General features: G+C 43.6%; 2 protein-coding genes across 4 annotated transcripts; both read left to right on the top strand.

Moving 5' to 3' along the window:
* The first annotated feature begins 52,357 nt into the window (after nt 1–52,357).
* RASGEF1C (RasGEF domain family member 1C) lies at nt 52,358–125,415 on the top strand. Its single transcript, XM_085073636.1, has 14 exons — nt 52,358–52,619; nt 93,471–93,653; nt 95,248–95,370; nt 97,613–97,750; nt 102,543–102,755; nt 104,819–104,893; nt 108,275–108,370; nt 109,479–109,581; nt 109,681–109,760; nt 110,417–110,512; nt 114,970–115,065; nt 115,210–115,333; nt 117,293–117,365; nt 117,744–125,415. The coding sequence occupies exons 2-14, from the start codon at nt 93,477–93,479 to the stop codon at nt 117,766–117,768; spliced, it is 1,419 nt and encodes a 472-aa protein (XP_084929762.1). The 5' UTR covers nt 52,358–52,619; nt 93,471–93,476; the 3' UTR covers nt 117,769–125,415.
* A 4,646-nt stretch (nt 125,416–130,061) lies between these two features.
* CLK4 (CDC like kinase 4) lies at nt 130,062–141,001 on the top strand. 3 transcript variants are annotated; one of them, XM_085073635.1, is made up of 14 exons: nt 130,062–130,210; nt 132,429–132,488; nt 133,104–133,261; nt 134,295–134,520; nt 135,690–135,780; nt 136,169–136,235; nt 137,525–137,641; nt 137,738–137,904; nt 138,013–138,107; nt 138,469–138,598; nt 138,923–139,005; nt 139,496–139,575; nt 140,475–140,562; nt 140,646–141,001. In XM_085073635.1, exons 2-14 carry the CDS (start codon nt 132,435–132,437, stop codon nt 140,781–140,783), a joined length of 1,494 nt encoding a protein of 497 aa, XP_084929761.1. In that variant the 5' UTR covers nt 130,062–130,210; nt 132,429–132,434; the 3' UTR covers nt 140,784–141,001. The 3 variants fall into 3 exon arrangements, with proteins under 3 accessions (XP_084929761.1, XP_084929759.1, XP_084929758.1); XM_085073633.1 differs by lacking the exon at nt 130,062–130,210 and adding an exon at nt 130,389–130,541; XM_085073632.1 differs by lacking the exon at nt 130,062–130,210 and adding an exon at nt 130,408–130,548.
* The last annotated feature ends 2,263 nt before the right edge of the window (nt 141,002–143,264 follow it).

Here is a 143,264-nt window from a genome sequence, read left to right as displayed (position 1 = left end):
AAGGGATGCTAAAAATGACTTGTGGAGGGCTCGGTAAATCCTGTGATACCCCAGGAAGGTGCTTAAGTGCAAAAAAAGTGCAAAAAAAGCACCTCTGTGAGCAAATGCTCGTAGGGTGGGTGTTTGCTTTGGAGAGAGTGCTTTAGGTTAAACTCGCCAACGAGCGGAACAAAAGCTGAAATGTGTCACAATGGGTGTTGGCATCCAGAGCACACTAACGAGCTGTTCCACCTAATGAATGAGCCCGTGCTGGATGGTTTGGGGACAATGCCAGCGAGCTGCAGCTCTGTGACACACGCTGACCTCTGCAAAGGGGTTTGTGCTGCTGCCAAGCTCGGGGCCAGGCTTGCCAAGCAGCTGCCAGCACCGGGAATGAGATCCTCACCCATCACTGCCACACTGCCTGGGCGGTTGGGTGCTATTTAGGTGTGCGTGAAAGTTTAGCTTTTCGTAAACCTGAGAGTTTAGGAAGAGAAACAGCCTTGCCAGTGCTCATCCCCTCAGCAGAGAAGGGCTGGTTTAATTAGGTTTGCATCACCAGCAGCATCTGCAAAGTGAAGTGTGTTTCAGCCATTCCTGTTCTTTTTCCCTGGGGTGAAGATGCTGGAAGAGAGGTAACTTAAGTGGAGACAATAAATCCTCTTTATTCCCGTATTTTTGCAGAATCTTAAAAATAGCAGTACCCGTTTGTTTTTCCTGCAGTCCTGTCAGAGTTAAGGACTTGGGTGTGTATTTGTACAAGATGCACATCTATAAAAATCTTCACCTCCTCTTCTTCTCCCCCACACATACAGACTCACTGCGGCACTGGAAATTCTTCAGTTGCTCGGTTAAAAAAATGCTCTGAAGAGTGATCAAAGGTTAATGAAAAGTTCAGCCAAGGAGCAGACCCCAGCAGAGACAGCAGTTCTTTAAAGCTTTCAAACAGCTGACAAGAAACCATCAATAAGTATTTGTGGTCAGGGATAAAGAGAAACATCTTTTTGAACATATCCAAGCATGAAACCTCCATGGTAGTTACCTTATAATATTATCCCTGCATGTCAAACCATGTCATTTTTATGAAGGAGACTGATTTATATATGACAGCAGCAACTTTTTACAGCCCTCAGGGGCTGTGACTTCAATAGCTAAGATCCAAGTAGTAGTAGAACTGTAGTCTACTACTCCCTTACCAAATGGCAGTGGGAGGAAGATGATTGTTGTGTTTTCAATCCTGTTACCAGACTTTAATAAGCATTGCCTGCAAGTGCAGTCAATTTGCTTTCAGAGCTCAATGAGAATGGACTTTGTGAAGCAGTGCTTTTTTATTATTATTTTCACTTTTTTTTTCCCCTGTGTTTCTCATGTTTTAAAATAGAACTGTCTTGAAAGTAAGTTTTTGCTTAGATGCCTGGGAAACTTTTAAGGACATTTATTTATGTTTTGCAAATGTTCATGTTATAAAATGAGTGTACTTGTGTTGTTCACGTTCCTTGAGCACTGGGAGCTCCACTCACGTGCACTGGGGTGCCTCAGTGGCCTCAACAGCAAGTGATGAGAAAGAATCATCACCTCCTGTGGGCTCTGGTTTGTGTTGTAACACCATGGTCAGAGGGTGGGGGCTCATGATGGGGGATGACCTTGGAGAACTTGTGCTGGAGGAAAACATTGATTCATGTTCTCTGGGGTTAATTATATGGTGGATGTTGATGGACTGGACAGAGACCTTAATATCTGTAAGGTATTTATAATGGGAGTTTATCATTATACCTATCCTGTTATTGATTGAAATGGTAGTGACAAGACACCCAGATCCTACTGATTAATTTAGATATGTTAATTGAGTGTGTGTTCTAAACAGGGCTTGATGCACTACTGCCTTTTTCCTTGACTTTATTTTCCTGTCGCCATGGTGCTGTATATGTAAACACGCCTTCTTTAAAAATACCAAATATGAAAGCAGATTTAAAGCATTTTAGAACGTCAGTGCTGGGATCAGAAAAACATGTGTGGTGTTTTGACATGAGCTGAAAATATATCCAAAGGCTCCTTTCCAGCATGCTGACAAAATATATAAATTAGCCTGGCAAAGGTCTGTCTCCCACCAGAGCTCCCAGCTCCATGCAGAGCCCTGATCCAGCAGAGCAGCCAAAGCCACTGGTAGGTGGTGAATAATCATTTTTCTAGCAAGGATTGTACCTGTGGTTGTCACAATAAGGAGCACAGGGAAGGCAGCAGCTCACTGCCCCTAAATTCAGTGATAAATTAGCATTGCTCTGTGCCTGGCTGATGCAGTGGTGGCTGAGAAACCCCCATGGTGGGCTTGGCTATTCCACAGTGTGAAGAGCAGGAGCAGTCACCCCTCAGAGAAGGGCAGGCAAAGACAGCACTTCCTAAGGAGGAGCCCTGAGCATCACATCTCACATGCACCAGCCCTTCCCTCTTAAAAGTCATTCAGTGATTCTGATTTTAGCCCCAGCTTTACCAGCGCTGATAGCCTGGCCCTGACAGCACCAAAGTCACAGAAACACCATAAGAAGGAAATTCATTCAAAAACTTCAGGAGTGGGATTCCTTTTAGAGCATTACAGAGTCTCTGATTAACACTACTAATTCCTACAGATGGTCTGGAAAAGGCCACTTAGAGTGTTTCTTAAGCATGCTGGGACTGCTGGTGGGAAGTTCAAATTCAAAGCATTAATTGTGTCTAAAAACTATTGTAGCTAAAGCACGAAGGGGCTGTGTGGTCTTTAAAAGTCATTTGAAAAAAGAAATCTTCCCCTAGAGAGATCAGCTTGTTTCTCCCAGGAATTCTCTGCTCCCAGGCAGATCTGTAGTATTGATGGGACACTCATTCATGTTCACATCTTGTCTGTTCTTAGAGAGGCTGAAGGAAAATCTCCCAAAGGGATGTGTGTGGCTGCTCTAGCGCTTGTTTTTCATCACTGCACCTCGCTGGTGCTGTCCTGCAGCTCAGGCTGGTGCACTGCTGGCAGTAAAATACCACAGATCAAGGTGGAAATCAGGTCAGCTACCATGCCTCAGTTTCAGCTGTTCTGATTGCTCCACAGGACAGCCAGGCACAGACACCCCACAAGGTTCACCTTTGCCTTTGGAGTAAACCCCCCTCTCCACGTTGCTGGATCTAAAGAGGGGTTGCACTTTGCTTCTGAGAGTTATTAATTGGATAAATTATCCCAGGTGTAAATAATCCCTTGCCTGGGTTTCTCCATCTCCCTCCCAGCAGCTAGGGAGGAGGGAGAACATCTTTTAGCTGTGAGGAGCCCTGAATCACTGCCAGCTGTGCCCTGTCCCCATTCTGCTCCACACTTGTCCCTATAAAACAGATGTTTTATAGCTGTGCTTTTGTGACCTCACAGTTAAGGGGCTGTAGCTGCTCCCATGTGTGTCTGAGGGGATTTCTCCCCTGATCACTGCACTGTGCTCTGTCTGAAGCTCTCTTACAGCACATGTGGCTCTTCAGTCATGGATAAGCAGCAGTCCTTGGGTTAGCTTGGTGCTGAGTGCTTTCAGTGACAGTGTTGCACTCCTATGGGTTTTGAAGTGGATGAGATCAAGTGGGTTGTTTTTCCACAGTTTGCTCCTAGGCTCTCATCCCTGGGACCATCTGCCAGGGGAGCAGGTCTGTGTCTCAGGAAGGTAAAAGTGGGTTGAAGTTCTCCCATTCTTCACAGAGGGCTAAAAAACATGAGACTTGTGTTTTGTGTTTACTTTTTGTTATGATTGGATATCATCCTCTGTAATACTAACCAGTTACTGTTTGTGGGTTACTTGGGCATGCAAAAAAGGTTTAGTGACATATGGTCAAATTAATTCATGTATTACTTGATTTTTTTCTGTCATGCTCCCACTGGCTCCTTGCCCACAATCATTATATTTGAACTTTGATACAGTGCCTATAAAATAACGATCACTTGGGAAGTGGGTGAACTTGTAAAAGTCCTTAGCAGCTCTTGGGGGGCAGGTAGGTAGTGATTTTCCAGAAGTGCTGAACATGTACCGTACTGACAGCTCTGAAAATACAAAAAGTTGAGCAGATGAAGAAAGATGTTTGATCCTGAGGTAGGGAAAGTACTTGACCTTTTGTGTCTGCTGCACCCTCCTGTCACTGTGAGCTGTCTCTCACTGCTGTGGGATTCATGACACATTTTTGAAGGACATGTTTTACCCCTGAAATAAGAAAGGGATTTTTTGTGGCTTCTTTCATAATACTCTGAACTTCTAAGCTATTCAGGTCTTCCTTTTATTTATGACAGTTTTCTCTTGGTGGAGTTCATAGCAGTTTGTGGTGGTTTGTGCTGATGTAAGAGCAGACAACTTCTATAGGAGCAGGACTTTGGGGAAAAAACAGTGATTTGGAGAAGAAGTAAATCTTCCCCTGGTTTGTTGTGACTCTATAAGATTCTTGGGGGATCATGGTGGGGTATGGACTTGGCAGTGAAATATTTCTTGGTCTGTAACTAGTGACTGCTGGGTGACCCAAATATTTGCTGTAACTTTCCTTGCCTTGTTTAGGACCTATGGCTCACAGTAAAACATCTCCAAGCCCCAGAACAAAGGACTCAGTGTCTCAATGCATAGAAATTACTTTCTCCCCAGTGTGTCTCATCTGTTCCAGGTGTAGGGCAGCAGGCAGGGGCAGCCTGGGCTCTGTGCCCTGTAAACCTGGGATTCTTGCAAACCTGGAGGGCTGTGACTTAAAACAAACTTTAATGAAATGACATCAGAAAGTAAAAATGGAGGTCTTTGCCTAGAACCATAAAATATTTGTTTTGATGCTAGAAATGGACCTCACATGAGATGTTCTGTCCATTCCTCTGCTTAGGACAGGAGAAATCTGTATTTGAACAACAAAGCAATGTGTGATAAGCACCAATAGCATTGGCTGGAAAAACACAAGTAATCCATCAGAATGAGGTACTTTGTGAGAACTCTGGACCTCAGTCAGACATGTGCATGTCAAAATTCCAGCTGGCTGGCAAGACTGTGGGAGCATCCAAAAACTTTACCTCTTGAAGCACTTGCTTTGTATCAGCCTAATCTCTCTGGACAGTAAGTATCTGGTGTATTCTCTGCTCTCATAATCAGGCTGCTTTACCTTGGTGAAACTGAGAAGACAATCCAACCTTTGTTTCTAATGGTTACTTTTCATAAAAGATCATCTATCATCTCTCTCCAGCAAAACCAATTATGTTCTTCCATATTACATTTCCAGTCATTTCACAGTTGTCTTTTGTACCATGTAAATGGAGCATAAAGCCTGTAGTGAGTGCCAATCCTGGTAAAGTGAGTCCTGTTTCAGTATATTATGGTTGAGTTGCAGTGTTTCTTGCTGTTACTATACATTTCTGTCAAGGAGGATGAGGTGGATGCTCTGTTACCAACTACTGAGCTATTACAGGTTTAGCATTGTACTTTCCACTGACAGCAAATGTTGTAGCTGGGGATACAAAATGGCTTCCATTATAAAATTCTGACTCAGTGTTCTCATTGTTAGGCTTCAGATGAAAATCATCTCCAAACAGAATGAAAGCAATAAGAAAATTAATAATTTGCCCTACCACAGTACTTTTATTGTAGAATTTGCCTCAAGTCCTCTAGCCAGTTATTGAAACCTTGACTTCTCATAAATATGGGGAACTGAAACAAGATACTCTGCAAGTAGCAGAACTAATACACAACAGCTTCTCCGTAGTGAACAGGAGTTATTGAGCTGCTCTCAGAGCCAGGATGGTCCTGTGAAGCCATGGGTGTTGTCCAGCTCTGCTAATGAGCCCCAGCAGATCCAGGCTGGCTCCACATCTGGGCTCTGGTTGTCCTGCAAGGGCCATAAGGCACCCCAGGACTGCAGTGTTGGTAGCATTGCATGGCATTTCCAGCAGCACTTACAGGGTTAGGAACATGGAAGAGATGGGATTGAGTAGGATGTGCATGAAAAAGTGATCTCTTGCACTGATGAACTTCCTTGGGTCCTGGGCTTCTGGGTAAGATCAGAGTTTACGATGGATGGAACATTCCCATTCACTGTTGCATTCATAAAGAAGAAGGGAATCAGTTTTGTTGCCCAGGGCTGCCCAGTCCTGCTGCTGAGCTGGTTGTGGGTAGTGGAAGAAGTGGTTGGATGCTTCCACACTGCTTGGTTGATGTGCCAGCTTTCCCTCTGTTTCTAGGGCAGCTTCCTTGGCACAGGATCTTGCTTTCACTGCAGCAACCCAGAAATCAATGTTGTCTTCCCAAAGCCAAGGGCAGGGCAAAGGTAACTGGAGCAACAAGGAGATAATTCTTTAGCAGGGGTTAGAGGGCAATGGGAGGATGGGTGTGTGGTCTGCTGCAATAGCAGGGTGCAGGACTATTCCTGTTCCCACTGACCTGCTCTGGCTCTGAGAAACTCGGGCTGCTTCAGTCCCCATTTGTAGGGAAAAGGAAACACTTTCTCATCTTCACCAGTGCAGCAAATATAATAGCCCTTATCTAAGGGATTTTCTTCAATACCATGGTGCTGCTTATCCTTTTTCCCCTCAGTTCTGGCTGCACAGGCAGGCTTTAAGGACAGAGGGGATCATCCTTTCTGCCCTCTTCCCTCTTAGTGTCCTTACCAAAGAGAAGAAGCACTTCCATGAAGGCAAGGAACTTCTGTACTGCTCTGAACGTGCTTGATCCAGAAGAGGCTTTGTTAGCTGACTCAGCTTCAGCAGCACTGAAATGAAATTAGCAGGTGTTAAGCCTGTTTTGAAATGCTGCATCACTATGACCCGATTAATAACAGCCTAACTCCTTTAAGCTGCCTCTTTGGCCTTCTGTGATTAAAATTTTGCCAATACATCATGTTGTTCCCTCGGTTTTTCTTATGCCAAAATGAAATTCACTTTATTGCATTAGCCTTGGTGGCTGGAGGATGGTTGTTATTGAAGGCAGTCAGAAATCTATCATCCTGTTCCTGCAGAGCATGGTGTGCAGTTCCTTACAGAGCTCCAGCCAGGGATGGCTCACACCCAGGGATGTGTAGAGCTCTGCCTCACCAAGGGCACTAACTGGCCAGTGCTAGAAAGTTATTTTATCTGGCTTGTTTTATTTGAGGCTTCAGACCCAAAGCTTGTAGCACTTTCCTGGCCTGTTAAAAATGGTCCCCTGTTTGGAAATCATGTGCTTTGCTTGATTCTTGTGCTTTCTGACTGTGGAGGTACAGAGAGACCCATATTTTCTGCTGAGTACTATTGTGGCAAATAACAAACGACACTTTATTTTGCTTTTAATATGTAGGCTGGCAAGCTTTTTTCATGCTTTCCTAATGTAGTCTGTGTGATGGAGACTTCTGCCCATTTCTTTGCTGCAGATAGTGTTGGTAAAGCAGCTTGTAAGGAAACTACTGGGTGCAATGAAGTGGGACAGTTCTCGGAATTGTCAAGAATGCTATCACTCCTCTTGTAACCTTCACCTTCCTGGGCTCCTATTTGCCTCCCTCAATTTGTTTATTTAGCCTATATGTTTCCAGGGCAGGGCATGGCTTGTTTCTTCCAAGCTGCATTCAGCAGAGCCCTGATCCTTTGATAATGCAGCAATAAATCTCTTGGAGAATTTCCTGACTTGACAACAAGTCCCATCTTCAGACATTCAGGAACCCAGCAGGCTCAAATGTCTTGGAGATAACCAGCAAGACAAGAATGAAAACCAGGTCAGCTTTTTGGGAACAGGTGTTTTGATACTCTGTCACTCAGCAATTACAGGCAACTAGATAACAAAATTTTCAGTATCTAATGCACTGATATCTGCTGATAATCTGCTTGTTGGTTCTGATGACTAAGTGAGGGCTGACTCTCCAGGATGAGAGAGAATCCTGCTTGGATTCTGAGGTGACTCCAGCATCTGGTGTCAACAGAGATGAAGTTCATCCATCTGCAGAAGGCCTGTATGTCACCACAACTGAGTTCTAATATGGTGACTGAACTTTATCCTGTTGATTATTGCCATCTAAGCAATGTGCTGCTTATCCCCACATGCCTCTGAAAAATGCTAGGGATGCCCTGGATGGCAGAGTTGTTGAAGGGCCATATTCTTTCTCTGCTTCCCAATACAGCTGGTCAGTGCAGTGTTTACACCAACAAACATGAGGAAGTGGCAGCTCTTAGCTCTTCTATATCCACTATGAGGGCATGCTCTGTTAGACTTAAACTCCTCTAATCCCATTAAAATCCCCAAGCTGTGCAAATTCAAACTGCCGAGCTCTTTGCTCTGAGTTCCTGAGTATATCTCTGAATACAGGACAAAAAAAGGCTCGATATCCATTACTGACATAAAGCACAGACTGTGGTGAAACTAAAATTGCACTGCTACTAGAAATATTTGTGAAGAAATCTTTTTTTTTAGTAAAGAGTTTCTTCGGCTTGCTGTGATTTCCCCAGTTCGTGCTATTTTCATGCAGATATAACAATTTGTTGTGCAACCAGCCTTTGCACATGTCCTGTATTTTGATACAAATTGTCTAGCACCAGAGCTATCCTAAATGGTCATCACAGTAAACAAAGCCCAGTCAGTGTGCTTTGGGTGGAAGGAGCAGATTTGCAGTGAAACAGCTGACAAGGGAAGAGACAGTGTGAGACTGCAGCCCTGAATTGTGTCACTGACTTCAGGCAATGCAGATCAGCAGGAGACAGGACTGCAGCAGATGGTCTGAGTTTGATTAATCAAATGTCCTGAATTAGAGCCTGATTGTTTTTCTTTTTAAAAAAGTAGGTTAAAAAATGAAAGCAAGCTGACAATGTAAATGCATGCACTGTCTATCGCTGTTATTAACTCCAAATAACTGAAGGCTGATCGTTGTTTTCCTGACAGATCCCAGCACTTGGAACATCAGAGTGTTTAAAGAGATTTAAAACAGTGTGGGATCAAGCAGAGGTACAGCAAGCTCTGCATCCTCTGGAAAGGTGGAGCATGATGGGCTGGGGAGCTGGTGGAGGACAGGCAGGACAGTGCTGAAATACACAGGGCTCCACCAGTGTTGGGAACAGCTCTGGGCCACAAAACCCTGTTCAACCCCAGATATTCACCACCCTGTGTTTGAATTCAGTGTAGTTGAAGGGTTGAGCCTCCCAGTGTGACTTCCACAGAAGCAAACCAGACCTCTCTTCTCCATGGCTGAGGCTGCATGTTTATTTTTTGCTTCTAAATAATGCACATTTCATTACAATTAATCATCATAACCCAAGAAATGGGGAGAAATTACAGAAGTGGTGAAAATCATATTCAGCTCTGATTTTCTGTCTCTAAAAGAGCAAAAACCACCCAACATTTTAGGAGTGCAGAATTGAATTAAAACTATAGATTGATCATAAGTCCTCTTGGCTCTAAGCCAAGAGTGGAGCTATTAATTTGACGCAAATTAATCTATGCAAATTTGCACACTGATTTAATGAAGAGACAGACATGCAATCATTTCATTACTTCTCAGATTTTCAATTAGATTGAATTCAGTAGCTGGCCACCATCATAGTCGCAGAGTTTTGCTAAAAGGTTATTTGATGAATATTTATGAATTTGTGACTCTGCTTCAGCTGGGCTTAATAGCAAGTATCATACTTTCTGAGTACATGCAAACGATTCTTCAAACATCCTAATGCAGTGATTGATTTACCTTTTTTTTGTCTTGACTGCTCTATCTTTAATCCCAGTTATTACTCTGGTGCTCTGGTCTGAGACAAATGACTTGCTTAGGGGTAAGTGACTGTTTTAAATTATTACAAACACTGTCTTGTTTCATGGCTATTTCAGTGTGAGACGTGATGTTCTGAACAGCTGGAAATGTGACAAATCTCGCTCAGAGTGCAAACAGATAAAAATTGAGACAACCCATAATATTGCCCTGGGCAAAAAAGGTGTCACTTCTACAGATGTCTGAGATTAGAGGGATGGATTCCCTTCTCATGGAGTTCTATAATGATCTTCACCTTGCAATCTCACCTGAGGATGTGTTCAGCTGGAAGTCTAAGGCTTCCCACCTCCAGTAAAGCTGGCACCTGCTTAAGCATTGTCCCAGTTTGAACTGGTGGTTCTGAACCTTATCCAGCTTTTGCTGAAATTAAAGGAGCTAGAAAACAATTCTCTAAATGGGAATAGGAGCAAGTCCAACACGTTCTATTCCTGCCTTTCATTGTTTCAAATTCTGAGTGGTTGTAAGGATCCAGATTAAAAACTGAATGCACAATGCATTCACGTACTGCATTCACTCACCATTTTTGAGTTAATGGGTGTTTGGGGAAGGTGAGGCAGCTAAAGCTTTAATGTGAGCACACATTCCTCCAGTGAGAGTCTCAGAAATGTTCTCCTCTGGAGTCATTTAAGGCCACAGATATCTCCAGCTTCAATTCTGAAGGTTCAGCCACTTAGGTCCTCCAGGCAGCTACTTTTATTTTTGATAGGCTTTGTTTTTTTTCTTTCCATCTTTCTACCTGCCTGTTCAGAAGACATTAGCTTGGAGTTGGACCAAATCTCTTCTGGAGACAGCCAGAATCAGCAAGAGCTATGCAAAATACTGGCTGCCCTGAGATGGCTTTTACACCCCAATCTATAGACAGAATGTCAGAAACTTAGAGTAGAAAACATTCCATCAAACAGCGACATGAGGAAAAAGTGATCACATCATTATGAGCACTCTGAATCTCCATTTTTCTATGTTTAGTCACATAAGCTCTTAAAAAACCTCCAAAATTCAAGCATCTTCCTGTAATACAGATGTGCTGTTCAGCATTTAGCATGAGGGACTCATTGTGTCTCTGCACCTCTTCTCAGCTGTGCTACAAATGGCATTTCCTTTGGCTTATTCCCAAAGTCAGCCTGGAGAATTCATAGCTGGTAGTTTGGATAGGAGATGGGGGGGTTGTGATACTCTTTAGCTCCCAAAGAAAGCAATTCTGATGTCTGAGGTCAGCATCTTCCTGTTTATCACAGACTTCAAATTTTGCCTTGGACTTGAGCCCTTTAGTGGTGCAATGCAAGTGAAAGCACAGCTAAATGTGAAGGGAAAATGGCTGTAATTTGTGAGCTCTACAAAATGAGATCTTGAACTGCACAAGGCAACATGGAAATAAGCCCCATATTTTATCCATTCAGAATTGGAAAGAGCTGGCTAGCAAGGGTGAAAACATCCAGATGTCTTAGTAAACTGTGTGGGAGGTGACAATGGTAACTTCAGAACTAAGCCAAAACTGGTGTCACTTGCACCTTCTGCCAGGCTCCTCGGTGTGCCAGTTAAACCAGTTGTGTTGCCCCTTGGTTGACACCCACATACAATAATTACTCCCACATAACTACAAAACTGGCTCGTTTTACCTGAGCAAGAGTGTTTTCTGTGTGAAGAGCCAGAAGAGCAGGATATATCTAGGAAGACAAGAAGTGGTGATAAGGAAGTGTTGACTGAAGGAGGCTGCACCTCCTTTCAGATTTCACTCTCCACTGGAGCCAGGGTGTTAAGTTCATTCCTACTGTAACATACACCATGTTATATCTTCCCACTGACCTCTGTGTGCTATCCAGGCTACGAATTAAATCTTGTTTGTGGTGGAGGAATTTAGCTGGGAAAATGGGAGAGCAGCAGCCTTCAGAGGGTTAGGAGGTTAACAGGGCAAGGAAGGCATGTTCCCATTCTGCTGAGAGGGAGTGCTGTTCTCTTTTAGTGGCAAGGAGATTGGTCACTATTCAGTAATAGCTCCTGAAATAAAGAATATTTATAAATTTTTGCAAATCCTTTACTCCACAAGGTCAAAAGGGTGCTGCTTTCATTGCAGCCTGCTTCTTGCACTAGATAAACACCTGCAGGTTATGTCAGGCAGGACTGAGCTGCTCTGTGAGGAAATGCTGCAGGATTTCGACACAGGCCTGGACTGCCTGGGAAGAAATGCTAAATCAATATAGGCTTTGGGAAAGTTTGTAGCAAATGCCATTGGCGGGGGTTGCCTATCAGTTATGTAAATTGGAGTTCATGTAAAGGAGGATTATCAAACTGGCAAAGCAATACTATCACCAGCAAGTGGCCTAAGGCTGAGCCATTGCAGGGGGGCTGGGCTGAGGTGGGGCTGCAAAATTTGACTCTATTAAGGGGTTTCCAATTTCCACACCAATTTATTTGCATGATGCATGTGAGTGTCTAATCCTCTCCTGCTTCTTTACATTTTTTCCTGCTCTGGAGAATATCCTCCCTGAGCTTTTTCCTTGACATAACAAAAGGACATTTCATCACTAGCCAGAGATGTGACCATACAGCTTGGAGAGGTGTTGCTGCTTTTACAGCTCTATTATTTGACAGTGTGTGATGTTTCCACACATAACTGGAGAGCTTGTCGAATGCCTCATTGCCCTCCTGAAAATCGCCTTTCTTCTGAGCAGTGGTGACAAATGACCATCACAGGCCCCATGGAGCAGGAGGGAAACTGTAAAACTCAGTAGAAATTAATTTCCTGAAGCAACAGACTAAACCCCACGTTTGCACAGCCCAATACATTTCAGCCCCTGGCAGCCTCCCTGTGGGAGCAGTTGAAGTGTGTCCCCTGTGCTGATCCTGGAGCTGTTCTCTTGGCTTTTGTGGCTCACTGAAAGGACATGGCATGTCCATCATGGCACAGTGAGGTGTCCCCTGCAAGCCCTTCCTCCAGGACTGAGCAAACAACAAACACCACAACCCCATTTTGCATTTAAAAAGCAGGGATGTACCAAAACAGGACCACCCCATCTAAGGGACTGGGAGAGTTTTGTCCCCAGTCCTGTCACTGGCCCATGCTGTTGTTTCTGGTGTGTCCTTGCCCTCCAGGTGGGCATCCTTTCCTTGTGCAGGCTGAGCCATGGAGCTTGGAATGGCCCCTGAATTGTCAGGAGACATCCTGGGAGCTAAGGAGACTGATGTGAGGGAGGAACAGGGGAGATCTGTGTGTGCTCATGGATAAGGCACCTCTGGCTTTACCCAAGGTAACTCCCCAGTGCCATTTGTGGTCAGTCTCCTTATTACTGCCACAGCTGCCTTCAGGAGGAGGGCACTGGTGCATTCCTAAAGGAGAATGGAGGTGAGGAACAGAAAAAAGGTGCTTTTCCTGCACAGGGTGCAGTGCTGAGAGGCTGAGTCTGGAGGACTGTCTCCTGGAGGGATCCTCCCCAGGAGGAGACCCTTCACCATGACAGACCCCTCGGGCAGGGGTAGGGGCTCTGACCTTGTCCCCCACTGTGCTTTCTTCACTGGGGCTCTGGAGGCTGAGCAGGGCTGGCTGGGCTGTGCCAGCAGCAGCTGCTGGAGCAGTTGTGGAGAAGCACTTCCCATGATGCAACCTTAACAAGGGAAGTATTTTATTTAAACAATAAAAAAAAGTTACCTGGTGTGGCTAGCACAGGCTTTTCCCATGAGAATTCTTCTTGTGTTTTATAAATAAAGATAAAGTTTGGATGTTATTGGAACAGTGTCCCAGAACTTGGACAGTGCAGGCCTGGCCAATCAGGCCTGGGGGAAGGCTTCTGACCGACCAATCTGGGTGACTTTTGAAAACTATATATATATGATGAAATCAAAACAATAAAGGTCATTCCTTCTTGCCACTGAGAACTGGTGCCTTCATTACTCTGCTAGCTGCTCAACAGCGACAACCTGGTCTCCTCTGGTGTGTAGCCCATTGCTGCGTGGAGGTGTTCCTACTGCAGGGTCTAACCCTCTGCTGCTCCTGGCATTATCTGGATTTTGGGGGTGTTTTTCTCATGCTTTGGCTGCAGATAACACCATGCCTGCTTTGTTGTGCTTCCCTTGCACCCCTGTAACCCTCTCCAAACTGCCCCTGAGTGGCGAGATGGCTCAATCTATTGTCTCATAATATTAGGTCTCTCGGCCATACTGCAAATAAACCTCAGAGGGGAATCAATACATCCCACCCTTAGCACATTGATTTACACCACCTTTCCGATGATGGCTCTTGTAGATAAATGCAAAAGAGCTTTTAAAGGCTTATCTGAATGCAAATGTCTTCCATGTGCAAAACACAGCAGTGTGGGGTGGTGAGGACTGTGTGGTCCTGAAACAACCCAGGGTTGGCTTCTGTGCATGTAAGTGCTTGTTTAAGAGATGCAGCCCACAGTCTGGGAACAAGCAGTAAAACAGTGGGATGCTGCCTCAGCATGTGGGCTAGTATGGAGCTAGGATGGCGACAACACATGATGACAATAAAAAATAAATATATAAATAAAGCCAGCAAAAAGGTTTGAACCTTGAAGCACTTTGTGTCAAGAGAAGAGCAGAGCTGAACACAAAGAAGCAGCACCTGCCGTGCGATGCTTTCAAGCTTGCCTGGATTTTGGTGCCAGACAGCTCTCAAGTTTTTGTGTGTGAGAGCCTCAGTCAGATGGTTTCAATGCCAAAATATTGGCCTTTTAGCTAACAGGGCTGCTGTGAAACTCCCTGCTCTGGGTCGGACAGGGCAAGGGGAGAGACTTCAGAAGCAGCTGGGATGGGATCTGGGGCTGCAGCAGAGGTGGGTCCTGTCAGAATCAGAGCAACGTTTTTAATACTTGCTCACTCCCCAAAGCACTCCAGTGACTTGAAAGCCACTCTGGACTGTGACTTTGCCTCTTCTTTCAATCTGCTATCTAGAAAGCATAATTTGTATTGTTCCATGTTGCATGAAATCCAGCCATTGCTTTGTCACAGCACACCTTTGTGTTGAGCTGCATTTTGGAGAAGTAAAACAGCATCACTACCTGATGTCCCTTTTCATGTGGCTAAGAATCGACCACATTCAGCAGCAGAAGTCACCAGTCAGAGGAGTTGTTGGGGCTTCACAAGGTGCTGCTCTGTGCCCTGGCAGAGCAGCAGCAGATCGTCTGTGTAAGCAGCCAGAGGCAAGCACTGCCAGCACAGTCTTGAGAAAATGCTGAATGCAGCTTTTTGCTGGCTAAAAAAAGGACTTGGAGCTCTCTCCTGCTGCTTCATTCCTGGTGTGTGAAGCGAAACAAGGCTTTGTACATAATTTGAAAGCAAACGGGATTGTGTCAAAATATCAGGCTTCACCATTAATTATTTCTCCAGACTGGAATGACCCATAGGAGTCAATTTTTTTAGCCAGCTCCTCTGGGCAGGCAGATAATATCATGAAATGTTCTTATCTGATGGAAGTGGGTATCACCCCCTGGATGGCACCCCAATACACCCTAGAAAAGAAGCTGACAAAAATAAAAAGAAACAAATTCTATTAGAGTTGGAGCTGAGCAGCACATGAATTTAAATAGCTACTTTCAGTTGGCTACTTGGTATATTAAGTACATCATTTTCCTGCTCCATTACTCCACTGTAAAACAATCACTAATGAAGATGGAATTAAAAGTTTGAAAAAAAAATGCTTTTGATTATTTTGCAGTTTGACTCAAAGGGGTTCCCTGTCTAAAAGGGTAGATCTGATAGTTCACAGATCTGCAGGGATTGCTGATATGCACTATATAGCTGCTTTAAAGGTGTCAGCATTTCAGAGCTGTTGGGCTGTACATCTGCATTGCTGCAGTCTATGAGATCCCATTAGGGCAGTTTCCAGTATTTTCCAAGCTTCATCTCCAGTAAAATTGCAGGTCCTTGAGGAAGAAGGCACAGAGGAGAGTAATTTCTTTTGTGTTTGTACAGAATCTATCACTGTAGGACTGCAATCCTAACTGAAGTCTTTGAGTAGTGCCACAATATAAATCTTCCAAATGACAAATACGTCTTCCAAATGCTGTTTAAGAGCCTTCAGGAGGTTGTGTAGCATGTCTGAGTCCTACAGTACTAATTCACCAGGACCAGGGATTTACTGCTGATAATTCATAGGATGGGTGCTTGGCTCATACTAAGAGCTGGACTTTGGCAGTGTTGTCTTTCTCTTGAAGTCCTCAGACTTGACCAGACTTGCAAAACCTAAACACAAGCCTGGGCATTCCCCAGCTCTAAGGCTGTATTGGTCTGTGGGACTTTGTTGGGCCCTCAAGTGTCCTTTGAAATATGACCTGCTGGAGTCTGAGCATCTTCCTGTGTCCAGCAGGAACAGAGGGTTAGGCTAGCTCAGGATCTTGTTCATAGGCAGACTCACCAATGCATTTTAATGCTGTTGGTTCAATATGTAGAATGTTTGTTTCTTGAAGGAAAAAAAAATATTATGTTTTAGGAACAGGATTTGTAATAATTCTTTGTAATTTGGATAAAATTGGCACCTTTCACTTGAATGACCCTCTGTGCAAAGATTCTTTCACTCACTGAAGATCATGATTTCCCATCAATTCCCAGAAAAAGCACTGCTCAGTCAAGGCACCTCTACCTGCATGGAAGAACAGTGATGTTTCCCATGGTCAGTAAGCTGTGTTTATGTTGCACATTTGATGTTCCAGCCATAGTCCCATATCATACATAAAGCAACATGGATTTTCCCAGCAAGAAGCTCTGCTGTACCACAGATCTGCCTCTGTCCCCCAGCCCAGCTCTCAGTCCCAGCAATGCCTCAGAAAGTGCAATACTTAAAATAGAATGGTTGCATGTGCATCACCCCAGAGGGATTATATTCATAAGCTGCCACTGCTCTGGGCATGTACAAGGACAGGCATGGCACCAAAAAATGGAACAAAAAGCCACAGAGGCTTTTATGCTTCCAAACACTTCGGCTGTAACTTGGATATTGGAAAATGCATTACATAGGACAATACAAGATCTCTGCACTGAGACCCATTTGCATGATTTGTCTCTTCTGTATTCATGAAGAGCTCTCTCATTATGGCTATTTCTCACATTTATTTTATTTCTAATTACAGTGATTTATGATTGGGTTTTAATTAAGTTCTCTTGTCTGGATCCTACCTATATACTTAATTGAGCCTTGCAATCTAGGCTTCATGCTGGTGAAAGTTGTACATGGAAATACCCTTGTAGCCACTAGCTTTAAATTAATCTAAGATTAGATTCTGGAACAGAGCAGCTACTGAAGATGATCTCAGCTTCTGAGCTACAGAGGAGTGAATGAGTTTGTTCAAGGTCTCCTCTGAGCCCTGATCTCCCAGTCCCAAGTCACTGCTCAGTGGTACTCAGGCTCCCATTCTGTGAGGTGAGTGCTCTGTGCCTGTGGATACATCCTGCCGTCCAGGAAGGCTGGCTGTGTGGATGCTGTTCTTCACCTTCATGGCACTCAGCAGCTCTAGTGAGACCTCAGATGTGACTTTGGAGGGTGCTGGGGCCCCAGAGCAGAGAGAGGAGAGCAGCAAGCTGCCCACAGTGTTGGGATGTGGATTCCCTGTGAGGCTGCAGTGCATTCCAGTCCAGGGAGCCTCCTGGGAGTGCAGCCCTGGCTGCAGGGATGTGACAGTGCCGTGAGCTAACTCTGATGTGACATCACACTTTCAGTTTAGTATGACAGTCCCTCAATTTTCTAATAAATTTGGGTCAATGCTGGTCTTTTGTGGGATAATTAAGGTTGATCCATTCTGCAGGGCAAGCGGGAAGAAAATTCATTACTGTGCAAGGAAGTCAAAGAGGGCCAAGGTGGAGAATATCTGTGTTCCAAGCACTGCTGTTTAGTGCTGCATCCTAATTGATCAATGAACTATGTAAATGCTGAACAGGTCAGGCTGTGCATTTTATAAAGTGTCAGAACTGATGAGGCTTGCTTTGAAAAGTTACCTTGCTGTGCTGCATGCTGCTGAGAGAATGGGAAAATGGGATCTTTAACAATTGTTCATTTTTAATTCATGGCAAGTTCTTCTTATGATCTTTACACTGTGCTTGGCCTGCTGAGCATAGTGATTGCCTCTGTAAACAAAACACCTGCCACACAAGTACAACAACAAACATTCTCCAACCCTTCTCACCTCTTCACACCATCACACTGTGCAAAGCAATGGCAGAGCAGTGATGCTTTCCTACAACTGCAAACCACCAAGGTGCTTTGTAATAAGGTTTATTACCTTTGTCTTGGGGGCAGGCAAATTCTGGAGCTAAAAATCAAAGCCCATTGAGACCACAGTTTCACACTCCCTTAGGTGTGGACTCCCTTTCCTGTTTTTTTAAAGAAAAACCTGATCCCAAGCACAGTCCCCATCTTCCTTCTACCTGGGCTCCAGGATTCTGGATAGAATGATGCCTTGAACACCACTGCCCTGCACAGTCAGAAACAAGAGCATCTCACAGCAGAACTGGGTCCTTGAATGGCACTTCTACTCTGGAATTCCAGCACTGGGAGGAGGAGATCTGCTATAAATACAGGGCTTTGTTTGCAGAGCTTTGACTTGCAGGATTGTGCTCAAGTCCCATAGCCTGAGCACTCTGCTAGAACAAATTGCTCTGAGAGATCTCAATGTTTTTCATTTTACTATGATTGGAGGAATGCCAAGTTTTTCTCATTCACTTATAGCAAAGAAACTTACCTGCCCTCAGGGCTTTACAAAGTGCAGTGAGTTAGAATCATCCAGGAATGAGAACTTCCTATGAAGCAAGCTGCATATTCATTTTTACAAGTGGTGCAGGAGCAGAATTCCTACTTGTTTCATTAATCACTTTTGTGACAGGCCCTTCACCACTCCTTCCTATCAATGCTAAAGCTGGGAAACATTGTTTTTCACAATGAGAGAGGCAAGAAGTGGATCTCTAATTATGAATACTATTACAGAGCAGAAGCAAATCACTCAAGGCTGTTTTAAGTATCATGCAATGGAAATCATCACTCAGGCTCAGACAACACGCATCTGTTACTGATATTAGAATTGTTAATGTAAGCATGTCATGGTTTTCCTTTGTGATAAGACTGTGCAAATAAAACAAAAAGAAATAAATTCAGAGGATGCTTGAAATTCTGGTTCCTCCAGGCAGAATTCCTCTGGTGGGCCCTGGGCTGTTCACCATTTGAAAGAGTAGAGTGGAGGACTTGCATCCCAGTCTGGGACAGGTATGCTGTGACTGATGGTCTTGTTATGAGAAACAAGGAATTTCTAATCCTAAGAGAGGAGGCTGAGGCTCTCACAGCTTGGCTTTTGCTGCTCCATGAAGTAAGAACTGAAGACAGAATGTGATTGTTGACTACAAATTCAAGAGGAATAGATAGCAGGAAGGAGAAGAGCTCTGTTGTTGGCCCATGTATCTGTAAGCTTGCCCAGTGCTTTCTCATTGCATGAATGGATTACTGAAAGATGTTACTTCTAGAAAACTCTGGTTTTCTTCTAGTCTTGGACCATAGCAGCATGCTTGGCACTGGAATGGAACACTTACAGTCAAGTTGAGATAAATTTAGTTTCAGTGTGAGGAGCCTTCCAAATATGAGAGCTGCAGGGATGAGGGAAAGGCTGACAGTATTCAGGAAAAGCACCTGAAATAGCCATAAATTGGCTTTTGATCAGTGTCTGAAGGACTGCATGACATGGAAGCATGTGATAGCTGAATTGTGATGGCTCAAAATCCTCTGCAGTCCTAAGGGAATGCGAGCTGAAATAAGGAGACTATGTAACATCAGTGAAGTGGGGGAAAATCTACGAGGAACATCAGCAGATTTACTAGCCAATGGTTTCTATTTAATTATTGATAGTAATCCAAGTACTTCTTACTCTGTCTTGTGGTATTTTGCAGTGTTTTCCTCTGTGTATTGAATGTCTGATTTACTAAAGAACTATATGCCTTGGAGTTGTGTAAGAGCAATGAATGTATTCATCAGCTTTCATAAAAAGCAGCTGTAAGATCTCACTGAGGATGGCTCCTGCAAAGAGTTCAGCTGGGGGATGAAGGGGAATGCAATAGAATTATACATAAGATTGGCACATCCATCTAACGTGCTACATGGGCTGTGTCATAAGGTTGGTTGTTTTGTTCTCCCTCCGTGCTTAGAACTTACAAAAGCATTTCAGAAATTCAGCATCAATATCTAGGGTAAGATTTCAGCTCCCATTTAGGCCCTGTACAAAGGAGCCAGGGTCTCAAATAAAGGGCTGTGCTCAGCACTTTCTCCTTGCCATGGACAAAACTGCTCATCTCACTCAGCCAAGAGGAGCAGGGCACAGATCAGTGTCCCTGGCCTTCCAAGCTCCCAGTGCCTGCAGTGGCAGGGGGACTGGCTACAGGCATTTTGGGGAGTTACAGTACAAAGGGAGTGCAGAGTTTTGAATTCTGCAGCAGTTTCTCCAGTAGGACTGGTGTGGGATGGCACAGACCAGGGCAATTTTGTGTGAAAAAATCTGAGTGAATTGCCAAACTTTTGTCCAGGGTAAACAACCAGGGAACATCAGACTGTTTCTTAAGCTAACTTCTGCCAGTGGACTCACTGAAAGTACCAGGAAAAACTCTCATCTTCCCTCTGCACTGCTTTGTATCTTTGCTTTGTATCTTTGCTTTGTATTGGTAAGATGAAGGATCCTCATCTAGAGCCTGAATGGTTCATTGTGCTACAAAATACCTCATGCACAGATCTACCTGGAAGGAGGTTGCAGTGAGGTTGGTCTCCTCCCAGGTGATGAGTGATAGGTCAGTTGGAAAAAGCTTCAAGTTGTGCCAGAGGAGGTTTAGATATTAAGGAAAATTTCTTCACTGAAAGTGTGGTCAGGCATTGGAACAGGATGTCCAGGGAAGTGGTGGAATCCATGTCTCTGGAAGTGTTCAAAGAATGTGTAGATGTGGAGAAATGGCTTAGTTTTGTCCTTGGCAGTGCTGGACTCAGCACTGGATGGACTCAATGGTCTTAGAGATCTTTTCCAACATTAATGATTCTATGATATTAAAAATTGCAGGTCTAAATTCTTCCTTGATATTCCACTGGATGGGATAGCCCACGATGGAAGGCTGATAAAATAGGATGGAGGACCTCTCTGGGCCTCCCTGGAGGAATGTGTGTGTTCAGAAGAACAAGCAAAAAACCCCTTCCCATGTCCTGTCTGGGCCTGTTCTCTGAACTTAGGCTGCTCTTATTGATAGCTTGAACTTTGGATAAACTTTGGATAAACCCTTGCAAATGGGAATGTATTCCCAGAAATGACACAGCAACACTCTAGTGAGATGCTACTCACCAGGAGGAGTTAGGAACCATTGCAAACAACTGGATGCACACAGGATGATGTTCTACACTGTCCTCAGTTATCATCCCTCTCGTCTTGTAAATGCATCTGAAGGGTGTGATTTCCATTTAGAGTATATTATAGAACCAGGTCAAACATGAGGAATTCATTTTTTACCTGCCTGGTAACCTGACAAACCATGTAGCTTGATCTTTGTGATATTATCTAACTAGACAAGGCACTCTTCAAAAGTAGAGGATTAGGAACTATTTAGACAAAGGAGAAGACAGGTGTATTAAAACACAGTGATAAGAAAAGTTGCTTACCCTAGATTTACAGGGGAAATTAAATTAAAGAGGAAACTGTTACTTATTTGACACTGAATGTGGGAATTATTGGGGAAAGTGTTACTTATTTGACTGTGAATGTGGAAATTATTACTAATTGCAAGAGTAATTTCTTGAAAATGATGCTGTAATGATTCTTTCTATTACAAGTGGTAATGCTGTCATTACTACATTACTCAAACTCAAATCCATGGGGAAGCTCTGTAGGGTGAGCAGTGATTGAAAGTTCCACATTAAAATAATTACACTCAGTATTAAATTTAGAATATGTGATATATATCTAATGTTCTCCAGATTTCTTAAGGCTTCTTTTCCACAAAGATGCTTCTCTTATCTGCACTGTGCTCTGGTTATTTTGTTCTTTTTATACTAATTAGTTGTTCAGGACATGTTTAATGATGATATTCAGAAATGAGAGAGTTTTAGCATTCATACAGTGGTGACAATCGAGAAATGAACAGCTTATTTCTTATCTATAATGCTGTGGAGAAAAATTTGTCAGTCCTATCCAGAGCTTTCCTGGGTTTGCTGCCTCTTTCAGGTAGGATTTAAGCATCTTGGTGTAAACATCCCATGGCAGTGTGAGAAATATGACAGAGGTAGGTGCAAAAAATGCTACTCCAGGTCTCATTTTGATTCTGTAAGCCCTGGTGAAGCAGGCAGGGAGTGCGAAGGATCAGGAAGAGTCCTTCTGATTAGAGTAACAGAGAGTTATGAAGCTGGATTTGCACACAGACTCTCTCTGCTGAGTGTGTCTCACTGACCCAAGGGCTCCTCCAGAATGTCCTAAGGAAGGCAGGGCAAGCCTTTTCCCTGGTAAATACTGTTAATTCAATGCCCTCAGAGGTGAGGAGGCTGCTTGATCTGGAATTTTAACTGCTATGTTCTCTATTGCTTAAGAGTCAATTCTTTGACAGCCAGCTGGAGGCACATGGCTGTTGTGTACAGATATCCCTTGGAGTGGCAGAGACCAGGAACAGCACTGAAATGCAGTGAGGAAATAAGGTGCTTTCCTCTCCTCACTTTTTTACCAGGGTGTTCCTGGTAGCAGCTGGGAGCTGAGACACTGCTGTGCCCTGCTTGGCTTTTAGTGGAAGGTTGTGCTGACCTGAGTGTTGTAGGAACAGTTCTGAAGGAGAGTTTTATTCTGGCTTCTCTGCACCAAATGAAGGGGAAGAAAGCACCCAGACCAAATTTTGGTTAAGCTAACTGGATGTACATTAGACAGTCATAGAAAAACACAACCCACTTCAGCCAGAAGATGAAGGATCCATGGGAGAGGGACTCTCTGCTGCTTTGGAAACTCTTGCAGAGATTCTGCTCTCTGTTTCTCCGTGAGGTCCTGAGCAGAGGCTGGACCTGAGGGTGGTGGGTGACCCAGGGCTCTTCACTGCAGTGATGATCTTACTTCCTCACTGAGCTTGTCCCAGTTAACTGAAGTTGGGCACTTGTCAGGATTCTCCTCTGGCAGAGAAATTTTAGTCTTTGCTCTTCAAACATATTCTGCTTTGTAAAAGCGTTCAGAATGTGTTTTCTTTTTAAGGGTAATTTTGAACACATTAATGATATTGGCAATTACTCAAAGAAAAACATGTAATCAATGAATGCTTGCTAGTCTGTAGGGTGATAAATTTTAGAAATACAGTCTGTGCTTGCCTGGAATTTATTGCTTCAGGCAAGGTGATGGCTGCAGCAGTGCCATTTCCAAAGACTGTGCTGTGCATTTATTTTCTCATTAGCATCTAGTTTCTATTGTATATTTTGAACAAAGGTAACCTTGGAGTAGGAACACATTCCTTTCTGTCAGGAAGAACTTGTGATGCTGTTTCAAAGGTGCATGCATGATTGAGCAGCAATACATCACAAGAAGCTCTGCAAAGAAGATAATTCTCCATGGGCTGTAGTTGAAGAAAAGAAAAATCCATTTTTTTAGATTACTGTACTTTGTGTGTGGGGGAGGGTTAATTTATGTGTGTTGTGACAAGCTCTCTCAGATGGTGAGTAGACTGTTTGTCAACTCATAACTATCATTCTCCAAAATAGCAAAGATTCATTGATTTGCATTTTAGTAGGTTTTGATAAAAATCTATATTCCTTTTTAAAGGAAGGAAGCTGTTGTCAGTGAAAATTCTTTAAAAAGCAAAAATTCAGAGCGATTTTAGTAGTTCAGGAGAGGAATTTGAAGCAGTGACTCTAAACTTTAACTGCAGCATCCACTGTACAGCATAAAACCCTTGGTATATTGCAGCCATTTAATGTCCATGATGCAGACAGACTGCACAGAGCTGAAGTTCTACATTTGTGAGGATGGAGAGGACGTGATGGGGAAGGGAGGAAGGGCAGTCCTGTGGCAAAGCACTGAGCTGTGCCCTGGAGGAAGAGGAGGTCCATGGTGGAGGGAGAAGTACCTGTGACCAAGAATGTAAAATGTCAGTGGGAGGATTGGAAATGGTCTCTCGGGTGCTCTTTCTTTGGAAGCATCTCAGAAACATTAGACTCAGCCCAAGAAGGTAACTAGAGTGGTCCTTTCTGTAGGTTGGACCAGAGCTGGGGTAATAATCACTGCCCAGCACAGGAAAGACCAATTCACATCCCCCAGAAACCACAGGGCATAGTTAGAGCAGGAAAAACACTGGCAGCAGAGCCAGGTATCGACCAGGATGCTAATCCCTGTACTCTCATTTTACAAACCAAAGCTGAGACCTTTAACAGCTGAGCTTAACCTCAGTCTTGTGTGCCCCAGCAGAGCTGTGCCCCCACATCTGAGCTGAGCACTGATGCAAGGGAGTGGCTTCTGCTAAAAACCCACATGGGCTATAAAACCTCTGGTGTTTGGGAAGTCCGTCAGTGCAGGGGCAGCTGCCTCTATTGCTGCCAGCATTTTGACTTCCTGTGCCCCTGGTGCAGCTCCCAGTGCCACCTGCACTCTGGGTACACCCTCAGAGATGAGCTGAGCTGTCCCAGGAACACAGAAGCTCAGCTAATGAGCTGTGGAAGGAAAGTGGTGTTTGTTCAGGCTGCTGTGGATGGGTTGGAAGCACGGCTGAGCTGGCTCTGTGTGCTGGGGACAAAAAAGCTGCCCAGGCTCATCCCACTCCTAAGAGAGAGCAGTGCCTGGGGAATTCCAGAGATACTAAAGGGCTGCACCAGCCAAAGCAGCTGGGTTGTGGCTTTCAGCTCTCAGTTTGTGGGAGCTGTGCTGTTGGCCCTTGCTCTTGTGTTTTTATAATGATGGAGATGGAACTGACACCCTGGAGCTTCTTGTTTTCAGGATTTTTCTGTGCTGGCAAGTTTGAATCCTCAGCCCTGAGGATTGCTCCAGGGGAAAATGGGGCTGGTCAGTCCTGTGCCAGATTGATCCTAAAGGTTAAACCTCCATCAGAGGAGTGAGGGGTTTAAGGATAAACCTCTGGTGAGAGGCACCGTGTAATCACAACATGCAAAGATGGCTCTTGGCCTGACGAGCATTAGCTCTGCAGTCAGCTGCAGCTGTGCTGGCTCAAAAGATCACATTAAATCTATCCCTGTTTCTATTCATAAACTCATGGGTTTTGAACATAACAAACTTTAATGTGTTTGAAAGTGCCTTAAGTTGGTAATGATGATGAAACGCAAAGAATCATCCAAATTTTTTCTGTTTACTTCTATAGTGTAAACAACTTTATTCAGTAGTTTCTGCATGGTGTATTCAAGATTTTTAACTGACAACAGAAATCCACATATGGCTCAGAAAAGTGTTGGCATCCTCTTGTGTGAAGTTTGTTAAAATTGTATGATAGACATCTTGTTATTTTAAAAATTCTTTTCCTTTCAAACAAATTTATTCTGTGGTTTAAAAACCGTGTTTTAAAAGCTAATTGGACAAGGCCAAGGTTATAATTAGATTTATACTCACGCAGATTAGTCTCCTAGGACTATTTTGTAACTCTGTGTCTGAAATTGTAGTTTGTCAGGATGTCAAAATTTATTAAAAAAAAAGAATTGTCATCTGTTATAAGTGACAATTGCAGTTGTACCAGGAATTTTTCAGTATCAAAGGCAGAGATGATCTCAGATTGGGGGGAATCTGCCATTATTTACCATCTACCTTGTCAAGCTAGTTTTCTCCCTTCTCTCCTGGAGGTGATGCTGATGGCCAAAAGTGTCCTGCTGGTGGTGTCTGCAGGATTAAGAAGGTTAAACCAACATTAAGTTACTCACCAAAGGCTGATTCATAGCTGTCAACAAGTGTATTCAGTAGTCATTCTCCTTCTACCAAAGCAATCACATCTTTAAGAGGAGCAGAAAATAATTTATTTAGGACATAAGAATCTTCACAAGTAGCCTAAACATTTACTTAATTTTTTTTTAATGTGAATTTAAATTCTCTCTTTCTCTTACACAGAAAAGCATGTCTTTGTTTGCATCATTTCACGGCTGAGAGGTGTCTGGGCTCTCTTAGAAAAGCACTAATGTTCCATTCAGCTTACCCTGGACCTGTAACTGCTGCCAGAAAGCTCCTCCTGATTCCATAATGCAAATCCTGCATATTAAGGCAGTTGTCCCTCGTTAGACACACACTGCCATTTAGCACAGGGAGGTACCAACAAAAGGCAGGTGTCCCTGTTGCTAACAGCTACACGTTTGGATAATTAGAGTTCTTTTCTGTCCTGAAGAATTTGCAGCTGGAGCTTGTGCACAACACTTAGAGGGAATTTCTTGAACAGGGAGTTTTCCAGTTGTCAAACCTGAGTGGTTTTGTGGAAATGACTTGTCTTCCCAGAGCTCTGACAGAGCATGTCCATGTCTGAATGGCCACTGTTTCCTGCTGTCCTAGAAGCCCCAGCCCTTCCAAAATCCCATGCAAATGGAATAAATAATAAAGGTTTTCAATTTCATCAAAAGGCTGGGGGTCTTGGACAAAAATTATCCTGGAAATTTTTGTTGGTTTTTTGCTTTTTTTTTTTTTTGTTTGTTTATTAAAGTCTTGTTTTCTGGTAAGCTCTATTTCTCATCTAACAGAAAAGGTGGAAGAAATGTGCCTTTGAGAGCACACCGATTAAATGACTTCCCCAGGGTCTCACATGTACTCCAGAAGCAGAATTGAACTTACAGCTCCTGAGTATTAGTGGGGCCTTAACTGCAGAATGATCTTCGTCTTGTTATGTGAACATAATCTCAGCTATATGCTGGCTGACTTAAACCTCTAAAAATAAAAGCAAAGCTCTAGCTCAAAAATGAAATAAAGTGCTGGAATCCCTTCAGTACTAGTGAATTATTAATATTAACCATTTAAAGAGAAATGTTGCTGTTGTAGAGGAATAGCCTTTTTTTAAAGTGTTTTCAAAGGACAAATGTTTATATTCAATAACCAGACTGCAGGGAATCATCTCTGAGAAAGCTGCTTTGAGTCTTTACCAATAATTTGCTAATGAATTTCAGCTTAAGTGCAGTTAAAATGTAAGAGTTTGACTAGGGAATGGATTGAAAATAATAATTTTTCTTCTTCCTGTTTTCTCTCTAGGCAGTTGTTAAGAAATGTTTGAACGCAATGAAGTGTTAAGAGACTGAGAGCTTGTTAAAATAGCAGAGGGGCAGCTGTTGGAGGGGAAGCAAAGAAGAAAGTAAGGAATGCATCTGAAGAATCTTTCCTTCCAAGGAAGATTAAAAGCACTTCAATTTGAGGAAAAATAAATGTCTTTTCAGATCTTCCTGTTGCACACTTTAAAATCAAATGAGCCAGAAAATTTGTTTGGCTGCTTCTATGAGCATCAGTCTTTTATGTCTGCGTTGGGACACCAGACCTGGTGTGCACATGCCCAGGCTAATTGCACTGGTAATGGTCCCATGCAGCAACTGGATCCAAAATTGGACTGATATTTAGGAATAATGGATGTACTCATAGTAATTGGGATTGGCTAAAACCAGGATAAAGTACTCAAATATGTAGGTTTCAGTGGGTGATACGTTCAATTTTGATTAGGATGTTTTGCATTAAAAAGGCTTCTCTTACCTCAATAATTAATCAACATCTATATTTATTGCTCAATAGCCATCACTCAGCTCTGGTTAGCTCTGGTTCAGGGATGCTCCCAGTGCCTCTGCATTCCCTACAGTCTTCCCAAATGCAGGAACCAATGGAGTCAGGTCAGCTTTGGCTCCGAAGGACAAAGCCAGCAGCTCTAAAGCAGGGCAGTGACTCTGTCCTGGTGTTGGCTGGCCTGGGCAGGGCTGAGCTCAGGCCATGTCTGTGTCCAGCAGCCCCAGCCAGGCTCCAAGGGCACAGTCTGGCGATGAGGCAGGGCAGTGGCTAGAGCTTGGTGCTCACCACACCAAGGTGTGATCCCCATTCCCTGAGGATTGGACTCACTGATCCTTGTGGTCCCTTCCAGCTCAGAATTTTGTGTGATAAAGATCTGTGATAAGAAGCCTGCAGCTGGTGTAGCACAGTGACTGCAGGGCTGAGAAGGTCAGGCTGCAAGTTTTCACTGTTGGTCATCTCCAAGAAGAACCAGTTTGTGTTTGTCTACCCAGACTGGCAGTGGAGCAAGTGCCTGTGATGTCTGTGTTTGTCACATACAAAAGGAAGGGACAACAGGTTCTCCATGGCTCCAACCCCCTGGTGCCAAAAGGAAAGGACTGCTTGGCCTCTGCCCCGTTCCCTTCTGCTCTCTCTACCTGCATTGCTTTGGATGTGATGTTTTTTGGACACTGCATAAAACTGAATCTATTTGTTAATCCAACTGAAAATTAACCTCCCCCTGCCAAAAGAGGTGGTCTTTGCTTTGGTTTTGGTTTTTAGTTGGTTTGGTTTGTCTTTGGTAGAATTGCCCCAGAGTTGGCTCAGAGCTGAAGGAAGGCAGAGAGCAGAATCATCATCCTCTGCCTCCAGAGCTGCTGTCTCAGCTATTGCTTCCTGCACTGGGAAGCAGAGTTAACAAGGAAGATTTGTTTACTGTGAAGTGTCTTCGTTTCTGTGAGATTATTACAAATGAAAAGGATAATCTGTGGAGCAGATATCCTGCACTGAGAGCAGAGCTGAGCTTGACTTTCTGGAAGGGTGGCAAAATACCTTTGTTTCTGAAAAACTGTGCTAATGTGTGTGCAATGTTAGCTTGTTTCATGGTTTACAGGCATGGATATTGAAAGAATTCAATTAGATTACATGTGATTAAAGACACTTTTGCTGTTAATCAGTGTGGATTAGGAAGATAGGTTTAAGAGTTTGAAAGGGGGAGCTAAAAATATTGAAGGGGACTTATTAATATTTGAAGTGCAGACAGCAATTCACTCAGTTGTAAGGCTTTGGGATCCTGAGAAGCCCCTGTTTCATCTCCCAGCAGCATACAGAGGGGAAAGGCTGTTTACAGATGCATCATGTTCTGTGGGAGACTTAGGGAATGTTTGCCCTGGACTTTCAGTATTATTCATATACAGTTCTTGTTTAGATTGGATTTTAAGCAAGAAATCTGCCTCCATTCCAGTCTAGTTTGCATTTCAGTGTTTGCTTGTCCATGCTGAGTACAGGTTGAGTACAGGTGGAGCCTCTGCAGTCCTGGGTAGGATGTGGGGATGCAGCAGGCACAGGAGCAGAGCTGGGAACACACATGTGCAGATCTCCAGACTGTGCTGGGACAGCCCATGGCTCTGACCCTCAAATTAAGGTACCCTGGACTCTGAAACTCTGCAAAACCCCCAAAGATTGCTTGGCTGACATGCACTTGATAGGGAGAAATACAGATATCCAGGAAACTAAACAATATCCTGGTATGTATTAGTGTTGCTGGCTTTGAAAATAATAGTGGTATATTTTAAGGACTGATTTAAGCCATTTAAATTACACATCTTGACTTCTGTAACATCGGAGTTTTTCCTTACATTCTAATTGAGATTAAAATATATCTTTTTGATATAAGGACCAATCTGTCAAATCCCACAAGAGGACTGTTCACCTACAAATGGTCCTTAGTTTTAGAAGTGCATTTTGTTGTGCTGATGCCTCTCAGTCGAGTTGGCAAGTCCATAAAACTGGCTTTGATGTTCAGCCTAATGAGCTAAATTGAGCCTGGACACTGCAAACATTGCACGAGAAGGGCACAGAGGTGACCTGGCTTAAAACCTGGCTTGTCTTCACCTTAAAAAAAAAAAAAAAAAAAAGAAAATAAAGAAAAGAAAAACAAACAAAAAAAAGCAAAACAAAAAACCCCACAAACCACCAAAAAACCAAACCACCACCAAAAAACTCCCAAAAAAACCAAACAAAATAACCAAAAATCACAAAAAAGCCCCAAAACAAACAAAAAACAAACAAAAAAACCCCTAAAAACCCAAACCAAAGAAAAAACAGGTCCCAAGTCAAGAAAAAACACACACCGAAATTATTTCTATCCAGTTTACACATGATCCCTGTATGGCTGCTATAGTGTTGTTAACACAAGGGGATCAAGAGTACTGCTACTACTTTTCTGGTTGAGCAATAAAATAATCCACATTGAGGTCTGAGTAGTAATTTTCTGCCACTACTTTTCCGGTTGAGTAACCAAATAATCCACGCTGGTGTACGAGCAAGTGTACTTTTTAGCACACAACTGAAAATGGCTTTATCAAAATCCTCAATTAAAACAAACCCTCCCCTAGCCTCGAATATGAAATCCTATTCATTGGCAAAACTCGTTAGCTCGTCAGTTTGTTAAATATTCCCAGGACTAAACTCAGGCTGCCAAAAAGGATCTCGCAAAATGCAGAGTTTTAACAAAGCCATTAGAGGGATGGGAGTCCTTCTTTCTCTTGCTAATGTATTTCCAGCACTGTTTTGCATCCTTATGACTCAGGGGAGTCTGCAGAGTCTGAGATTAAGCATTATCACTGTGATTTCAGAGCTGTCCTGGTGCACTGAGTGATAACTCATTTTCCACCGTGGTGCACACCAATATTGCTGTCAGAGCTGTGAGCCTGACCCTGGCACCTGCACCGCAGGGGAAGGGAATCCAGAAACCAGCAATAATCATTGGGAGCACTTTTACACTTGGTAAAGCCAAACAGGCCCCTGGGCTGGAATTGCAGGCCTGCCATAGGCTTGGCAGGCTGGGCAGAATTAGGCTGTTCTGTTACTCCAAGGCATTTTGGTTTATGGTTATAGTTTTCTGTGGGTTCACAAGACAGACTTATGTTTTCCTGGAGGCACCCTTTTAATTTTGAGGGCAAATCATGACCAGTGTTGGATTTGTCTGTTTAATGAGATCGCTCCAGGTAGAAGTTGCTCTCTGTTAATTAAAACATTCACTCAAACTCAAACCTGAAGTTCTGTTTGGAAGCAGGAGAGCAGCAGCTGCTGGGTGTGGAGGTGAGAGGGAGGCTGAGATTGGTGGGAAGGTGCAGCTTTGGGGCAGAAAGAAGTACAAGAACCTTTACCCTTTAAATCCCTGCTCTTTCAGTCTCCCTGTTGGGCCACCTCACATGCAGGGGAATGATGGCTGAGATGTCAATTCACAGACAATTACAAGGGGCTCTTGCTGCTTATAGTCCCTAGACACAAAACTGGAGACCTAGTCCCCACTTCCCAAAGAGGGAGGAATGTTTTCATTACTATGTTAATTCAATCTCTCCTAGAATAGTGATACTTTAATTGCTCCTCTGTTTTCCTCAGACATAATCCAATTCCCTTTGGCCTCCTAGTTTATCCACACATTAATTGGGTTATTGCCTTGTAAAACAGAAGGGCAAATATATGGCTTAAATTTTATAACAGACAGTTAATAAGCACGACTGAGATTTTTAAAATGCCCTAATGCAATTAGGTGCCAGGCTCCAAGGAGTTTCAGTGGGATCTGGGTGCCTTCCTGCATCACACTTCTTGGAAATTCCCATCCCAGACGCATAAGGAAAACTATATTTCTTTACTGTACATTGAGTACTTCAGAGTTTCTCCTTTTCAACCTGAATTCTTGATTTTACAGTCTTTAATCCTGTAAATCTGCTTTTGATTTAATCTAGTAAAATTCCTTTTGATTTTCTTGATTAAGGATTGTGGGGTCAAAGCCTTTGAAGTACATCTGAAGGCTTTGAAGTACAAAACAGGCAGACCCAGGCTTGGGGGGACTGCTAAAGGGACACAGAGGTTCTCACATCCAGGACTGCAGTCCCTGTCAAAGGTGACTCTGTGCTTCCTGAAGCTTGTGGCTGCAGGACTGATGTCCATCCCGTGAAACCTGAGGGAGCTGCTGAGTAACAGCCTTGTTCAGCAAAGAGAAAGCTCTGAAGCTTTCCCATCTCCCCACACCACCTTGTTGTGGAAAGGAGATTATTCTCTCACAGCCAGGTCTGTTCTAGTTTATCCAACAAGCAGCTGTCTCTGAACTCCTCCTGTTCCATGGGCACTTCTGTCCTGTGAACTTCTATTAACTGTGTCAAGAAGCACTGGACCAGGATAGCAGCAATGAAAATTATTAGAAAAAACTAGAGAACCATCAAGAATGGCCTTAATTAATTTTGACTTGGGCAGTGCAATGGAACACCAGGACTGAGCACACTGTGAAGATCTTCCCCCCAACTTGGCTGTTTCAAGCACCACTCTCAGCAGCCGGATCAGAAATAATTCACTCATAATCAAACCCTGTAATCCAACTCCTTCAGCTGGCTGTTCTGGGAGGCAGCAGGTTTCAGCAGAAGGGGAGATGGCTGCTGCACCCTCCTACAAATTCCTGGTGCCACCAGGCTGGGGAAATCATGGGCAAAGAGCCACCACTGTGACAAAACCTTCAGCAAGGAAAGGCCTTCACTGTCACTGACCTGGCATGTGAATCAAACAGCATCAAAGGCAAGAGGGAATGATCAAAGGGTGAATACTGATTATAGGAACATTGCATTAAGTCATGGAATATCTACCCTGCCCTACCTACAGCCCACCTGTGGAGTGGCAGTGATCAATTTTCTTCATGCTAGCAAGGGAGAAATAAGAATCACAAAAGCAATGGTGATTTGCCATTGGCCTCTCTATTCCTGTGGAGTGAATAAAACAGACAGGGATCGTTTTGCTTTGATTGGTTTTCAGATAAAAATGCTTTCCATCCAACCTTACAGGGTGTAGATGTTGTACTGGCCAGGGAAAAAACAGGCAGTTCATAGAGCATTACAGGAGTTGCTAAGAATTGGAACTAGAAATAAATTAATAGGTTGCAAGTGGTAGGAGAGAGCTGGGAACAGGTGCTCCTTGTGTTCAAGCAGGGACTGAAGACCCAGGACTGAGCTGTGCTGGAACCTGTGAGCACTGGTGAATGCAAAGCAAGATGTGCTTTGGTAAAAAATTCTTTTCTTTATTGGAATCTTTCTTATTTAAAGTGATTTACGGATTTAGAATCAGTCTCAAGTGACTTTCACTGATGTGTGAATTTGGGTTTTCCAGGAAGTGCCCTGTTCCCAGCCTCAGTGGACAGAGGGATAATGAACATCCTGGTTCATTTAGGTGTGTCATGGAGCACAGTGTTTGCTTTTGCTTCTGACTTCCATGAGGAAACCAGCCCTGTTGCTGGCTGAGCTTCCTTGTGTCTCTTGAGAAAAAATTACTTTTATCTGTAAGGTGTCCCATGTAAGAATATAGAGATATGCTGTCCTAGGTGGGCTGATCAAAGCCTCTGGAGGGGCTGCATTCTCCATCAATTACAGACAAATTCACAACATTTCAAAGGTACAGTTGTCCAAACAAGCTGAGAGCTTCATGTGCAGTGTTTCTGATCTGTTACACTATGCTAGCTATGACTGTCATAAATATCACCTTAAAATCTACAAACAAATCTTGTGTTGTGTCTTTCACTTCCAGGAACCACCTTTAATTTAAATAGAAAAGGTCTGGGTAATTAAAGCACACAAAATGCTGTAGCAAGGGCTGTGCCATCCAGCTGTGACTGTGCTAAGCACCAATGTTTCCTTTCTCCCTTCCCAAGAAATTAAAGGAGTTACAGTCTCGTTTCAGTTCCAGTTCCCAAAGCGTTGCCCATTTTGCTGTGGCTGGAGGCGTTCAGCTGTGTGTTTATAGAGAGGGAAGGAAGGGTTCAGCTGCCTGGCTGGATCCACAGACAGCAGCTTGGGAGCACCTGAAGCACCTGGACACAGCAGAGCCCTGAGTGGAGCTGTGCCAACGAGGCTGGGAGCACCTCTGAACCTTCCCTGGGCACTGCTGCTCCTGCTGGAACATTGGCCAGGGCTTTGCCCTCCTCAGCTGAACCAGCCAGCTCGCAGGACTGAGTGGTGAGTTCTCCCCTGGGGAAGCTTCCCTGCCGTTTCGTTTGGAAAATAATAAAAATGACACATGGAGGTTTTCTCTGCAGCGCGGTGGATTTGGAAAAGACAGAAATGACTGCAGCAGTGCTCTGCTAAATGCTCACTGCCACAGGGGAAGAGATGCTGTGGCTGCTAAATTTGGGGTGGATTAAAACTCCCTTGTAGTGTAGGGCAGAGTATTTTCATTTGGAGCTTGGAGTCCATCCAAAACAGAAATGCAGAAATACAGAACAAGCTGTGATTCTGACAACTGCTCAACCCTGTCCCCTCATCCCTTCTCCCTGTACAAAAAAAACAACACAAGTTTTGGTCTCAAGCCCTTGGTCTTGCTTTTCTTTTTAGCTGGGCACTCATTTCAGGTAAATTCTGCCACCAAGTTCTGTTTTTTTGAAAACCCAGAAGCCCACCGATTCACTTTAGGAGATTTTTTTCATTTTGCAGGCTTTAGAGTTTTCATGAGGAGCCAGGACATACTTGTTGGGATTTTTAGTTACAAAAATAGCTTAAATAATGTCTTTTATAGCCCCATAATCTTTATTTGCTATTGGTCTTTTCTAATACCTTTCAGGATTTATTAGCTGTGTATATAGAAAGCACCCTAAAATCTGATCATCTGTAATACTTTTACTCAGGCTGCTGAGTTGATTGCACCTTATGAGACTTGGTGACACCTTAAGTGCTTCACTGAAGCTAAAGCTATAAGATGATTATTGGTAGGTTATTGGCATTAAATATAACAGTAGCCACAAGGACCTAAAACTGTTGCATGCATTAGAAAGGGCATAAAATATATTGATTATGCTGAAATTTATTCACAGTTCTTGAAGACTGCACTGTGCCCAGATGAACTGGGAAAACACTGATTTTGCTGATAAAAATCTGAGCTGCTATCAGTTCTGCACTAACAGAATCAGGCTCACAGAAATACCCTGAGATGGGGAAATCAAAATACAACTTAAGCTACTGCTGATATCTCTCTTACCTAAGGGGGAGGTGGCTCCAGACTCAAAGGAGTAGAGGGAAGTATAGCACTGATTTCCTCAAACTGATTCCCAAAAGACCAAGAAGTCATGGGAGACTGGGCATTTTACCCCAGTGGATTTCATATTTTGCTCTTTGAGACATATTATCTTGGCCCCATTCCCTGTAGAAGAGCTACATGGATTGAATGGTCTAAAACCTTTAGGATCAGCAAGAAATTGCCCAGCATAGATGGGAATTTGAGTCCTGTCACTAACTTTGGATAGGCAGTGTAAGATCTCAGCAATAAATGAGAAGGCTTAAGGGAAATGTGGTGCTTAAAGAACTTTATTGCCTACATTTTGTAGCACTGATTTTGATTAATAGCTCTCTAATGCTGGAAGCACCACATCCAGATCAGAGGGAGCTGCACACACGAGCTACGCAGAGACCCAGAGTTCACAGTGAGGGGCACAATCATAAAATAATTTGTGTGGTTGTAAAAAATAGAACAGTAGAAATGGGAAAGAGGGCAAAGGTGTTAAAAATGCAGGTATGGGTTATCTTTTAGCTCCATTTCAGTGAGGCTCAGGCATGGTGCCTGCTGTGTGTTCAGAGGTGTTGGTCTGGGTTGTTAACCTGGGACTTTGAATGGAGTTGTGTCTGGGGTGCTGAAAATCGTGATGTGACACAGATTGAACACTCCTTTGTGTGCCATGACACAATTCCCCTGGCCCAGAAGGACCATCCAAGGCTGAGAGGTCATTTCACTCCCAGGGATGTACAGACTGTGACTTTGCCATCTACAAGTGCTCTGTCACTGAAAAATCAGCCATGTGGCTGGCATGAGATGTGAATTCCCCCTTGGTACCAGCTGGTGCAATGCAAGGCTCAGGACTGTTCTAACTGGAGAGATCTGTGAAGGTGGCAATAGCAGTTGAAGCTTTATCAGTTTTTTTGGAGGTGAAGGTAAATGAATTGTAGACTCTTTGACCTTGGACTGAACACGACCACTCTCTTACAGCCTCAGCATAAGCCTTATCAGGACCACGTGAAAAAAGCATTATCACCTTTTGGAACAGTGGCTGAGGGTTGTGAACCTGAGGTGTCACACAGGGCAAATCCAGCTCTGCTTTCCCTGGCCACAGACAGCACAACTCCTGCGAGGTTAATGAGCCAAATTCTGATCTCAGTTATATTTGTGGACTTGTCCCATATCCATCCTATATAAATCAGTCTCACCCTGTTCAGGAAAGCCAGCTGGGTTTTGGTCCCAATTAAGTCAATGGGAATGCTGCCACTGACTGCAGTGGGTTTGGGTTTCATTTGGGGTTGAGAGCTTTCAGTCTTATTTAACTGTTTCCTCCTGGAAAAAGCAGTACTGCCCCAAAGCTGAAATAAATATTTGGCATCTTCTAAGCCAGGCAGCTCTCATGTAAAGGTGAATTACATTTCCCATAAAAACTGCTGCAATATTTGGTTGGCCAGGATGCTTTCCTTTCGTGCTGAATCAAGGGCTCTAATAAGCACGATGACAAAATATGAGGAATTCTATGTAATTATGGCAACGGCACCACCTGCCTCCAATTAAGCTGCCAAAACATTTGGTCTAAAATGATGCAATGAATACAGAAAAAAAATTATGTCCAATATTTTGGCAATGCAGCAAGAAGCTGGCCTTCCTCACATAATTAGCTTTAACAAAGTGTTGTTAATCTGATTTTTGATTAATAGACTATTTAATCTTATAGTAGGCTGACAAGACTCTGATCTGCCTCTGGTTTAAGTTTTTTCCACCAAAAAGGCTAAGATTTGTAAGAGTTTTAAGAAACATTAGATTTTCTTATTATTTTCATTGTTCTTCATGAGAGCCCCAAAGGTTACATTCTCTGAATTCACTGAACTTTTAAGCCTTTCATTAAATTGGAAGCCAGAGGAAAAGCTTTTTTTTTTTCCCCCTCTTCCTAATTCCTTGTACAGAGAAGTCACTGGTATGACTAATTGGGAGGAGGAGGGGTGCCCAGAAACCTGACAAGGTCTGCACATTTTAGAGCTGCTGGTCGGCTGGCAGAAAGTATCAGCTTTGTGGACTGCTGTGATGCCCTGGGGTGTTTGCTGGCTAATGGTCTCTCCCTAGAAGTGCTTCTCTGGCTGGATTTAGTGACAATGAGGAGGGGAATATAATGTGTAACAACAGCAAAGCAGCCCAACCGCTTTTTCCAGGACTTGTGTGGCCATTTGGGTTTCAGAGCTGTTAATGTAACCTGGCATGTTAAATCAGACATGATCAACACTGTAAAAGAGCCAAGCATACCAACAGTACAGATGGGTGGCAGATAATGAAGGCAGCCATGGCTGAGCAGTGCAAAACTGCTGATCAAACCACGTTAATGTGTGGGTCTTATAATTCTGATAATCAGCATTTGAATATACCAGGATGCAAACAGGTAACTGAGCATTCACTGTAGGTACCATCTTTTAAAAATGTGTTTTTTTAGGAACTTGCTTGTGTCTTGCCCTGAGTGCTTTAAATGAATGATTTTTCCACTGCCTTTTGCCCCCTGAACAATTGGTGGCTCCATGAAATGGGTGTACACAGTTTCTGCCAGCCACAATTTGAAGTCTGTTCTCTCACCCTGTTGAGTTTCTTTCCCAGGGCAGTGTCTGGGCTGGATTATCTTCTCCCACTCCAGCTGTAAAGTCTTGATGAGCTTTAAAATTCAGAGGAGTTTCAAGGAAGTCCAAGAACTTGGCAGCTCTAGGCTATTTGTAAAGATGACTGCTAATTCGAAAGATTTGTTTCAATTTTCTCATCCTGAAGTAATGATAATGGCAATGTTCTTGCATCTGGTGTGTTGCTGGGCCAGTGCTGAGATTTCAGCATTTGAGAAGAGGTTTTCTGGTGCAGTTCCCTGCTCTGACAGTAAAGATTTGATGACATGAGTGATACTCCCTTTAGAGGTCAGACAGCCTTTCTGTCTGTCTGTGTGCTCACACACCCTGCAGAGCTGGGTGCAGAGGTCCATTTGTTATCTCCAGGCTGCCTTTGTGCAAGCAGTAGGTTTTGTGGCAAACCTTAACAGATTTCCTAAATAAAAGCTGAGTTGATGGGTGGTATCCTGACCTGCAGTGTGAAACCACCTCGGGATTGCACCTCCTGCCAGCCCTGGAGATGTGGAGCATCCTTGGTGAACACTTCCTGGACAGCTGCTGATAAGGAGAGACAGTGAGGGCCAAAGGTCTCCCTGAATGCTGATAGAGAGTTGAACCAAAATCCCGATGGGTGAGTGTCCCACACGATCTGCTGAAGCAGCAGGAATTTCGGGTTACTCACCGTTCACTGGCACACCAGACAGTAATAAAATCCACTGATTCCCAAATCATGCCAATAAACTGCCCTGCTCCTCCAAAACAACAGCAACAGCCCTCAGGTGAAAACCTCACCGCTATTACACATTGCAATGGCAGATTAAATACTTATTACTTCTTTTTATTTTCTCTCTCTACTCTCTATCTTATTTCTCAAATAAATTTTCAGATGCAGATTTGGGAATACCCTGTGTTTACTTTTAAATGCACTTGGCAACATTTGTTTTCTTAAAAGCTTATCCAAGAACTGAACAAATGGGCTCCTGAGCCAGTCTATAGAAGGAGGTGGCTAGGGTCAGTTTAATATTTGCCATGATTAAAGTACACACTGCTGAGTAAATCCAGAGAGGAATTATATGTTATTTGACTAGCTGCTAATTACGGTGAGCTCTTCCTGACTGCGCTTCCTTTTTAAAAGATGAAAGTCAGATCCCTCAAAATTCTCATATTTAGTTCCTTTGGAAAAAATGGTCTGGTAAATAAAACAAGTATTACTGCTCTAGTTTGTATCATGCTTCTTTTGCATGCTAATCCAAAGCTCCCCTGAGATAATTTGACAAGAAGGCCATTAATGCAAATTTAAGCGTGACCTAGAAAGGACTTATTTTTCATGTACCACATTGATTCTCTGCTATTGTTATTTGTTCTCCTTTGTTTTAAACTGCCTGGTGTTTTGGAGTTGCCTTTCCTTCTTATTATTTCCCTTTTTTTCTCATGATTATAGTAGCATAATTCACCTCAGAAGACATAGGTTGCTTTCCAATCAAATGCTCAAGTAAGATATGAAAACGTTGTATGTAAAGGACAGAATTTATCGGCAAACACTAAATATAGTTTGGTAAACTGTTTTTGTAGGCAATTGGCAAAAGTTGACTTTAATTTCTTTTATTTTCCTGGAGAACTTGTGTGCAAATTTGCATTATAAATACCTCAGCTTTCCTAGCAGGTGTGGTCTCAAAGCCCTCCATTGCCCAACCATGCCAACTCGGCAGCAGAATGAAGTAAATGCTAACAAACCCAGAACTACTGCGGCTATAAGGATGAAACAGTCTCTTTTTTTCAATTGCTTAACTTTGTTTCAGCAATTTCTAAGCATAACATCACTTTTGGGGACTCTCATGTAAGTTATCTTGTACAAGAAAGCAAGGAACAGAGTGAAATACTTGAGAATCTCAGCACTTCTGTATTTGGTTATACCTTGTGAGGAATAAAAATGTCTCAGTTACCTGCTTCCCTTCAGCCTTTTACAGGTCACTTCAGGGCTCTTACTATTTTTAAAATCTAATATAAACGGAAATAAAGTATGTAACTTTTCCCAAAGGGATCTGAAAGCTCTGTGCCATCTTCTTCCATTAATTCCTTGAAAAAACCACCATTGCTCACAGTCAGGAAAAGCAGATCTAGCTGGTTTCCAGATCAAATGTGGCTTGTTGGTCTGCTGTAGTAGAAACCTCTCCGTCTGAGTCAGTGGGGTTTCACTGCTCTGGGCTGGGGATGGCAAAGGAAAACCTTTCCTTTCCCCGCAGCTCCCGACTGCGCATTGCTGGCGGCAGCCCCGGGAACGCGCACAGCTCGCTCCCGGGTTAGGTAACATTTCTGCTTTTCAGGTCGATACGTCTGCTTGAGATTCGGCTGGAGAGAATGCAAAACACTTCCTCGTGTGGCGCAATGGGGACAGCGCTCAGTCCCCAGGCGGAGGGAAGCGCAGCGCCTCGGGGCTGCGGGGGAATTGCAGCGCAGGCTGGCGGAGGTGCGAGTCCCGCTGGAGCCGCGGCTGTGCCACCCTGCCCTGCCCTGCCCTGCCCTGCCCTGCCCTGCCCTGCCCCGCTCTGTCCCGGGAGCAGTGCCAGCCAGCGACACAGCTGTCACCGTGCCAGCCCCTGCTGCCGGAGAACGCACCCAGTGTCCAGCCCGCTTGACCCCCTGTCTGAGCGACTTGTTTTGCCATTTGTCACTGCCAAATGGTTCTTTCTTCTGCCTCAGTCACTCGGTTTGCCACTCATTTGACTCCCTGCATAATTAACTTTGCCAGCCAATTGACTCGCTGTGTAATTATCTCTGCCAGCCGCTCTGGTCTGTGCATATTAATCACGGTGTGCAATGCCCCGGGGCAGGCTGCGGCTCGCTGGGCTGGCAGCAGGTGCTGGGCAGCCCTGGACCCGGCGGCACTGCCTGCAGAGCCCAGGGGCAGCGGGGCTGGGCGGGCAGCAGGGCTGGGCGGGCAGCAGGGCTGGGACAGCTGCACAGACACGCTGCCACTTGCTGCTTCTCTTGCCTGACCCGAATTTAACACAGCTTCCCAGCAGTGCCCCTCTCCAGCCCGGCCCCTCCTCATTTAATTGCTCCCATTTCGTACCTCATCCTCCTGCCTTTGTCGGCGTCCCTGACACACTTCCCCATATGCTTTATCACGCTGCTTGTGCAGCCTTAGCCCTTTGCTCCCCCAACAACCTGCAAGGCGTCCACAAATTCTTTGTTCGGCTTCAACTGGGGGGCTGTTTCTGCGGGGTGCCTTGGAAAAATCATCTGACTTAGAGTGACAAGTGTGAAGAGCAGTTGCAGACAGTTTATACATCCTCCTCGGGGAAAATAAACCTGTTAGTGTGCGCCATATGCTACAAAGAAGTGGCTCTCGGCCACGCAGCTGAAACACTAGAGCCCTTCCTTGACTCTTTGTCTGCTTGTCTATTTTGTCTTCAAAGCAGGAGCCCCTCACAGCTGACACTTCTAAAGTCCTGTTTACTAAATAGCTGTGGACTTGGTAAATGACGCAGATAAAAGTTTTGGATGTTTGGGATAAATAACATAATGTCTAGATTAATCACAGAATAATGTACTTTGGAAAATGATCTTGCCTGGTTACCATTCAGAGAGGGCTGTTTTTCTCCTTTGGTGCACTTTGCCTATAAAATCTCTCTGCTCTGTGCTTTGTTCTGCCCCTTCTGTCCAACTTCAGTCTAGCCCCTGTATTGCTTGATTAAATTTCGTACAACTTCATTCCCTATTGGATACACTTCAGCTCTAAAAACACAGCTCAGCACCAAAACCAAAGACTTCCAATCTAATTTTCTCTGATGGTGTTTTCTAGTTTGCCTGGACTGATAAAAATCCATTGCTAGGATTTTGGCCTCTCTGTATCCTTTCTATTGAGTGGTTATTTCATAGTCCAGTTATCCTCCTTGCTTAGAGGACCTATAAAAATTATTGTAAAGAGCTTTTTAAAATCCTCTCCTATTGCTCAAAGTTTTGCATCTGTATGTAACCAACAATGCTGTGCAGAGCTTATTTTTCTGAATTATCAAGGAAGATAAATCCCCAAATGCATTTCTGAGGTGCAAAGGCACAGGTCAGTACAGCGCAATCCAGAGTGGTGTTTTTATCTCACCTATTTTCAGTTGAGGTGGCTCCACTGACAGGAGCTTTCCAGCTGCTGGGCTAGTGTGGCTCTAACCTGAGGTGCTTTAGCCCTGCTGTCCAGCCCTGTACAGCTTTGGTCAGAGATTTCTCATGGACCTGGACATGGTGCCCTGTGGGATCAGTGATGTGAATGTTTTGCTCGTGTCAAAGGGAGGAAAGAATTCCCCCTCCTCCCAGCTTGTCTTTCAGTCTCCAGCCTTTACATTCCCTGACATGTTCCTTGGAGAGCCTGAATTATTGTTGGTAGTGGTTTTGTTTTGCAAGAGTACGAGTTCCTTGGCTGACTAATGCGCAGACAAATCATCTGTCCTGGCTTGGTCTTCCCTTAGCTTCCGCATAACAAAAGGAAAAGGAGTGATCCCATCTCGGCTGTCCTGTGCTCTCACGCCTGCCTTTCAGTCTGGGGCAAGATAAAGGAGCTCTGCTGGGAAGAGATCTGAAGTTCACAATCTGGAGTCTTTCTTCTGAGGCTTAGAAAGCTTTTTTTTCTTTTTCAGAAAAAAAAAGAGTTCATGTGTGAAGTATGACTGCTGTTTATTACTATTTTTTTTTCCTGAAGTGTCTCTGCTCTGCCTCTCCTGACAGCTTTGAGCTGCAAGAAACCCACTCAGAACTGCACCAAGAGCCAGTTCTGACTGGTGCAGACAGCGAGGCTGCTGAAATCCGATTTCAGCACAGGAAGTGACATGACTGGAGCAAATTCCTCAGCTTGATATTTAAAAGCAAATATAACATCACTGGTGGTTTGGCTGGGGCTGCTGTTGTTTTGGATGAGGCTTGGATCAGTGGGAACCACGGTGACACAGGGGATGTGCTAATGCAGCCCCATGTCACCTGCTCAGGGACAATCTGGGGGACAAGGCCACAGCTCTGCATTTTCCCCAGCTCAGTCCCTCTTTATGGATGTACAAACTCAAGGCTCCATGCACAAGGAACTCCAGCAGAAAGGAGGAAAGAAACACAGTCCTGGCAAGGAGCTCTAGCTAAAGATTAACCTTGCTGAGTAATTGAATGCTGGGTATGAAGAATGTTAAAACAAATAGACTAAAAAAACTAGGGCTGTATTTTTCCTCTCCACTGGCTGATGGAGGGCAGTGTTGCCACCTGTTTGGGCCAACATTTTTGGCTAGTAAATAAACCAGGTCTCCTTCTGTGATACAATACTGAGACATTAATTCAGCTCTATTAGAAAAGTCTACAGCACAAAGTGAGCCAATAACAGCTTTGAGCATGTGTCCTTAAAGCTATGCTTCACACCCACCCAGAACACAGAGATAACAGTGTTTACTATCACACTGTAACTCTGGATGACTAAATCAAAAAGTAATGAAACACAGCTGCCTGCTGAGTTCCTGTTTTCTCTTTTATTTATTAATCTTTCTGTACAAGAGCCCAAGGTCTGTGATCCCCTCCTCTGGGAAAAGTAGGAGTAGGTTCCCCTCTTGGGAAAGCCTGGCTGCAGCTGGGGAGATGTGGAGGCACAGAGTGCTGCTCCTGGGGGTTTCAGCTTTGGGGACAGAGTGGGCTTGGCTCAGGACTCCGAGTTTAGCCTCCTCTGAACCATTCTGCCACCCTCGAAACTCAGTGCAAGATCCCCTTCTTTACCTGCAGTGAAGACAGATTGTCAGAGCGAGGGAAGAAATAGAGACAACAGAAGAGGAAGGAAACAGGAATGCTGCTGGAAATCATTGCCCTTTAAAGACCTTTTTTAAGTCTATCTATTATTGCAAAGATGAGCTTTCTATAAACTCCTGAATGGACAGACAGAGCTTGATGCGCAAGAGAATGGGCTTGAGACAGTTTTCTATTATCTGGGAGATTTCTGTCTTAATAGAAGCTTTCAGAGCCAGCGTGAAAGTTGAGCTCTAAAATTATGCCCCCACAGGAACATAGTGTGTTCTGATGGAAAAAGCAAATAAATTGTGTTTTATGATATTGGACACACAGAGTATTATTCTTCTGGTTCTCAAGTCACGCAGACTCCATCACAGACATTGAGCCTAAATGTCTTCTGTGGCAAAAATCAAAATCACTTTCTGTTCTCACTGAGAAAATACTAATATGGGGCAATACCTGGTGAAGGTGGCTGCTGTGTTCATCTCACAGAGCTCTTCAGAGAGTTTTCTTCTCTCTGCTGCTCAGCCCTTTCTACCCTTACACACACATTTTTCTGCTAATTTTTCTTTTGACAGTATCTACTTACTCAGCCTGGAAGTGTGAAAATCAATGTTTACATAATTTGAACCAGTTAAACTAATTAAAGCAAACCATCACCTTCCAGGCTGGGCTGAAATGGAGAGCTGTCTGTGTCCCAATGCACACACACCTTCAGTCCCCTGCCTGTCACACAGCAGGATAAAATGGTAACAAATCACAATGTCAACTTAGATGAAGTTCTGCTACCACACTGCTACTCTGTCCTGCAATTTAAGCCATCAGAACAGAACTCCCTCCACATTCAAACCTGTGGTTTATGAAATAGATTTTGTACTTCCAGTCTTGCCACTACTTTATTTACTTTACTACTTTCTTTACTTGACACTTGTGGGTGGTGTCTCCTTTGGGAATGCTGGCTGTAGCTTCCATTACTGGCTGCACTATTTATCATAATTCAACATTATTTTATTTTTTGCCAATTGCAATCATATTATAGCAGTGGATTATTTACCTCCTTTCAGCTTAAATATGATCTATATATTTCAGCCCAGCTTAACAGCTCTTATATTTACAGTGCATTTTTGGGAGATTTTTAACATATATGCTCCAATAATTCCTACAACAATATTTATTTTTCTGCCAAATCCCAGGATTCAGTAAAGAGGCTGCCTTCATGTTTTATGGGTTTTTTTAAATGAAAGAATCTTATGAACAATTTTTGGTGCTATTTTGGTGTTACTTTTTTTTTTAAATCTGCAATTAAGGGAATATAATTACTTTTCACCTTGTGTTCTGTTTGCTTTTTACATTCCACTTCTGTGCTTGGGTATGAATCATGTTTTATTTCACAGTTGGAGAGCAGGCATGGGTGTGCTGCTGAGTCCATGTCTGGGCTGTATTTTTGGTAGAGACACTCAGCTGCTACAAATCAACAAAGGAGTCACTGAAGCCAAGTTGGTTTAGATGAGCAAAGGATGTAACCTTTGATCTTCTGCAAGAAAAAGCCCTTGACCCTACTCCTTTGAAAAATCTAATTTCAAACAAAAAGTACATGACTGTCAATCAAACACATACAATTCTCTGGGTGAGGGTTTGCCCTTGCAGGCTTTTTTCCTCCTCCTAGGAATGCAGTCAATAGAATTCAGATAAAAACCTGATAGCTGAGAAAGACCCTTCAGCAAAATGTTTGTCCAGCAGTGTTAGAACTTGCCCTGGATGATGAGTTAGATCCACCTTTGCCATTCCCTCATAACTCTCACGCAATTAGGCAGCTGATTCCAGCACTCACTGAGTTTCCAGGCTGGATCTGCTCCTGCTGACAGTCAGTTTTTCACTGCTGTGGCCCATCTGTCCCAGCTTACCTGCCCATGTTCTGTCCTCCTTCCCAAACCTCAGGCACTGATGCAACAACTCTGGACTCAGCCGAGCTTTCCCTTGAACCTGCTCTGTAATTAACTCTGCTTGAGGTTCTTATCAGTAGATTAACTTACTGCAGAAACATTCTTCATTTCCATAGCTTCCAAGCCACATAGGACCTTGGCCACAGCCTTGGCATTACTCAGTATGTCAGGTGAAGTCTTAGAAGTTTTCCAGACCTTTTAATCTTTACTCCTCATGTAATATTGTTCCCTTCAAATAGATGTCATTCCACCCACAGACACTTTGCCTTGTGGGGATCTAAAGCAAACTGGGTTGAGAAAAGACCCATTTCACACATGGAGGAAAAGACAAGAAAGATAAAGCCTCTAAATATAAACCTCCATTTAGGAGGACAATAAGGCCCATACTTAAATCCATTCCTGTTGTAATTATTGGTGTTATGAGAGCTATAGAAACTCCAGCCCTATTTGTACTTGATGTTGTACAATGAGGTTGTACAATATAATGAGGAGGAAGTGGTGTGTCCTGAAAGACTGCCTGGCAATGTAAGGATAAAGGCAACAGGGAGATGCAAGCAACAGACAGGAGCACAGGAAAGTTGACAAAACCTTTACCTACAGAGGAATTCACTGGCCAAAACAAATTACCTGTTGAACAGGACTGTGATCTCTGTGGCTATTGTGGCGTCTCCTCAGCCCTAAGCATGTATTTAAGTCTAATTGAAGAAATTAAAGTTCAGCATGTGCTCCAGTGCTTTGCTGAATCAGGGCCATAATGCTGCCACCAGCCATCCTAGTGCTGGGCAGAGATGAGCTAAAGACTGTGTGATACCAGTGACATTCCAGCAGCTCCCAAACTGGGGACGTTGTGTCCAGCCAGGAGAACTGAAGCCCCTTTCTGTGCTGTGATTTTCAACTCTGATTAAACCATCTCAATATACATTCCCGAGGCCACTGATGTAATAGATTCCTTCCAGAGGAAAAAAACAGCGTAAAGCAACGCTGCCAGGAAACGGGAGCCCTCACACTTGGGGCCTGTATTTATTGTAAATATCCTGACTGAAGTCTTTTGTGTGATGGTTTGAGAAGCAGCTTGTTGTTGTCACCCTCTTCAACTGCACCATTGTCCAAGTCTCAAAAGAAATTGGGATCTCATCTGTGGTGGAAAAAAATCCATCTTAGAAAAGGAGATGAAATACAGTAAAGACAAAAATAGCCTGAAAATGGGTTTTCAGTGGGAAAGTAAGTCTCCTGGAGTCCTTGTCAAAATAATCTTCATCAACAAAGAGTTCTTAAATGCTATGGGATTTTCAGTGCTTTTTTTTTCTGGAATAGTAGATTCAATACATGAATGCTCATTCCCAAAAGTGTTGCTCTCACTCACCACACGGTCACAACATGACCCCCAGTCCCTTGCTGCAAACAAATTCAGCAGCTTGGCAGCCATCTAAGCAAGGGGCCAGCTCACCTTACCTTAGCCATTTCCCAGAAGCAGCAAAGCTGAAGGGAAGTTTTGCAGCTGAGGAGGATAAAACCCTTGAGTGTTTGTGCTGGGCACTCCACCATGGCCTTACCACAGGCTCAAGAGCTCTTCTGCTGGGATCAACAAGCTCCTTGTCTCAGCACTCCAAATGTGCAAGGCTCCTTTATGCGTTAAGCAGCTCAAATGTAGGGAAAAGAAGCAGACAGTTTTTTGGCACACTAATGGTATTAAATGTCATTATACTGTTAAACATCAAAGAAACTGAGCTTGGGCCAGAGTTCTCCCCTGCTGAAAGCTATGGCATCTGGGCAGGTCAGCACCACCCAGAGGGGCACATCTGCTGGCTGTGCCTGGCTGGGAGTCCTCAGCCACAGAATCAGCATCCACAGCTGCTTGCCAGCTACTGCTGGAACCTGGGAGCTTTCCCACAGCCCTGACCACTCGCCAGATCCTCGTTACGGTGTTAGACAATAATGCCAGGTAAAATGTGGGGCAAGGAGAGGGCTTAGTCAGCACGAAGTGCTCCAGACTTTGGCCCTGGGGGCACGTGGGGACACTGCTCCAGGGATGATAACTGCTGTGGTGTCTGTGGGCAGCCACACCGCCCTGTGGCTGCTGACAGGCCTCACCTGGGAAAAATTATCCCAACTCTAACAAAAGAGCACAGCTATTTACCAAAATTGAGAGGGGAATGTCTTAGTGAAACCACACAGCTCACAGGGTGTGCCTTTCAATTTGTGATAAATCCCTCAGTGGAAACATGGTCAATCTGCCACCACAGGCATCTTTCTAATTAAAATGAGAACATCCCATTTACATTTCTCAATGTCCCATGCTCTTTCTCTGCTTGCAGTGCTGGCTTTGATCTAGGAGCTCCTCATGGGATTTGGTTAAGGGCCACCTTGGAAAGTGCTGCTTCCCCCTGCAGCCACCCCAGCAGCAGAGACCAGCAGGATACTGTGACAGGGACTTGCTGAAACCAAACTGCTGGTAGAGTTTTGGGCAGCTCTGTCTTACTGGGATTAAATCCCCTGTTGAGTCAATCAGATCTGGATGTTGAAGTTAGCACAGAGTGTAACACTGAGCCATGTGAGTGAGAACCAAGAGGGTGTATATCTTTCTTAACTGAGGAAACCAAGCTGGTGACTGTCAGAGGACACATTTTTCCTATCACAAAAAAAATATGGAATTCACCAGCTGCTGATGAAGGAAATATACCCCTTTGCCACGTTTTTTTTTCTTTCTGAGAATCACATCTACATGTCAAATGATAATGAGTGATAGATAACCCTACCCTTCCCTCTGCAGCCCGCTGGCAACAGAGGAAATGTGGCTCAGTTGTCTAGAGAGACAGCAGTGATGAAGATGTAGAACATCTGAAGACCAGAAACTTCTCTCTGGATTCTTTCCATGGTGTTTTATAGATTCTACCACCATCCTCTCTCGCCTGTGGGAGAAGGTTGTGGTGCTGCACCTCTATGTGCTAGTGCCAAAAAGTTCTTTTGTAGGAAGGCAGAAATATGCAGGGACTGGGACACCAATTCAAAAATATTCTGGGACTTTTGTGGGTTTGTGATGTTTCTTCATTCTCCCAGGTGTCTCATTAAAAATGAATTAAAATGAGACAATTAGCTGTTACAGAGAATTTACAATGCTGCTGCATCAAAGTACTTTGGAGTACTCACTAAATAACAGCCAAGTAATTGGTACCTATCTCTACTGCCTGTCATAAAAACAATGGACATGGTGAGGGTCCTGGAGAGATGTGGTCTTTATTGAAGTAAGAAAATGAATGCTTAAAAACGCTAATTATAAACAACATTTATAAATTAATATGATTAGCAGTTGCTTGACTGGCTTTTTTTTTCTTTTCTCTTTTTTATTTTTTTTTTCTTCTCTGCTTCCCTCCACACAGTTTTGTTCTGGTTGGCTGTAGAATGAGTTTCCTGATGAACAAATACTGAAAGGCAGAAATAATATTACTTTCACAAAGCTATGGTCTAAATGCCCTTGTGCTTCTTAAAAATGGAAGCATGTCAGCTGGAAACCACTGCCTGACAGTGACTGCAGGACAGATGCAGCTTCTTCTGTCTGTCCCCTCTAACCTCGCTGCTTCTCCTGTTTGTTCTTGAGCAGAATTCAGGTCTTGACTACCATCTGGACCAAAATTAAAGGCCACCAAGGAGCTGTGAGTGCCCCACCAGTCCATGTGTGTGTGAAGCACACAGAGCCTGGACAGGTCCCTCTGGCACAGGCATGTTTGATCCCTGCAGGCAGAGCCACCAGCCTGGACTGAGGGATCCTGCCAACGCTCTGCTGGGAGCCAGGATTTACTGCTTTTCCTCCTCTGCAGAATGGTGCAGCTGCTTCTGCCTCCCCAGCTCTCTGCTCTACAGGATTTCACCCCAGGAAAAGGAGGAATGAAACAGTAAAAGCAGTAAGGCAGGAGAGTGGCAGGAGAGATTTTCTGATTAACTCGTTTTCACAGGCTCCATTTTTATTTGAGACTATACCAATTCCAGTTTTCATAACAATGCATTTTTCTTTTGACAAGTGCTTATTTCATTTCATATAGTTGTCTAAATAGTTATCACACTGCTAATGTTTCCAGCCAGAAATTATTCCCCAGTGTGCCAGATCCAGACCTTCCAGTAATTTGTGTATGTAAATTTAGATTATTATTATGTTCACATGTAATACTACAGGTAACAAAATGAAAGAGCAGGTACAAATTATCTGCATAAAAATCTGCATAAAATATTCACATAGGGAAACCTAATTTTTCTTGTTTGTAAAAGTGTCTGAACATGTAAGATCTATTAATCAATCTCATTTGCACCCATACACCTCATATTTATTATGTGAGTCCTAACACCATCTTCCAGTAGTCCATAAAATATGATCCCTTCTAGGAGCTGAGCAGAATTCAGATCTGTATGATTATTTGGTTGCTACTCTGGGCCTAAAATGTCTTTTTTTTTTTTCCTGCTATGAATTTTTCTCATTTGACAGCCAACTCAACTATAGTGATCTGGGAGTTAGCAGCTGATGACTCTTCTGCACTGCAGGATGCTTAATGCAATTAGCAAAGTTAATAAAATGTTGGACAGGTGCCTTATACCAGGGGGGAAAAGGCATGTTCTTATTTGTTCAGGATCCAACAGTTATGTTACCTTGTTTCTTTTAAGAAAGCATTTATTCTAAAAATGGGATGAAATGAAGAACAGAATCAATGATTGACTTGTTACTGGTTGGATTTTACAGTCAGTTTCCCTGTTTTCTGCTTCCAGGAAAATAAAAGCACCATGCTTTCAGGAAACAACACCAACCTATTTGCAGAGGGGCACAGAAACAAAAAGTACACTGGAAAGGGCAAAGCCTGAAGAAGATTACCCTGGAATATCTAAGGAACGAGTTGGAGCCAGCTCTGAACCATCTACCTTTAATAATGGGTGGAGGAGAGGAAATATAAGAGAGGTCAGAGAGGAGTAAGTCCACTGTTCCTCCTCTCTTTGACAGAGTTGATCCTTGGAAATCTCACACTTATCAGCTTAACACCTGGAAAGGGCAGAGAAACTCAGTCACTGGGAGAGAGCTGAAAAGTACTTATCTGTTCAGCTGGGGGGAGCAGAAGGCTCCTGCTGAGAGGTCGACCCATGAAGCATAAGAAAAGCAAGGATGCTGCCAGTAAGGTAAGTGTGCAAGTCTGCTTTACCTTCAGAGAGCTCACAAGTTGGAGAGCTCCCCCATTTAAGGTGAATGTTCTCCTGCATCTGCCCTTGAGGGAAAAATAAACGAGGTAGTTCTCTGAGGTAATTTCTGTGGTGGTTTTAAAGGAAGATTGGGAAGTCTAAGAGAGAGCCTGTAATTATGATGGGCTGTTTTTTAAATTTAAAAAAAAATAAATTAGCATTTAAAGAAAAGACCTTGAAAAAGAAATTGCAGAGTCAGTCTGTCAGGTTGCTTGTCCTCTGTTTTGAGTCATGTTGTTCCAGGTTGTGTTGCTTTTGTGCTTCCCTCACCTCTTCTATATTTATATCCTTCTAAGAAAAGATTCTACTATGGCTGAAGTGAAACTGGAAAAAAGGAGTCTTAGTTTCTTCATCCCCATCTTGCCTCCTAGGACACCCAGTGCAGAGGCATCTGTGCTCAGGGAATACACAGAGCTGCCTCTGACACTACACCTTCCCCATGCCTTCACCTCTGGGGATCAGAACCGAATCAAGAACAAAAATATGAAAATAGTGGCTGGAAGATATAGCATTACTTATAGATCTCTGTGATTGTATTGGATTCCCCATATTCTGAGCAGCCATGGGGGTATTAGAGGGTGAGCAAAACCCAAAAGAGACCCAGCTGAAGGCAAACCAAGGATGCTCCATGCTCTGCCCAGCTTTTGAAACCTGTCTGCTTTGGTCCCTCAGAAATCCACAGGGCACAGGTATGAAAACAAGGAGCATTTTTCTGCTCCTACTGAGGCAGAACTCCTCATGCTGAGACCAGGATTAATGCTGATGTAGCTCCAGTCTCTGGGTAGAGCCACCCCTTTACCCTTTCCATCAGTACAAAATGATTCTCAGCTCACAGCTATCACCTTGGTACCACTGGTAAATATAAAAGGGGAGCTTGAGTATTGTTGTGGGCTTGTGCTGAGGAGTTGGTAATTGCTTGAAAGAACTGTAGTTGCTTGCCTTCACTTAAATTGATAAGAGCTGGTGGTGGAGACCCTGCACTGGGCAGGAGTGGGCAGGATGTGCTCTCTTTTGGGGATGGGGGGGCTGACTTCCAGCCTGCATTTTGTATTAACAAGCAGGACTGCCCCTCCCGTTGGACACTGCCCGAGCTGACACAAGAGAGAGGTACACAATGTGTCAGCTCTCTGTGGCTCCCCTCTGCCACCCTGGGCTAAAAGAATTCCCTAATCCTGTTTATCTGAAGTATTTACACACCTCGTAGTGTCCAGGTGTCAGCAGGAATGTCATGGCTGGGTTTCAGCTTTGAGTCATCGGGTGAAAGCAGTGTGGTTTGGGGCCTGTAGTGACTAGAAATCATTACCTTGTGTTGGCTGCTTGTCCTCTGCAAGATGAATTTGTGGGTTTGATCCATTTTCCCCACATAGATGCACAAAACGCCCACACATCTGGCTTGTATTAGTGTGTCCTCATTGGCAATTTCCCTAAAGACAAACCAAGCTGGGGAGAATTGGGGTGTTTTAACCATCTGCAGCTCACCTGGCCCGTTGAGAGCACAGGTACAGCGAGAGAGCTGCTCAAGGGGTGCTGGTCCTGCTCAGCTGGCCAGGACATCTCTGCTGCCATCCCAAAGCAGTGCTGTGCTCCTGGTCAACAGCAAGGTCCTTCCCCAATGTGTGCAATAACCTTTCAGTCCTACAGCCGCGGTGTTTCATCCTCCCAGGCTACAGGCAGCCCAGTTAGACAGCATGCCCGTGCTTTCTAAGGAAACGCACTTTAAGAAATAAGTAATTAAACGTCGCCCCTCATCTTCACCTGCTGAGAGCAAAAGCTTACATTGAAATCCCAGGTCTCGGAACGCGGGGTTCTCAGGAGCAGGGCTCTGGACCTGCGGGGTTCCGGGGTGTCCCCAGGGCAGTGCCCGGGCTCGGGGCGGTGTCGGGCGGCCGCGGCTCCGCGGGGCGGGCGGGGGGAGCGCACGGCAGCCGCGCGGGGGGATTCGATCGGCGCGGCTGCCAAAGCCAATTATCGGGGAGAGGACGATATAATTATATTAGGGAACATCTGTACTTCATTAAAAGCCCTCGCGGGGCGGATTCGCGCCCGGCCACGTTAGGCACAGGCGCTTCCAGCCGCCGCTCGACCCCCGTTCGGCGCACGGCCGCCGCCAGCCCCGCTCCGCCAGCTGCACCGCCCCGGGGCCGCGCCCGGCTGGGCTCCGCGCCGCCCCCCGCCCCGGGCTGCACCTGCCCCCGCGCCGGGCCCCCCCGCCCGCCGGGAGCCCATCCCATCCCTCCCATCCCGTCCCATCCCGTCCCAACCCATCCCATCCCGGCGCTCTGCGGCGGGCAGGCGGCGCTCTGCGGCCGGGCTGCGCGGGGCTCCGGGGCGGCGCGCTCCGCTCTTCCTCCTCCTCCTCATCCTCCTCCTCCTCCTCCGCGGCGGCGGCGGCGCCGGGCAGATGCGGCGGATCGCGGGGCGGCTCTGGCCCGCAGCGGGCTCCCGTCCCCCCGCCGCCCCCATGGACGGCAGCGGGGGCAGCAGCAGCCGCGCGTAGCTCGGTGAGTGCCGCGCCGTCCCCTCCCCCGCGCCCTGCCCGCACCGCGCTGCCGCAGCCGCGGCTGCTCCTCTCCCTGCTCCTCTCCTCGCTCCTCTCCCTGCTCCTCCGGCTCCTTCCCTCCGCCTGAAAAGCACCGCCGGCCCGGCTCCCCACGCTCCCCGGCTGGCGGCGGCGCCGGGGCTGGTGCGCGGCCAGGCTGTCCACCTGCTCCCTGCGGCGGCTCCGGCTCCCCTCGGGGCTGCGGAGCTCCGCCGCCGCTGCCTCCCGCCGGGACGGGCTTTGGGCAGCGCTCCCCGCTGTGCCGCGACAGCCTCCTGCCTTCCTCTCCCTCCGGAGTGCCGGGCTGGGGGTGCACTTGGGCTCCCGAACACTTGTTTCAGGGTAGGACTTGACCGGTATCAATTTGGAGTTATTTCGTTGCAGCTAAATTTGATTTAAATTGACTCGGCGGTTGTGGGAAGCTGAGGGAAAAATGTCATTTTGAGGATTGTTTTCTTTACCTTGCATTTAAAGATCTCTCTCTGTATATTCGGTAATGATTTATTTTTGTAAAATAATTTTGTTGTGCTTTGTTAACTCCTGGAGTTTAGCAGTCCTCCAAGACAGACAGGCTTGCTAGAGGCTGAAATATTCAGCTGCAAGGCACAGGCAGTGCCCTTGGTCGTAACAGGTGCAACGTGCATATTCTTATGAACAATGAAATGGTTTCAGCATTCAGGTTTATTTGTATGCTCTGCATTTCTGTGACTCTGGGAGAATTGTCATGCTGTGTTATGTCAAAGATGTGCTCACGGCGTGAGTGTGTCCGCAGTCCCCAATTACCAGGACAGGGGAGCAGCTGCACAGACCTCATCAGTCCGTGGTGGCTTTAATACCCAGGGTATTCCTGGGTGACATTGCATAGCCTTGGGTGTTTTGGTGGCTTGTTTGAGGACCCACACTGGGCACTGCTCCCTCTGGCACAGCATGAAACACTGGGAGATGATGAGGAAAAGGAGAAGTGCAGAGGAGGAACCATTTACTCTTTGATTGTATTCTCTAGACTTATGGTCCCTGCCCATGTGTTGAGTAGGGTGGTGATGGCACATCATATGATGTTACTGAAACCTAAAATCTGGCATTTGTATTCCACAGGAGAATTTTCTGGGCAGGTATTTTTCAGGATAAAAATGCTGTCATTGTTTTAGTAGCTTCCTTGGCTCCTTATTTAATGCAAACATCCAGAATGATACCACAGTTGGGAATTGACTTAATGGGAGTCACTCAGGAGTTAGAACTGTAGATCAGAAGGAAATCAGACTGGAATTTAATTATTGTTCTCAGGCCAATGTAGCTGAAAAGGTGTATTCCAGAAGTCCTTGCCCAGGTTCAGCTCTTGCTGTGGGATACCTGTGCACTGTGGTGCAGCCACTGGCACCTTGTGCCTGGAGGTGTGTCTGCCCCCCTCAGCATTGAAAGATGCTCCTTGCTGGTGCTGTTGCTCAGCACTCTATCCCATCTGTTTTGTTAGGGATGGGAGAAGGAGTGGACTGCCTGTGTGGGATGGAGAAGGATGACTGGGTAAAGGAGTGAGGATGGGGAATGCATTTCTTTGTTACCCTCTGGCTCTTTATATATTTCAACAAAGAAGTAGTAGAGCAAGGGCAAAGTCAAGGCTCTAGCCAGGGGAAGTGCCTGGCAATGAAGTCCTGGGTGATATTAATGGAGGTACTGAACAAAGCAAAGGCACCAGAGATGTCTAAGAGGTCTGAGCTTATTGTGAGAGATGTCCTACACTGCACAGGCTTGGAGTTATGCCTTGTAACTTACCCATCATAGGAGACAGTGCTGCTTTCTCCAGGAAACTGGGGAGAAAGTAAGTCATGGAGGTGTCCTCTGGGGCTTTCAGTCCTCTCCAGAGGGTTTCTCCAGTGCTGGGGTCTGCCAGGTCATGCTGGTAAGCTGCAACAGCAGTGAGCTTTGTGGTTTTTTTGTAGTGCCCACAAACCTTGGGGCAGCAAAGTGTCTTGCAAAGGAGATGGAGAAATATAACCAGGATTCCTAGAGGTGTCTTAACTTCCCTTGGACTTCTTACAGCCTCAGCCAGCAATGTAATTCCATCCCTTGTGCTAGTTGGTTTACAGCGGTGAAGGTAGGGATATGCTCTGCCTCCTTTGAGTCAGGGCATTTTGTGTAGCTCTAATGCAGCCAAACAAGGAAGATAAACACCTTGTTAACCCTTTGTAAGGTGTGACTAGTGCAGCTCCCTCTGGTTTGCTAAGGTAAAAGTGCTGTGTACTGTTAAACTGCTCAAAAAGCTATTACTTAAGAAAATGGTTCTTTTATACCATCAAGTCAACTTCCCCTAATGACGTTTAGTTGAAAAGATTTATAGCATTATTTAATCGAATTTGAGGACAGTAATCTTAAAGGATCCTTTAAAAATCCTTAGAAATAATTAGCAGCCTTATTTAACTTCTTGGGCAATTTACGCTGGCGAGAGAGTGATTTGTCCTTTTCACTTCGCTGGCAAAATGTGATGTTGCTGTGAGTAAGCTGGATAATGTTTACTGGTCTGCTACAGCAATGAAGCTCTGCATAGTGGCCCTTTGGTTGCCTGAGGCTTTTCTTGCTATGCATGCTTGTTTAACAGGGCTTTGAAAATCATCTCTGGAAGCAGCTCTGTGTTTATGCTGCAGATGCTGCTCTGGTCAGGGCTGTGTCCATGCTGCAGCTGTGGTTGTAGCTGGAAGTGCTCTGCTCTGCAGGAGTGTCTGTGGCTGCATGGAGCTCACTGCATCCCAGTGCTGCAGGTCCTGATCTTGCTCTGCTGAGCTCACCTGTGCAAGGGCAGCTGTGTCCTCACTCCACACTGACCCATCTGCAGGAAAGGACTCAGGATCACCTGGGTCAAGGTGGGGTTGGTGCAACAGCAGAGACTCCTGGACACTCTGGCCAGCTGATTCAGGAGACTGGTAGCCCCAAGCCATTAGCTAGGAGTTTAGCAGGATGTAATTGAGTCATACGTTTCAGATAGTGAGGATGAGAGAGCAGTGTGTGCTGAAAATGAACAAGGCTATAAGAAGAAGCAGAAGGCCATTGCCTTCTGTTCAATATTGTTCATTTCTGATGCAGAGTTATGAGAAGATGCTTTCTAGGTGCTGCTGATGGCTTATGGAATTTGTAAGGAGTGGGGTGCAGTGCCTGTCTCTGAAGAAGGCTTCTCCTTTCACAGCAGACAGTTAGTAAATGAATGTATTCATTTGCAACTATAAATTCCTAGTCAGAAGCACAAATCTGTGTGGTGAATTTCTTAATAAACTTCATTGATTCTGTTTTCTGATTTCCTTGCTTGAGGAGTGCTGTGTAAGAATCAGGTCACATGCTCTGGGGTGCTTCTTTCAAATATCACCACGGTGGTTATTTTAGAAAGGTTTTGTCTGAGCAAACTCACTTTGGACATTTTCCCCACCTGCAGGTTTCTTCAGGGATGCAGAAGCTTAGCAGGTGTAGAGCGAAGGCCTTTCCTTTGCTGGCCAAATGTTTGCTCATGTCCTAAATATAACTTCTGGGAATTTGTGTTTGTTTTGGAGCTGGGGAACACTTTTCTCTTTTTCTCTCTTTATAGATTCAGAGAATTTAAGCATGTGATTAACATTAAACATGTGAATATTCTCCGTGGACTCATTTTTTGGATCAAAGGCAGAGTGCTCAGTCTGTTGAGAGGATGGAGCCCACAACCACCAAATGCAGGGAGCTGATCTGCTGCTATGCTTGTCTAAAATGAGTATGTGATATGACTGCTTTGGATTTATGTCTGTTTGTGCCCCAAATCCCTCTGCTAACTGCTGTCTTGATGTTCCTTATCTACAAAGTGCTTACAAGCATTAACAAACCTTTGTGATGCTGCTGAGACATGTTGTTATCCCCGTTTTCCATAAGGGGATGCTGAGAGAGTTCAGTGATCTCCTGAGACCACTGTGGGTTATGGACAAAGCTGGGCATTGAGCACGGAGCTTTGAATTCCCAGTGCAGTAAGGCAGCAGGAAGGGGCAGCAGCACAGCTCTCTGGCAGGGCTGGGCTCAACATTGCCATCTTTCACACTGTCAGGATGCTTCCCAGATTTCCATCCTGACACAGAGGTTTCTCATATCATCTGCTGGATCAGGCTGCAATGCACAATGCAGCCTGGCTGCAGGAGTGAGCAGTGGCCTGTTAAGGGAAGGAATCTCAGAGCAAATTGTGTGTCCCTGCTGGCTCTCAGCCTTGCTGGATGCTACAGGCAGAGCTGATGCGTCAAGATTCCTCTAATCTGAGCTTAGAGAAAAGGGAATTTTTCCGTCTTCTCTCAGTACAGTGGTTCTTGTTTTCTTGCTGATTTAAAAATACTCAGAGTGCCTCTGCAGAGCAGGGAGCCTGAGTCCATGCATATAAATATAGACACACTAGGTGTGTGTGCCTATGAGCTGGCAAATGAATCAGTTTCCAAATCTGAAGTTGGCGTGGTGTCACTTTTGGCTCTGAGGTGGTTTTTTTTTCTCTTCTTCCTGGTTTTATTGTGTTTCACGTGCTTAAATGAGAAGAATATCTCAAAAGAGAATGGGCAAACTTCAAACATGGAAGAATGTGCTTTGCACTGATCTGTAGAGCTGTGCTCCTGGTCAGTCTGACTCTCCTGGACCGCTGCAGGATGCCAGGACATTGGGAAGCTGTGGTGGCCAGGCAGGTTCATGCTGGGTCCAATAACAGTGACAAAAGCAAGCTTCTGTGTGTTTTGAATTTTTCCTTTAGGAAAAATGCAATTCATCAAAATCAAGTGTTTTGTAATATAAGGCAAGTGACAAATTTGCACCAATTCCCAAGTTTTCCACAAGACAGCCATCTGCCATACCTGCACACACAAACACATGAGGGACAGATGAGCCCTAACTGGGAATTTACTGCCTTTATGTGCTGGGTGATTGAGCCATCCTGAGCTTTTGCATGTATTTAATGGCATCTTTCCTCTTTCCTTTTATCCTCTGTAGGGAACTTGTGTTCTTCTGAACTAATATTCCCTTCTATAAATGACCCAATCAGCCTTCATCACTGCTCGTTAGATCAGAAACTTATTAGTTAATAGCAGTACTGTTCTTCCTTTTAGTCCCTACTACAGCTAAGCTCATGGCATTTACAGACAGACTTGTTAGTCATTAATATTCTTTGTATTCTTCATCTTTGGCTTCAGAAGAGAAGGCCTTTCATCTTTTGCCTTGCTTTGTTTTTTAGAAGAAGCCAAGTTTGACTGGAGGAAAAAAGAAACCAAAAAAACATTTCTCTACTGCTTTCCTACAAGCTTCCAAGCAGTCTCCCCTGCTGACTTTGTACTTTTGCAGTAGACAAACATTGACTTTGTTTTCACAGAATATAGCTGATTTTTTTTTTACTTTATCTTTTTGATTATGCCTTAGTAGCTTGACAGGACAGGATTAATTAGTCAATGACCACCTCTTTTGCTGAAATTCTCATTCTTCACTTATTTTTTCCATCAGGTTTATTGTACCTGAAATCAAGTTAGTGTAGATAGAACATAAGCATGTGTCTAAACTAAAAAAAATTGTGCAGGATTTCCCTGACTAAAAGATTACAGAGGTTGATCTGTGGATGCTTGTTCTTTTCTTTAAAAGAAGCCCAGATGCTGATACCCAGGAATGTGTTTTAAGTCTGTGTACCTGGGGTGACATGTGCGTGGGCAGGCATGATAGCAAACCGTGTTTCTCAGATGGGGAAGGCTTTGTTAACATCACCAAATTCTCACTGCTTGTAAGTGGTCAAATCCTTTGCTAATCTGCAGTGCTAACTAAAAGGAAAATGCAGGGAGCAGCATTTGTTGTCTGTGATCACATGAAATCTCACACCTCATTTCTGAAGAGGAGGATCAAAAGATAAAAAAGTTGGTGCCTGGGTTGTGTGTTTTGTTCTTGAGCTTTGTTAAATGCTTTTTTGAGTGTGCTAGTAGTTCATATCCATTCTGCTCAGGTTTCCTCACTCCCAGCTCTGATGCAGTGCACATCACAGTGTGATCATTAAGTGTGATTACTGCATTTTTGACCTATTTAAAAGTGTCTGGCTGTGAAATTCCAAAGATTCTAATTTAAGCTATAAAACAGATTATTAATGTGCCGCCGCTCACACATTTCGTGGCTCATTTCCTGATTACAGCAATGCTGAACGTGTACGTGGAGGCTGTTCCAATGTGTGTATAAACATCCTGCACCATGGACAGCCTGGTCACCTGGCTCAAGGATCACGTTCCACCTACCTGCCACAGCTTAAAACAAATAGAAGAGAAAGCCACAAGTGCAGGAAGTTGGGATGTTCCACATCGGTGCTGGTAAAAGGTGCTTTCTGCATGGCTGGAGCTGGGGACAGGGTGTGGAATGAGGGTCATGGAGGGGTTTGGAAGTTGGGCAAGAGAACAGGCTGCAGGAATGTCTTCAGACAGTCTCCTGCTGGGCTCTGTGGACTGGAGAAGGTGCCCTCTGAAAGCATCAGGGCTCGATGGCTGTCCCTGGGCTGCTGCCAGGAGACTTCAGCTGTGCTAAAACTGGAACACAGACAAGATGCTGTGTGTAGTCAGTGGATCTGCAGAGAGAAAAGATGGCTGTTGAGATCTTCAGGCTTTTCCATCACTCCATTCAAATCTGTCAGCTTGTTCGTGGAGCTGAAACTCTGCAGAGCCTCCTTCTCTGGGTGTGCAGAAAGGAGTTTGGGGTTATGGTTGTGTGGGTCACTTATAATTCAGCCATTAGGATGACCCAGAAGGGAATAATTTACCAGGGTTACAGGTGCAGCTGCAAACAGTGGGTCCAACAGAGAAATTCAGGTTGAAAGATCAAGAGCAGGTGAAAGTTCTGTAGAAATTATCCTGTGGGGCACTTCTGCATGCTTGCATTGAGTCTCCTCCTGGTGAGGATGTAAAGAAAAGCTTGTCTTGCTGTGTTTCATAGGATTAGTTATGTGCTGAAAACTGCACCTGGAGACTTCTTTCTGAGCTGGGAGCATGTGTTAAGATAAGTGTGTGGCTGGCTGTGTTTGGTGCTTTGTTCCAGAGGGGCTGACCCTGGTCCTACATGAGCTGCTAGATACAGATATCTGCCTCTGTGTGAGATCAGCAGTGGATTTTATACACGTTGGGGATGCAGGATGAAAGCAAGGTGTGGAGCAGGTGTGGTGCTCTTCTGCATCAGGGATGGGATCTGTGCTTCTGTTCCTGGCATGTGCACATTCTAAACAGCATTTCAGTGTATATTGCTTCAGAGCTTTACTAAGGCAGAGTTGCTGCTGTTCATTACTCAGTTGCTGGGTTTGGCTTTGGATCCTTCTGTCTGTCTCCCAGCTGGGAGGTTGCTAGTGAAGCTGGCTGAGCCCTGGTGGAAGGTATCATTGTGTAGTGTACACAGCTGGGAGAGCATCAGCTTGTCGTTTGCAGTTGTCTTATTTCTTAATGTGGTGTAGTAAATTATAAATGTACACAAACACCTACGGAGTGTTTCATTCATGAGCTGCCAGACTGCAGCGTGCTTTTTGGAAGTGCTGGTTTGGGGGTTGTTTTTGTTTTGTGGGATAATTTCATTATCTGATACCAGGCATTTCCTAAAAGTAAATTGATCACATGAGGACCATGTGTTCATTAGTGATTCTGCTAATAAAAATTTGGGGTTTTTTTTCATTCCATAAAAGACCTTCTGTACCACAGCCTTTTTATGCTTTATGGCAGTTATTAGCTGTTATTAGGTCATTTTAGGAAGGTCATTATTTGCGAATGGGTGTGCTGTGGGGCTTGGAAGCATGTGCCACAGCATCCTGTAGGCCAACAGAAGTATTCCAAATTATAGATTTTTAGGAAAATGTGCAAGAGGGCTGTATAAATAGGGATGGTTACGAGGAGTCCCTCTCATGGCATTACTCACATGCTTCCTCTGGGCTGTAGCAGTGCTAACAGCGATCCCATTTGTGTATTAAAGCAAAGATCTTCTGAAGTGGAACCACAAATGACAGCAGAATTATGATTAAAGGGCGGTCAGTACTGATGGCAAGCCCAACATAACATGCAAGCCCGGCTGTGGTTAGGAGAATGTGCCCATCTAATAAGCAGCTTAACTTGGTGTATTACTGTGAAATAGAAAGAACCATGGAATATGTGATGTGAATAGCAGGCTGGATTTCCCTGTCACTTCGTATTTATGTTCCTGGAGCTGCCCTGGTTTCACCAGGGTTACTTCTGAATTGCACCCAAGGGAATGAGAGATGCATTTCCACTTCTCAGCACCTTTCTTTTTAATCTGGAAACTACTGCAATTTCTTTGGTTTAGCGCTAGATTTGAAGTTTTCATATCGGATAAAATGTCTGCTAAATATCTTAGTAGTAAGACTAATTGGTCGAAATGTCTTATTTCCAGATCAGCTGCTAACTGATACAACTTCATCCAACTCCATTGAAGAAAATGGGAGTTATTCCTTTCTTGCTAATTGGAGTTGAATTGGGCCATTAAAGGCCAATTCCGGGAGAGATACTAGCAAATACTAAGGCTTGATCCACAGCACTTTGCAGTCAATAAATCAGCAATTGCTGTCTACACAATAGCAGGTCTAGCAGGGTTTGAGTGTCTTTGAGATTGAGAGCCCTCGTCTTGAGTATCGCTTCTTTAAGTTTCCTGAAATCAGTTAAATTGAGATAAAGCCAGTGACTTCCTCATGTCTATTGGAGTTGCTCAAAATTTATGTTCCTCACTGAGAACAGGCTGTGCTCTGCTGTGGTTTGGGGAAAGTGGAAACTTTTTCCCCTTGGACTGGCAATAGCTTGCTGAATATTTGTATTCTAAAGGTGTTCAACCAGCCACTGAAACGGTGTTTCCGAACTGCCTTAAATCACTTCCTGCTCGTTTCTGTTACAGTATCCAGGTTTTACTTTTTGTAGGTTTCTACACGTCTGAAGTTTCCTTTTAGGATTGTTGTGTCTCACTCTCCTCACCTCCCGTCAGGATTCTTCTTTAAAAGCCATGTCCAAATATCTCAGTGGTATGTTATGTAAAAAAAAAGCCTGTTGGACCAGGCTGTGTGTTTGGGTGTTTCAGCAAAGACCACGAGAAACTGGAGGTTCTGTCCTGCACACCTTCTATCTCGATATTTTGACAAGCCCCGTTTAGAAACTCTTATGGCAAGTGATTTTTATGAGCACGTGTGGAGAGGAATGTGCAAAGTGCCTGACAGGGTGGGGACTGGAAGATACATGACAACTGCTTTGTGTAAGATGATCTGTGTTTGGAGGAACAAATGGCGCATTGGGATGACAAATGGAGCAGCAGAGGTGCAGCTGGGCTGTTCCATAGCAGCTCCGTGCAAGGAGTTTGTAGTCGATACAAATTTCCTGTTAGCTTTGAGCTTTCCAATGAATTAATGATATAATTCTCATTGATTTAATTAAATCCGATTTCAGGGTCTTGATTTGCAGAGTTTTCTGGTAGTTGTTTTATAACTAGGTGGACAAATAAATAGCCTTTATTTTCATGCTTTCTGGGTGGGGTGTCTGGGGATAATTACAGCATTTATCAAGGTGTCTTTCCATGTTGGAATCAAGCTGGTTTCCACTTGTGATAGACAGAAAAAGTGAGATTATGGGACTCACCCAGCAGCTCATGTAGGATGCATCAGAGCACAAGGGTTAGGTGCTGGCACCCTAAAACCAGACTGGTCCATTGCTCATCCTTTGGGCCATCCTGTGCCTTTGCCCTTCCTCGGGAGGGCAAACAAATACCACACCAACCTGGCTCTGTTCCCTCCCCAGGGTGTTACTGCTGTCAGCTATTAAAGCTCAAGTGCAAAGACACCAAGTTTCGATACCATCCCAGCTTTTCACCTGGTGATGATGCCTAAAATGCTGGTAAAAAAATTGAGACGCAGACACGCAGTGTAGGAAAAAGGGTATTACCTTGGTTTAATAGGATCCCAGGTGCACCACGACAACCAAGAGAGTGACGATATCCCGCATATACAATTTATGGACCTCATAGATTAGTATACCTATCTAAAATTCCCCAATGAGAAGCCTAACAAATGAAGTAATTGCCCCCTCATTCAAATTACCTCCCCCTAAAAAGGTTACAACTTAGTTTACCAAAACATGTCCCAGTGATGAGGCTCTTTTCAAGGTTGGTGCCTCGTGCTCTTGAGATTGTGGAGATTGTTTCATCTTCTCCAAAGAATTCTGAGCAAGGCAAGAGTCCAAGGGTTATAAACATGTGGGGCTACATACAGGAAGTAAAATGTACAGGAATGGGAAAAGATGTAAAATATATAAAAAGAGTATAAAAGTCTAATGAAAAAGGACAAAACGCCATCAAGCATCAGTGAGACAACTGTGCTAATGTCACATTGCTCTGATCAGTTGTGGTTTGTCTCACACGAGTTTGAATGTGTGTTGGCTTTCATCAGGAGATCAGGAAGGAATTAACGCTGAGTTCTACTTAATTGTTCCTCAATAGTTAAATCATGACAAAATTGCTCCACCCCAGCTAGTAAAATAACAACTAAGAAGACTTAATTAGAGTCAGTATCTGAATTTTATTTATATCTATATTTTTAGTTATGCTAATTACTGTGCTGAGTAACAAGTTTAATAAGACCAGCTTATAAGATGAATGACAATAAAATCATGAGGAAAAGAGAATGTTTGGGGTTTTCCCCGCAACAGGACTGGAGGAATTTGTACCCAATGGTTAGATTTGCATAGTCTCTGACCCTCCTCCCCCACTGGTATTTTTTTCCTAAAAACAAAGATGCTGTCAGCCCAAGTCACCATTTCCCCGAGAGGGTCGTTTACCTTTCATAAAAAATAATGAAGACCTGTATAAATACTCTCTGGGTGCTGCTCCTGGATTGTATTACTGAAATATGTCAGTGCTTGTGGCGTGTGCAGCCCCATGTTTCATGACACCACTTGAAAAATGCAAGACATTCATGTGAGTTATTTGGAAGACAGTGACAAACCTCTTTGGCAAAGCTGTGTCCTAAAGAGAGAATTTCCAAGCACACAGCAGAGACAGACGTGCATGGCCAGGGCTGGGGGAGCTTCAGCCCATGTGCTGCTGGAAGGATGGCTGTGGGCTTCCCAGTTTGCTGGGTTTTCCCAGTGACCTGTGGGACCAAGTGTTTACAGGCACCAAGCAGATGGCCATGAAGATCTCTTCTGCATGGCTTCCAGAGATGTGAAAGCAGGGCTGTTGGTTTAGGGGTTTTTTGACAGCTTGTGTGCTGTTGGGTCTCCACCATAGCTTGGCATTGCATAGCCCTGTCCTTACTGAGCTTGCTGGATAATGTCTGTGCTCCAAGACATGCTTGCAGGTCTCAGTAGGTACAGAAGAATCTAAGGTTGTGCTCAACCTCTGAAGCAGCATAGCCTTGCACCTGGCAGTGCTGGCTGGAGCAGATTGACCCCCTGTGCATCTGGTGCCCTGTTCACCTGGGTGCAGATATTTGCACTGGTGACCAGAGCTGGTTCTTTAGAGCCAGAAAAACTAGGGTGCTCAGGGACAAGCTGGGTGTGGGTTGGGGTTTGGGTTTGGGTCAGGAGAGTGTGTCTAGGGCAGTTGAGGAGAAAGTCACCCCAGCCACCCTTCCTGCTGAAGCTCTTGTGCTCTGCCTTCCCCATCCAATACAACAGGGACAGATGATAGTAAAGAGCAAGCAAAAAGCATTTCCCTGCATCTTTTTATGATTTTATCTAGTCCCTGAGCCTTCACTGTATTATCTCCTTAAATCTCTGTGCCTGACACTTCTGCTTTAGCACAGTTGAATGTATTACTGTCCTGGGCTGTAAAAGAAAAGCGTGTGCTTGCAAGCTTCCTAGGCTTCCTGGGAGGGCTTGGAGTAAATCTCCCAATGTGCAGCTGCCTGCTTCAATTCTCCCTTTTCATGTAGCTCTTTTTTTAGGAGTGAACTATTGCGAGGATAAGTTGCTATATGCAAATTTGAGATTAAACCTTTTGTCTTTCCAGCATTTTCTATTTGGATTGCTCAAAAAGTGGTCACAGGTTCCCAGCTTTGGGCTCTGGCTGTGCAAATGCCCCAGCTGAGGGCTGGGAGTGTTGGTGCATTCCAGGCTCAGCATTCCTGGGACAGTGAGTGACGGGATTGATAAAACCCCTGGGTGGGTGATTTGTACTGCAGGCAGCAGCAGCACAAAGTGGGGGCTCTTTTGGTTAATGAATATTGAACTTCTCCTGTCTAGCAGCAAGTTGTGTCCTGCTCTGCAAATGAGCATCTTTGCGAGAGGCTGAGCTGCAGGCAGGGAGAGCTGCTTGGGAATTCATTAATTCCTGTCTGGGTGAGGAGTGTGCTCCAAACAGGCCTCTGCTGGTCACCCAACAGTTGGTGTCATGCAAGATGATTGGGGGTTTTTTTCAGTTGTTCGCTTCTAATTATTCTCCTCTCTAAAGTCTTTACTCAGGGCTGGGTGCTTTTCTCTGGATGCTTTTCTCTAGCTGCCCACATTGCATTTTCTACATGACAGTGTCCTCAAAGAATTGATGTAATAAATTTGTGCACTCGGCAGTCCCTAAATTCAGCTCTATTTGTGGCAGGAGTTCCAAAGGGCAAATGCATCTCAGAAGCATTGTGACTGTTGCATGAAATGGTAATTGTAATGCATGGAAGATCAGCTGCTGATTTATTTTTATTGGTGCAGATGAAAATTACTATGATGTTTCAAGTAGGGCGTAAAATAATATCTTTAATCTCATTCCAGGAGGAATATTAACTTCACATTTTGTATTTCTTTCCCAAACCACTGAAAAATGCTTAGTATGTGACTTGAGTGTCTGTTCTATCATGTTTATGTAGGAAGGTTTCTCCTTTCTTTTCCATCCTCATAATAGAAAAAGTGTATTTTTATTTCTGTCATGTTTTATGTAGTATAGATATTCCAGTTCCTTTGATCAGAAAGACGTCTCAGTTTTTAACCAGAAATGTGCATTTATCCCTGTAGACAAAAGCACATTAGGAAATGCTTTTCCAAACTGGACACTGCAGGTGAGCTTCAATTTAAAATCCACCTGGAGTCAAACATTTTCTATCAGCAAGAATATCCTGGGCAGCCAGGACTTGTGGCAGGGACTATTTCTACTCTTGGTTTCCTTTAGGTGAGAACCAATATGGTCCTGGAGACTTCACAGACCCACAGGTAGTTTCTTGGAAGGCTAACTGTGAACTGAGGTTCTGAGCAATGTCTGGGTGCTTGAGTCTCCACTTTTGGAGTCTCCCCAGCTCTCTTGGCAAGAGCTGCAGGGAGGATAAGCTCTTTGTAGACTTCAGCATATCCTGTCTGTGACAGGTTAATCTGCTGCCCACGTAATTCCTCAAGGTGATTGGCAGTGTGAAAATAGGGCTGGAAATGGAAAGTGATGCTCCTTCCTGCTGCAATTTCAGGGCTGGCACATTACAGGAGGTCAGGGGCACGATGTGTCCCAGCTGCTCTAGCACCCCTGCCTGCTGTGCTGCTGCTGTGCAGCCCAGGTCGTTCTGGTGGTGTTAAATGATGGCACCAGCCATGCCAAACACTTCTTCAGTAATGATTCTGCTGGCATGATGCAGTACTGCTGCTCTGGACTACCAAAACAGAGGAGGGTAAGTAGAGTTGTGAGTATCTAAGGATTTTCATCCCTAGATAAGTTAGCAAAACCATGGTTTTGGGCAAGCCAGGGCTTCATACCTGCATGTGAGAAGGTGAATGTGTGTTTCTGTGACATTGTCCTGTCTCTGAGCGCTGTTGTAAGAGCATTAGGTAGCAGTGGTGTTCCAGGAGGGTTAATTGCTAGTCTAAATGGCATTGTGGGGAAAATTGTAAAAGGCCTTGAAGAGAATATTAAAGGATTCAAGTATTGCTTAAAGTATTAACAGAAGATGCACATGTAGGTGTGTGCATGCATGTGTGTAATTGACAATGCAAAGCCTTTGAATTGGAAATCATTGGTACAGAAATACAGTTAAGGGTTTAGAATGGAGTTAGTTCAAACAGCCATAGGGAGAAGTCAGGGTATTAAAGCAGTAAAAAGATGTATGACAAGGCATTCACTCCTGTATCAATATATTGATTATGCTGAAGGTAGAATGTGTGCAGAGGTGGATCTTCTGGTAGGAAAAGAAAATGTATTTTGGGAAATGGGAAAAATCACTGAAAGTGCTGTAAGATACTATTGATACATCTTTCTGAAAGCCTGGAGAGGGTTCTTGAGAGTTTTACTCTGTGTTCCAGGAAGTTGAAGGTTGTCCTCTGTGTGGGAAAAGCTTTGCACAGGTGGAGGAATTGGTGTGGTCTATGACTCCACAGGTATAAGGGAAAGAAAGTCATTATGTGAAAATATTTATAATGACAAGAAATTGTACACTGCTGAAGTGACACTTCTGCTGTGAATAATTTTCCATAATGAAAGTCAAGATTTGGGCATCCTGGTGAGTTGACTTTGTTTGCAGTGAGTGTGCTTAGAGATGTTCCTGAGGAGGCAAGATTGGTGCTTAGTATTCCATAGAACACCACAAACACCTCTTTCTCTCTCAGTAGCACATAGAATGCTAAGGGTTATGATCAGCTGGCCTGGGGAGTGAACACCTGGAGTGTGAGGTGATGATGTTGTCTATCCCAAATGCCTTACCTGCCTTGGAGCTCTCTGTGTGCAGCACTGGTGAGCATCCCCTCATCTGTGCTGAGCACCCCACGGGTATGAAACTTTTTGTAGGCAAGATTTTGGGAGGAATTTGGAGGAAGTGGCTTTGGGAGTGCTACAGGTTGAGCTGGGCAGAGATCTTAAACACCACACGGCTCTTGTGACTGGTGTGTCTGCTGTTGACCTTGTTAGTGCTGCCCCTGCCATCCTTCAGCAGAGTTAGGGTGTCTGTGGGACTGTCTGCATGGAAAGCTGCCACTCTGTGTGCTCCAGAGTGAAGTGGGAGCAGGAATCCATTTGTGGTCTCCAAAACTCCTGTTTGCTCAAACTGTGCTCTCACCCCTTCTTTGTTGTGCCCAGGTCCAGTGTGGATTTCTGCACTGTGCTGAGGATGCTGCCCTGTCCTGTCCATACCCTGCAGTGGGCATGCTGCCCAAACGCTCCATTAACTCCAGACAAACCAACCACACAGTGCTTCACTGTTCACATCAAAGTACACAGTGCTCCCCAGGTACACAGTCAGTCTGAGATGTGATGTCTGTGCAGTGCAGGGGATAGAGCCACTTCACTGCTTTGTACTGCAGAGCATAAACCTGCCCCAAGAGCCTTCTGGTCGCAGGAGGCTGCTCATCCCTCTGTCTCCTGAGCTTTTGTACAACCAATAGGCTGAGCTACTGTGTTTCTTTTTTACTACTAAGTGCTCAATCTTTGAATGTACCGACTCCTGCAGGAGGTATTGGTGTATTTAAGGATTGCTTGGTTTCCGCTTGCAAATACACTGCTTGTATTCCTGGATGAAGATATTCTTGGAATACTTCAGTGTGAACTCTCCAGTGGGCAATCTTTTATTCCAGAATAATGGGCCTTTGTCCAATTTAACATAATGTACTTTGGAAGTGGAAGCCTGTAGTTTGTTGCGCAGGAAATGCTCTCATTTACCCAATCTCATTAATTAACTGGCACCTATTTAAGGGAAGTCTCTTCTCTCATGCAGTGTTTAAAACCTCATCTATCATAAAAAGTAGCTCTTTAGTTTTTCAGAATTCCTCTTTGACTTTACAAATGATCCCTTCTGCATATTAAAAGTGATTTTTCTGCTGCTTCTTGTTATGAAAAAGAGAGAATTTGCTTTGAGAATTACAGTTTAAGCCGCTCAGAGCTGTGTGGCAGCTCTGTGCCTGCTGCCAGAAGCTGTGGGACTGCGCTCAGGACACTGCGTCTCTGCCGTTCCACGCAATATTCTACGTGATGAAAAACCAAAGTAGCTATTTTTTTTCTGCCGTGTGTAGCCCCCACCACTCCTGAAAGGTACGAGATTAATCTTCTGGCTGCCAATCTGCAGAGCTTTGCCCACAGCAGAGACATCCAGCAGCGCCTGCACTGTGCCAGACAAGCCTCGTCGCCTCTCCTCAGCTGTAGATAAAACCATGCAGACGTTTCTCCTCAGCCACCTCGTCTTTGCTCCTTGCCTTGCTTCACTTTGTCATTTCCAGGTCACTTGCCTTGCCTTTGTCAGCATGTTCAGCACTGCTCCGTGTAGGCTCTGCCCTCAGGAGCACCGTCATGCATACTAAATTCACGTCTGGGGCACGGCGTGGAGTGGCCCATCCACTGGGGAGTGAGATACAGCCAAAGGGAAGTACTGACAGGCTGCTGACCTTCTGGAGGTCAGTTCTGTGCAGCCACACAGGCACCTTGTCCTGTCCTGCCAGAGGGCCAGGTGGGTGCACTGCTTCTGCCACCCCTGGCTGCTCTCGCTTGTCTTCAGTGGTGCCTGAGCCAATCTATTTTAGTAATGCAATTATTCACATTGAGCTTAATCAATGAGCCACAGAGCAATCTACTGGTGGCTCCAATCAGTGGAATTACTCAGAAGGATCAAAATGAGCTTCTCTTTCTGAAAATGAAGCTGTCGTTCACACAGAAATGAGTTCAAGGAAACCCTGTTCTGTATGCAGGGCGTGCTGTGACTCCGAGTACCTGTTCATCTAAGTCCTTGTCTCGCTGTAATGTAGGAGTAGGAGTCTGGGTATGTTTGGAAGGATGTGGATCCAGAAGGGCCTCGATGATAACCTGACCCAGAGAAGATGAATTAAGGGCTGTAGAGAATCCTGCAGTCTGCTGTGTCTCTGCCAGCAGCACCAGCGCAGTGGATAAAAGATTGTTTCAGTGGTGCCCAGCTGAGTGTCTCGAGGACAATGTGGCACAGCCCAGCCTGTGCTCACCGCCTGAGGTGGCATTTTGTGCAGCTGTCCAGCTGTGAGCTGCTGTGTCTGGCAGCTGCAGGCATGAGCCTGCTGTCCCCCTGCAAATGGTCTGCACACCTTCAGCACCAACCCATGAACACACAGTGGGTAGGCAGCTCCTCCTGCCTCTCTCACATGTGCTCATCCTTCCAAACTGCAGAAATACAGGAGGATTTAGGGGAGTGGGGAGGGGTTGGGTGTGAAAGCTGGCACTCCTCTGTGCTCGGCAGGGCTTTGTCCAGGCTCACAGCTGGACGGAGGGGATGCCAGATGTGCTCCCCTGTGTGAGCGTGCCTCGGCACAGCTGTGGGGAGGAATCCCGCAGACCAGCCCCATGCTGGGATTTTTATGTGCTCATCTCTGCCTATATGCTCTGGTTGTGTGTTACTCTGCAAACCTGCCTGTGTCTGCTGACTAGAGCTGAAATCCCAGTGTTGCCTTCTCCCCCACATGTGCTGGATGCCACTTGCTCACTGAGAGCATGGCTTGAAGGCTTTACCCTGCCTGTGAACTGATACCAAAAGGGAGTCTCTTTCCTCTTTTGGAGCTGTGAATCTCTTCCCTTGCCATTGCCTCAGGTTTGCAGGTTGTGGAACTGACAGAAGCAGACTCCCTGGGGTCACTCTGTGGGCAATGTTCAGTTTTGATAAGGGGCAGGGCAGTCCTTGGAGGGGATTTTACCTCTTGGTGTTTCCATTTTTCTGCTAGATCAGCAGATGGAACAGACTCATCCCACTTTCTGCCAGTTGCTGTCTCTGTTGCAAGGAAAGCAACAGGCAGCAGTGGGAGAGCAGCATCTCTCCTTCACTCTCTGCATGGTCACACCACATTATGTTTAACATCCAGCTGCTGTCTTGCCTATTTCTTACCTTGGATGTGACTGCAAGTGGAAACTGCTGAGCTTTTATATGATTATTGTTGGGTTCTGAGTTTCAAAATGCAGCCACAAATAGCTGTTTGGCTCTATAAAGCTAAAATGTTGGGTGCATGTAGTGATTATTTATTGTCAGACTCTTAATCTGACTGGGGTAAGTGAGAAGATGATGATGGGATCCAAATACTTCCACGCTTTCAGAGACCTCAGTTCCCTAGTTGGAGATTAGGTCCAAATGTTCGTGGTGATCTTTCCCAAAATGCCTCATCCCAAAAGTCATAACACCCCCCACCAATCTTTGGCCCTTCAGCTCAAGTTCTTGAGTTCAGTTCCTAACCCTGACAATCCCATGCTGTCCTGCAGAGGTAAGGCGGAGACAAATCTGAAGGTATTTTGAATTGCCAGAGCCATTTGTATTTTGTGTATTTGAAATCTAGCTGGGGAGGAGGGTTTGTTCTATATCACCTTACTGTTACTTTAAGATATTGGTTTGGGTGTTGGGACAGTTTTCATGCTCTATTTGTAATCTTCTCAATAGATGTTTATGTGATGCAGAAAGCCTAGTCCAGGATTCTTGTGGCTCAGTAAAATTAAAGGCATCATTGGAAAACGTCCAATTGGGTCCAATTTTTCAACTTAGTTCAGATCCCTGGTCAGGGAACCCAAAACGTGCACGAGAAATCCCAAATGCACAAGTAACCAATGTCTCCAAGACACCAGAAGGTCTCTGAGCACATCTCTGGCATTGCAGTTTCTCCTGATTTATAGGAATAAGCGTGGTAACCTTGTGATATTTTTTGGCAAAATGGTAACTCCTCATGGCAGCCTCTGCAGGCTTTAGGCATCAGTTCAGCAAAACACAGAACCATCTGAGCAGCTCCATCTCTGCTGGATGGGACATTTACATGTTTACTAAATTTTGAGCACATGAGTAGCTTTGTTGGCTGTTGCATTTTGAAGCACACATTTAAATGATTTACTGACCTGGGGCCTACATGCAGATGTGAATATTAAAAATGAAAATTAAAGCATCCAGTCCAGATTGTGAATCTGAAGTATGTTTTTTCAAGGCAGTCTTGAGGATTTAAACAAACATTTTCCATTAAGTTTAATGGAAGATACATGCCTTAATTCCTGCAGACTGCTTTGAAAAGCATCAATTGAGTGTTCTAGTATGAAGCCCTAAATGCTGGATGTCTTCACCTTGCAGGTGAATTCTTAGCTCTGAGGGTCTTGTAACATCTCCTGTTCACTGTTTTACATCAGGATTCTCACTGCCCTTATCACACTGTGTTGCCAGCCCCTGCAACTTTAGTTTCATGATACTTAATTTTATCTTTGAAAGGCAATTCTTAGTCCTGAATCAGAATGCTTTCAGTTTCTAGTCTTATTTCTACTTAGTGTGTGCTGCAGTGGGAGATGAACATTAACAGCCTTTCAATTCCTGAAGGAAGCACTTGAAACACTTGACAGCATTAACCATAAGCACTCAGAATCCCGAAGGGAATTGGAATTTGATGGACTTGTGCATGTGTTTTTAAATCTCGAGGCTTTAACATCAATCTCCTGACCTGTTGCATCACTGGGGAGCATTTGATGCCAACCTGGCACAGGCAGCCTCACAACCTCCCAGCTGGGCATCAACCTGACCTGTGCATTGAGGGTCTGGGTCTGTCTTGCTGTGTTTTTAGCTTGAATCTTTCAGCTGGATGACTCTCCTACCTGTCTTTCTGGAAAGCACTTACAGCTGTTCCCAGCTCCTCACGTTTCTGATGCTCTGCCTGCTTTTTAGTGGTGCTCCACGGATCCCAGATTGGTGCAGCAAGTGTAATTTCTATGTGCTGTTTGTAGAACTGCTTTGGTTTTTTGGAGGTAAAACTGTTTTCCTTCAACTCTGCCTTTTGTTCATAGGCATCGGTGCTTGAGGCAGAGCATTTCATTAAAGATTTATGTAAAGCAGGGGCTGGTCTCTGAAGCAGGAGGATAAAGCTTTGCTTCAGAATGCTAATGCAGATCTGGAGCAGTTTGAGACGTGCATAATGCAGCACTGCTTGGCACAACCTGATGTCTCATCCAGGAGAGGGAAACTTGCACCATCTTTGCCACTCTGTGGCTTTGAGGATGGTCCACATTTCAGGGCAGGTGAGGAAACAGAAACACCCTGCAGGCAGGCTCTGCCAGGAGCCCTGAGAGTGCATGGGCTGGGAGGAGTGCAGGAGGTTTGGCTCTGGAGCTGGGATGGCAGCAGCCACTGCACTGAGCTCCACTTGTTGGGAGAAAACCACAGCCATGTGATTTGGTTCTCTCTCTGCCCGATCCTCCCTTTTCCAGCTGGCATGAGCAGGATGTGGAGGTGAAGCTCAGCTTTTGTTTCCTTCACTGAAATCTGTCTGATAGCTTCTGCAGTGGTTGAAATATATGGAGAGTGGGCATTCCTCTGTCCCTGGTTCCCCAGTGCTGCCTTGATGGGGAATCCAGGGAGTCTATCAAACATCAAGACATTTGTGAAAATTCACAATTGAATTTTAAGTTCACTGAAAATGTGAACTGAAATTCACATTTTTGGGTGTGTATTAAAAAAAAAAAAAAATCACACCCAAAAAAGCAAAAGTACTGCTGTGGGTGGCTTCACTGAGTACCTGGCAGCTGCTGCAATGCTGCTGGAAACATGACTTGTGGGAGAACACGTGTGTTCCTACAGAGCTGGGAGCAGGGACTGTCCCAGCCCCATCCCCAGAGCCAAGCAGCCTCTGCCTGACAGCACTAACCAGATATCCAACAGCAGATGGAGCTTCCCCTGGGCTCCCCAGCTGTGCACAGGAACCCACAGGACTCTTTCAGAACAGTGCTGTTTACTGTTCCTGGCAGGTGCAGCTCCTGTTCCCCACTTTGCAGGCAAAGCTCTTTCCTGCCAGGAGGCACCCAAAGCTCCCAGGGACTTGCCAGCCTTCAGCCATGCATTAATGTATTGCTGAGCTGTTCCTTGGATGTAAAGCACGACAGGAAATGGGGCTTGTATTCATGGAAATGTAATTATGTATGTTGTGTAAACTAACTAGTAAAAGTAATTCTGGAACCCATAACAGGACAAGATTTGAATACTTATTAACCAAAACAATGGCAGTTGCTGTGTAGATTGGAATAAACATCTCTATCCAATAGGAAAGGCTGTGTTGTCTCATCCTCCTTTATAGCCCTGGCAGCTGGAAATGACCATCCTGCAGACCTTGTGTGGGAGGGTTTGGCAAATGAGGTTCTGGGTTGTCTCTGCTGTATGGAGATGCTGCAAGTTACAGGATAAAAGCCTGGAACAAGCTTGCCTGCACAGGCACTGCCCTTCCAGCTAATCTCCTGAAGATAGGATCTGTGTGTTCCTTTGAAGTCATTCATGGAGAACCATGATAATGTGGAAATCTCTTGGACTGTCTCCTGCCAGCAGCTGCAGCTGGGATCACAGGCCAGACTGCTGCCTTGAATGTGAGAGGCAAATGCTGCTGCAGGACTCTGGGCATGCAGAAATTGGTGGTGGCAAACAGCTTTGCCAAGGGGTGAATGGGGTAGGGGTTGGTTTGAGGCTGAAATTTCAGCCAGAGCAGCGTTAACAGCACAAGTGTGAAATAGCTCTGAGTTGGAGAGCTCAGAGGTGGGGAGTGCCAATGGTTCTGGTGGTGTGAGCTCCCAGCTCATATCAGCTGAATGAAACATCTGCACTGCCTGTCACTGGTGTGTCAGACCCCAGACTGAGCTGGTCTCACTAATTTCATGTACCTGGATTAATACAGCAGACTGTGATGCTCTTATTTGCAGTTTGTTTCAAGGTGAGGCTCTCACAAGTTGGACAGTCCCAGTCCTCTTCACACTGATCACCTGCATGGAGAACACCAGCCACATGTGTGTATTTTAACAGGCACACATCTAGAGAAACACCTGGTGGTTTTTGCTCTGCATTTGCTAAAGGCAGATAATGCCAGCTGATGGTTTTTACAAGGGAATGTTTTGAGCAACTTGAGTTATTCTGCTGCAGGGGAACTTGGTTGCAATGTGAGTAGAGCCATAGATAAAGGTTGGCCAATGTTGTTAGTCCTAAGCAAGGGGTAGTTTTCTAGTTCTAAACTGTGGAATATGAATTGGAAAAAAACCCAAATCTGTTTCTTCATTTTTGTGGTCTCCATTTTTTGGCAGTGCCTGTGATGTAGGACAGCTAAATGTCACCTGGTTTACCTGTGTTGTCTTCAGCAATGAGTGCAGGCAGCTATCAGCCTCCAATGACTTTCAGCATCTCTGCAAACAAGCACTGGAAATGGCTTTGCTGATGTACAGACAATGTTGAATCTAGAAATAACAGGTTGACAGTGACAAGTTGCTGTTTCCCAGCAGCTTTGGAGGACAGGGTATACTTGAAATAAATCTATCAGGTAGGATTTCAAATTGGCCAGGGCTGTAAGTAACAGTTTATTGAGCTTATTTATGATGTGGCACCTAGGAAATGAAATGGAGAAATGTCAAGTACTTTCAGCACCAGCCAGCATGGTTTAGTGCTCCCTCCCCCTTGCTTGGAAGCTCTGTCTTGGCTTCATGCCGGAAGCATATTATTGTAATAAAACACATTCACATTCTAGGTGGCAAATGGAATTTACCCCATAATTAAAACTAGAAATAAAATAAATTCATTCATCATCATCGTCTTCATTCCCAGCATAGCTGACATTCTCACCACTATATATGGTATAAAAATGTGCACCTTGGGCTTTTAGCTGTTCATGGTGTAATGACCAAATCCATCTGTGAGAGTCTTGGGAATTGAAGCTGAAGCAAAACCACACAAAAGCTAGATCTGAGCAGTTCCCATAAGTGATGTGTCCACAGTCTCTTCTCCTGAATTTGGACTCTGGCCCAGGCTGAAGGCCGTCTTCCTTCCAGACTGCTGGTTGTTGCCATTGTGCAAAGACAGAACAGCCTCAAGTTCCTCAGCTGAGTAACCATCTGTCTGCCCTCCCACACAGACACCTGAAGATGAGATAATGTCGAAAAGAAAACAAATAATTTAAATAATTTTCAAGCCTCAAATGCATCTTTCTGCAATCTTTAAAGTTTCCAGTGTGGATTTTTTTAATGTGTTAATAGGATAGATAGTGTCTTAGAGGTTAATTTTGCTTGTTACATTAGAATTATGCATTCAGTTTGTTAGAGTTGTTTCATAATTGTGCAAAGGGTCTATGCAAACACACAAATGAGTTGGATTCAGTCCTGAGGGCCAGAAGTCCTTCTGCAGACCTGGGGACAGGGAGGAGTGATGTGAGCCCTGCAGTCTGCTTTGCAAGTTGTGTCTCTTTGTGCAGTCTTACTGAGTAAAGCCTTAGTAAGCACTCGTATAATCCAGTGCAAGCAGCACAACTGAGCACAGCAATTTCTTTTCAGAGGAGTGCTTGCTAATATTAGGATAAATTTACACAAAATAGAAAAATTAAAGACAACTTTGAAATGGATCCTGAAATGCAGCTAGAGGGATCTTGGATTAAAAACCTCTTGTGTGCTGCTTTATGAACAAACAACTTCATCCGTGATAGATTGTGAGCCCTGAGCGTACATAACAAGGCAATTAAGAGAAAGCACAGTCAATGGAATAATATTGCATTATCTTTTTGTTTCACATAAGTCCTGTATCTCCTTTCCACTGCCAGTTTGCTGTAAATTGCACCTTGTCATTAATAGGATTATTGATAACTCTGCCAAAGAGAGCTTCTGCAGAATTTAGTGTTTGCTAAAATGCCTCCTTCCCCATTTAAAAGTGTTACTAATATGCTTTAAACATAAATCTTGTACAGTTAATACTCTAGGTTAGAGCCAGCAGCAAGCAGAGCTCCATGGATGGCTCAGGCTGGAAGACAGGGGCATGTGCCTGCTGTGGGATGTGGGGTGTCCAGCTGGTGGAATTTTGTCAAGTCTGTAAGTGCTTGAAAGTGAATTTGCCCTTCACCCATGGGGCAAATTCAGGGGTGAATTCCACCCTGGATAAATTGGCTTGTGCCACAATCAAATGTTCACCAGACAAGTGGTATTTTCCTTGCTGTCACCCTCTCCTGGAGCTTCTTTGGAGGCAGCAGTGGTGGTGCAGGTGGCCCCAGGCTGTGCTGCTGGTGTTGGCTCTGAGGGTGGCTTGTGCTGGCCTTGGCCACAGGGACACGGTGATGCACAGGTTCAAAGTCTGATGGCCTCAGGGTCGGCTGAAGGATGTGGGTTCACATCCAGCAACACAAAGTTCCTCATCTCCTGCCAGTGAGGCTCTCAGCAGTGGGGCTGCATGTCACACTTGTCACACACTGTCCCTCTGCCTGGACCCAGCGTGGATGGCTGCAGGGCACAGGCTCATGAGGGGATAAAAGACAGAACTGTGACTGGAACTTTCTCCAAACCACTTTTCTTTGCAGGATAGCATCCCATCTCTGCAGTTTGGGTCTGGGTTTCAGCCAGCTGCTTCCTGCCCTGTGTCACCCTGTCCTGTGTAGGGTGTCATCGTGGCACCTGTAGTGTGGCTGTGCAGGGAAAAGGGCCAGCAGTGCTGGGTTTCCTGTGCCCTTTGACAGCTCCCCAGATCCTCCCTGCGTGTTGTGGTCCCACAGGTGCTGAGTGCTAAAGGTGCCATTGCCCATCACTCCAGTTTATTAGGAAGAGCTACCTTGCAGGATTATCCTGGACTAGCTCCTGCTGGGAAGTGCTTTATTACTGACAGGTCTGAAAGCTGCAGAGGATTTGTAGAAATGAAAATAAATTATTCTCCCGTCTGTGGTGAGAGCCAGAGATCATCTGTCACTGTTTTTGGTGTCTCACCTCCAGCTTGAATCCAGGTTGTTGTCTGGACCGTGAGCTCGTTCAGGTGGTTATTGCTGCACCCAGTGTGCTCTGTGTCTGTGTGGTATTCTCTAGTGCACAGTTATTTCAGCTCAGACTGAAATAACACGAATGGATTTAATTGTAGCTGTGAGACATAATTTACTGATGTTTGATGGAGCTGTGTGGTGTCAATCTGACATCGTAACAGGACACAAACAGATATGCTGTGCCCTCATCCTGATGTTTTCAGGACAGTGATCAAATTCAGACCAAGCAAGCATGGTGCAGAGCAATTCCTTGAGGATTTTTACCAGTGTGGTGATGTTCAGGTATTGTTGAAGTCCATGGTCTGCATGGAGTTAGAGCAGTGACCACTGCGTGCTCCTGCGGTCCCTTCTCTAGCTCGTGTAAAGCAGTGATTGAGGCCTCCTGCTCAGTCATTTAGAAGATGGTTGTTCTCTCAAAGCAGCAGTTTGTCAGACTGTAATTTTAAAATTACATTGTGTTTTGCTAGGACTTGGCAGAACTTCTCCAGGACTTTTAAAATAGTACTCCAGAAAAGCTCATTCCTGGTGCAATTAAAACGAAAAGAAGGAGGAAGAGCGATTTGAAATGAACTGTTTGTTTGGGAGTTGGGTTTTGTTTTGTTTTTTTCTAAGAGAATGCTGCCTGAAACTCTTGCTTTTGAAGATATATTCCCACACATGCAGGGTTCCTGCAGAAGAGCCTGGCTGGTGTTTTAGAGGTCGATATTTGCTGACTGTTTCAGTGATGTTGCCGGTGCACAGCAGTGGTGTCTCACAGAGGAGGGCTGCAGGCATGCCCTGAGATAAATCGATTCCAAAGGTAGGCACTGCCTCTTGGCTGCTTTAATTTTCCTCCCGCCGGGTTCGCTGTGCTGGTGTGATTGCAGCACACACCAGGCTGGAGCTGCCATCTTTCACTGGGTGACAAGGACAAACACTTCTGCCTTCAGAGAGACTGAAGGTTTGTCTATTGTGTGTCACTGTGTCTGGGGAGCACGTAACTGCATGTCACCTGTGACAAATGCAGCATTAGAAATAAGTCTGCTGTGGGTTAAGAGCCTCTATCTGGAGGTTATGTGGCTGTTATGCTACTAAATGTCACTTTAACTTACAGAGTCTCACTCCAGCCTTATTTCTCAGAGCTCCGGTTGGTGAGCCCGTGGTTTTGTTGCTGCTGCTCATGAAGTGCATAACTCAGTGTGAGTGAAGACACCCATCTGAAACCATAATGTACAACCACATTAAGCCCCATTAGTTAAGAACCAGACTGGTTACAAACAAGGGTAAAATACCCATTTCATTGCTGCATCTGTCTCTTCTCTGTGAGTGTTTAATTCTTTGAACAAAGGGTGGGGAATCAAGAGACACCTCTGTGATACTTTTGGTGCCATTTTGAGCCAGCCCAGGTCTGGGAGAGCAATTGTATTTTAATCACCTCTGTGAGTCATCACAAAAAGTGCCAGCTCAGGTTTGATGGCTGAGATGGCATTGTTGCTGAAGTGTGAGACGTGGAGTAGAAAGAACACAACGTGGTATTTAGCTGCAAGACTGAGCCCAAGATGCTGACAATTTGAAAAAGCTCGGTTTTGACTTCGTGTGCCAAACAAATTTACTGTCAGAAGAATACATTGGCTGTGCAATGATGTCATTTTCATGGAGCCACTTTACAGATGGTGCCCCAGCTCAGCAGAAGGCTTGGTCTGAATACAAAGATCTCTTCAGGATTCTTCTAAGTCTCCTGGTTGGAAGAAAGCCAGTACTGATGTGATACTGAAATGCAGGTAGTGAAACTACTCATCCGGTAAAATTCCTGCCTGAACTCACTTGTGAATCAAAAGTGTCATTGAACTGCCTAGAGAAGGTGAAGATTATCAAAGATTTGCAGATGTAAGAGAGAGGGAAAAAAATCTCAGGGTTCTGCAGAGGCTGGAGACATGGTGCTGGACCAAACTCTTTCTCTTGTGGTCATTTGGAACTTGGAAGCTCCTGGAGGCTTTTGTAGAAATGAGCATTGAATAACGACAGACTGAGCTCCAGAATAACCTCTTGACTCTGGCTTCTCATGGTGTGTGGTGTGGCAGTGAAGTGGAATGAAGAGCTGGTGTAACATGAAAAGCTTTAAAAGTGGAGGATTTGGGAATTTTGAAATTGAGTTCTCACAGAGAAGTCACTCAGCTGGCAAAATGTTCTACAGTCCTGAAAAATGGTGGTGGATTGTACCATATGTGAGGTGGAACTCTTTTTACCCCCAGGTAACTGTGGTAGCCATCTAAATGTTCAGTATGTTAATACAAATTTTAAACAAGAAAGCAATTATATATTTATGAATGGCAAGCACACACTGAAAAATGCCCTGGACAATCAAGAAGAATGTTGGTCATTAGTGTGGTAAAAGATGTATAATAGGCTAAATCACTTAATTTCCCACACATTTCTGGATTTGGCCAGTGGGAAAGATTTCACTGAATCGATCACAAAACAGACTGAGATAATCTTGGCCAATATCCTCCTTTTTGACAAAACAGATTCTAATAATAAAATCCTGTGTTTGATCACTTATCCCAGTGAAAGGCCTTTCGTGGTCCTTCCTTTTCACAGTGTTTAATAGGCTGTAGCACCACTGCCAACCAGGCTGGAGCAGGAAGGGAAGGAGAGCTTTGTGCTGCCCTTGGCAGGAAGGTCAGGGCACAGATCTGCCCAGAGTGCAGTGGCATTTGCAGGGACTAGCTAGGGGCTTTGTTAAATGTGTGGGATGGAAGTGAATGGGAGCATTGGTGTGAAGAGGAGATCTTCACAAATATCTGTGTTTTGAAGGTAGTACTTGAACAAAACGCTTTTTACAGTATGGAGGGCATTGAGATGTGGGTGAATTCCTTGTATTTCCCAAAAGTGCTCCCATGCCAGGACTGACAGGGACTCTTGGCCCCACTGAGATACACACAGCTCTCCAGGTGAGGTGATGTGACTGCAGGTGTGCACTGCTGAGCAGGTAAATAGCATTACATCTCTGCTTGTGGACACTGCAGCTTCTCTGGAATCTGTTAAATCTGTTTTAATCTGTTAAAACTCCTTGAAGAACTTAAATATCCAGGGCTCTGTCAAAAGCTGTATTATGTCTCATCCTGCTCATGTAGCACAGTGTGGTGTTTTGCTGGGTTGGGTTTTTTTTCACTGACTATTAAAAGACACCCGATTCTACCATGTTGTTTTAAAGCTTGAGTGTTTCAATTTTGTGGATATTTTAAGCAGGGATCCTTGAAATCCCTAAGAAACCAGGCTGTTTCTCTGAGTCCCAGGCATGTCTTCTGAAAACACTGTAAATGTCATAAGAAGCGATTTCACTGTACGGCTGCCCAGAGCAGACATATTGATGTTATTTAGCCTTCACTTGCCAAGCTGAGTGCTAGGATTGGGTTTTCACATGCGAGGCAGCTATCAGCTTTACAGATAGCCATATTTTCATAAGCTGCATTTGGCTGTCACACCTTCTCCTGTACTTTCTTGATATGCAAACAAGTCTCAGTTATATATGCTCCTGGCATATAAACTGATATCCCTGAAGAGTTCCTGATTATCCTTCCATTAACTTTTACTCTCCTCTGTCTCCCTCGGGGAGGTAACAAGTAGTCTTTCCTCCATCATGGGTTTCCAGCTGGTTACCTCCCCGCTTCCCTCCTAAATAGATTCTCTCGGTGGGGAAGTACAGTCTGTGAAATTTCAGTGCCATCTAAAAGTACAGCAGGGACGGCTGGAATGGGAATTTGAACATTTGAAATGCCAGGAGAGCATCCTGGATCTGCAAGTGCCCTCCCAAAGCCCAGAATAACCATACACCAGGTCCAAATGCAGAGTTGTGGTGCAGCCAGGAGCAGGGGCTGTACTGTTTGTTTGTGGTCTTTCGGCTCCTCAGCTGTGCTGCTGGAAACTTCAGTGGAGGCTTGTGTGAGACTCTGCCATTCTTACCTTTTCTGGTCTAATTAGCATTGTTTACAAACCAACACGCAGCCCCACTTCTTGGTTTCACTCAGCACTGCACATTTCACAGCATTCCTCACTTCCATGGTTTCCCCTTTATGGAGTTCAGATTGTTTCTTAATCAGATTTTCATTCCCTGTGTCCATCCTAGCTGCAGCTGGGGACATCCTAGCAAAGCATTCAGCAATGAAAACTCCACCTATCCTTGTCCATCCTCCTGCAGCAGTAAATGTTTGTGTGAGTACAGCCTGAGGCCTGTGCCCAAAGTCTGGGTCCATGGAGGGTGTGTTGCTCTGGGAACTCACCCTGTGCAGGTTTTGGACACACTGCTGGCTTGACCCCCAATCTCTATGATATTTAAACTCTAAATAGTACTAAAATAGTCCTTGAGGCCACTCTGTGCTGTCACATATTCCTACTTGGTTGATATCCAGTTGGTGAAGGGCTGTGTGTATCTTGGAGTTACTGCCTTAAACTGAACATACAGCAGTATTCTTGTCAATATTCTTTGTTTGCAGCAGGATGCTGGCTCAGCTTCTTTAGAATTATTCAAACTGAAATAATTATTTAGTTGAATAAACATTTCAAGACAAGTTGCACATTTCTGGGTTTGGTATTAGCACTCCTAGAAAATTTGTAAATACCAGAGACTGGGTTTTTAAATGTGATCTCTAACCTGGTTGCTGTAGATATTGACTTGAGCCATCCGTTGTATTTGGGGAGCAAAGGTGACTCCCCTTGTCCACATGAGCAGAATCATACTTTTGGAATACTCACACTGATTTCTAGAGGTTTTTGAGGCCACAGAACAGAAATAAGATGGTAAGAATATGGTCCCAGCTATGAGGTGATGCCAGACCTAATCTGAGCATGTGATTCATCCGATTTCCCATGCGGAGTGGAAAGTCAAGGGTTTTCTTCAATTGCAGGTATAAATCTCCAGGCTTGAGAGATTACAGGTGACATTAGACTCTTCCTTTTGCAAATACTCCGTGTTTGCATATCTGTAGATGCATAGTTTTACCAGAAATTCCCCTGTGGAGTTTAAAGTCCTGTGTCTGTGTCTGTCTGTGCAGGTCTGGAGCCTGAGAAGATTAAGCAAGGGTGAGACATTTAGCCACAGGGTAACATCTCTGGTGTACATTCAAATTTTGTATCAGCCAGTTTGTTATATTATTAAAATAGTACAATTTCGTAACAGTGAGAGTTGATGCTTTAAAAACCTCACTGTTGCTTAAACAGTATGGAAAACGAAGGAATGAATATAGTTGTTATATGTTGGGTGCTATCTGTAGACACAAATTGGGATTTTCACTGTGTTCCTGTACAGCATATCCTTTTCCAAGCACTCCAGAGGGGTATCTATGTCCCCATCTGGGCTGCCTATACCTTAGACAAGCTGCTGCCCTGAAGCCTAGGAGGCTGGGGGGAAGAAAACCCATGTGTGTTCTTTGGGGCTTCTCAGAACACCAGAATAATGAGTAATCAAAGCTCTGTGCCTTCTGACGGGTCGCAGATCTTTTTGATCTATAGGATTTGCACCCTTGACACCATCTTTTGAGGGGCACTTCCAAAAAGTATGGAATGAATGTAGATTATGTGGGAAAAATCTCAGTAGAGTGCTCACACGGCTCAAGGCAGCACAGGCTCCCACTGTTAACTGGACATGTCCTTCATGGAAATTGGCTTTGTAGCCCACATTTCAACTGCTGAAGAGTTATGGGGTCAGCAAGTGCAGTTCAGAATTTAGCTCATTTTGTGTATATCTTGGACCATGTTCATCCCTGGGTTTTATACCACAAAAATCAGTGGAATGATGCCAAGAAAAAGCTCATCTCCTAATATTTAAAATCAGCTCCTCTGACACGAGTGTATTTCACTGAACTCCCACCATTGCTCTAGGAAGGGTTCTGGTGCTGCTTCCTGAGGGTTATAATTTCTGCATGGGCACTGAGAGTCACTAACAAGAGCAGGTTTTGGATGGATGTTAAATCTCATGCTTCAGGGTACGAACTATTCTTCTAACTCATGAGCAGAAAGAGGCTGCTGTAGTGAGTAAAGTGCTGTATTTCTGCCCCCTGCAGTGCTCTTGCCTTTCTAGGATGCAGCCAGTGGTGGCCAGGGTGAGACAGGTGGGTGAGCTGGATGGACCACAGGCAATTCCTGTGATTCTGTGAGAGCAGATTGTTGATCCCAAAGCCAGGGCATCACATCGCTGGTGCTTTGATTGGAAGCTAAGAATTAATGTCTGCAGTCCTTTTTAATGACAGACTTCTAGCAGTGATCACAGAATTGTCTTGCAGAGTTAATTTCGGCTAATGAGCAATTAGTCAGCTCAGCAGTGACTCTCCCTTGCTGGTGTCCCCTGGGGAAGGGGTGGTTGGGGGTGAGCATGGTGCTTCCCTGGGGTGTTGGGAGCCCCAGGATGTGGGCTCAGCACCCTCACCTGGCCTGCAGCTCAGATTTCCTCCTTCTGAAGCAGAGAGATTTATTTTCAGGCTACAGACTTGCAGCGTTATCCTAAATGTCAGCAGCCTCTTCTTTCTTTCTTTTTTTTTCTTTTTTTTTAATACTTAATGCAGCCAGAGAAAATCTGTCAGCCGAAGACTCCTTGCCTGCCCAAACGAAGGCTGAACTTGTAGGGGTTTGAGCGTATTCCAGCATGAATGTGTTTGAATTTGGGGACAGCTACAGATGCTGCTGCTGCTTCCCAGGCTGTGCAGGAGGTTCAGAGCTGCCTCGGGTCAGGCTGTGGCAGCGGGTGGTGGGACTGGGATGGGCACAGATGGTGCTCCAGAAGGGGAAATCCAGAAGCTCACGAGCTCATCTCTTTTAGGGAGACGTGTCCATATGTCACCCGTAGAGGATGAGAGCCTGCTCATCAGTCTGGAGCACTCTGAGGCTGCTGGGATGAAATAACCTGAATCTGTGTCTAGGCTGGAGCCTGGTGCTGGCTGTGCTGAGCCCCTGTGCTCTGTCCACCCTCCCTGCCAGGGAGGGAAGTCCTGAGTGTCTGAGTCCTCTCCTGGCCAGGGCTGGGAGGGAGGACTTGGCTGGATCCATCACTGGCAGGCTCAGCTCTGACCTCTCAGTTTTCCTGCCCACAGTCCTGTGCACAGCCCCTGGAGGTGATTTGAGGCTCGGGGATGTGAGCACCATAAATCAGGTGCTTAGCTGTCTGTCCCCTCGGCCAGGCACTGCACACCAGAGCACAGAGATGCTCCACACAAAGGATGCCTTGCAGCTGGACATAAATCTCAGGGATGCCTCCAGACTCTGGCAATTGGCACAAAGGTCTCCTGGATTTTTGCTCCTAATCTGATAAATGAACGTTGCTTGAATACAGTGTAATGAACAGGGGTGATAAATTGATATTGGTGACAGTCAGAGCTTATGCTGCTCTTCAGAATGTGTTGATGTTCTCTGAGATAAAAAGGAGACTCTCTTCCATTTAATATTTTAGCAAATTTGGGGAAGAAAAGAGGTCAACAGAAATGTTGTCCCACTCAAACTGGAGCAGGGATAAGCAGTTACTTGAATTTCTGTATTTACATATTGAGGAGGAGGGGTGCACTTACATAAATGTGTGTGTCTCTATATAACTGCATTTACGTATGTAACACCCAAAATGCATCATTAAGCTTTCATATTCACATGTGGAGTCTGTCTGAGAATGTATGTGTATAAAAATATGATTTATAGGTTTTTAAACCTCCCTGACAGACTCCAGGAGACCAATTTCTAAATGTATGCCAAGATTTTTGACTAAGAGACAGGTAGCAGTGGGTGCTAATAAATGAAAGAACTGCAAGTAAAATGTTGTGACATCCACCTCTCTGAACAACCTGCAGAGCGCTGGCAGAATCATCAAACTGAGCTGAGAGTAATCAGCAGGGACTGATAAAGCTGCTCTTGTAATTATTTGTTTGATATACAGCTCTCCTTCTTCCTCCTGCATAAATAGCAGAGTTGCTTTGCTTAGTGTGGGAGGTTTTTTTATTCCTGTCAGGGCTTGTTCTCACCAAGATGTCATGAGAGGAGGACTGAGATCTGCATTTTTGTTTTATTTACGGGCTTTCCATTGTCATTCTGGCAGCATGCAGTGGAGACAGCATTCATTGAGCTGGGGAGAGGCGTCCTTCCTCCTGCAAAACCGTCGGTGCTGCAGGGGCCAGACTGTGCCATGCTGCTTTTAAGCCTCTCTGATTCCTCCAGGCTTGGCCTGGAAGAAGCTGCTCCTGGGAGGAGGTGGCTGCTGAGTTCTGAAGGCAGCTGGGATGTCACACTTGTGTATTTGGATATTAAATACAATTCCCACAGCAGCCTTCGTGTTGTCAAGTGTGAGTTTGATGATGCCACAGCCCAGGCTGCCCGACAAAGCCACACAGCCCTGCAGGTTGACAAGTGTTAGTTGTCCTTAAATAACTTCCTCTCCTCACCACTTCCACTGCTGAAGCAAGAAAATCCAGGCATTGACTGATTTCCAGGCAGGCTCAGTGGTGTCCCATCAGCCACGACTGAACTGAGCCAAAAGGCTCCTGTTGATGTCAGTGGTTTCTGGGAATGCTGCCTGCATGGTTTTGTTCCGGGATTTCCCTCTCTGTCCATGCCTGGTTGAGCTCTGACTTCACTGAGGGCAGAGTTTGCAATTTTGTGTTTAACAAAAGGGGCAGTAATTCATTCTCACCCTAAGCACTCTCATTTTCCTTTTTCCATTTATGTTCTGTTGAGCCTCTTTCTTTCCTTAAGAAAAGGGAGGAAGAGGATAAAGGATGATTTCTAAGGAGAAAAAGAGAGGATAAATTTTACTTTAAAAAAAAATTCTTTACACCAGTTTTTATATTGTCTAAGGGTTTTACCAGGATACCAGGAACTCAGGAGGAAAGGGAGGCATAAGGGGAGAGAGAGGCACATTAGAGCAGAAAATAGATTTCCTAGCCTAAAGAGAGAAATCCAGACTGCTGCCTTTGGCATGCATTTGAATATTGTCAAGGGCATCTGGAATATGTTGATAGCCAGATAATTCTAATAATTCTAAAATTCTGCTAATGATGAGGCACAGATTTGCCACTGGCCATGTCTGCCACGTGCACACAGCACTGGGAGAGGGTCTGAGACATCAGAGGCGGTGTTGGTCTCATGGCAGGGTCAGCACCAACTCCCTGTTACTCAGGAGAAATACTTCAGACTTGAACCAGATTAATGAAAAGAGAAATTGCTCTGAGACTAAGAAAAAAGCTTTACACCCATTGCAGTGTTGTGGGGGGTTGTTCTTGAGTGATTACAGCTCATCCTTTCAATGCCTTCTGATTCCAGGCAATGATGGCATTTTAAGATAAATAACGTGTTCATGGCTCTGCTTGTTATTGAAGGGCTTTTATTATTGCTGATGTTACATGAAAAAGAAAGTTATTAAAAAAATGTGGCACTAACAAATTGAAGCCCCCAGGGAACAGTTGCCTGAATGGGATTTTGATTGGAGTTCAATTTAATTGGCCATAAATCTTCTCTTTTCTGATTTACATTCTACTTCAGACCAGTCTACCAAATTCATGATAATCAGGTTTTCATTTTTCTCTATTGAGCAAAATACTCTGACATGAGCATAAACAGAAATATTCCTTCAGCAAGGTGACCTTGTTCTTGCTTGCACTGTGCTGGTAATTGATTTAATGCCTCCTTACCTATAAATTGGGCCTCTTTCTGAGGCATGTCCATCAGATTTCGAGGTAATTGGTTAGCATGGCTGTTTTTCTGACTGCAAGATATTTCTCATGAACCTCTAGTACAAGATCATTTTACCTCTAGGATCATTTTCCCGACATGATGGAATAAATTCAGCAGGCAGACATACACTGACTCTGCTGCAGTTTTGAGTGCACCTATGTGCATTTCTTTCAGAATTACAAAGGATCTTGTTCTAGCCTGGAGTAAATCTGTGGAGTTGTAGAGCCCAGTAATTTCTGTAGAGTTCAATTTTGCAGAAGAAAAAGAAGAAAAGTTTTCCAGGCACCCTGAGGCTCTTAGCCCATATCCCCTGCTCTGGAGTGTTGTGCACCTCAGCACATCACAGAGCTGTCCTGTCCTGTCCTGTCCTGTCCTCTCTGCTACTCAGCTCTCCTTCCTTTCCTTTACCCAAGGTTGCTTTTTGTGGTTGCTGCTTTAGATTTGTGAGGAGTTTTCCTTCCTCTCCTCTCAAAGAAGGCTCCATTGGGTAAACTCTTTAGAGAAGTGATCTGTGTGGGTGGATGAGTAAGAGGTGAGAACCAGGTGGGATCAAAGGAAACACAATTGTCATCTAATTCTGATTAGATATCCAAAGCCATAAATTCACTTGCTGCTCTTGCAATCTCATTCATGGGAATCTCAGTGAAGTCCTCAGCTGCTGCAGTGAGTGGGTAGGAAAGGGGAGGGAACCTGCATTGAGATGTAATCATTATTATTGAGTTTGGAGAATATTGCAGTTAAATGTTTTTCCCCACTGTTCTTATCCCTTGTGCTTCCTTTGTGTTTCTAACTCGTGTAGAGACTTCATTATATTGCTCATTTAACCATTTCCAGCAGTACTGGGATTGGCAGGTTGAGTTTTCAGCAATCTCACAACTTCATGGGCTGTAAATTGAATGTTTTGGGGCCTGGTGAAAAGGTGAAAAGAAAGTTACATCTGCTACCAGTTTCCTAATTACATCAGCATCAAATACATTGAGTTTGTTAATGCCAGGTACTCTTGCTGAAAATACATTTATAACCATGGCTTTGGCAACTGGAAGCAATTACTTTGCAGTGGTTTTCCTTTTGTATTCTGAAACACTAGAAATTTTTTCTCCTCGTTCCTCTGCTTCCCCCCCTACAAAAGAAGCAGAGAAAAATCTGAATTTTAACTCATTATGATTATCTACTGAATTATTTTTTTTTGTCAGCAAAGATGAATAGCTGGAAAATTACTGAAAGTAATGTAAAGAAAAATGAGCATCTGTTACTGAAGTTTCTGCTGAGCTCAGTGGTATTTAGGGCTTGTGTGACAGCAGTGGGCAGGTACTGAGGCAGATGAGACCTCAGTGTGTCTGTGCTGTCCTGACAGGGAGCAGGGTTTGTTCCCCACATAGCGATGGCTGGGTACTAGACCTGGTCACTAAATCAAAATGTTTAATAGTGAGCTGTCTCCCTTTAACTGTGGTTTTGGTGATTTTTTGATCAGAAAAGACTTTTGCAGGATTGAGTTGGGATGGGAGATGTCTCCTATCATGACTCCCAACTCACTCTGGGTTAGGTATGCTTGTTAAAGTCAGTCTTGCCAAATCAGTGCTTGACCTTGGTTTGTCTCCCATACCCTTGGTTTGTCCCCTGCCCGTTCTCCCTGAACACTGAGTGACACTGGAGCCTCCCTCCTGGCACAGATGGACACTCCAGCCTCCACACCTTCCCTTACCACCTTCTCCAGCTCCTGCAGTTCTGCTGGGAGATTGTCAGAAGCTTGTGCTTTTCATCGCTGAAGTGGGAAGGCTTTTATTTATTTGGTTAATCCGAAAGTGAAGTGGGTGGGAAGATAAGTCGGCAGCCCCGCTCCTTTCGTCACACAGTACCAGCTCTTGTTTCCCCCTGAGAGAGGCACAGCAGATGGAAGGCAGAGATGAAATGAAGATCAAAAGTAAACAGCGTGATTAAGCTTTTGATAAAGGATAAAACACTTATCACATCAAAGCACTGAAAACCACATTAAATGTTTCCTGAACATTTCATGTCCACGTAAGCATTAACTGTGCTTGCCATGGGGACACTTGGAACAGCAAATGGTGGGGCTGGGGGATGCAGGTGGGCATTGACCCTCCTGGCTGGGCTGCAGGTCACCTGCCTGGCCCAGGGAGGCACAGCTGGCAGCCTGCAGCCATCCATAGCACCTTGAGCCTCTCTTGCCACAGATCCATGTTGTTTGCTTGCTTAGGGCTCCTTTAAGCCTCCTCAGTCTTCCAGGTTTGGGCAGTGGTTTTGCAGAGGTTTTGAGGCACTTGCAGGTGTAGATAGGTGCAGAGTTTGTGGGTAGCTTGTCTCCCAAGCATTGGTGATGCTTTGGTTCCACGCTTTAGCTCCTGAAATATTTTTGTATAAGCAGCATAATTTGTCGTGAGAAGTATCTGTGGATTGCCTCTTTTCAGCATTGTGTTGGAATACCGAGCTGTTCTGGTCAGTGGAGAAAGAGCAAAGGCTGTGTATTGTCATTATTTAAAAAATGGTGGTGCTGATTTTTCTGGGCCACTGCTGGTGGACATAACATTTTGGTAAAATTAATGCAAGATGTTACCAGACCAGACCAGCAGCGTTTGGTGTTGCCTTTTTCCAGGTGTAGTGCTGAGTCCAGTCTGCTATTTTTTTTCCAATTTACCACCTTGTTTTTCCATAGGCAAGGAAGGAGGCACATGCCCTGCCTCTGCCACAAGGGAGGTTCTGTGTAACAGAGGCCAGTCCCAGAAACATTTTCCCATCTCCAGGTCGCATCCCTTCAGGGCACAGAGGTAGTTTAAATGCCATGTGTGTGCAGCCACCTGTATCATCAGTCATTCTGCATGCTGGGGATGGGATTTTGTCCTTCACTGACATCTCACCAGCAGCACTTCCTCCAGAGCACCATTTATCAACTGAAATTGGCATCTGATTTGCTTCTGAAATGAGAGGAACAGCAAAACATTGTGTGTTGAATTGCACTAAAGTTCATGGAAGCAGCCTCTGAATGTTCACATGCTTAAATCTCATTGACTTCAGGTTAAGTCTGAGTGGTTTTCAAGTGAGGTTTTTGAGTCATTTTTACCTCATTAATGCTGTTGTTTCCATGAAAAGTGAAAAAAACTTTTTATGCCAAGATGGATTTCTTTTCAAATATCTGATAGCCTGGACTCAGTTTTTACTTGCCAGGGTTTATATTAAAAAGCTCAGAAATGGGGCAATACTTGAAGGGGTTGAGAAATATGTGTGTTAGAATCACAGAGAAGCTAATCAGAAGGGACCTCTTGTGGTCATTAGTCCAAGCCGGGCTTGAAGTTTGCTCAGGGCCTTTTCCAGTTGAATTTTGAAAACCTCCCACGGTGGCAACTGAACATTATTCCCAGGTCCCTCTTCCAATTTCACACAGTGCTCAGGGGATGATTTTCTCTTCAGCTGGAAATGCTCTGCTGCAGCTGGGAGTGCTGCCCCTCATCCTGTCACTGCCTCTGTCTACACTGCCTGCCTTTTCCATTATCCAGAGAGCTCAATAAGACAAATCTTCTTAGTTGTTTGCTTGTTTGTTTTCCTCTCAGTGCTTCCCTTGTTGTTTCTGTGTTCTGCAGGTGATTGACAGCAGAATCTTGTCTGCGTATTTGGGTTCTTTCAAAGAAAGATCTTGTTTCTATTTAGTGCTCTTGAAAAGAGAGCTCTGGAAATGCATGAACAGAAAAAGAAATTAGGTGGTGTGAGCAGAGAAGTCCCTGTCCTGAATTCATGTCTGCCAAACAGCAGTGTTAGTTATTTTCAAGCTTAGAGCAAGAGGTTTTTATCCTTTGTACAGCTGGCCTCATCCTGCTGTGAACCTAACAATATCAGTAAAAGGGAGCAAAAAGGCATCTGTTAAAACCTTCAGGTCTTCTTTGGTGGCAAGTAAGGTGGCAATCATGCACCAGCTCAGATATGACATAGGCTTTGTCTGAAAATGTGAGGTTAGACTAGGAACTTCATAATAAAAAGTCAAGTTTAATTTCTTTACAATACCCAAGACAGATGTCCCAGTGACAGTTATACTGCTGTTTTATTTCATTAAAAAAAACAACAACAACATAACTTTTTCTTAAAAAGCATTACCATGTATTTCAGCAAGATTTCTCATTTAATAAGATGCAGAAGTTCAGGCAATATCCTGTTTAGATGGGTTTCTATTTGATATTAAAAATTGCATTGACAGTGAGGGATTGCACCGAATAAATCATTGCTTGTGAGTTCTGTTTTATGCTGAAGACAGGATGTGTCCTGCAAGTTCACAGCTGTTTTAACTTTTTCTTTTCCTCATCTAGACAGCTGTACGTCCATGAGATTTATTTCTTGATCTGTGTGGACATGAAATCCTTCTTGGGATTATTGCCATAGAAACAAGCCATAACACAGAGCGTGTTAGAAGTAACAAATGGGATTTGGCAGCCCTTCCCATTTACTACACAGAGTCTGAGCTGTGTAGTACAAAAAGCAGCAATTACTTGCTCTCAGAGCTTTATTAACAGGCACATCTGCACATTCATTAGAATTAGATGCTTCAGCTTCCATCCTGGCTGGGATGGCATTCACATATTCTGGTCTTTAAACTAAAATCCAACATCTACTTTATTTTCCAGTCAAGCTAGAAATTGGTGAGGTTTGACATTTTGGCTCCTTTTTGTTGGTTTCAAATCCCAGAGTCAGCCCATGTGAGCATCCCAGAAGGAGATAAGGGATCAAACTGCTCCAGCTCCTCCTTTGAAGGATGAAGTCACCCAGGTCCTGCTTGTAGAGCCTGATCTCCCACAGAGCTGGGATTGAGCCCCCAGCCTCTCCCAGGGCTTCACACCCTGCCAGGCTCACAGGAATGATTCCTTCTCCTCCTTGGTGGCCCAGGGTGGCTCTGGGCTGGGGAGATACAGCAGCCTGAGCTGGGGCAGTGGATGGGTTGTGCCAGGCAGAGAAGGGTTTCCTGCAGGAGGGACACGACAAAAGCTGTCCCTGGAGCAGAGGCTGAGCTGTCTGGGTCACTGCACAGCTGCTGGTGCTCGTGAGGGAGAAAGGCAAACTCCACCTCTAAGCCAAATCTGTGGGTCAGCCTTTGAAGTTTTATGGGATAGCAAAGAGGCAGGAAAGCAGAGGGAACAGAACACAGAAAAGGGCAGAGAAATGCATTAAAGCTAAGGTGTGTCTGCTGGCTGTGTGTGCTCTGGCAGTGCTGTCACCATGTCCCTCCCTGTGCCTTCTGCCATGGGAGGTCACTGCTGGCTCAGCAGGGCACAGCCTGCACATCTTGCTTGGCTTTGCTGCTCTTCCCTTATCTCTTTCCCATCCTCCCTTTTATGAGGTAAAATCAAGCATGGAAACAAATAGTCAGGTCACAGAGGGGTCCCTGGCTCTGGATGATGCATTTGCAGACCTGGGAGGGAGCACACACTGTTCTTTTCCCAGTCCATGTCCTATAATGCTGCCCCTAGCCAAGAGAGGAGCAGCTTCCAAGGGGGATTTCTGAGGCAGCTGGAGATGCTTTAAAGGTCTCAGGGCAAAATCTCTCATCCCTCTGCAGCAATTCAAAACCGAAACAACTTTGTTCAACAGGAGGAACATTCAAAGCTGATTGTAAACCACAAAATCAAGATAAAACCTAGAATGCAACCTGAAAAACCCAGACAACTGAAATATAGGGAGCTTGGAACTGGGCTACATGCTCAGAGTCTGCCTGGCCTCCTTTTCAGAAGTGCTGAGGATTCTGCAGCTCTAGTGAAGGCGATGAATGCTCAGGATCTCTTTGAAACATTTATTTAGTACCTAAGTATAGATCTAGGACTGACTAACTTCAGCCTCCAAATATAGTTCAGGTGTCTGCCTTCTCACTCTTCCTCATTTCTCTCTTCCTTGCTATTTAATTTCTTCATCAGCTCCCACATTCTCTCTTCCCTCCAACTCCTTAAATTTTTCCATCCTCTCCCAGCCGACTTCTGCTCTTGTCTCCTCGCTCACTCTGACACCTCTCCTGTCCCACGGGAGCCACAGGGCATTTTCCAAGGTCCATCCCAAGCAAGCTCTAGGTGGCACCCCTTTTCTCTCCTTCTCACCCCAAATTCTCCTTACCTCATTCTCAGGAGGGCAGAGGTTCAAACAAACTCCATCCTATTCAGGAGCCTGCCAAATTCCAGTGCCAGATGTCTCTCCTCTGCTCTCCTGTGTGGGCTTGACCAGAGATGGCAGTGAAAAGGGAATCATCACACTCTGGACTGGGGGGGAGCCCAAAGTAGCTGCCATCACTTTCTGGCCCAAAAGCATGAATCAAAATGTCCATTTTTCCTGTGCTCTCCCCATCACAGGCATGATCTGCCAGTGCCAGCAATGAAAGAGACGTGAAGGTTGTCAAGAAGGGATCATGTTAATTTTGTGACCAGGAAGCTCTCGTTAGTGGCTGTGTGGTTCCAGTCAGCCAGAGGATGTGGCTGTGGGTCTGATGGATGTTGTCCCTGTCTCTGTTGCAGGAAGGCATGCCCCAAACGCTGAGCTCTACCAGTATGTTTACCCCATGTGGCTTCAGCCCTCATCTACATACTTCAAAAGAAGGTGAACAAGGAGGACTGATCTTCCAGGATGGAAACCTTACCTCAGCATCTCTGGATGCTCTAATCCAGCATCTGATACCTACCACTGATTACTACCCTGAAGTAAGCGATTCACAGTATAATAAATGGTTTAATTTTGATGAATTGGGGCAGCGCTTTATGCAAAAGTGCAAATGTGTTAAATTTTGAATTAGGAGGGCTAATTTAAAAGCTGCATACAATTAAAGCTTGGTAAATTGATGCATTGCTTTAAATGCTGTTTCACTGCTCTATAATTGTTCCCATGAAAAAGCAGATCCCAAAGATGATACTGCCTTTAAATAAGAGAACAGGGTAGAGGGGGAGCTGTCGTGGTGATGAATTAGTGATGTAGCAGTTGGAGCACTTCAGAAATAGCAGTGCTTCCCAGAGAGGTTTAGAGGAAAACTGAAGCAAACATTGCCCAAGTCTGAACTGGCATTAAATTAGCTGAATTTCAGTGGCTGCTGAAGCCATCCAGGTTTGTCTGCATGTGCAGAGCATTCCCTTGGTGACAATAGAGACACTTTTTCTGGTGGGTTTATAATTTACCTGGGGGTGTATTCACAACTTTGCAGTCACTGGACAGCATAGTCCAGATCCTAATCCTTGCTCCATCAGTGGAAATTAAGTGTTTCCTCACCAACAGTGTGAGGATCTAAACGGGAAGCAGGTTTATGGTCCTGCAAGCTATTGACTTCACTGGATTTTGCACATCCTCAGTGGAATTCAGACAGAGTTTGACTGGAAGACTTTTAAGTGCTAATATATCTCCATGGAAAGGCTTGTATTTCAAAGCACAGAGGAGCATTGACTTCTGGGTACTTTAGAAGACCGGGAGAGTTATCAATGCAGAGCAGGCAGCATGTTTTAAATTACCCAGAGCTCAGTTTCTGATCAGCTAAAAATAAGTAATAGAGAAGCATCTCAATTAAAAAAAAAAAGCAACAGAAAGGCAATAAAAATAGGTAATGGACAGATCAGGCTGTGAGATTTTCATTAGGCAATGTGTGATATGTAATATTATACCTGCTGCTCAGGGGCATGGCCAGGGCTGGGGGAAAGGAGATAATTCAGGTGCAAGGAGGAGTCAGGATGCAAACAACTGAGGCTTCATGCATGTATTTTAAATTCACTGCTGGAATAATTTGTATAATCCAAGGATTTATCCAGCAGACCTGCTTCCCACAGCTTCACAGATGTGGAACTGCATATGATATGACTTGGCTGATAGAAATGAATTTTGGGGAGTTAATAGAATAAATGAAATATTGCTTAAAATAGGCTGGGTGAGATCTGCAGGGCAGGAGCAAGATGTGGCTGCCATGGGGGTGTCTGCAGCTCCCAGCCCAGTACACCACAGAGATTCCTGCCCATTTAGCTTTACTGGTCTGCAGCATGCTGTCTCCTGTACCTGGGCTTGCTCTTGCACACTGTCTTCACTGGATGTTTGCTCAGGGATTAGGCAACCAAGGGCTGGCAGTGGATGCTGTGGAGGAAGGAGAAGCTGCTGCCTCCTGCACCCAGTGTAACCAGCTCCATATTCAGGGAATTGTTGTCTTTTAGATAAAAATGTCTTCCCAAGTGAAAAAAAAAACCCAAACTGTGAAGTTCAGGGGTTTTACAGCCAATTTACCCCGATGTGACTGCTTACAGTTGGTCTGTCTTTCTCCTGCAGAAAGCCTATATCTTTACATTCCTGCTGAGCTCCAGACTCTTCATCGAACCCCATGAGCTTTTGTCCCGAGTTTGTCACAAGTGCATTGAGCAGCAGCGGCTGGATGACCCCGTGCTGGACAAGGTTAGTTTATCTTTACAGCAGAAAAATGTGAGCTGTTTTCAATGGGTAGAGGATTCTGGGGCTCTGGTGTGTCCTTTGCCTCTCTTTAGATTGAATGAAGCTTTCTCATAAAGGATTTGCCACTGAGATCCTGACATTGAGTCATCCTGCTATCCATGTCTCAGAGCAATGCTTCAGGCAGTAGTCACTTCAAATCTTCTAATTTTCCCTTTCCCCCTGTCTCAGTCTTCCCAGGTGACTTTCCTTAACTTCCTTAAGGCTCTGGTGAAGCCTGCAGGATGCAAGGAGGTAGGACAGAACCCTCACACACTGTCAAGTGCAGATGTCCACACACCACTCTCTCTCCCATTTTTACTCAGTGTCTCTCTGCCCCTTTGCTTTCTTGCTCCTGGCACAGTAAGATTTCCTCCTGGCCTTCCCTTTGAGCACCATGTAACAGGGGGCAGGAGCCCTCCACCCTCCTGCCCTCTGTGCTGCCAAACAGCACCAATGGAGTACCAGGAATGGCCAGGAGCAGCAGTGAGGCCCTGGCAGGTGAACTGAATGAGAAAATCTCATCATTCCCTGATGATTCTCAGCATCAGCCTTTCCAGCTTTGAAACAACGAGTTTAGCATCAAATACTGAGTCACCAATATCCAAACACATGTGCTTGTTTTTGCACAGATAGCTGGTTCCATGATTAATGGGAGTTCTGCCTTCACCATGGAGAGCCATTCTCCAGAATGCTCAGCAAACTCAGATTTGGGTTCTCTGTACAGTCAGTGTTAATAGAAATATCCTTATGGGGTAAACCATGCAAAACAAGTTTTCTACAGTTTTTGGTTCTGTTCTCTAAGTCTATGACAGATACAACTTTTGGACAATTAAAATGTGAGCATTGCAAAGTTTTGCTTCTCATTAAACTTTCAAGAAATGAGAAGCACTGTCTTCTTATGAAGATCTCATATCTGCCTGAAGTGCCTCTGGGTTTTGTAGCAGCACAGAGTTGGTGGGACAGAGCTGATTCTGTGTTCCCCAGAGTAGGGCTGATTTTGAAACTTTGTACACAAGCGACCTCCTGTCCCCTGTCCTGTGACTTACACAAAGTCCTCTCCATCAATTCTTAATGCAGTTTACACAGCTGGAGCAAATGTCTCCCCAGACCTTTGTAGTTTCCAATAAAGCTTTCCCTTTAGCAGCCACCTGCTGGTCTTTGAGCCTGAGCTTAATGCTAGCTGACAGCAGTTATTTTTAGAGCTGTGGTTCACTGAAACCTGTTGTTGGTAGAAGGCTGAAATATGCATTTTAACCACCTTGGTTGAAAAACAAAGAGCTGGGGAGCTTAAGAGTATAATTTTTCCTGATTACAGGGTACAGTTTAGCTGCAGTACGTGGGACGCAGAAGAAGGCTGTTTGTTTCGGTCTGTGTTTTCTGTAAATAAAAATGCAGCTTCTTGTTTAACACCATTTCCTTTTCACACAACGGAAGATGAAAGCTTTGGGAGCAGCTGCACTGGCTGTCTTTTGAGATAACACTAATGCACCAACTGTGCCATTCCCTGCATTTCCCTCCTTGCCCCATCCTGACTATTCCCACTGCCACATCCTCAGATAAATCTACACCAAAAGTGGGCATCAGCTGTGTGTTATGTGAGTGAGTGTCCTTGTCCTATCATGACCTTGAGCTCATGTGGGAAGAGAGCACCATTATCACAGCCCAGGTAAAGTTACAAAAGTGCTGCTGTTTTTTCCATCTTTTCTTCACTGTACATCTGCCACTGGTCACTAAGCAGTTTTTTTCATACAGCCAGAAAGCAAAGGAGGAAAAAACCTCTTTGTTGGTCAAGAAATTCATTCCAGTTTTTCAGAGAAAGATGAAAATGTAGAAGGGTTGTAAGTACAAAAAGGGAAGAACAAATGGTTCAAATCTGCAAAAAAGCCAGATGTTTTTAAAAAAGGCATAAAGGTTGCACCAACAAAATATCCATCCAACTCTGAACAGGCCAATTGCATGTGCAGAATACTTAAATCTGCATGTAAAATAGGCAGTTGTGCATGCACCTGTGTTCTGGTGGTTTTGCATGCCAAAATGTGTTATTTGTGCACCACACTCTCTGTATGCATGTGTGCAGGTTTTGCAGGTGCAATGTAAATGCCTTCTTTGAAAACCTGGCCCCACGTTCAGTGACACACATGGTGGAAAACTTGAATGAGTAAACATGTTTCAATCCCTGTCCATCATTCAATGGTTTCCGTTTCAGGCTCGAATCAGAAAATTTGGACCCAAAATCTTACAGCTGCTGACAGAGTGGACAGAGACATTCCCGTATGACTTTCAGGAAGAGAGGATGATTGGCCATCTGAAAGACATGATTCACAGGATAGCCCCATGTGATGAGGTGAGGATGCCTGACTTGGGATGTTCTGCTGAGATGTTAAATTCATTTTCCCACTTGGTTCCTTCTTCTCCTCCTTTTTCCACATTCTGTTCCTGGATACTCTGAGTTTTGTTCTCCAATAACGGTAAAAACCTGTAGTAGCTTCCCTGAAAGCCACATCTCTCTTTAGGTGCTCCTGGGGGACACATCAGAGTGAGCACTGGCATTTATAGGACAACAATGTTCCCATTTTACAGAAGGAATATATGAAGGCATAGCACAGACTGAATGTGCTGGTGACAATTCAAATAGCAGCAGAGCTGTGATCTCCCAAGTTAGAATCACAGGGTCACAGACTGGTTTGCATTGGAAAGGACCTTAAAGACCATCTTGCTGCACACCCCTGCCATGGGCAGGGACACCTTCCACTGTCCCAGGTTGCTCCAAGCCTCATCCAGCCTGGCTTTGAACACTTCCAAGGGTGAGGCATCCACAGCTTCTCTGGATCCAAGTTCTTACATTTAAAGGAAATACAAATATTAATGAACATGCAGCTTGTCTGGGAGCACAGAAGTGGCAGAAGACAGCAGTGTGTGGCCTGCTGAGCACTCAGACTACATGTCTGTATGGTGCTGGTGTTCCAATCTGTGAGCTCTGTGTGTGGCACAGTGGGTCACAGGGAGTGGAGCCTCTGGGAGACCTGCTTGCAAATTCAGGTGGGTGAACACCACAAATTAATTCAGAAACATTAAAAGGACCACAAAGTTCATGAAAATAACAAGCGAATAATACACATAGAGTCTCTAATTACTTCTAGGTTAACCATGGGATGTGGGAAAATTCAGTTCCAGTGGCTACATCAAGGTCTGGCTTCAAGCCACAGAGGGGTGCAGTCCAGTAGAACAATAAGAACATACCCATGAGTGTGAGAGAGACAGGGGTGGAGAGAGGATAGAACTAGCAGGGCTGCAGCACAACAGAAATGAAATTGGACCCTCCTATGCACATAAAAAATGTCATAAATGGGAACAGCTGCTCTTGGACTGGCACTGTCAGAGAGCTCTAGACTGGCATGGATTGACTGGCTGGGCTGGACAGTCTGTGGGAGAGAAAGGGCAGGAAGGGGGAGATGTGGGACACAGGGATGGAGGTAAAGAAAACAAAAACAACTGAAAAGGAGCCAAAGTGGCTTCAGTTCCATTAACCAGAGCAGTAAAACTCCCTCAAGGAAAAGAGGCAATGGACTTGCTCCTGGCCAGCCAGCAGCACAGGTGCCTTGCAGCCCTTCAGCATCAGAAGTGATGGAAAGCCATACAGACCCACCAAAATGGTGTCCACTGGAAAGGAGGAAGCAGCCCAAAGGGTGGGGAACAGGGGCTTTGCATGTGCTCTTTAACTCTGCCTGGTGCAGAGGCATAAATGCTATAAATCAACTTTCTGCATGGAAAGCAGGGGTTTGTTTGCCTAACCTGGGCAAGCACTGCACACCTTTGCTGTGTACAAATGCTTGTGGGTGCCCTGGGGTGCCTCAGACTACGTTAGTTTCAAATCACTGTTTTTCAGATATTACTAGGCACTGTAATTGCAAGTGATTATGTCTGAGTAAAATCAATAATTAATTTAAGAAACAGCTCGTATCCTCCAAATGCAAATTTCCTTTTTTTTAAGGGACAGCACAGAGGAGTGATGGTGGCTGTTAGTTTTTTGGAAGGAACTTGTTCCCATTGTGAGCCATAGAAATTAAAGACTGAAAGATTTGTGATTTCATCCAGTCCATGTAGGTCAGTGCAGGATTTTCCCCTGCAGTGTGTGCTCCTGTCCTTTGTAGAGTCCACTTTCTAAAGGCTCTGTGATGTGCTTATAGAGGTGTCCATGCTGAGAAGCATTTCTTAGTAAGTGCTGTGATTTGCATTTAGAGTTAGAAATTTTAATTAAAATTTGAGCTCCTAAGCCACCTGCTGAGGCCTGCTGTCTTCAGAGGAACTTTCCTAGTTAAGAACGAAACATTTTCTTTAAATATTAAACAGTAGTATGCTTCTTTTGACTGTTAATGTGGCAGTGAAGTGAAATTGGTTGATAAAGTCCAGCATGCAGCCCCTGTATGGTGGGGGGTCACTTTGTGGAAAGATAATTACCAGTACGTTGGAGGTAATGAACAATGTTGTTTGCAGTTACTGGAGGTAGTTTAAAGAAGGCAGGAAATGCTTTTAGAAGGGCAAAAGCAGGATTTTCTTTTTTCCAAATTTCTCCCCCAATGTGCACAGAAAAGCTTTCTAGGCAAGGATGCACCCAACTGATTTCCAGTGAGTCTCTTCAAGAACTCTGATTTCTGCATAATTGTGTCCTCTAAGTGTCACCCTTTTTTTCATTCTTTTTAGGTGGTTGGTTTGCCTGAGTCTTTGTTTACTGTTGTATATATCTATTTTTTTGTGCTATATTCCATACAAAATGAGGTGAAACTAGATCTCCTGAAAAAGAGATTCAAAGGCTGGCTAATATGCATGTCTTTCAAGCAATTTTATGAGGCTTTTTGGCTTTTCATCCAAACTGAAGAATTTGATACTGCATAGATGTGGCTGGTCCAAGATTTCTCACCCAAACTCCTTTTAGAAAGAGCAGCTGGGTTTCCAGCTAACTCTTTTAGCCAGATCTTTTATATTAATTAGAAGGCTTGGATTTCAGTGCTGTCCCCCCACCCCAAAAAAATTGAAATCCCTGTTTACAAAATATGTTCACAAAATACTGAATATGTCACTGTTTGAGTTTTCACTAAAAAATAACATTGTGTTCACAGAACTTTATAAGCTGTGCTGAGATTTGCAAACACACCTGGATGTAAAATAGAGAAACATTTAGATGGTGGTCAGTATTTTGGGTCCAGAACAGTCTTTGTAAATCAGAAGTGTGACCATCTGTTTGCATGAGGATTTACATGAAGAAGGCCATCAGTAACAGATAAAAACTGAAACAGTGGGTTTTTATTTTCCTCACTCAATTTTCACTCCACCTGTGGGATTTGATTCCAAATACATTGTGTGTTGTCATTCTCCAAGACAAGTCCCTCCTGCCTTCTGGGTACTTGCTTCATTTCAGATTTAACAGCTCTCTTTTGCCAAAAAAAACCAAAAAACAAAACAAAGCCTGACTACATCCTGCTTACCTGATCTGTGTTCCAGCCCAGCTCAAGAGAGCATCTTCCCCAAGTGACAGGAGAGGGTGCTCAGCAACGTGAAACCTTTTGTTAGAAATGCTACATCAAAGTTACAAAGGATTGCAGCAAAAGTTGAAGCACTTGGGATATTCTAAAGGTCTCCAGCCTTTCCTCCCCTGCAGTGAAGACAGAGTAGATGTGAGAAGTTATTCCTCACTGTGAGGTAGGAGAGGGTGCTATCCCTGGTGTGTAGATGGGATTGTGTGCAGGTGAGAAGAACCCAGACTGATTTCTGGTTCCTTGAACACCTAAAACATGAATGCTGTCAGTGCCTAACACTGAAGACCATCCACAGCCTACAAAACTCTGAAGAGGACAGGGACTGTATCTAAATCACAGGATCACTTCCCAAGAGCTCATTTGAGCTGCATGCAGGTTGGAATGTGACACAGGCGTGTGTTGTCCTTTGTGGGGAGGCACAGTCTGGCCAGGTCTGAGGTGATGGTGAGGGCAGCAAGGAAGGTGCTGGGGTGCACATCTGTGCAGGGCAGCTGGGACAGAGGCTCCTGGCCAGCTCTGGCTCCTGCTGACAGATGACAAACTGCTGTCACTGGCAACGTGCTGTTACTAAATGCTGTTTGGATGGGCAGTGAGGAGATAGATGGGGAGCAGCCAAAAGATTGTTCTGCTGTGTGTCTTTGTGCTGGAAGAGGAGCTGGTAGTCCCCAGCCTGCAGAAGTGACTGTGCTCTTTGAAACTGAGCAAGCATCCATTGCACCCATGCTCAGTGCTCCTTTCTCTGGCTGGAAAAGCCCAGGAGACCATGTTCCTCACCAGGGTATACCTCATCCTCTAAGTAAGGCTTTTGCCGAGGACATTCCCAATCAGTCTTTGTCTTTAGACCCCATCCACCAGTTCTGCTATGTCAGTTTTGTGACGTCTGCATCTGTCAGTCATGAAGAGTTGAAGGAATTTCTTTCTGCCCATCCTCCATGGCCAGAAACTCCACTCACTGTCTTTAAAGAGTTGTTCCAGCTCTGAGAACAACCTGGGCAAGTTGGTAATGATCATCCTGCTGAGCACATGGCTGTGCTTGGAATACAATATGAGCTTCCTTCAGGAGCAATTAACATTTGGATATTAAATACTCAGAGCTGCACAATGGTCCAGCCACTCCAGCTGGGTAGCAAGCAGCTGCGTGCTTCTGCTGCATTCAGGTCAAAAGGATGGAGAAAATAGCATCAGAAACATTTCTTATTCCTAATAAATAATAGTTGACAAGGCACCATTAACAGGTAGAGTCCCCAGCCAACACGTAGCTGACATAAAAAATAGGTACCAAGAGCTGCTGTGCTCCAGAAAGCTGCAGTAACTCATGCTGTAGCATTGCCTCTCCTTTGAACCTGCTGTTGGCAGGAATGTGGAGTATCAGTGCCAGCCCAACCCACCAGTCCTGCCTGCCTCTCCTCTCAACTGCAGTCTCTGTGTCCAGAGCACAGAACTGTAATTAGGCCAGCCAGTTATTCTGAAATAGGCTTGTTGGAAATAAAATGGTAACCTGTTGCTGGCTTAGGAGGATTTTGCAGAAAGGAAAATTCTGCACAAAAACACTCCTATGTCAAGTTTTCTGGGTGGCTTATGTTTCTCTCCCTGTCTCTCCAGGCCTATTGGAAAAAGATGAATCAGCTTTTGCAAGCCCTGAATCAGAAGCTTGCAACCCTCAGCCATGGGCAAGAAGGGATTGTCAAGATCAGTTCTGCTGTCTCTGATAAGCTGGTTGCCTTTAAAACTAAACCTCCATCAATTCAGAGAGAAATCCTGAGTGTCTGCAGTGACCCTTACACCCTGGCTCAGCAGCTGACACATGTGGAGCTGGTAAGTGGGAATGGTTCCCAACTTCTGCAGCCAGAGATGTTATTTTAAGCCATCAACTGCTAAGTATTCCAGACATAACCAAAAAATGTCTGCACTGCTGCAGTACACCCCATGCTGTATCAGCACTGCAGCAGGAGGCAGGGTTTGACAGGTTAAGAGATGCTTGGAAAGCAAACTGTGTATCAGTGTCCCTGTTCTTGGAACAGGTCACTGTACTTCAGCTTGCTTATTTGTGAAATGAGAATCCTATCCCAGCAAAGTCAAGTCCCAGGAATGTCACTTCTATAAGGTGCTCAGAGCCCCACTGGCTCTGCAGGTGCTGTTGAAATGGCTGGTCATTGACCCCTTTATAAATTTGGAAGAAATTTTAGCAGTTCAATTCTATTTCTCCAGATACACAAAGCCTCTGAGTTGTCTGATATGGCTTTCATTCCTTCCCTTTGGGATTTTGTGCATGTCAGGGTGTGCAGATACCACCCCCACAAAGTCCTGCTGTTCCCCCTGTGCTGGGCTGCAGTCTGCACCCAAGCAGGCTCTGGTGTGTCAAACTGCAGTGCCAAAATGCTGGCTGTGCTGCTGTGCTGCACACCCTTCTCCCGGGGTCAGGTCCTCCCTGTGGACCTCCTGATGTGCAGAGAACATAAAACATTGCTGCCATCTGCAGATCCCTTGCTGCTCTGGTGCCCTGCTGTTCTCCTGTGGACACTGCTCAGCCTTGAGAGGAGCTCTGGGAAAACAAAACATGAAATGCACTGTGGATTGAAGTGAATATTAGGAAACTAGCCTTTGGAATTCTGAAGATAGTTGATATTCTATTTGTCAAGAAGTGGAATGGTTAGTTTTGAAAACATGCAGCTTTAGCTCTCTTTCCTTTATATAACTTGGGCCAGAGAATAGAAGTCGTTTTGCATGTTTTCTTCTTGCTTTTGTTCTTTTTTCCTTTTCCACAGTACAATTGTCTTTCAAGGGGAGATTCCCTGTAACTGAGGCATCACTGCCTTTTTAAAACAGATGCAGCTAGAGATTTTAATTCCACTGTACTGTAATCAATGCTCTCTACCTTGTCTTTCATTGCTATGTCTGATATGTCAAGTGCTCTGCACTGAAACTCTCTGATGCTTATTTGTTAGTAAGAATTATTTGCTACTTATTCAAAACACGTATTGATTAGTAAGAGCCCTTTACAGTTATCAGTGTTAAGGTGAGAAGCCAAGAAAAAAAGCATAGGAGTAGATGTAAAGTTTTCACTTGAGCAAAATTACCATTTATTTATTGTTTCTTGAGTATTCTATGTTGTGGCTGTAGGAAATCAAAAATACCTCCTCTGAAATACCTTTGTGTCCTACAAACTACTGTATACTGAAAATATTTATTTTTCTAATAAACTTGTTTAAAGGCAATGAAAAGCCTAGCAGGAAGGCCAGTATGTGGTTGGAGCTGCCACGTTTGTTCAGGAGCTGCTGGAGGTGGCCTGTCTTTTACTAAGAGAGACTTGGATACTTTAGTTTTGTTTTGATTAGTGCCTGGGACACTCTCCAGTGTAAGCAAAGCCTTTAATGTGTCGTGTGCATTGTCAGTGCCTTCCTGTGACCCAGAGCCACCAGCCAGGGCAGCACCTGAGGTCAATGGGCAGGGAGCCAGGGCAGAGCCCTGTGTGTGCAATGGATTGCTGAGACACCAGATAACAGCATTATTGCCATTTTAACCGCTGGGAAACAAGGCTGCTGAGCAGTGCTGGACCACAGCAGCTCTGAGGCAGCAGCAAGCACAGAAGTGATGTCTGCTGGCTCCCAGATGGAGCCCTGTGCATCCAGTGCAGTGGAGGGGACCCTTACTGTGGCTTGTCAGTAATGAGACCTATTTATTCTCATTTTCATCTTTCTGATGACATATTTCTAATTATTATTATGAATTTTAATGTCTAGTTAGTTGGCTGTCTACCAGTTCAATGACACCAGTCAGAGCTGACAGAAAATGATGATGTCTTACCAAGAGGAACAGAAGACATTCTGGGGTGTTTTCTCATTTTTCCCTCTCTCTTCCCACTCCCCTACCCTCAACAGGAGAGACTAAGTCACATTGGACCCGAGGAGTTTGTGCAGGCGTTTGTACACAAAGACCCTCTGGATGGCACCAAGGTATGGTTTCTCCACAGACAAAGTATCTCCTGTGACCACAGCTTGCCCAGATGTGATGAGGTCCCCAACAGCAGGACCTGAGTCACAAGCTGAGCAGGGCCAGGCCAGCTGGTGACCTGTATTGTCGTGGCAAGGATGGGACCTGCTGGCAGAGCTCACACTGGCAGGTGACTGCCATTCCTTCCTGCTGAGAAACTGGCCACCACCCTGATGGTGTGCTTTCTGGGTCATTCCTCCCAACCTGCTTTGACTGGGACAGATGGCTGTGGCTGTGCACAGCCAGGGAATGTCTGTGGCTCTGCTGAAGGAGTAAAGCCTGGGGATGTGATGTAATGCCCACAGTGTGTGCCCAGACACCACAGCAGTGAGTCAGTGCGTCATGAATCCACTCTCTACACAATAGCTTTTAACCCAAAGCACCACAGGGAACAGAGTGCCTGATCAGGGTTTCATCCAAAGGCTGTGAAAGCCCCTTGAAGCCTTTCCAGGGATCCCACTGAGGTTTGAAGCAGCATTTCAGTGAGTGCCACAATAAGGAAAGAGCCTTCCTAGCTGGAGAGGGAGAGTCAGAGATTTCACATACTGTCTGAAGAGAAAGGGAGTGGAAAATTCTTGCCCTGAACTGCATGTGGGTTCCCACTGAGATCATACATCAATGTCTGAATTTCCTCATTGGATGCCAAAGGAATCAGGAAGACCTGTGTTTGTAGTGCTGCACAAAGAGCACCAAAATAGCTTGTGATGGTGAAAAGGATGGGTGGATGGATGGATGGATGGATGGATGGATGGATGGATGGATGGATGGATGGATGGATGGATGGAATATGCAACATTGGGCCCTTTCCTTCTCTGCTTGGACTTATGGAAGATTCTGCAGTTTGTTTCAGGATGAGGGAAATGGGCAGAGATGGAGTTCCAGGCATTCTGGGCATTGATCACATTCTTTAGAAAGGAACTCCAAGGCAGCAAAGGTGTGTCAGAAACACAAGACCCCAAAACCAGCCCCAGTGAGAGTTCAGCCACCTGGGCTTCAAGTCAGCCAGGCTGATCAAAGTGGGGGCAGTCTGGAGCTTTTCATCCTGCTCTGTGTGGATGATTTAGAAGAGCTTCTGTGCCAGTATAGCCCAGGGGGAGAGCATTGTACACAGAGTCACAGAATAGTTTAGGTTGGAAAAGACCTCTAAGATCATTGACTCCAACCCTTAACCCAGCACTGCCCAGGCAAACACTAAACCATGTCCCCAGGTGCCACATCCATACATTTTTGAACACTTCCAGGAATGGTAATTCCACCACTTTCCTGGGCAGCCTGTTCCAATGCCTCACTACCATTTCAGTGGAGAAATTTTTCCCAATATCCAATCTAAACCTCTTCTGGCACAACTTGAGGCCATTTCTTCTTGTCCTGCTGCTTGTTACTGGGGAGAAGAGACCAACCCACCCTTCCCTATAACCTCCTTCCATGGAGCTGTAGAGAGCAACGTTTCCCCCTGAACCTCTTTGTCTCCAAGCTGAGCTCCTGCAGCTCCCTCAGCTGCTCCTCATCAGATCTGTACTCCAGCCCCTTCCCCAGCTCTGTCACCCTTCTCTGGACACATCTTTGGACAAAGCAGCACAAAACTTGTGTGGAGTCACTTATTCCCTGACCCATGAAGAACACCCCTGTCAAGTACTGGGAGTTGGCTCAGGTCTGAATTCCCTCCAGCTGGAGATCATATTAAACATCCTTCTTGCGTGAGGGCTTCAAAAGGCTTCACTTATGAATGTTTATCAAGCATTCTGAGCTGCAGATGGAAGATGCTTGGGAGGTGCTAAATGTTGCTGCCATTTATAAAGCTTAACCTTTAAAAGGCAGTCTGTCTCAACTTTACTGTTGCAGATTTTTCACAAGTTTTGCATTATTAGCTGTGGCTCTTACGCCCTGGCACAGGACAACAGTTCTGAGATGGAAATACTATTTTCAGAGCAAAACCTGGGTTTTGTGTACTTTTTGCCGAAATAGGGAATAAGAAACAGAGCCTGTGAAAAGCAGCCACTGTGGTTAGACTGGGGCTGATTTGGGTTTCCTTTGAGTTTTTGATATTTACATGCTGCTTGCTAACATTTACTTTTGAGATGCTTTAAAAATACACTTTTATTGTGTTTGTAGTCTATTCATAAAGGGACTCAGAATTTCAGTCCTGTTAAGCTTTTGCTCCTCCACAGCATGGTACTGTGATTTCTGTTTCTAAAGATGTCTGTGTACAGAATCACAGCTGAATATTTTCTTACTTTGAATTACCTTGGGAATCATATTAAGTCCCATTTCTGAAGGGGTTCTTATTCACTGGTTTGCCTTACATAACATGGGTGATCCCACTGAAATAAATTGATCTTTGCTAATGCATTATGATCTTCTTCTTGGTGGCATGTTTATTGTACCTCTGGGAAATGATCATCCTAATAAAACAAAAATCAGTATTCTCTGGTACCCTCTAGTGGATGTTAGTGCATGTTCAGACAAATCTCTTGAACTCCAGAGAGCTGAGTGTTCTAGATGGACTGTCTAAGAATTTAAGGCTAGGAAAAGGATTTGAATTATTATAATCCCAAGCAACATCTTCAGGCTGTGTGAACGCCTCTGAAGTCAAATTTTCTGTTGATGACAAAGGAACTGGAAGAGTTCAGCCAAGTATCTGTTCAGCTTGTATCAGTTATGGGAATTTACGTTAAGTGTCACGTAAATAAGTGAAAAATGTGCATTTTGTAATGGCTCTTATCAGTGAAGTGTCTGTGGCATTAAGTGACCTGTTCAAGCACAGCCATCCAGGAAGAGCTGGTTGCTAAGAACCTGTTTTCCTGAAAACTCTCCAAGAGTGGGGTTTTTCATAAAGATTCAACTAGAACTGTGTTTTCTCTTCCTATCTCTTGTACACTTCACTAAATTCTGGCCTCTCCCCTCCAGAAAAGGGCTATGGGTGATTGCATTTACTGAAGTGAAAGAAGTCCTGGAATCAAAGCCACAAACTGAGCTTGCTGTGGAAGACTGTGCCTGTCTTATTTTGTCTGCATGTCCTTTTTGATGTCAGAACCCTGCAATGCCCCAGCTGTTCATGTCCCAGTGAACAAGGGCCAGTGCAGACTGTGAGTGAACACTTGCTGCAGGCAAAATGGGGCTGTTTTCTGGATTCCAGTGTGAATTGTGCAGTGTGACACACCTAACTAGACCCCCATCTGCCACCTACCCACTCACAGGCTATTTAAAAGTGGCCCTTAAATGCACAGTCTTCCATGTGCACAAAAGAGATGTGGCCAGTAATTACCTTTGTGCAGTATTTATCTTAGTGATCAGGCAGCTGACTGGAGCACAGTTACATCTTTCTGTGCTTTTCTTCCCCCCAGACTTGTTTCAGTGAACAGAAGAAGACGAGTAACCTTGAGGCCTATGTGAAATGGTTCAATAGACTCTGCTATCTCGTAGCAACAGAAATCTGCATGGTAAGCCAAAAGTATGTGCCATGTTTTACCACATGCCTGAAGTACCACTCTGAGATTTTATATTAATAAGCAATCCTGGGGATTTATTTCTTATGACCCAGCTAAGCATCTGATGGTAAGTTTTAGCAGTGTTGCACTTGCAGAAGTGACCTGATAAATGACAAACATATTGCAGAACAGAGGCAGTGGCACACAGGGGAGTGCACTGTTCTCTTGATGTAGTAGGAGCACAGTGTGGAATAATGAACCCTGCAGGGAAAAAGAGAGGAAAAAATGCCTTGAGTTATCCTGTGAGATTTCTGCCAGAAAAGATTCTAGTGGAGCCATATTTGTTATCTGTCATCCTAAAGCTCTGTTGTGTGTGTGAATTCCCATTGCATGGCTCTCTGTCCTGCTGCCCATTAGTGTATCTGGGACTGTTGTTTCTTAACTTGGTAGTGGTTTTAGTTTGTTTAACTTGGTCCCATAAAAATGAAATTCATGTTTTCATCTTTGAAAAGGGTGTGGAAGGGATGAATAATAATAGTTTAAAGAGCCTGGATAGCCTGTGGCACATAAGAATTGCCATTTGAAGATCATCTTTGGAAAAGATAGGGTGATTCCAGTCCAATTAAAATGTACACTTAAAATGCTCCTGGTTGGGCTGGCCGTATTGTAAAGGGACAGAAGAGGGGAAAGGGATTAATGCAATGCAAGGGACTAATGCAATGCAACAAGCTCTTTCTGGAGCAAAGATGCTGCTGCTATCAGGGTGTGAAATCCTGCCCTTAGCAAAGTCTGTGCTGATGTGCCCACTGACTCAAGGGAGGCCAGCAGGGAGCTGAGGCTCTGCTTTGGGGCTGCTTGGGCTGCCAGTTCCAACACCAAGACAGTCACTGGGGCTGGGAATTGCTGTGAATTTCTTCTTTGTCACTGCAGGGAAAGCTTTGATTTCAGAGGCTGCCAGTCACCAGCATCCACTGGATTGCTGGAAGAGAATTAGGGCCAGTGACTGAAAGCAGATGGCCCAAGCTGTGCATGAAGCCACGCCATGCATGGAACAAATGCCTAGGATGACCTCCAATTCTACATATGCTCATTACAAATACTCATTTATTTTAATTTACAGCCTGCAAAAAAGAAGCAGCGAGCACAAGTCATCGAATTCTTCATTGACGTTGCCCGAGAGTGCTTTAACATAGGGAATTTCAATTCACTGATGGCAATCATTTGTAAGTACAGCTTCTAACCAGGCCTTCCATCAGCTGTCACAGATGAAAAAGGAAACCCAGCTCTTATCCATGGCTCTCTTTTTTCTTTCTCACTTATAGCCGGAATGAATATGAGTCCAGTTTCCAGGCTAAAGAAGACTTGGTCAAAAGTGAAAACAGCCAAATTTTTCATTCTTGAGGTAAAAAAAAAAAGGAAGAAAAAAAAAAAAAGTGCTGATGCACAGCTTGAATTATATTCAGGATAATTTTTGTTTGGGAATTTTCACATTGTTATCCAGCTGTGAGATTTCTGGAGATACATTTCATAGGCAGAGGCCAGATTCCAAGTTGAAATATCCCAGGTGTAGTGAGGAAGGTGTAAAATTGCTGATATTCAGAGGGGATTCAGAGCACTCAAATAAATATGAGGAATTAAAAAACCCTCAAAATATGAGCCTATATGCATGCCATAGTGCTTCCACTGATGCATGGTTTTATTTAGCCACAGACACAATGCTGAATGCAAAGCTCCCAATCTATACCTTGGATGCTGAGTGAAGACCCAAGGTTGTATTTTGTATTGAGGATTGCAGGATTTGGCATATATAAAGTATGCAGTGCTTACTCCTCACATCAAAGCTGTTAATAGAAAAATGAAAGGTGCAAACAGCCATGGGCTGCAGACCTCTCCTTGTATCTTTGGTCATGGAGTTCTGCAGGAACTGTGCGTTTTGAAGATGTGCACCGTGAAGATGTAGGCTAAGCTCTGCTCAGGGATTGCTACAGCTGAGTGCAAAGTTGTCTTTAGAGGAGCCAGGCCACTTTCTAACCCAGGTGTGTTGTTTTGTGCATGCAGCACCAGATGGACCCGACTGGCAACTTCTACAACTACCGGACAGCGCTGCGGGGAGCTGCCCACCGCTCCCTGACCGCCCACAGCAACAGGGAGAAGGTAGGTATGCCCATCCCGCCATCCATCTATCTATCTATCTATCCATCCATCTATCTATCTATCCATCCATCCATCTATCTCCACACTTGTGGGTGTGATGATGCTGGGAGTCTGTGGCTCAAAGACTAGATGCAGCTGCTCTCCTCCCTTCCATGGGTCACCAGTGCAGGGCTGGTGTGCTTCGAGATGCAACTGGAAATGTAAATGTGTGGCTGAAAGAGTCTGGTGTGGATCAACATTGGGAGGGTTAAAGAGGGCAGGACACACAGCATGGAGGACTTAGTTGCAAGTGTCTCTACATGCCTGGCAAATTCACATTTTTTAGATTGATGAAACTGATGGAGCAGGTATTGCAGACTGAAATGACTTTTATTTTGGTGTGGAGCATGAGGCTGGCAGGGCAGGTGGAGCTGTGCTTTGTTACAGCTGTGCCCCAGGCTCTGGCACAGAAACCCCCATTGTGTGATGTGTGAGGTGAGATGGAGAGCAAAGGGCACAGCACTGGAGACGAGGTGGATCTCCATTTACCTTAGGAAAAGATGACTTGCCACAAGTCCTTCAAGGGAGTCCAGTCTGAATCCATTGCAGCAAATTTGGGGTGATATTCTGTCCTTGTGAATTTTCATTTCATTTGGTTGTTGCTGCCATCTCAGTGAGCAGGAATTGATGTGTTTTATCAGTGTTCGTGGCAGATGTGGAGCTTTCTGACATGTCACTGATGCTGCAAAAATCAGATTGACAAGATGTTAGAGTATAGGATCCTCCTGGTTTGTGCCCTGATATGTCTCTTGTTAATTTTCTTACTCCTTCATTCAATTCTTTATTTCTTTGTTTCATGAAAGAGGGTTTGTGTTTTACACTGCAATTGCCCATAGTCATAAATGGATAATCTCTGCACTGAGTGTGGAAAAGCTAAAGCAGATACTGCATGAACAAGCACAATATGGAATTTAGTATTCATTCAGTAGAGGAGCCAGGCCAGATGCTAATCTCACACCCCTGTAAATTTGATGTAAATCTGCTGAAGCTAATGGAATCTCACAGCATTTACAGTGAAATGAGATCAGCATCTGGTAGCAGGCTGACTCAGCTGCTGTATGGGAGTACACTGAGTTGTTCTGAAAAGCACTTCTCTATGCAAAGGAGAGATGATTTGGATGTTTGTGACTAGCAAAGAAATTCTTTTAGCTCTCACACACTGCAGCGAGGACCTGTCAGTCTGAGATGCTTTTGCAGTTTAGTTCTTCTGCAACCATCATAGATATTCAAACCAGTTGCTTTATTTGACTTAATTTCCTGTGAAGTTAGCAATCTGTGTCATATCTCTACCCCCAGCTGGTTAATACTGATGGCAGGGAGGTTATTAAATTGAAAGGAATCTATTTTACATTAGAAAAAGCCCATATTCTGTTTTCCTTTTGTAGACAACATTAGTTCAGGAAAATGCTCTAGGATATGATTTGGTAGCTACTCACATGGGGTTATTTTACACTGTCAGATATTGTAGACTGTGTAATGCTTGCTGTGGGATTAAGGAATTTTGTTTCTTTTTATAGGTAAGATTATAATCTATTTGTTTTAATGAACTTGAACACATCCAAAAGAAGGTGATTACTTCTTTTTGATAGAAAATGTTATGTTCTTTCTTGGCAAGCTCATAGCAAAGCTCACTCTGAAGAAAATTTTTATCTTCAAACTGAATTGTGCTTGCAGAGGGGTGTACTGGTTAGTAAGTAAGTCTGGTTTTGTCTGTGCAGTCAAATGACCTGTGACAGCTCCAAAATGAAGTCATTCCACTGGGAAACTCTGCATTGTACTTCTGGCATGTCTCTGGCTTTGAAATGTTGGGAGTATGTACAGCACAGCACTGTGTGCTGCTGCTGTCTGATATCGTGGAGGAAGAACACGTCGGATCTCATTAACTTTCTTCTTTCTGCAGGAGGCAATTGTCCTTCAGCATGTGGGTGGGTTGGATGGCATGGAGGGGAGATAAAAATGGAGAGAAATAGGAGTTTCTGGCATTAACCCAGATTTTATGCTAGCAAAGTGCCTGGAGTGAAGCCAGTATTAGAGTATAATTGTAACCACTTTCACTGTTTTTCCTAGAGAAATTTGAAAAGCAAAGCATACAGGGTAATATATTTTTATTGGGGAAATAAATGGTGACCAAAATACAGCAATTCCATGCAAATGTGTAGAGAATTGGTACCCTTGGGTATATGTTTGGTGCCTTTTGGATGAGATGAGAATGAGCTCTGCCATGTTCTGAGCTGACTGGGGGCTCTGTAGCTGTATTAGCCTGGCATCCAGCCCACATTCATGTACCTTCCCTCTCAGCAAGGCTTTTCCTTCATGTTTAGTACCACTAATGGTGCTGACCTCGCTCCCAGGCAGTGGAGCAGGCCAGAACAAGCTCACATCTGCCTGCAAAAAAATATGTAGACAGAACCTGGCAGTGATTTGTAGCTGGGCATCAGTGTCTAGCTCCAGCTCTCTGTATCTTTCCACCTTTTAACACCACATTGGTTAGAGAGTCATCATAATTTTTGGTAGAGAACAAACCACATAGAGTGAGTTGTATTCTTTTTTGCAAGTTGATTGATCTAGCTTGGGTAATATGAAAATAAATCCTGAAACACACTTAGCTCAGTTTGACTAGAAATTGCTCCACCTGACCCTAATAGGAGAGCTCAGCATTTTGGGAGGATAGGCTGTGCTTTGTTTTCATTCCTATGTTTTATCAGTGGGATGTATTAGGATAAGTATCCAGTGGCTCTTGGACTATCAGGCCAGGCTTTTTTATGGCTGTTGCAATGATATTAGAGAGTTTATCTTTGGCTGTCCCATGAAAAAGCCAGCAGAGATGCAGATCTTTAGCAGTTTGGTATTTGGATATGGTATTTTAGCTGGAACAGAAGTTGGCTTCCATTTTCACAACACACACTGGCAGTAGCACGTGGACTCCTTGCCTCAGTGTTTTCACTTCTGTGGCTTGTTCACACTCACTGTAGCATCCATGTAGACTGGAAAATAACAGCTGCCAATCCGGTTCTGGATCCAATTCATATGCTGTTTCAGCTGACGTACAGCATGAGGTGGAATAACAGGACAACATTAAATACTTAACTAGAGGATTGCTATCTTGGCTGGTCTTGCTTGCCATGAAGGAACTTTAGCTTTGGTGCTGCTTGACCAGCTCCAGTTCAGTTAGTACACAAACAGACCAGTGGAAACATCAAGACTCTCTGCCATGCAGTGTGCAGTTTGCCTTTATGTTCATGGTGGTTAAGTTTGTACTTGATGGTTTAAAAGACAGACATTGCTGCCACAGGAAAATTCTCACAGTGGCAGCTGCTGACCTTCATCTCAAACCCCCCAAGTGGCCTTTTGGTGTCACAGTGTCACTGCTGGAGAGGTGGGCAGTCTGAGGTTTGACTGTCGAATCCCAGGGCCTGGGAGTCAGCTTTCATGGTCTGCTCCTTTGTGTTATCTTTCATTTCCCTTTGAGGTGTGAGACAAAGGACCCTGAGGGAATCTGCTTCACTCTGGATCTCTGCTGAGGTTCTGAGGATGCACTGCAGGAGCACTGTTACTGCTTTCTTCTGTAGAACATCTGGCATCAAATTTATCTCTGCTTGTAATTCCATTTATTTCAAGAGTCCTACCCAGAAGCAAATTTTTATTATAGCAAATTATGACCTGACTCTGATAGGTTAGAGGGAAGGCTGAGATCACTGCTATATGCCACTCTGCTCTGGATGATGGCCAGAGCTAATTTTGAGAACTACAATGGTCTCTCTGGCTACTGTTGGCAGTTTCCTGTCAACCAGCTTAATATTTTCAATCCTGTTGTCTGCAGGTTAATTTGGAGAAGCAGATTGTACTAATCAGGCACCAGGAAGGAAATTACATGCCTTGAGAGGTAGCCATGCATGGAGCTATTGAAAATGAAACAGCTCCTGATAACTGTTTGTAGACAAGTCCTTGGTCATCAAATTTTATTCTGTCTTTCCTTGTCCAGGGACAGTACTGGTTCTTTGGTTCCCACCTGTGTTTAAATTGCTCAGTTTGCGTGTTCAACATCTCTGCTTATAAGGATACAACAGGAAAGGGAAGAGTTCTGCAGTGGTATTTTGCTCTTTGCTGTCTGATGTTGTCATCAGACAGTGATGCTGTTAATAATAAACTGGGCTTTTAGCATTTTCTTAGTCATGTTATTCTGCTCAGTGAACATTGTGTTCAGTTCACTTTCATCTCAGCATACATTCTCCTGGTGGCTGAAGGTCTCTCTAGACACTACTGCCCTTTTGCCTGCCTGTCACTGTACTGCTTTTTAAGTGCACAGCACACTGAAAAGTTAATACTTCTTTATTCTCATCTCTTCTGATTGAGTTGTTCTTTCATGCAGAGAAAATACTGAAGTGAAAAGATAATAGTTATGTCATTTCTCTCCACAGATTGTGATCCCCTTCTTCAGCCTATTGATCAAAGACATTTATTTTTTGAATGAGGGATGTGCTAATCGCCTTCCAAATGGACACGTCAACTTTGAAGTAAGATCTGAAGAATGTTTTCACCTATCCCATTCCAACAGTGCTCTCTAAGACTATTGGCCTGCAATTTTCAGTGCAGAACCATCAAACACTGAATGTGAGATAATCTTACTATATCTGAGTGGAATGATTTTATGTTTACAGAAATTTCTGGAACTGGCTAAGCAAGTAGGAGAATTTATAACATGGAAGCAAGTGGAGTGTCCATTTGAGCAAGACCCTAACATCATCCACTACTTGCACACTGCTCCCATTTTTACTGAAGATGGTAAGACTGTACAATCACTAATCACTGAAAATGTCTCTCTTCATCACTACTAATTAACACCCTGATCCATGCCTTGGTGACCAGTCCCAGTTCTTTCCCAGCTTTCCTGCCAAACAGCTTGTTTGTCCCCTGTCTATCAATGTGTTTTTGCAAATACAACCTTCTAGCACATGAAGCTGCTGCCTGATTGCTTTTCTCTTGTCTGTAGCTTCTCTATAAAGCACTGTCTAGGAAGCTGCCACTGTGGCCCTATTTTTGTCATCACAAAAAGAGGCCACACAAGCATGCTGTGAATGTCAGCTGTCCCTTAGCCACTCGTTCTGTGATTGATGGAACCAATGCTAATGTCTTTCACAAACCAACACTGTCATCTCTTCAGTAAACACAGCCCAGGGCAATGGAGTCCAGCTGACCTCCTCTTCTACAACAAAGAAACACGTTATCTACAGAAAAGAATTTTTAAGAAAATCTTTTCTATTAATTAATTCAAGCTGTAGCTATGAAAGCCGTGTTCTGAAATTATTTCTCTGATTGTCTTTTTATACTTGTCTGTCTTCATCAGTTTGGTATCCAGCATGTCAGACTGTGTCACTTCATATTGGCTCATGTCAGCTGCCTCTCTATACATTGTCACGCACAGACTTGTCTATAGCAACCTTCCTGTAAGCCATTCTGGTGTTGGGTTTATTTTTTCTTCATTCTATAGGCAGTTTTCTGTACTAATCCAAGGTAATCAGACCAGACAGTTTTTATTTCACAGACAACTTCAGAATGCAAAAAAAAAAAAATACTGCTTCTAAAATCCTGCCTAAATTCTAAGAAGAACGACTGCCAAAATAGAATAATTAATGTGATTAAAGTAATAGGTATCAAAAGGACATAGGATGAAGGCATTTGCTCTTGTTTTAGGCTTGAAAGGGACAGAAAATGAAAAGTCAGGGTAAAAGTACAGTTTTCAGGCTACTGGACTAAAAAAGGGTGACCTCAACTCACTAATTGTTTGCAGATTTTCTCTCTCATGCCCTCCCTATATTCATCCTGCTTTTGTGAGACACAGGAGGCCTCCCCATTACCCAGGGGCAGTGCAGAGTAGAAAGAACTGCCCTGAGTAAAAGGTGGGAGGATATGTGAGAGAGATGCAGCACTGGCATGTGAAATGCAGCTGTACTGGGCTTGTCACACAGTGCATTAGTAGCACAGATTTGAATGTTGAGATGGTTCCAGCATTAAAGAATAAAAGCATCAACAGTCAAATGAGGAAATGTGTGTGAACACAAATTACAGGCTGTGATTCTGTGAAGACAGAGAGATATTAATGCACTGCCAGCTTTCCAGCTTTTGCAGAGGAGACTCTACAATCTAGACTCACTTTGGTGTCATAAAATGCATCCTACAGTGTAAAGATTTGCAAGAAGAAAATTTCTTTTCTTCCACTGCATTCCCTCTCTGGTTTCTGTAACTCACTCTTACCTTGAGATTGTTATGTATCCGTTGAAGATACTATGTTCCCATAAGCTTTAAAAATATTGAGGAAAATAAAGTTGTGTTAAATGATGAGAATATCCTTAGTTTTTAAAAGCTTATGTGTTTAGGTGTCAGCTCTCACTATCTCTTTTTTAATGCTCATAAAACTCTTGGGTAGCAGTGCTGTGACAGAGGAAATAGGTCCATATCTCTGTATGCAAGACCAGAGATCATTCAATGGCTTAATACTGTTGTAAGAAGGTCATGCTAGCATATTTTAACTCTGGGCTCCTTTACTGTTCCATCAAAACTAACATAACAGCTTTCCAACGTAGACATGTGAGTTAATCATCAGTGTCCCACTGATTACCAGCTACCTGATGGACCATGAAGTTTTAAAATTCCTTTTCTGTGTGGTACAATAGGACATACAAGAATGCAGAGAGTTGGGTGTTACTGATGCTGTTGGAAATAATACATATATACTGTTTCCAGGTTTGTATCTGGCTTCCTATGAAAGTGAAAGTCCGGAAAACCAGACGGAAAAAGACAGGTGGAAATCCTTAAGGTAACCTCTCATTTTATCAGCTCATTTCTAAAGTGCCTCCAAAGTGCTGCACTGATATCAAAGCTTGTGAAGTGCAGGTATTTAAACTGTGACCTCTGAGGGAGGTCTCTTCCTTTTAAAACTAATCTTCAGCACTGAGGCTGCACTGATAAAAGCTCATTTTAATCTTAAATTATCCTCCATGTAAAGAATGCCCTCATCTTGCTGTAGCTGTGCAAAAGCCTGATGCAGATGAAGAATGCCCCAGGCAAACTGGATCTTCCAACAGTTTACAGCTCTTCTAAAAGATGTGTAATGGATTGATGTGAGAATTTAAAGAGAGTGATTAAAAAAACCTAAACTTTTTTTTTTTATTGTTCTTATGTTCTACATTTACAGATCCACTATTTTAGGAAAGACTTGAAGATTGAGAGATTATCGCAGTAGGTCAAGGAAGAGAAATCCGCAAACATTTTGCACTACTGATTCCAAAGATGCCTGTTTGGGATTTAGACAATTTCTTTTGTTTGAGTTTTTTGTTGGGTTTTTTTGACTGCCTAACACGATGGATGAACTGGATTCATCCACTGAAATCGACAGAACTGTGTGCACAGTGATGCTTTTCTAACCATGAGACAGAGAGAGGAAGGACAAACAGACTATTTGTGGCTGTGCCCAAACTGCGTCAGGATCACTGTAATTTTGCCTCTGAAGGAAAACGCAAGAAAACCAGGAGCAGGGAGAATTATGGTACTGCAACAGAGAATGGAAAAGTATAAAAAAGGAAAGCAAAAATCCACAAGAGTATTACAGAAGCAGGTGCTTCAGACAGCAGCTCTTTAAACCCTCTGAGGATTGTAAAATTAAATCAAAGACAGACACAACAGCAATCTGGTTCATTGCTGAATGAAGAAAAAAAGAACTTAATCTTGCATTAGCAGTCCCCCAGCCTTGTTGAACAAAGCACTGACTGCTGCAGGTAGGAGCTTGCAGGGATGAGGACTGACACGGCTCACACACCAGTCTGTCACAAGTAGGCCATGTCATCATGGGACAGTTATCCTGACCCCATGGATCTCTACAGAGAACAACCTGGAGCGTGACTCTTGCTTAGTTAATCTTCCACCGCTGTTTTTGCTTTCCTTACTGTGAATCTGGGCCAGAGGAGGGCAGAGAGTGCAGATGGTGCTGCTTAAAGACACGCCCACCACTTCTGAGGTTGAATGAAGAAGCAAATGACTCTGGACTCAACTTACCTCTATTTAATGTATGTAGTGTATTCCTTAAATTTATCGATGCTGAGTTGCATCTTTTAAGGGGTTTTATCACACTCAAAAAGGTACTGCATTTCCATTTCTATCAGGTTCCAATTAACTCGGTATTCTTTATTTTGCAACACGATACTTAGGAGGATGGGCGGTAATTGCTCTGAATTTGGGAACTACATGGTATGCTTTAAAAGGACAAAGGGTTTCAGACTAGAATGAATGCACTAAAGAATTTGTCATTCATGAGCAGATAACCATTTTTGTCTTTTTTACTTTTAGGATGTAAAGCTCACTGTTTCCTTACAGATTATATGAAATAGGGACTATGTCTTGTGTTTAAAGTTGTACAATAATCAAGGTGCTACTGTAATAGATACATTAAATGATAATGAACTATATTAGATTCAAAACTAAGCCCTAACAGTAGACTAATTGTTTGTGTGTGAAAGGAATGTTCCTAACTGCCCCAGGAAATATCTCAGAAAGCTTAAATGAAACCTAAATGCCATGTTCGTACTGAACATTGCATTTTTATTACTGATTTGGTGCTGCCTTTTCAGGTGTTCCAGTCCTTCTCTACCTACAACAGAAGGATGTAACTCTTTCTTTGAAATCAGTAATAATTTTATTTCAGTATAGAGTGATTCCAAGTGGCTGTAGTGGTTTGAAAAATTAGGGTCATCACAAAGCCTGGCTGTGTTGGCCTATGAATTCAGCCAGAAAACTGGAACTGTTCCTGCCCTCTGCCAGGTGTTGAAGTTGCCCATGCCTGAATGAGCTGTAGACCTGGAGGCATTGGTGGGCTGGTGTTTGAGGGCAGCAGCCTGAGAGTGCTGTGTGTGGTGCACTCCAGGTTTGATGAGTCTGCACAGCAGGTCTGTGTTGGGTTATGGCTGTGGGAGCCCAGTCTGGCTCAGTGGAATCCACTGCTTGTGCTTGCTGAGTGGAGCAGGATGGATTCTGATGGATTTGCAAACAGGGGCTTGAGGCAGAATTCAGGTCTCCTTTCCCTGTAGATCTCTCAGCACATGAATTCAAATAGGGTGGACATAAAACTGTAATGTGTCTATTCGAGCTTTGTATGGAAAAACTAAGTGTAAAGATGGCACAGCATCATTGCAGCCACAGAATAATGACAATTCTGCTGATACTGTGAATATGCTCTTTGTTAATTTTTGTACATGAGCTGAGAGCTATACAGAGAAGCTGTACACACATAGTTGTTCCTTCAGGCAGAACCATTTCCAAAATGAAGCCATTAAAAGCCTGTTAAATTTCAGATTAATCCAGAGCAATAACCATAAACATATCTACAACAATGCTAATGTTTAAGTGTGTTTGCTAAATGGTAATTTTTTTCTTACTATCTGCATCTTTTTAACAGGCACAGTGTGACTTCACAGTGGAAATGTGGGGGTTTCATTTATCTGAAACCCAGTGTAGGTGGATGGGCCCTTTCTTAAAACCTGCTTTTAAAAATGGAAATCCTCACTCTTTTTCTAATGAGCCACTAGAGGCTGGTACAGTTGAGATTATAAAACCATGACAATGAATTAAAATGTGATTTCTCATTATAATTCCCTATTTTTGGGGGCACCTTCCATGAATTTGGGCAATTTTGTAGGTATAAATTAAATTAGATCTCCTAAAGTTTATAACTGTTGCAAACTAAACCACTTTCATAATCCAAAACTTTCGAACCTCAATGCTTAAAATGGAAGCATAAAGGTCAGATTTAGGTGGGTATTAAGGGCTTAGTGGGACTGTCAGAAGCACTAAATTATTCTTAAGCCTTTCTGTAGTCACACATATAAAAGGTCTTTTTTCAGAGGTGCTAAACATCCTCATCTCTTGGGGAGGAGTGAGGCTATTATTGTTTTATAGAGGTTCATGGCACATTAATCTGTAGTGTTTGACCTCCAGAGACACTCTTTGCAAAATGACTTGGAGATGAGAGTGCAAAACAACTTAAAACGAGAAGACGGTGCTTTTAAAATACAGACTTCAGGAGTCATAGCTTGTCTTCACATAATTTTGTAGTTAAAATCCTATTTAAACAGAAACAATGTAAGCCTTAAGTTGCAGCTGTCAGTTGCATTTCTAATTGACGTGGCCCAACCAGGATGAAGAGCTCCTGGCAGGATCATAGTCAGAGCCTTGCTTCACCAACAAATATGAATACAGCTGAACACAAAGAATGACAATTTGGGCAATAGATTTCTCCTAAAAATGTATTAATATTTCATGAAAATGAGAACATAAACATGTCCAGCAATCCATTTTTCTTGCTATAAAGGCATAAAGAACTCCTGCCATGCTGAAAAGAAAGCAGGATCACTTCCCACCAAGCACTAAACCACTGTAAGGCATGTAGTCATTAGACCAACATTTAGACAAATTAGTAGTAGTAATGTTGCGACTTTCTAATTCTGCTTTTTAGAGCTAGTGCAGCACAGAGAAGAGACCAAAACTAGACCTGAAGGTCTGCAGTGTTGGTATCAAACCCCATAGCTGGTAAGATGTGAATATGACAGTCTTGCAGAAGCATAACTTAGCTTCTGGTATAAAGCAGTATTTTAAAAGACCCAAATACATGAAATCACTTCTGCACCTCCTCCAGTGTAATCAGAATGGTAGCAAAAGTCCCATTTTTTCATTTCTTGAGTGTGCCATTCTGCAGTGCAGGGCTAGGTATAAAGCTCAGTGGAAAGCAAGGAGGGAATTGTGTGCCTTCAGCTTGTGTGAAGTCAGTAGATGAACTTCCTTAATGCCTTCCAAATGACACTTAATCATACAATGTTGCCCTCAATTTCACATCAGCATCAATCACATTACTGAATTAAAGGTGCATGGATGTGGGTCAGCTGGGCGTGACTAAATTTTCAGGGCAGAAACTCAAAATAAGTCAAGCACTCAAGAACCCTGTGCACCAGAGTACACTGTTAGACTATCATTATTCCCTCTCTTAGGCAATAAACACAATCCTGTCATACATCTCTGGAAACTCCCCATGTGGACAGAGCAAACTGTGATCTCAGCCTCTGCTGAGGTGTCACTTTAAAAAGAGTGGACAGCTGCTAAAGCACTTCAAATAAGAAACAATTTAAATGTAGAGATACTTTTCTCAGCTTGAGAGTATTTTATGATGTGGTCAGTGGTGATAAGATAATCACTCACTTAAAATTAAGCCTGTCTTTACTGATATCTTGGTTATTTCATCATGTTTTATTGCAATAGTTTATGCACCTTTTCTTAAAGCACATGAGCACTGGTTTGCACATGACTGTAAATCCAGTTTAGAACAGAGCTCAGATCACTGAATATGTAATTGGATTTATTAACAAAAAAGACATGTTAGTAGAAAAGATAGTTCTGCATTTCAGTGTAAAAATGTTACACAGTAACAGTCTCTGTCCTAGCAATGACTGTGTTCCATGCAATGAAGCTGATTCCAAGCACAGCAACGTGCCAGAGGAAAAACTCCAGTTTTGATGGGCTTTGACACAGTCTTGCAGTTGTTAACTGTAGTACAGTTTTTAGTTATTTATAAGTGTTAAACTGTATTGACAACTGGTGTAGTCCCTGTGCCAGGTGCAACTCTCAGATGGGAGGTGCAATTAATAGGGTGAAAATCCAGCCTTAGCAAAAGTTTTCTTTGACATTGTTGACGTTTCAGCAGCAAATTCGAGGACTAAATCTGATCCAATCAATTAATTAATGTCTGAGAGCAAAATCTGACTTTCTGGCTTTAAGAACCTTTTTCTCCTTTTATACTTTTTATACATGCTGTCTCAAATTACTCTCTCATTGGAAATTAAACCCCCTTTGATTGTGAACTGATTATTTCCATTGTTGTAGTTGCAGAATGGGGTTAGGGAGTGACAAGGAAACAGGGAAAAGTCCCTTTGTTACTGCTCAGAGACCCAACTGTAGGCCAAAACTGTCTTTTCTTTTGTCCTTTCTAATATTATCTGTGGAGTGAAATGACCTCTGTAGGTGGTGCAGGGCATTACTGAGGTGTCCCTGAGGTCTGGATGGCAGCCAGGGGCACGCAGGGGTGATGGGATGATCCTGATGGGACAAAGCTGATGTGCACAGTCACATCTGAGCCTGCACTCAGCTTTCTGATGCTGGGACATATCCCTTCTGAAAGGGAGAAAGTTCTTGGAAGTTCACCTGAGGCAAGCAAAGCCTACTACATCCAACAGAATGATTACAATAAAATGCTTTGAACTAAAAGAAGTTTTTCTAGTGGGCTTGAAACAGTGAAGAATGTGTTACTTAGTTGACAGAGATTTTAAGATCTAAGCAACATGGAAAAATAAGTGTTTTAAAAAATATGAGGAATACCTTGATGGTTGTTAACTTTCATATTTCACAGCATGGCAGCAGAGTGGAACAAAATACCTGTGCATATCTTCTATTAATACCAATGGCAGCTGGGCAGGTGATGGCAGGAGAGAATACAGTGAAATTCTGGTGCAGAAAATGTTACCAATAATTTTCTTTTGATGTTGACTAGAGCATCCCTTCCCCTACAACCACTGCTCCCTGCTCTGTGGAGCAGCTGAACCAGTTACCTTTTCAGATGGAACAGATCTGGAGTTTAATCTGGTTTTGTATTAATTTCTTTTGCAATTCTTTGTGCATATTTTCAGATATGCAAAAACCACCAAGTACATTAAAGCTAATGCTCATACAAGGCATCACATCCTGCACTGTTACATTATGCAAGTGTAGATGGGGAGCAAAGAGCTCATATGGGTGGTATTTCATACACTCTGCACAGGTGCAAGACACAAACCCAGGCTACAGCCTCAGCTGCAGGAAAAAGCTGAGTAACTCCTGCCCAGATCCCCTGCCCTGCTCCATGGTCAGCACAAGCTGTAGTGCTGTAAATTCAGAGTGGCTCAGACTGCTTGCTTTTCCCTCGATGCCTTTCCCTCCACAGAAGTGGTATTTTGCTCCGTAAACAGCTCTTGCAAAATGCCAAAAGAACATTTTTCTAGCTCTCTGCCATACAAAGGCTCTGTAATCATACTCCAGATCTGTCATAACAGAATAGAGTCCTTTTCCCTTTTCATCCCCGTGGCCTTAAAACTGCCAACCCAGATTAATACTGCAGTGTAGCAATGTTCCCAGGCTTCCTAGAATGCAGAAGAGTTCAGAGCTCAGGAGTCCTACAAGTAAAATGTTTGTACAGGAACCTTCCTTCTAAAAGGTGCAAAGCCCATTTAATGGAATTCTGAACAGAAAATTCCATATTCCAGCTACCTTTCAGAGTTCACTGAGACTTCCTCAGTGAACTGTTACTGGTCAGTACTATATCACTGCTTTCCTTATTTAATTATGCTTCTAAAATTCCAGTCTGTTTGAAATGAACATATGATAGTTTTTTGTGATTGGTCCATGGGCAAACAGAACAGAGGAAATGGGAGCTGTAGTCTGGACTGTTGATATCATATGTATTTTTTAGCAGCCCAGGTTGGGTTATCACTTACTGTCTGTCCTTGCCTTGAACCAGAAGGAATTGTTCCAACACAATTGTCCTAATTATTAAAACTTAGTGAAAGACGCACACATGGAGCTATTAAATTCAAGTGTTTCAAGTTTTGGTTCTTACAAACATACAAGTACTTCCCTTGAGGGTCTGTCTGTAAAAACACCATCACCAGTACACAACACAGATGGAAAATAAATTATCCTCTGGGTTTCAGAACACTTAGAAAGTGTTCATCAGCTTACAAAGGTGAAAAATGGGATTTTAAGATTTTTTTTCACTTTTAGCAACAGTGACTATCAACTATCTTAACCCTAAACTCCAAGAACATAGTATTCTAAAACTATTAGAGTGATACTATTTAGTCACAGACCTAGAAACACAGAGTAAAAATGCGTTAGCAGAACTGTCTATATTTTCAGACTGAGAAATTCAAAATTTGAATGACAGGCCCAGGGTTACCTGGGAAGTATGTCCTTTCAAAAAATTACCCCACAAAGATATCCAAATTTTAGTTTTACATTTCTTCTGGTGTTACTCCTTTTTACAACTGTGCTTAGATAAATGGGAACTAAACTAAGACTTTAGGTTTTGAAAAGAATCAAGTTAAGAAAAAGAAATATGGCTTAAAAGAGTGGTATATATTAATCATGTGAGTGATAGCAATGAGGAACTGTGCTTTTCCCGTATCTTTTTCATTAAATTAAACAATTCATATTGTGATTAGAATTTCAGGTCAAATTGAAATCCCTCTACCATAGAATCATAAAACTGTAGAATCATTTAGGTTGGAAAGGACCTTTAAGATCAAGTTCAACTTTTAACTCATCCATAATACTCAAACCATGCAGCTTTGTTAGAAGTTCCCAGAACAAATACCAACACTTTATTAATTGCACAGGCAGGAAACAGTAAAGTTACTTGAGAGTGGCTGTTATGATTTTGTGACTGTACATAGATCTTGCAAAATGTTATTGGTAATATGCATCCTGTACCCCACATGAACACTGCGAGAATAGCATGGTCATTGTTACGCTTTATAGCTGTTGTGGAAAATGTCTTAACCTGCATTCATGATGATAGTGCCCATCCTACTCCCATGCCTTTTTATACAGTTGTGGTAAGATTGTTATGAAATCCTTTTGTCAGTCATGTTCCAGCTAACTTACGTATGTATAGAATTTATATATTAAACCCCCCTAATATATACTGTGTTTTAACAGTTTGCCTGAACTGTCTATGGTTTCTAAATTTTGTAATGTGAGTGTCAAATAAGAATAATAATTAAAAAAAAGAAAAAGGCTCAGCTGTGTGGATTTTTTCTTTGGTTTTATAGGTAGAAAAATTTCAACAACTGCAAATCTACAAGATAGGCTGTGAAGAAACTCATGTTGCTTTGAAACTCCAGAAATACAAAGATGTCCCTGACTCTGCACAATAATTCATGAATATGTGTGTAGGCAGAAACCTGTGGTTTCTGCTCTTTTCTCATTTCCACTTTACTGCTCCTCTCTTCATCCTCACCCATTCAGAACATTGCATTGTATGCATATTGCAAGGAAAGAAGGCAGATTCACAGTTCCCATAATAAAATATTTTCTCAAATAGGAGTTGTAGAATGGAAACTTCATAATAATAGGATTAAAACGCTGATCTCTGTCAGTATAAAAATACTGTGTCTGAGTATTTTTAGTTTGTTTCCATAAAACTCCATGGTACAACTGATGTTGAAATGTGTTCTTTTAATATTTGTATTGCTGATGACAATACAAATAATAAACTGAGAGCTTCTGCTGAGATGAGGGACCCATTTCAGCAACAAGGTACAGTAAGAGACATCCTTGTTTCAAGCAATTTAAAATTCTTTTAAATAAAGAAGAAAGAGGCTCAGAGGTGAAACTTGTGTAGACATAAGTGGTGGAGTTTCCTTGATGTACCATTTGGCACCTGCAGCACGTTGCTTCCGTGAGTGTGTGAGTGCTGTTCAGCACAGCTGGCCCTGCCTGCTGTCACCAAGGGACAACTGCTCGATCTAAGTGGTGTCACTGACTCCAAAGCCTGTGGAAGTGGGACGTGCAAGCTCCTTTCTCAGCACAGTGCTCTTACTCATGGTGCCAGAGCTCTTGCCAAAGGGACTGTTGAGTCATCTGGCTGCATTTCCTGCAAACTGTGGCTTATTCAGGCTTCCCCATGTCAAGCCCCAAATTCTTTATTAGGCTGAAACATTTCATTCCTCAGGAGGCCCCGTTGTGCCACAGAGAGTGAGAAAAGTCCCAAGCTGCAACCATCCCTGTGAGCCTTTCAATTAAAGGGTGAGGATCAGCTCAGCTCAGCCTAAGGCTGTGTGCTGCCAAAGTGAAAACCAGTCTGCCCACTGAGGGAGCATACCCTGCCCCTTGGTGACCTGCCAGCTCTCAAGGCACAGTGTCCCCCTCGCCCTCAGTGCAATGGGAACATGCTCAGGGCAGCCTGAGCCATTCCAGTCTGACACTGGACACAGCTCAGAGAGAACCATTGTATTACCTGACCACAGCTTTTCCCCAGTGCACACAGGAATGAATGAAAGTGCCCATGCTCACAAAAAGGTTCTGGGTCACTGCTTTTCTGAGAAAAATTCTAATAACTCTTTAACAAGGAAAATGTGTCCCTAAGCCATAACCATACCTGCTTCTTTTTCACCTGGCTGAATATCTGCATTTTTTCTATTCTACTGCATAATCCAGTAACAATAATAATAATAATAATAATAATAATAAAATCTATTTTAAAATTTTCCCTTATAAAAATAAACTCTCATGGAATGGAAATACAACTGTCAGTGGGTTCTCGCTTTTCCTTTCTGCCACTCCACACATCCAAGCTCCTATTATCTCTTTGAATTTACATATGCCACAATAATCTGGGACACTGGCTCCCTTGATCAGTAGTTATAGTGATTTGTGAAATGAATAATATATTTTCCCTCATATATCTTAGAAATTCTCCTGGCAGTTTTTTCCATCCCTGTTCAGTTCAGTTCCTTATAAAGAGACAGTATTTGTCATTACTCTGTCCCTGAGCTCCCAAGCAAAGCTACAGCTGCTCCCACACAGTCGAGGGAACCTAAGAAAATGTGTCTGTCAGTGCAAAAATTAAACCGTGGAACTGTAGAAATCCATAAACAACTAAAGGCAAAGTACAACTGGTAATCAGCCACCCTCTGACACTAACCAGAGGGAGGAAAAACAAAACCAATACATTTGTAATTAAGAGAAAGCAAGCACAGCACTGGAAGTACTGAAAGCCAGGAATTTTTGGCTCTGCCTCTGAGTTTTTCTGAGGCTTTGGGCAAGGCAGACGACCCTTGCTTTAAATTTTGTATCCAAACAATGAGAACACTAGATGAGATCTATGTCTCCTGAAGAGCTGCTGTGAGGGTGGATCACCTCCTGTGGTAAGGCATTTGAAAGAGGGACCTTACAAAATTGCATTTTGAAGGAAATTGTTTGAATGTGTCTTTTCATACACTCACAAATGTGTCCCACCAGCACAGTAACACTGAATTGTAATGTACTCTGTTGTACAAAGCAATCTAAAATATAGTTGCATTGTGTTACCCCCTCCTCAAGCTGTGCATACATTTGGCATAGCAAGTATAATTAAAGAAGGGTATATCTCACATAAACAAAAGTAAATACCATAAGGGCTGACAGCAGAAGTAGCTGTAACTACACTCAAATGAATTCCCTAAGTTTTGTAAAGACTAAATTTCTATAGATTCTTCAGTGTTCTTCATCTCATTCCTGTCTTTAAAATGGTCATTTCTAGAGGAACTGTCACTTTGAGCTACGTAATCTGGCCACAGACAGCCAATTTCTCCTTTTATCCTTCTCTGAGACACCACTTAAATTCCAGCTGACATTTCCTCTACTGCTGTGTCTCCACTGCCACCTCCTGAACAGCAAGGAAACTTAACTGCTTCCAGTTCTGCGTTTCTTTTGAATGTCTGCAGAGGTGGTTTTGAAAGCACTTTGTTCAGCACACAGAGCAGGGGCTGAAAAACTGCTTTGCAATCTATCTAGAGAGGCTACATTCTATTAAATCTGTTGTAAAGCATTTGCTTCAGAGGGAAATTTCTTTATATTTGATATGAAGGTGGTAAAACCTTTATATGCTGCTTTTTTTCTTCAAAAAGGTCCAATTAGTAACTTCTGATAGGTTTATTCCTCTTTCAACTGTCAGCTGAAAGCCTCTGACTGAAACCAGTAAATTTTTACAGCTCCCATTCATCACGTTTTCATAATGTACAATAGTTATTACTACCTTTTCTATTGCAGGCTGAATATCCTTACTCCTGACAGGAGAGAACCAAAATATCCTAGAACCAACATTTTCCTGCTTCCCAAGGTAGTCAGTTCTGAGAATCTCTTCTATGTTAACCTTTTTTTCCATTAAATGTGATTTCCCAAAATTGTCCCTGAACTGCTATACCCTGTTAGTGACCCTGTCATCCATTTACAAGGAGAGAGGAAAATAGCAAAGGTAAAATCCAGTAAAACTCCAGAAGAGCCAGCAAGGTAAGAAAGGCAGATAGCATGATACTGTCACATCCCATCTTCTCTGCCCTGCCAGGAATACCAGCCACTGGTTTGTCATCAGCTTTCCGGAAAGAAACTTTCCATAAAATCCAGATGGTCTTCCTAGACACTCCTCTTGGAATAAGAAATTAGTGGAAAATTGTAATCATGTGGTACAGTTGGCTAATGTCAGGTACATGGATATTTTCTGCCTGTTTACATGTCCATGGTCCCTCCCTGTAAATGTAATTTTATACTTTTATCTGCTTTTTGCTGCTTGCAGTCTGAGAGAATTCCTCAGACAGTATCAGTGGATGTTGGGAAAACTCTTAACACTTGGCAGATATTACTAGTTTTTGATAAACAATAACCAATCATTAGATGCTAAATGAGAAACAGTGAAGCACTGACATCAAAACCATATTTGGTATTAACAGATTTGGTATACAACAAGGATTATGAGGTTAAAAGTTTTTTTAAAAATACAGGGGACAACAAACAGGTGTTGATGCTACTTATCTTAGTTTCTTTTCTTAAAAAAAAAAAAATAAGAAACAAGAAGAAAAACCAAGAAGAGGAACAGGATTTCCACTCTAGAGTAAACCAGGTTTAAATGGCTATCTTAAGCTTGCTGGCAAACAAATTTTAATGAAAATTTTAAAACCACAAATGTAAAAGTTCGTCCTCATTTTAGATCTATTTACTAATGTCTTGAGGAACTGACATAGAAAGACAACAGCACTCATTAAAGTATGTTACAACTTAGATATTCTGGATTTTGCTTCAGCTGCAGAATCTTGCTGTATTAGAGGTAAAACTCGCTGCAATTATTCTGGGAAAGAGTCACTGCATTCAGGAATTTTGCAATTTACCCATTAACCTTCAAAAACTGTGATTTTCTCCAGATAAAACATCCTGAGCTACTAAATCTGAAACCTGAATTTCAGTTCCACTTTTCCATATTTTTGGGTTTGCTTTTCTTTACTTCGTAGCAATCTCTTTGGGCTTATTAAACTCTCAGTCTGAGTGATGGTTTGAGTCATTGGTGATAACAAATTGCCCTCGCAGCCCAGCATTATCCCGGCAGTAACTCAGGCCGGGGACACTCTGGCCTCTGCCAGGACATGACTCAGCTGGATCCAACACCCCACACGTGCTCCGGATTGAATCAGGAATTGCCCAGCAATCCGTGCAATTCCTCACAGCGCAGGGGGCAGCTGCAAATTGCAGACTCCGGCAGATAAAGTATTTTATTGGGTTTTTACCGTGAGCACCACGCAGAACAGGTCAAAGCCAGCCCTAACTGCGGAATCGACCTGCACACCCAACCGCTCAACCGCTACGTTTGGCGAGTTCGTTAGAAGCAACTGATTGGCGGTTGGGACTATGTGGCAATTCCTGCACTGCCACACGCGCTTGCCGAGGCACCAGAGGAGGGCAGGCCCGCAGCTTGGGGTGGCTTTTGAACGTGGCCTCTGAACTCGCCCTCGCTGCTTAGTCACAAAGCCATGCAGCTGAGTCACAAAGCCATGGAGACTCTGGGTAAGGGCGGTTGCCACCGTGTGGGCTGGGACGAGGACGGGGAGGCGAACGGGGAACCGAGGCGGGAGGTGGGACGGGACTGGAAGAACACACACCACCTGCTCCCCTCAGAGCAGCCGCTCGGCACAGCGCCGCCTCAGAGCGGCCCTGGGGGCGGGGCCTCTCCGGCACCTCCCGCCCTGCCCGCCCTTACGCCGTGCGTCTGACGTCACGGCGCACAGACGCCGCGAGAACGAGGGAGAAGGAGGAAGCTGCTTCCCCGCGCTCGCCGCCGCCATTTTGTCTGTGCGCGCAGGGCGGACACGGAGCTCGCTCGCTTTCTGTTCCAGTTGTAAGTGGTGAGGGCGGCCCCTTTTCATTCTCTTCTCACCTTCGCATTTTTCCCCACTCCTTTCTATTTCCAGGGGAACCGAGGCAGTGGGGGAACGGAGGGGACGCAGGGCGGGGTGGGGGGGGTGTGGGAAGGTGGGAGAGCTGCTCGCGTTGTCTCCGCGGCGCGGGGCGCATCGAGCGCTGCTTCGGGAGATCCTGAGGCGGGAGGAGGATCCTCGGCACAGGAGCCCTGTCGGGGTCTGTGAGGGGGGCTGGGGCGGGCGGAGCTGGGCTCTCCCGGCCCGGCCGTGCCTGGCGCCCGCCCAGGTGCAGCGGGATCGGCCTTTCCTCCCTGCAGGCCTCCCGGGGGAGCGAGCCGTGCGGATGGGCTTGCTGCCCCCGGGATGGCGTGGCGGGTGTCCCCTGCAGGACCTGCAGGGTCGGACTTTGGCCATCCCAAAGGAATAAGCCTTTGACCTCTTCCGCCTGCCAAGTTTTTGAGGAGAGGCATTTAAAAATTGCTGTGTAGGCAGCTTAGGGCAGGGCTTCGGTGGCCCTTGTGTGTATGGATCTGTTCAAAAGGGGGATGGCTCCTGCTTGAGGAACCTTATGGCAAAATGTGGGAGTGAAAACTGCCTGTGATATGGATTAGTTCCACATGCTACAGGAATGCATATGTTCGTGGCAGCTGTCAGTATTACATAAGTGAAGTTCTTCGGCGCATAAAATCAGAGGGAGAGCACACTTAGTCAAAAATCTTAAGGTGGCTCCTACCTTAAAATGGACTCAGAAGGATTCTGGCCATTTCCTCCTCATTTGAATTCCCTTGGCTCCTTTAGGGACAGAATTTGCAAATTTTATCTTAATTTTAATAACGCTATGTGCATTTGAGTGTAGTTAAGCAGCAGTTAGTCTTTAACAAAGCATTTTCTTCAGTTTCCTGTGTCAAATATCCGTCCTTCTGCCCCTAAGTCCTTCACTGCAGGGCAGTTTAATGGTGATTTTACTTAGGTAGTTGTCCATTACAGAGCCTTGGTGCAGCCTGCCTTCTGCCAAGTGGGGAAAGCAAAAAAGCCCTAAGCAACCATAAGTAAAATTTTCGGTTCACCTCTAACTGAGTGTGCGTGTGGAGCTCTGCACCTCAAGAGTAACTGAAACCTGAGCGTGCTTCAGAACCTGAGTTATGTAAGGTGAAAATAGAGGAAAATGGCTTTGGAACTGTGTAAGAAGAGAGGAAATTATTGCATGTAAATGAAACCAAGGCGGTTTTAATTTTTCAGGTGTTTTTGTTAGTCATCGCAACATTAGTATTTTCATTTTTTATTAGAATATCATAGGTGAAAAATATTTTGTGAGATCTGGATCATGACTGACCCATAAGGTATACAGGGCACTTATTTTACACAGTTTTTCACTCTGTTTGCATTGTATTTGAATTTTAAAAATCAATTTCTGTAAAAAATGTTGCAGGTGTCTGGTGGGATTTTATTTTTAAATTACCAACTTCTTACAGATCTTCCGAAAGTATGAGAAAAAACTTCTTTTTCAGAATAAGCTTGCAATTTGCATGTTCTAGGAGTTTCCATCGTAATGCCTCCTCTTTGTATGGAGGCATTGTTCTCTGTAAATTTACACAGATTTGCACAATTTACACATGATTTACAGTCACGATTTTTCTACTCTGTTGCTGTCATTGTCTTTGAACTACTGTCCTCACTGTCACTACTTACTACAGAAACTTTATTACCTTGTGTAAGTTCATTCTTTGGAATACACTGAAATAGAAATGGAAGGTTATTCTTACTTTCAAAGAACTCCTGCCACAGATGAGTAAAACATAACAGTTATTTTTGTTATAATCTTTATTTCTACAGCCGTGTTTTACTTTGCCTTTTTTTTTTTTCAGTCGTGCATGTACCTGTTTGAACAAAGAATTCCTGCTCCTAACATCCAGCAACAGAAGCTGGTGGGTTTTGTCTTTGGCAAATCAGCTGAACTGTAGAACACCCACAGTCCTGCATGCTAATAGGGTGCAAAAGTTGTGGCTTGGTTCCAGGTGCTCAAGTGCTTTGTAAATCCATCAGAGTTCACAGTGGTTGCTGCTAGAAGTGACTGTTTCCTGGTGTTCTGTAATTAGTTTAGAGAGAAAAGTTTTTAGACTGATTTAGATTACATATTTGATTTTCATGTAGTAACTTTATTGTAAAGTATGAAGACCTAAATACAGGTTTTGTTGTTACAGGATGTTTGGCAAGGAGGGTTTCTTCCAATAGAAGGCTCTTTAGGGAAGCTATTCTGTTTAGTCACTTGAGAGTTTATTTAAAACAGGCTTTAATGACATGTTTGAAGCTATTAAATGAAGATGAGTTGGCCTATTTAATCTTGGTTTGTGTTTCATAACAGTGTTAGTGTTGGGAGTAGGGAGCTGTGTCTGCTCGCCAAACCAAAATAATGGGTGGAGGGAGCTGAGGAAAATTTGGTCTTCTTAGTTCTGTCATATTTGATCAAAACTACAATGGCTGACTTGCACCTACACGTGTGTTTGATTATTTGTTTTTATTATTATTATTATATTTTCCAGTGGGAGATGAGGCATTCAAAGCAATCCCATTGTCCTGAGTGGGACGACAGGAGGAGCTGGGATCAAAGGAAGCACAGTAGCAGCCGCAAGCGCAGAAAGAGGTCCCACAGCAGTGGCCAAGAGAGCAAGCACTATAAACCCAGTCGCATTTCAGAAAGGTATAAGACTCTGAATTAAGTAGTGCAAATGTTTCTTACCATGTCTAAAGTAAATGTGTTTTCAGGGTAGGAGTTTTTGAATGCCCAGAGTTCCTTATGGTTTGGCTCACATATGGCAAGCTTAATAGGTAGCTGTTAACACAGCACCTGAATCATTAAAAAGAAATTCTTTAATAAAAGCAAGTAAATGTTTCTAGTTTGTCTCATTGGTGTCAGTTAAATACTGGTATTGAATAGAGTCAATATTAAATTTCAAGTAAAAAGGATGCCTTTTAATTTAATGTGAACAAAAGGAGGAGAAGGTTTGTTAATCATTTAATACAATGGTAAGTATGAATTTCTCTTACTAATTTGGAGGTGGTTTGTGTTTTCTCACACGCTGCTTTAACTGGAAAGATGTATTTTTCTGTTTTGCTTTGTTTTTTTTCCTTGAGAAGATCCAATGGAATTCTTTTAAGAGCTCATACTCATGCTTATTAAAAATACTGGAAGGAGTAGGTATGCAGCAATGAGGGGACTCCATGTCTCAGCAGTTTTCTTAATGGTCTGTTTTCTGTGCAAAAGATCCTTGTTCCAGATAATCTGAGTTTTTAATGTTGTTGCAGAGGACTTAAGATGATACTACTTCTCTCAGTCTCTAGGTTTTATTTTTCTTTAACACCTGGAGCTTTGAAAGCACAGAAGGGATTATGTCTGTATTGAAAGTGGTTTATTGTGTGACTTTTAAGGTTGTAGTGAAGTTGCTCAGTAGTTTTAGGAAGTGTTTCTCCTTTTTAAGGCTGAGTTTCTTACTATGCAACTGTGGACAGATGATGCATTGTTCATGTGGATGGCTGCCATGTATTTGAGACTGACAGTGTTTTTAAAGTCCTAATAAAGTAACATCAAAAGCTCCACTATTTTTGGGGAGGGATTCAATTAAAAAACATTTTTGCTGTAAAGACAGATACTGTGTAACTCAGCTCAAGTCGCTTATCTTGTTGGAACCTCAAGTTTTTGAAGTGGAGAACATTCACTTAAAATATATTTTCAGTCATTATTTGGACGATAGAGCCATAAATGAAAGAGACCATCATGACCGGAGATATGTTGAGGAATACAGAAATGACTTCTGTGAAGTGTATGACCACAGGCATTATCACAGAGACTATGAAAAGAGTCACCATCATCACTATAGCAAATCCTCTGGTCGGAGCAGGAAAAGTAGTCATAAAAGGAAGCATAAGAGACATCATTGCTCCAGTCACCAATCGCATTCGGTATGAGTAATTTTTAACTTTATTATTAATGAATTAGTGGTAATAGACTTCTTAAATGCGTGCTAGAGCTGCAATTCCTGATCCACGGTACTTAAAGAAATACATTATTAAAAAAGGATTTGTATTTGAGTCCATTTGTGGAGCATGTGAATGTGTTGTTAGTTGAGATTCTTGGATCAGTGTTGGGTGGGGGTGGGTTTGTCATCAGAACTAGTTGTACACTGGGAATGTAGGTGGTTGTTAGTCAAAATCAATGGGATTGACCTGAAAAATGTTGTCTTGAAATTGAAGACAGGTAGCTATCCTGTTTTAAAGTACAGTTGTCACTTAGCTTTGCAGCTTAGTGAACTATATTTTTTTCAGGTAGACTGAGATGCCATTCATCCTATTACTAAGAGTAATTAAAATGACATGCCTTTTTAACGTGACTTGGAAGTATGAAGGTGCATGTCTGGTAAATTGATATGAACAATTCTACACCTAATTCCAGAAAGCTTTAATAAGCCCTGTGCCCAGCTAGTGGCACCTAATGTCTTAGTGAGATGGGATAAGTTTGTTGCTTGCCTTCTTTGAAGGTGTTCTCTGAATTTCTCATGGTTGGCGTGATGCCCACTGATGCATCTGCAGCTCCAGGTGTTTTATGCCACTTTTCTGCAGTAGAGACAGCAAGGTGTATTAGATTATACAATGTAAATTAAGGACTTCAGAGTAATTTTTCTTCTCTCTCTAAACATGGGGGAAGTAAAATTGTTTACATAAGTGGATGTTTTAAGAATAGAAACATTTCACCTGACTGGGAGCTTAGATATGTAAATAACTGCTGTTTTTTGCAATTTGCTAGCAAGGCATTAGAAATAGCAGTGTTGCAGTCTTAATCTGTCTTCAATTAAGCCACTGTTTGAGAGACAAAATTGTGTTGTTTTTTTTCTGTTGCTTGTATTACTTTAAGTATTTATCTGAAAATCTGTTCCTTGCCATGTTTTTCTTCTGTAACATAAACTGTGCCCTGTGAATTTCTGGGGACTGAATTTGAAATTGCTCCTGCCAACTGTTCGTGGCCTGGTGTGTAACTGAATGCCTGAATATCTCCCCGCTGAATGAATTGCGTATTCTGCCCTGAATTCACTCTGATATATTGATTGGCTGGACGATCTTGGTGCCGTTTCCAGAAGAGTCACCGAAGGAAAAGATCCAGGAGTGTAGAGGATGATGAGGAGGGTCACCTGATCTGTGAAAGTGGAGACGTTCTAAGAGCAAGATGTATAGAACATTTTTCAACACTTTTAAAAAACTTTTCAGAAAAAAATCTGTTTAGAATAGTATGTCAGAGGAGGGGGGCTAAAGAAATCTCATTGCTCTTTTTGTTCTGTTTTTTTTCGTGCTTTTTTGTTTTTTTGCATATCTTCTTTTCTGTAGAATTTAAATACTGTGTTCAAAAAGTTCCAATTAGTAAATGAACTTGAGATTAGAACAAGAGATAGTTTTTTGGCTAACTGTTTTCATGACTCCTGTCCAATAAAATAATGCATTCTGATGCTGAAATTTAAAGTAATTATGCTTTTGTAATGGCACATTTTAAAATCTACATTAATATGTTCATTCTCCTTTAAGTAGTTGTATAGTTCTAACTTGTCTTTGTTCTTTTTAGATGAAATTGTTGCGACTTTAGGAGAAGGAGCTTTTGGAAAAGTAGTGGAGTGCATAGATCATGATATGTAAGTGTTGGGTTATTTCTGTTAGTGGATCTTATGATAAAAGATACTTTGATTAGAAATTAAAGCTCAAGGACATTTTATTTGACAGAAAGTTGCAGTTCAAAAGCCCTTTTTAATGACTGAGAACTCTGTTCTGTTTCATTACGTTTTTCTGTTTCTATTAAGTGCTGCTGCTGTAGCTGGAGAATGCGAGAGCAGCTAAAGAATGCAAAATTAGTTTGGGAGACTTTTAGGAGGTGATGCAGTGATACTGAGAAAGTAGTTTTGGTTCTTAGTGAAAGCACTTTCTGGAAAGCAGTTGCATGGCATTGGTCGAGCTGTAAATTGCTTTCTTCAGTTCTCATCATCAAAATTCTCCTTTAAAGTTTTTTTTAATGAACAGTAATCTAGTATACAGTATTTTTTTAATGGAATGATTACTTCCATGTGATGGCATGTCTGATGAAGGAGAAGAAACTGGTTTTCCACTACTTCTGTGTTTCCACTATTTCTATATGTTGTAACACTTGTTAGACTGTTTTAACTGTATGTTTTATATCAACAGTTCTATGACGCGGTTTTAGTGTATTTTCCTCTATCTTTGTTTTGTTTGTTCTGTCATTTCACAAGTTAAGCCTGTTCTGGAGTTTGAGATTGTGTTGTGAGGGCAGGTAATGTTCTGAAGTTGTTAGAATTGAAAGAGCTTTACTGAGACAATTTAAAAATGTCTAAGAGCAAATGGGACAGAATGAACTGTGTGTCTGTGTTCCATTTAAGTAACAGCCTTACAGTTTGAATGCATGCAGGCATTCAGTGCAGGGCAGTTTTCACTGGTACAAAATGCTCATAATCCAAACTGCCGAAGTTACTCAGTTTCCCTGGTTCCATAAGAGCGCTGGAAAAGAGCCAGGACAAGTTGTGCTAGTCGCAGGAAAAAAAATTCCAAATCTTTGCAGTATTTTTGTTCAAATGAGAACTTCGTTAATTTTTTAATCATTTAAAATCATTTCATGGGTAGATTCCCAATGTTTATTCTACTTCAGATGAGATAATAACACTGAGAAGTCATTAATGTAGCATGTACTGTAAGTATTTGAGAAAGGAAAGATCAGGATTCAATTTTTTTTTTTTAATATAAAAACTGTTCTGGTTGAGTGCAGTGTGCTTAAATCAAATTCCCCTAATCCAACTCGTAATTCTCCATGACCCTTAATCTTCCTGTGTTTCTTTTATTAAAATCAAGCTGCTTTGGGGTTATGGGTATTTAACAATAATTGATCCAGTTTGTCATGCTTTACTTTCTTTTCAAGGAGAGGAATGCATGTAGCAGTTAAAATAGTGAAAAATGTTGGTCGATACCGGGAGGCAGCCCGTTCAGAAATACAGGTGTTGGAACACTTGAACAACATGGATCCAAGCAGCAATTTGTAAGTAGAAAATTTGCGTAGTCAGCATAGCAAGGATTTGAGGAAAGTAATTATTCAATAAATTTTCATTTGTTTTCTTTTGTTTTCTATTTTAAGCCGCTGTGTCCAGATGCTGGAGTGGTTTGATCACCATGGCCATGTTTGTATTGTTTTTGAGCTACTGGGACTTAGTACTTACGACTTTATTAAGGAAAACAGCTTTCTGCCATTTCATATTAATGACATTAGGAACATGGCGTATCAGATTTGCCAGTCTATAAACTGTAAGTATATTTCAGTATTCTTATCAAATATGTGGATGTGTTTTGGTTTTTCCTTTAGTAATTTAATGTATAAATTATGGAACACTGTTCTCTTTTTCCTTTTCCTAGTTCTACACCATAATAAACTAACTCACACAGATTTAAAGCCTGAAAATATCTTGTTTGTGGAATCTGATTACATAGTGAAGTACAATGCCAAAATGGTAAGTTGATTCTTTGTTTCTCCCAACTTGAATTGCACTGCTTCTGTCTTCATTGGAACTTCTCTTTAAAAAACTTCAGTTACTCGTTATCTCTTAGTTAACTTAAGGTTATCAAAAGAGGAAAAGAACTCTTGTTACTGTGGGAATGGTCTTTACTCAGCTGTTTTGGGTATTGAGATTAAATCACTCTGTTACCCACTCTTCTTTCTTGGAGGGTTGAGCTGAATAGGAATTAAAGTATTTGGAGGAAGTGTTGTGTTACACATTTTATGAACTAGCTGGTACTTTGAAGCTAATGTGATAATGCTTTTTGCCTAACCATGCTTTTAAAAAGTATTAACAGCATTTTGATTTCTTGCAGAAGCGAGATGAGCGCACTTTAAAAAACACAGACATCAAAGTCGTTGATTTTGGAAGTGCAACTTTTGATGATGAGCATCACAGCACATTGGTGTCTACAAGACATTATAGAGCTCCTGAGGTTATTTTAGGTTGGTAAAAACTCTCAAGCCTTCAGACAGTTCATTGCTGTTCATTTACATGTCTTTACTTCATAAACTGGAGTAGTTGCTCATGGTTCTGGTAATCAGTCCTCTCTCACATGGTGGTGTTAAAATTCTTGAGAGTAAACAGTAAAAGAAATACTCTAAAAACAGAAGTCCAAACATGTTGCTTTCCCTCTCTCTCACACCAAGGGTTAGGGGTGGGGGGGTAAGATGGGGATCAGTACATGTGTGGAAACTGGGCATGTGCTTTGTGGTTTACAGATTTTGAGAATATATTAGAAAGTAAACCAAACTTTGTCTATTTTGCAGCGCTGGGATGGTCACAGCCGTGTGATGTGTGGAGTATTGGTTGTATTCTGATTGAGTATTACCTGGGATTTACGGTGTTTCAGGTGTGTACATAAGCTTTAACAGAATGTGCTTGTTACAGACTACTGATTTTAATCTTTTAATGACATGTTCTTAGCTATGTCAAAGGCATAACCTCATGGGCTTTTTAAAGATTATATAAATGAGATTGTAAAGCCAGCATCCATATATGAAAATGTTATGTCTTGGGTGTCTCAGTCAGAGTATCTAAGATGATCTTTTCTGGCATTTTGAATGAAGAAGCATGTTTAGTCTCATGATACTGCTGGAATTAAGAATAAGAAAACAGTTGAACAAAATTTGGTTTATGAACTGTTGTTCAAGGGTCATCATAACTGTGGAAAGTTGTATAATCTGCATTGCATAATCTTGTTTTTAATAACTGAAGGTGGCAGTGTTTAAAGATATTGTGACAGTGCTCTGGCAAACATCTTGTTTGCAGTTTGAGTGTTGTTACCAAGTGGCTGAGAGGAGAAAAATGTGCTAAGTGCATTCATTGCTCTTTCCACACAGACTCATGATAGTAAAGAACACCTGGCAATGATGGAAAGAATACTGGGGCCTCTGCCCACTCACATGATCAAGAAATCCAGGTATGTTCATTATAGAAGTGGTAAGTTGCATAGTATTTCCTATTACAAGAGACATTGTTAGCTGTGAGTTGCTGCAGATCAGCAAAGAGATTCAGGGGCTTTTTGTTGTTTAAAATAGTTGATAGTACTCCTCTTTTCTGATTTTAGTAGGAATCATCAGCCTCTTGAACTGTAACTCGAGTATGAATGTTCCAAAATCTTTTAAGCTAAATATAGTCACCAGAACAGTATTAGACATTTTTCTATGAACTCTGAGAATAAAGAACCTGATGTTATCAGAATATTTATATTGAGAGAAAGAAGAGGGTCCTTGCATGCTATTACAGCTGTCATCCTCTTCCACTGCCTTTCCATATCCCTTAGACATATGCTTTAGTGATCTTTGTCTCTACCTCAAAAATAACTACATGCAGCAGGAGCTTCTCACTTCCATTGCAAGGAGAAGCAGCCAGCACAGGCTTCTCCCCTGACCCCTCTATGTCTAAAATTTAGAGGACCTGGGATTTGATGGTCCGTTTTCTTTCTTACATAAGCTGTCCTCTTACCAGCTCATGTAGGTAATTCTGTAACTCATGTTACAGTAGAATTCAAATGATTCTGGGTTGGGTAATATATATAGTTTGTTATCGTTGATCATAGTGCATTTTGAAAAAACAGGAAAAAACTTGAAAAGCAGTAATTGCAATAGATTCAAGCAATACTCAAAAAATAAAATGTTACTGTTTGGGGCAACAGTAATTGAAAAGCAGCAGATACCTGTGAATAAATACGTACTAAAAGAAACGTTAGCTCCCAAACATAGAGATACATGCAGGAACAATTAATGGTGTTTTACAACTTCGTGGAAAAGCGCTTGATGTATGCACTGACGCTATCTTGTTATTTCCCTTGTCATGCAGAAAACATTATTTTCACCACGATCAGTTGGACTGGGATGAGCACAGCTCTGCAGGCCGGTATGTCAGGAGACGCTGTAAGCCTCTGAAGGTAGGAGACAGCATTTTTATTGCTCTGTTAAGGCTGCACTTGTGAAAGCTCTCTCTAAAATTCCTCCCGCTTTTTTCTTTCAGGAATTCATGCATTGCCAAGACACAGATCATCAAAGTCTGTTTGACCTTGTTCGCAGAATGCTGGAATATGACCCAGCCAAAAGAATTACTCTTGATGAAGCCTTGCAGCATCCTTTTTTTGATCCATTAAATAAATAAATTCAAAGATCTTCTATGCTTCTTCAAGGAGATTTCCTAGACTGTGTCAGTCAGTCAGCAGAGGTTGCATGAAACTTTTGTAAGCTTTAAATTATTTTGTACAGTTAAGTCTGTAAATAATTACATATGTTTTGTATAACTGTTATGTTTACCTTGTTGAGCAATTGTAGTCTTATGGGTATCAAAGTGAAAAATAAAAGTAATTTTCATTTTTGAAAGCCTGTACCACTCTCCTTTTACGGACGATGCTAGTGGACCCTCTGAGTGTAGGTGAGGAGTCAGGGCTAGCTGAAGGAGTTCTGGAAACATTCCCCAAGAGAGCTTCCTTTTATTAGTCATAAAGAAAAGATCCACCTAGTCATGCTGTGTAACAGTTCAATGGCATTCTGAAATAGGGGTGGAAACTGTGTGTCCTAAGTAAGTAGCTTTTGTGGGTCACCTTTTTCCCAGATTTTCTGTTATGTAGTATGCATTACTCCCTAGCCACCTAATTAGCCCTTGGAAACTTGTCTGACACTTTCAGTGTTAAGTATTTATAGTTAATCTTTTTAGTTAAGGTCTGAACAGTAATGTTTCCTACTTCAAATGGTGTTTTGAGTCCTTAAAAATGATTAAGTTTGTACTGCTGCAGAGAAATAGGCGTGCGACAGAATTGTGGCATATATGAGCCCTTGCAGTAATAAGCAGATCATTCTGAAGACTTAATGCATATTTCTGTGGAGCTTGATTTGTGGTTACTGATAAATGAAGTGACTTTAGGGAGTCAGGAACCCAGGTGTTGACATTATACACGACAGAGGTGTCTGAGTTCCAGTAGAGACTCCTGAACTCAGGTATTGGGTTGAGAAGGAAATGGTGCAATTTTCCAAGACCCATTGATGCACTTTGGTAGTTTTTGTTCTTCCATGTCTAATTTGATGATTTTTTGGTCTTACTCCAACTGTCTTAATCCATTTGACACCGTATGGTGTAGGGAACCTTGTATGGAAGGGTTCAGGCTTTAATAAGCAAGTTTGGGCCATTTATTTCAATCTTGACTTTACTGCACAAGCCTTTCTTCAAAGGAAGGAAACTAGATTGTTTCAGCACCCCAGGATCCTGACTTCAGGTCTTGTCCTTGCTGAGTTAGCCCTAATGCACAGTAGGATTTTAAACTGATGTCCTTGTTCCACTGATGTGGAGAAGGCTTCATTTGCAAGAGGCTCCAGACTTGCATATCTCTGAGCTGGGAGTAAAATAGAGTTGGGACAGGCTTTGAAAGCTTATCTTCTGTTACCAGTGCCACCTCCTGGGCTTGATTACAACTCATCGCAGCCACCTCCTTTCCTTGGATGTCGGTGTTGATGACATTGTTTCTACTCTGCATGACAGAAAATGTAACAGCCTGTGCCATGCAGGTCAACCCGGCAGGGCTGAGCAGGACAAGAGTAAATTCCTTCTTCCCACAGTACTTTCCATCATAGCGTCAGAGGCAAAGCAAGGACTTGGCTGAGTGTATCAGCTAAGCAATGCAAATCAAAGGCAGATGGGGGGAGAAAAGTTTATATGCTGCTATAACAATAAAACTGTAACCATAAAACAGTTCTATCAAAATTAGGGAAAGATGGTGTGCTCTTGCTTAGAGTGCTTCTAGCTGCTGATGTAGGTACTGAAATGTGTTGTGCTTGGTAAAGGAGATAGATACAGCTTAGCCCTATTATAAAGCCCTGTTTAAATTGTCTTTCAATAAATTTAAAAGCACTCAGGATTAATGTGGCATCTGCAGCAAGGTGCCAAGTGCTTTTGAAAGGCCTTGCAGCGTCTACACAGGTGTTGGTTTGCAGGCACATGTGCCCAAGGCCCCTGTAATCTTTACATGTTTGTACCAAGCTATAGCTGTTAAATAATTTGAAGAGCATTCACATCTATTTCTGCACTTCAGATTTTCAGCTATTGTACTTTCAAAGTATGGTCTGTGACTGGGTGAGCCAGGCAGACCAGACTCATGATGTGCATTTCCAAAATGAACCAGTCACACTTTTTACTAGACATGGATGATAGGACAGAATAAAGCTGTCTTTTAAGTGAACAGCCCAGGCTTTGTTGCTGAAGTGCAAATAGCAGATGCGATCCAGAGCTTCAGAAGCTGATCCAAGTGGGCAAAGGTGAGCTGGGGGCTAAGCAGCATTAGGAAAGGGGTTTGAAGTCCCGGGGCAGGAGCTCAACTGCTTCAGGAGTGCTCAGTCCTGCTTCTTTCAGTGTCTGGATATCACGGCTGCCACAAGAGCTCAGGTTACATGGGACAAGATACTTTGAACCTCAGCATCTCCCCCAAAACAATGGCACTGTGCATGTTCTACCAATCTCATGGAGCTTGTAAGTGAAGTCATGGCAGGCTCATAGAAAGGAGATGGGGAGAAGGAGGAAAGAAAGGGGGGGTCTCACAAAAACCTGGAGTTCTTTTCTTTTTATCTTCAGGCTATGTAAGAGAGCAGGAACAGG

The sequence above is a fragment of the Lichenostomus cassidix genome, chromosome 13 (genome assembly GCF_008360975.1).
Source record: "Lichenostomus cassidix isolate B80296 chromosome 13, HeHo_3.0, whole genome shotgun sequence".
Taxonomy (NCBI): domain Eukaryota; kingdom Metazoa; phylum Chordata; class Aves; order Passeriformes; family Meliphagidae; genus Lichenostomus; species Lichenostomus cassidix.
Note: the sequence above shows the minus strand (reverse complement) of the source record. Positions and strands in the feature narration are given on the sequence as shown.

Excerpts from the sequence above, each read along its gene's own strand:
- CLK4 (XM_085073635.1), top strand. The coding sequence starts at position 132,435 with ATGTACCTGTTTGAACAAAGAATTCCTGCTCCTAACATCCAGCAACAG. Across the intron at positions 134,521-135,689 it reads CCAGTCACCAATCGCATTCG|AAGAGTCACCGAAGGAAAAG; the intron begins GTATGAGTAATT and ends TGCCGTTTCCAG. Across the intron at positions 137,642-137,737 it reads ATGGATCCAAGCAGCAATTT|CCGCTGTGTCCAGATGCTGG; the intron begins GTAAGTAGAAAA and ends TTCTATTTTAAG.
- RASGEF1C (XM_085073636.1), top strand. The coding sequence starts at position 93,477 with ATGCCCCAAACGCTGAGCTCTACCAGTATGTTTACCCCATGTGGCTTC. Across the intron at positions 108,371-109,478 it reads TAGCAACAGAAATCTGCATG|CCTGCAAAAAAGAAGCAGCG; the intron begins GTAAGCCAAAAG and ends TTTAATTTACAG. Across the intron at positions 115,066-115,209 it reads ATGGACACGTCAACTTTGAA|AAATTTCTGGAACTGGCTAA; the intron begins GTAAGATCTGAA and ends TTATGTTTACAG.